This window comes from Macaca thibetana, chromosome 7 (assembly GCF_024542745.1).
Source record: "Macaca thibetana thibetana isolate TM-01 chromosome 7, ASM2454274v1, whole genome shotgun sequence".
Classification (NCBI taxonomy): Eukaryota; Metazoa; Chordata; class Mammalia; order Primates; family Cercopithecidae; genus Macaca; species Macaca thibetana.
Window position 1 is genome coordinate 112,793,145 of NC_065584.1, and position 144,179 is coordinate 112,937,323.

The window sequence follows — 144,179 nt, forward strand, 5'->3', positions numbered from 1 at the left end:
CTGTAACACGTGTAACTGATACTACTGAGAAAATACTTACATTCAAGGCATATAAAAATTATAAAATATCTTTTTATAAAAAATTATAAAAAGACCTAAAGATACGATTTTTGTTTTAAAAAGTAATCTTGCCTAAATTAGAGGTTTTAAAAATTGTCTTAAGTTAAAAAAATAATAGGACAAAACGTAAGGTTTAAGCAAGTTATAAAAGGTTTGTAGAAGATTGGTCTTGTAAAGAAAGTTCTGTGTGTGAGTGTGAGTAGCTTGCCAAAACTTGAAACGGGTTACTTAGTTTTTCTACAGAATGATCATTAATATAAAAATCACAATGACACAGGCCCAGATTCTGCATGCTTATGTGTGATAAACAGAGTTTTCATTGAGCATTAATTAGTTGTTTAGTAGAAAGTTGTAAACAGTTAGAGTCAAACTGATTTAGATTTGATAGGTTTTTTAATAAGGTTTTATGTAAAAATTGGGTTTGACGTTAATAAAACACTAATGCAAAGGTAAAATTTGGTTTTCTCTTTTTTTTTTTTTTTTTTTTTTTTTTTTTTTTGAGACGGAGTCTCAGGCTGTTGCCCAGGCTGGAGTGCAGTGGCGCGATCTCGGCTCACTGCAAGCTCCGCCTCCCGGGTTCCCGCTATTCTCCTGCCTCAGCCTCCTGAGTAGCTGGGACTACAGGCGCCCGCCACCGCGCCCGGCTAATTTTTTGTATTTTTAGTAGAGACGGGGTTTCACTGTGGTCTCGATCTCCTGACCTTGTGATCCGCCCGCCTCGGCCTCCCAAAGTGCTGGGATTACAGGCTTGAGCCACCGCGCCCGGCCTGGTTTTCTCTTTAAACAAGATTTCTGTATAATACTGAGAGATAATAAAGTATTTTTTATTTGTCTTCTAAATAAACTGGAAAAAGTAGGGGAGAGAGAAGATAAAGACTCAGATGGCCTCATGCTGACTTTATTTGGTCCTTTTGTTGGGAGAGCAGAGTCTCCTCTCTACCAACGAATAAAGGCTTTTGCCTTTTTAAATTTTTGAGCTATCATTTTAGCTAAAGCAAATGATTTGTGGTTATCTGAGATTCTATTTGACCTTGAAGTGTTTTAAGCCTTTAACACTCGCAAACTTTGAAAAATAAAATTATAAACTAAGAATTTTTATTTTAACTCATTAGTCTTTTAAGTATTAGGCCTCCTGAAGTCCAAAAGAGACATATTTCATTTATTTGGTATATTAACCTACAGAAAACATTGTCATTACAAAATTATGTTTAACTTTCTTTGGGTTATATTTATATAAATATGTTATTAGTATGTATTCCATAATTATATGGTTCCTATAATTCTAATGTCTTCGTATATGTTATCACTAATAATTATGTTTATTATGTTAAATTGTTATGTGCCATAGAAATGACCAGATTTCTTTGTCGATTGTGTCTTTAACAATGGCCTCGTTGGACACAGTGGCTCAGGCCTGTAATGTCCTCACTGGGCACGGTGGCTCGTGCCTATAATACTAGAACTTTAGGAGGCTAAGTTGGGAGGATTGCTTGAGCTCAGCTATTTGAGATCAGCGTGAGCAAGATAGTGAGACCTTATCTCTACAAAAACATGAAAATATTAGCTGTATGTGGTAGCACTTGCCCGTGGTCCCAGCTCCTCTGGAGGCTGCAAAAAGAAGATTGCTTGATCCCAGGAAGGTGAGGCTACAGTGAGCCATAATTGTACCACTGCACTCCATGACTGGATTAAATAATACCTGGAGAATTGGTAAATCATACTTCTGGGTGTTTCTACCAGGGTGTTTCCAGAGGAGGTTGGTATGAGTCAGGGAATTTAGTGGGAAAAACCCACCCTCAATGAGGGAAGACAGCATACAATCTCCTTGGGGACCAAATAAAACCAAAAATGCAGACATTTTAAAGTTTTCCTGTGTCTCTCCAGGAGAAAGTATTCTCCTTCTCCTGCCCTCCTAGGAACTTAAAAATGCTTTGAAAGTATACTCCATTCTCCTGTTATTATTTTCCCTTGGAAAATACAACTCCATGATCTATGACCTTGAAACTCCAGAACTTATACACAGTCCCTGGATTCTCAGGCCATTGGTCCCAAACTGAGAATTACACCAAGAGCTTCCCTGGTTCTGAAGATTTCAGCTTTGGACTGAGCCATCACGCTACAGCATCCAAGGTCCTTAAACTCGCAGATGGCTGTCTTGGGAATTCTCCGTCTCTACAATGTTACACGAGTAAATCCCCAAACAAAATGCCAATCATCTAACTATTGTCTATCTATCAACTCTCCATCTACGTATCTACCTACCTACCTCCCTACCTACCTACCTCCCTCCCTGTAGTTCTGTCTCGCTGGAAAAAAAACCTGACAAATACACCCATGAAGACTTCAGACAAATGGCACAATAGTATGTCTTTCTCTAGTTGCTCCTCCACCAACAAAACCCTCTGCTGCTATGAAAACTCTGCTCTCTCTTTTAGCTGGCTCTACATGTATAAAATTTTCTCTATAGGTAAAGTTCTATCTGGGCTGAACACAGTGGGCATAACCTATCTGGGCAGCAGCCAACACCAGTGGGCATTAACAACCAAACTGCCAAGTTTTGTATCAAGAAAACTTGCCCTTTATGAACTTTCTGTTGTGCTGGAACAATTTAAGCCTTGGAACTATAGAATGAAATAAAACTGTGCAGTGCTAGGGTTGGAATAATGTTTTCCGTTCCAAATTTATGCTGAAATTTCATGAGCTCTTCATTTTCACTGGCACTTCATGATCAGGAATGCTGGCCTCTTCTTACTGGGATTGGTTAGTATGAGTAGAGCATTTTCACTGGCACTTCAAGGAATGCTGGCCTCTTCTTACTGGGATTGGTTAGTAATACATTACTAACGCCATTATACACATTGTGTTGAGTTGTCTCCTCTGTATTTCACTTGACGAACACACATGGACCTCACTTTTCTCCCCCACAAACTTCCACTGCTCTTAAGAAAAATAGTATAGTGTGTTTTGGTTGCACACAGGATGGTTGCATCCTGTTAGGTAGAACTATTGCCTTGTTACTTAGCACTCTCCTGAAGAGTGGTTACCTTGGTAGAAATAAACTAGACACAGTCAGACAGGAGCCACAGGGTGTCTTACAGTATAAACAAGTACTCTCTGAGAAAGATACCTGGATATAAGCTGGACAGTTCGGCTTTAGGCCATCCATCAGGATGAGTAAGCATTCCATGAAAGGCACAGCCAGTACCAAACGCTGAGTCGTACTGGGCAAGGCTATAGGTTATAGCCACCGTCCAGAGAGGCCTTAACAGCAAACAGAAGAAAAATACCTAAAACACAGGCCATCCATCAGGATGAGTAAGCATGAAAGGCTATGAGTCCGTACTGGGCAAAAAACAGCAAACACATGCTATGTAATAATTTTACAAACTATAGCTCCAGGAATCCTTGAGAGGGAAAGTGAAAATGTCAAAGCATTATTTGAAAGTTTGCGCTGGAGTCGTATTTCTTCAAAGATAAAGAAAAATCTCAGGCCTGGTGCAGTGGCTCATCACGCCTGTAATCCCAGCACTTTGGGAGGCCGAGGCGGGTGGACCATGAGGTCAGGAGATCGAGACCATCCTGGCTAACACGGTGAAACCCCGTTTCTACCAAAACAAAAAAAATTAGCCAGGCATGGTGGCAGGCACCTGTAGTCCCAGCTAATCAGGAGGCTGAGGCAGGAGAATGGCAGGAGACTGAGGCAGGAGAATGGCGGGAGACTGAGGCAGGAGAATGGCGTGAACCTGGGAGGTGGAGCTTGCAGTGAGCTGAGATCGTGCCACTGCACTCTAGCCTGGGTGACAGAGTGAGACTCCAACTCAAAAAACAAAAACAAAACAAAAAAAACTCTATCTAGAGGATTTGAGCCCTAATAATAGAAATACAAACAATGACCTCTATAACTTATTTATGTATTTATTAAATTTATTTATTTAACGGAGTTTCACTATGTTGCCCAGGCTGGAGTGCATGGTTATTCACTGGCACAATCATAGCACACTACACAGCCTCAGACTCCTGGTATCACATGATCATCCTACCAACCCTCCCTAGCAGCTGGGACTGACTACAGGGGTGTGCCACCACTCTTGCACAGATACGATTTTTAAATCAAGAAACTTGCATTTCTTTTTCTTCTTTCCCATAGTCATTCTAATCATGTGAAGAATGATCATACAAATCATTTTACGATTAGTAACTGAAAATGTAAATGCATTATAGTTTCCATACAATCTTTTATACTGTCCACTTGTTACTTGGATCAACTTTAGTTTTGGATACTTGAGAAGAAGAATGGGCTTTAGTGTTCCCTGAAGAATAGAGCGAGTAAAATAGAAACTCATCTTACTTATATTTTATAATGTTATTGGATTTGTACCACGAGTTTTAGGTTCCATGAAGGCTTAATTAAGTTAACAGGTAGAGCTGATCTCAAATATATGAGCCATGTCTACACTTCCATTTATTTTGAAATAATTCTAGATTTATAGAGAGTTGTTAAAATCTTACAAAAATTGGATATACCCTTCAATTTCCTGCAACAGTAATATCATACACATAACCATAGACTATCTGTGAAAACTCAGAAACTGACAAAGGCACAAAACTATTAACTAAAGTACTGACTGTCTTCATATTTTACCAGGTTTTCCACTAATGCCATTTATCCTTTTTTGGATCTAATCAAGGATAACATACTATGTTTACCATCAAGTGTATTATTGTTTATTGCAGCATAGCCAATTACCACATAGCTTAGTGGCTCAAAAGCACACACAAATTACTCACAGTTTCTCTGGGTCAGGAATCTAGATGTAGATGATTGCCAAAGCTGAGTTCTCACCTGAAGGATCAGCTGGGGAGGAATCATCTTCGAAGTTCATGTGATTGACCAGGTTGAGAAGATTATACTGATGAATTATTCCAAACCTTTAAAATATCAACAGCAATTTTTTACTAACTGTTCTCCAAAAAAATAAAATAACAGAGAAGAGATCAGTGTGCAGTGCGTCCTATAAGGCAGTTTCCTCTGAGGTTACAACCAGACAAGCACAATCCAAAAAACGAAAACTATAAACTAATATGCTTTATGGATACCTAGGCAATAATTCTCAAGGAAATAGTTTCAACGCAAATCAAGATCGTAAAACAGAATTAAACACTAATTTATTTATTTATTAATTAATTTACTGAGAATCGTAAGTTTGGTAAAACATATAAAAAGAATTAGTGTAATAACTATATTTAATGACAAAATTTTCATGATCACATCTAAAAATATGGAATAAGCACTTTCCAATTCAAAAACCCACTCACAGTAAAAACATTAAATTTTGCATAAAAGGAATGTTCTTACCTAAAACAGGCACCTATGAAAAATTCACATGACATAACATGGTATCAAGTACGTCTCAGTAATATTCCCAAACTTATAAACACAAAAGGTTACCTATTCCCACTAATTCAATTAAACATTATGCTTGAGGACATAATTTATAAAAGTAGGATAGAAAAATAAATATAAGACTTTCAAATTGAAAGGGAAGAAGTCAAACAATCTGTTGGCCAATGACATAACCTAATGTATAGAAAATCCTAAAATATCCACTAAAACAACGCTGAAACAAAAACAAAATTCAGTATGCATGATCAATGTAATAAATAGCATTCTTATACAATACAAACTTATCAAATAATGAAACTCAAAATAATTTCATTTAACACGGCATCAAAAAGGAAAATAACATAATAACTGCAACATATATATACTGAAAATTACAAATAATATTGAAGTCTTAAAGAAATCCTAAATAAATGAATAGAAGAATTAGTGTAATATGCCATATAAACTAGATTTTCATTGATCAGAAAGCTATTAAGTATTAACCAAGATGCTTATACTTTCTAAATGCATCTTCAGATTTAAAACAAGCCCTACTAAAATTCTAACTATTTTTTTTTCATTTTTAGCAGTTCTTGGACCACTGATTCTAAAACACACAGAAAAATGCAACTGATCCAGAACAGCCTAAAGAATGTTAAATATTTTTTACAGAAACTCAAATGATGTTTATAGAAAGTCTGCTCATAGGGGAATGGGGCATAATTTCCTACTTTCTATGTATGCGCTGGGTATAGTGATGTTTTTGCCAAAAGGTACAACATGAAAAGAGGAATAATATTAATTTTATGTGAAGAAAACTGAGCTAAACTGTCTCATCCATGTGATCAAATAACATTAACCATGATAAAGCAGCTGGACACAGTGGCTCACACCTGTAATCCCAGCACTTTGGGAGCCTGAGGTGAGAGGATCGCTTGGGGCCAGGGTTTAGAGACCAGCCTGGGCAATGTCTTGAGATTCTGCCTCTATCAAAGTAAAAGTAAAATTAAATCACCCAGATGTGGTGGCACATGCCTGCAGTCCCATCTACTCAAGAGGCTGAGGTGGAGGATCATTCAAGCCCAAGAGTTCGAGGCTGCAGTGAGCTTTCTTCACGCCACTGCCCTCCAACGTGAGGAACAAAGTGAGACCCATCTCAAAAAAAAGAAAAAAAAAGTGATAGAGCATGTTGATACTATGTACTCTTGTCACAATATCATGAGAATAAAACCTTCCCTCTGGGGTTTTCCTCTGCTAAATCCACACCGGCCATCCACTCATTAGGAAAACACCAGAGACATCCCAAAGGAGGGATTTCAATGACATCAGAAATAGGAAACATCTGAGAAACTGGCACAAGATACCTAAAGGTGATGTGGTGTCCTGGGCGGAATCCTGGAACAGAATATGGACGTTACGTGAAAACAGAACATCTGATCAATTGTGAATGTTTGGGAATGATAATGTATAATATTGGTTCACCAACTGCAACAAGTGTTTCAAATGAATGTAAGAATTTATAAAAGGGAAATTATGTGTTGAGTATATATAAACTCTCAGTATGTACTTCCAACTATTCTGTAAATACAAAACTATTGTAAAAAAGAATTAAAAAAAACAAATAAATAGCCCGGGCACTGTGGCTCATGCCTGTAATCCCAACACTTTGGGAGGCTGAGGCAGGAGGATAACGAGGTCAAGATCATCCTGGCCAACATGGGGAACCCCGTCTCTACTAAAAATACAAACATTAGCCTGGCGTGGTGGCGGCGACTGTAGTCCCAGCTGCTCGGGAGGCTGGAGGCAGGAGAATGGCTTGAACCTGGGAGGCGGAGCTTGCAGTGAGCCGAGATTGTGCCACTGCACTCCAGCTTGGCAACAGTGGGAGATTCCGTCTCAAAAACAATTAACCCAAAAAAACAAAAAAACAAAACAAGCAAACCAAAAAAATAAATAAAACATATATACTTTAAAAATTATACCATTGAGCTTACTAAGCACAACACTGTCAATCTCCTAGTGTCCCAGGTGCTCACTTCCCTATTCCTACCCTTTTTGTTACCCTGGTGAACAGCACTATTATTTTTAATTTTCCTTTTTCCATTTGCAAACTTTTCTTTCTTAGTTTTGGTCTCTAAATCTGTATTTGTAAATAATGTCCTGTTCGCTGTTTCTTGTCTTCACAAATAGACAATTACATGTCTCTATCTATATGGCTCAGTAATATCCTGAGAAACATTCAGAGAAATCCAGATTCTGATACATTTTACAAATTATGTGACCTCTTTTCTCACAAAGGCCAAGATCAGCAAAGCAAGTGAGGACTGAGAACCTGTCTCAGATTAAGTAAGACCTGATGTTGGCAGGTGAACGCTCAGATGGTGCGCAATGATCCTCACAGCTTGGTGTACATAACCCAATATTCTAATCCTTTCCTTTTGACTTTGGGGAGAAACCGAGACTTGCTTTGATACATCAGAAGACTACAGCGTGATAGGATTTCACTGGAGTAATCATGTTACCTAAGATTATGATACCTGTCTTGCCGCAAGCTCTCTCCCATGGTGGCTTTGATGACACATTCTGCCATGGGAGAGAAGCCAACATAGGAAATAACTGAATGCAGCCTCTGGCCACAGACAGCAAAAAACTGAGGCTCCCGTTCCAGTATCCTGCCCTAGAGGTTGCAATGTATATTTACAACTAATCTAAGCTCCTTTCATATAAAATTATACTGCTTCAGAAGTAGTGTAACCATCTTATAATAGTTCTATTTCTTTATTTTTCCTGTATTTTTCCTTTTGTCCCTCTTTTCCTGTCTTTCATTTTACTTGTAGGTGTGTATATATCTTATACTTACAAAAATATAATTAAATAAATTGCTTTTTTTTTTTTTGAAACAGAGTCTTGCTCTGTCACCCAGGCTGGGGTGCAGTGGTGCGTTCTCAGCTCACTGGAACCTCTGCCTCCCTCATTCAAGCGATTTTCCTGCCTCAGACTCCCGAGTAGCTGGGATTACACATGCGTGTCACAACACCCAGCTAAATTTTGTATTTTTTTTAGTAGAGATGGGGTTTCAACATGTTGGCAAGGCTAGTCTCGAATTCCCGACCTCAGGTGATCCACCCACCTGGGCCTCCCAAAATGCTGTGATTGCAAGCCTGAACCACCGCGACCAGCCTTGCTATTATTTTTTAGAAAGACACCTGTCTGCTATTGAATATAATTATTTTAAATAACCTGTTATATGTAAGATCAATTAAGAATATGAAAATTAAAAGCTTTTCTTATCTTGAGTAACCAATAAAAAAGTATTAAAAAAGTCTGAGATGCTAAGAAAGAATATTGAATTATATGAAATGCCGAATAAAAACCACAAAAAAAGGAAAATGACTGGAAGAAAAAATGGAAACAGGGGCAGCGCAAAAACGAGAAGATAGTAACAAACATGGTGAATATTCATCCAACTGTATCAATAATCACTTTGAAAAAGTGTCAAAACGTAATTCAGAACAATCATAATCAGAATATCAAGATATGTGTGAGTTAATTTAGGAATTAATTTCAATATTGCTTTCATTTGTATATGAATAAAATGTAAATTTAAAACTCTAGACGAACTTTTTCAGTAAGTGTAAATAAGTCTACTATGTGTATAAGAGTTTAGATAGAGATATTATTTCTTTGAGATCCTGCTTAAGTCTTTGATTCATTGACATGCTGTGGATGTCCCCAACAAGACTACTACAGACATTACATATTCACCAATCTGACCTTCCCTTTAGTGATACAAAGGCCGGCTCGCTTGTCCATTTTTCTCTGTGAGTCTGGTGCACGTTGTTCCTTACTCAGCTTCACACTGACAATTACATGAATATAGGCGGTGGTAGAGTAATGATGGAGTAACTACAGGAAGAATGAAACAAAATGTGGTAAAACTTATGGGGATTGGACATGGCTTATCATATTTAAAAATGGATGATTTATCTGGAAGGATGGATTGCAAGACAGTGCACATCAAACAATGAAGGACAGTGACATCTGAGAGAGGTGAAATAATGAGGGTTTACTGTTGCTTCAGGTTACTGCTTGGGGAGAGTTTCCAGGCTGTGGTGTGACACGGACTCTGGAAGACAGTGGGAGTTGAGAATATGGAACTGACTGGAGAAAGAGGTGGCTGAATTTCATGAGGCGGGAGCACTCAGGCCAATACCCATGCAGGTTGGACTGTGGTGCCATCATTACTCCACTCAGACATGGTTCACAGGCGTACTGGAGCAGTACAGAAACAAAAAGCAAAGATACAAAGAAAAGTAATTTAAATGAATTCTTTAATAAAGAATAATTCACCTTTATGCTTTCATCTCATTTCTGACTACACAAACACAAAGTTTTCCATGACTCAGTGATCCTGCATCAAGCCCAAGGATGAAGGTTATTTTTAGAAATAACGTAAATGGTGTGTTAGGTAGATTTAGTGACCCTGTGTGGACAAAAACTTGCCTTTCCTATGTTATCCTGATAGTTGTGGCTGGTAAAATCACTACATTATGAAATAATTAAAGTACAGTTGTCTACTTATAAGAGAACATTTCTCACCAAAAGGAGAAGCCAATAAAGGTTTCTTCCTTCACTGATTTTCCTTAAAAAAATCTCCAGTTTCCTTTGCACTTTAAAACTATTTTTTTCTCTGTTCGTCACTCCATGAATGCCACAGGCATAGTTTGCATGAAGTATAGGGTAGCTCTTTAGACACAGTGAAATTATGTTAAATTTTAGCCCAGTATAGCATTTTCCTAAAAATTACCTGTGTATTTTTTCTCTTTCTCACTGTTCACCTCTTGCTTAGCTCCTTAGAAAGGCAAATTTAACCTTTTCCTTCCTTCGTTTCCACCAGTGAAACAGCCTGCAAGGACTGCCAGCTTATCTAAGTATGTTTCCTTAGAAATCCTAAGGACCAAATGTTGAACCAAAGCAGGCACCATCCAGAATTCTCCCTCACAGGGAGACTGTCTCAAGACAATAGATAATCCACATTCCGACTCTGTCCTCAATGACACTGGTCAGACTAACCAATGACCTCTTAGCTGAGATAAGTTTTACAGCAAGTCACACAGACTCCACACCTCCATGTTCCTTGCACGCCCTGCATGAGAAAGTTTCTCTTCTTAAAACCCTGCTTTCATCCCAGAAAACTGAAGCGGCTCCTTTAGATACGAACCTGGTTCTTCTCCATTGCTAAACTGTGAAATAAAGTCACTTTCTTTTTACCACCCTCATGCTTGTTATTTGATAGTGTCAGTGACAAGTCGCCAAACCTGTGTTTGGTAACAAATTTGGTGGCCCATATGGGGAGCATTATGTGCTCTGGGCAACCCAAGCCTGTGAGCCTGGTTTTGCTACCAAGGCGGAGGGTTACCTGTGAGTACCAGCAGCTGAAGGCTAGCGGACCCCATGGCAGGAATGTTAGGGAACTTCCAAGTGGCTGCTGAAAATCTTTCATTTCCTAGACCCTCCCTTTCACTTCCTCGCACAACTTCTGCAGCCATCGACACTCTGCTGGTACAAAGAATGTGATCTCTGAAGAAGCTGGCAACCCTTGCAACCAAGGGAGCTGGTCGGATTGCACCCAGCTTTCCCGTGTCTTCTGGGGTGTCGCTGGGGCTCTGCTGTTTCGTCTTGTTCACTAACAGGACTATCATTTGAGTGTTTGACGGATTTGAATTTGTGGCACTCCTGGGCATTGCTCCACTTGGTTTCAGATACCTGTGGAACTGTTTTGAACAGAGGAAAGAAATTCAGGATTCTACCCAGCCCTTAACTGGGGTTTGTTTGGAAGCTCACCATTTGTTTGTAAGTGTGAGTGTTTGACCTTTGAGTGTGGGCCCTGGTCTCTTCCTATCCTTTCACTTTCACCTTCATCTTCCTGATTATCTTGGAAGCCACCTACAGCCTTACTCATCTCAGTCAAAGGTACCCCTAGCTCTCTCCAGCTGTAAACAGTTTCCTTTGCCCATGACTTACAGAGGTGGGAGGGATTCGTCTCACACTGTGCATGTCCAGGGTACTGGGGCTCTCCCTGATGGGATGTCAGCAAGAGTGGTGGGGGTACCAACCCTATACCATACAGCAGCTAGAAGGTTCACAAACCTCCTTTTCAATCTTTTTCTCTTTCCCTCCTTTGCAGAGGCCTGACAGGAACTTCATATTCTCATTCTCTTCTGGATTTCAGCTGGCTACTTATTAAGACCTACTTTTGTGAACATTTTAAACAGAGAGGCAAACTATAGCAAGAAAACTTGAGAGCTCAAATGGTTAACTGCAGCTATTAAGTGAAGCAGAGTCATCAAAACCTCTGTTTCTTCCCCTGTTTTCTTTTCTGCCTGCTTCAGATTGGCTGTTACTGAGCTATTGGTGCTGTGATAAGACACATTATTTACAGACCAACTAGAAAGTAAACACAGGAAACTTGTTTAAAACTGAAGGGAAAAAAAAAAAGGTAAAATATGCTTTTTTAAAAACAAAACTGCCATAAAGATTGCTTTACTCAAATTTTGGTTCACAGCTTTCATAGATTATATATTGGAGAAAACACAATTTAGCCATGGAAACAGGTTCCAGTTTTGTCAGACAATAATGTGTATCCAGCTATTTTTTATAAAATACTGAGTGTGTACTGTTACTTTATGGTTAGAATCCCAGGTTAAAAGCTATGAGACCTTTGCTTGTGTGTGTATACCTGTTTAGACATGTTTGTGTGTATGTACATATGTAGACATGTTTGTATGTACATATGTAGTCATGTCTGTGCATGTACATATGTAGTCATGTTTGTGTGTGTACATATGTAGACATGTTTGTGTGCATGTACATATGTAGACATGTTTGTGTGTATGTACATATGTAGACGTTTGTGTGTATGTACATATGTAGATATGTGTGTATGCACATATGTAGACATGTTTGTGTGTATGTACATACGTAGATATGTTTGTATGTTATGTCTAGCCTGCCACCAAATTGAGTTACAAGTAAATAAGTGCTCATAAGTCAGGAAGTTTTCAAGTTCACATAAATTTAACAATCCTTGACAAATAAAACTGGTTTTAAGATTATTGCTGACATAATATTAGAAATATCTTCAAAATGATCAGCATATATTTATCTGAGTTTAATGAAAAAATGGTTTTGTATTTATCTGTCTATATATTAAGGTGTCAGGATATGACATAAAGGCTATAGGACCATAAACCCAGCCAAAAACAGAATAGTTTTTGTGTGATTTTATAGATGAGTTAGACTAATTTAATATTACTAGTTCAATGAAAACAGTAAAGTCTTCTGTGCTATTAACAAAATGCGCATATATTGAACTTTAAGGTTCTTACTTAGGGAAAACACCTTATGTCCATAGACTTTAAAAATGGGTAATAGGGACATAACTAAATAATCACTACTTTTGGTTAATATCTCAGTTTTCAAAAGTACTCTAGGTAAACTGTTAAAATGGAAAAACTGAGTATATGTCAAGGAGATCAATGGTTCTAAGTGAAATTTTTGTATAATTTAAAATCTTAAAATCATTTTGGATGCTTACTGGACGTCTGGGTCAATTCCAATTAGAAAGGGTTATTACATAGAGAAAACTGTTCTAAAAATTGTGAAATGCTTCTCATCTATACAATACTAATATCTGATAGTTCAGGATTTCTTTTTTCCTAGGTTTCTATAAAATGTGCCAAAAAAGAGGTGTCCTTATTGAGAAAAAGAATTATTTTGTCTAATTCAAAAGTTTTTTAAAAGTTGATTCAAATTATGAATTTGAAAAGGTTATTTATGAAACAAACTAGAAAGGAAGCAGTAAATGGTGAAGAGAGATGTGAAGAAAGATATAGACAAGAACATGTAGTTTTGGTAAGGAAAGTTATCAAGTAAAAAGAATAATTTTATACGAGAAAGAATCTTGCATGGTACATTATTCTCCTAAAGGAAAATGACTGGTTATTTAAGAAACAGGTTCTTATTACAAGGTTAATCTAGAAAAAGAAAATCAAAAATAATTTTAAAAAGGAACAGGTACCATAGGACAAGTATACAGTCCAACCATGTGACAGATGGTCTGTGTAAGTCATGATGAGGCTTGTGAAGCGGAATTTATAAAAGCAATCTTGTATGTAATTAAGTTAGGTATAATTAAAAAGGAATTGTTTATAATAGTCTTTCTAAAGAATGGTCCCCTATATTAAACCAATATTTTCTTAAGGTATCAATTTGCTCTTAATAAAATGACAAGAAATTTTGATTTTCTATTCCATAATCGATTTCTTTTGAAAACTTCTGAGATTCATATCTCAAATGTTCAATTGTTGTCTTGCTGCTATCAGCTTTTTCTCCCTTTGACGTGGCCTGGGATAACTCTATCCTTCAGCTTGCTGTCAGCTCCTGTAACTTTTCTTAGTTCTAAATGTTGTGGCCTGATGCTGAAATATTTTATCTTAGAGGTCTATAAAACCAGTGCTTTCCTCCAGGATAACTTGATTCTATATTCTTGGGGGTTTTTTTTTTTTTTTTTTTTTTTTTTGGTGTGTCTAAATTTTCACTGTCATCAGGAAAGTTACCATGCAGCTACTAAGAGTCATCTATTCCCCATTTCTTCTCATAACCGTGTACACACTCTTCCCATGTTTGACTAAATTCAAGCACTTTTTATTATCAGTTGTACTTCCAGATTATCTAAATGGGCTTTCCCCTAAGGAGAGGCAGTCGCACTAAAAAGGGTTTTCCTTTGACTTTTTGGTAACTGCCTTAAGAAACAAGAGTTTACATTTCATCAAGATAGTTCCTATGTTGCCTTTAGAAAGTGTTTAATTGGTTTTTAAAAACCTATGAAATTTGAAAGGAGTAAGGTTTTTACACATGTGTAACTTTCTGTATTGCCTTTAAAGTCTGTCAATGATCCCTTTGGTTAAATGAATAACTATTGTTTTACAAGGACCTGTAGTTTGCTTTTGATCAAATATTTTAAGCTTTCTAACATCTTTGACAGACATCTCCAAAATTGAATTCTAAATTAAGTCTCTGACTTTTTGCTCGGGCTTATCAAAGCTAAAAAAAATTAATCACTGTGAAGTGTATCACCACCTCCAACACACTGAAAAACTTCTTATCCGGTGCTATTAACCAATCTTTGTGGTGTTAAGGTACAAAGAATTGACTCCTGGATACATGTAGCTCCTCTAAAGAAGACAGACTCCTGCCAGCAGCTAATATCAACCTCAAGCTAAACAATCTGCACATCTCCAAACTGAAGAGTGTCTGCCTTTCCTGGCCATCCTGACTGAAACCCCCACATTTTTCCTTGGTTTAGATAAAATACAAACTATCTATTTTATTTCACCTAAGATTTATCCCTTTAAAATAAAAATTTGGAACTGCCTGGTTAAAAACTGTTTGGGGCAGGGAACAGGTAATCAAGAGACTGATGATCTAAAATGAAAAAGAAAAACTTAAAAACTGACAAATGAAGAATCCATGTAACTTTACCAGATCTGCTTCTCTATATCTGTGTATTTATATGCTTCATATATATAATATTTTGCTAACAAACTATGTAAAAGAGCTCTAAGTAATTGGCACATATATGCACTTAAATAAAATATTTTATCAAAAAAATTAACTACAATGCTTTGTAGTTCACGTGACTCTAATGATCTTTGAATAATAAAGATAGCTCTAAAGATTACGGGTACAATAACATTATTTCTTCAACATTTAGACATTTGGTCTAAATTAGGCAGGTCAGATATTCTCTTTGCTGTTTTAAGGTTATAAATATCTGTGACTTCTTGTAATTGTCCAACCTGCCTGCATTAGAGCCAGTAGTTTATAGGTAAAGCCTGGGGACATGTTGAGTTAGCCATGCCCCCTAGCTATGTTGGAAAGAGTCAGACATTATCTTCATTTCTGTCCTGTGTCCTAGGCTCTGCACTTGGTATGAAATTAAAACTGCTTTCACTAAAAATAAAATTTGTGAAGATTTAACACTGTAACACGTGTAACTGATACTACTGATAAAATATTTACATTCAAGGCATATAAAAATTATAAAATGTGTTTTTGTAAAAAATAATAAAAAGACCTAAAGATACGATTTTTGTTTTAAAAAGTAATCTTGTCTAAATTAGAGGTTTTAAAATTTGTCTTAAGTTAAAAAAATAATAGGACAAAACATAAGGTTTAAGCAAGTTATAAAAGGTTTGTAGAAGATTGGTCTTGTAAAGAAAGCTCGGTGTGTGAGTGTGAGTAGCTTGCCAAAACTTGAAGCGGGTTACTTAGTTTTTCTACAGAATGTTCATTAATGTAAAAATCACAATGATACAGGCCCAGAATCTGCATGCTAATCTGTGTAAACAGAGTTTTCATTGACCATTAATCAGTTGTTTAGTGCAAAGTTGTAAACAGTTATGGTCAAACTGATTTAGATTTGATAGGTTTTTTTATAAGGTTTTATGTAAAAATTGGGTTTGACATTAATAAAACACTAATGCAAAGGTAAAATTTGGTTTTCTCTTCAAACGAGATTTCTGTATATACTGAGAGATAATAAACTATTTTTTATTTGTCTTCTAAATAAACTGAAAAAAGTAGGGGAGAGAGAAGAATCAGATTCAGATGGCCTCATGCTGACTTTATTTGGTCCTGTTGTTGGGAGAGCAGAGTCTACTCCCTACGAATGAATAAAGACTTTTGACTTTTAAAATTTTTGAGCTATCATTTTGGCTAAGCAAATGATTTGTGGTTATCTGGGATTCTATTTGGTGATATGAAGTGTTTTAAGCCTTTAACACTTGCAAACTTTGAAAAATAAAATTATAAACTAAGAATTTTTATTTTAACTCATTAGTCTTTTAAGTATTCGGTCCATGAAGTCCAAAATAGACATATTTAGTTTATTTGGCATATTAACCTACAGAAAACATTGTCAAATACAAAATTATGTTTAACTTTCTTTGGGTTATATTTATATAAATGTGTTATTAGGATGTATTCCAAATTTATATGGTTCCTATAATTCTAATATGTCTTCATATATGTTATCAGTAATAATTATGTTTATTATGTTAAATTGTTATGTTCCACAGAAATGACCAGATTTCTTTGTCCATTGTGTCTTTAACAATGGCCTCGTTGGACACAGTGGCTCAGGCCTGTAATGTCCTCACTGGGCACGGTGGCTCGTGCCTGTAATACTAGAACTTTAGGGAGGCTAAGATGGGAGGATTGCTTCAGCTCAGCTATTTGAGATCAGCGTGAGCAAGATAGTGAGACCTTATCTCTACAAAAACATGAAAAAATTAGCTGTATGTGGTAGCACTTGCCTGTGGTCCCAGCTCCTCTGGAGGATGAAGAAAGAGGATTGCTTGATCCCAGGAAGGTGAGGCTACAGTGAGCCATAACTGTACCACTGCACTCCAGCCTGGGTGGCTTGAGACCCTGTCTCAAAAAAATCAAAGTAAAATTAATAAAACAGTGGCTGTCCTGAGATAATTGTCATGCACAGATTACTGTGGTTCTTTTTCTTTAAACTATTCAAAAGGTGTTTGCTCTTTGAAATGTTCTCTTGAATACAGGTTTCTCATAACTAAAGATTGGGGCATTGAAATAGGAAAAAAACAAAACAAACTTCCAGGACTCTCATAGATAGCTGTATGTTTATGAGGACTGCTGGCTCAAGGTCAGACAAAGTTAATTTCACGGACTGAACTTATAGAAGACCAAAATAATCCTTTTATGACTTGTTGCTTGAAAAGTTGCTGAGTCTCTTTGTCATTTTTCAGAGTCAAGACAACATTTTTCTTTCCAGCTATTTACAGCTTCTCATGATTGAGTAAAGTATATTCCTGTGAGCAAAAGTTGAAAGATAGTTCATATTCTCCACATGATTTCTCCAGAATTTGAAAACTATTTATGAGGATTCTATACTATGGAGATATCGTTATTTACCTAAGTACACTAAGAATCTGATATCTTTTGTAACAGAACACAACTGGAGGCACAGATTATTTTACCAAAGATATGGTTATTTTACCAGTGGAATGGCCTACCTTCAAATACAAACAGACAGGCTTGAGGAATTAAAGTTGACCAACAGAGATGATAAAAGCCCCTTGAAGTAACTGGCCTCATAACTATCTACACAGGCCTTGTACAGGGTTCCTGACCTGTGGTAAGTAAAACCTGTCACATTCTGACAGGCCTATGATTCCCAAGTTATCTTGGGAGCTGAAGAAGAGAGAAATTCAACCAATGTGTACGAGTATTTGCAGGCACAGATACATCCCTTCAAGGCTTTAAAAAAGTCCAATCTGAGGTTCCTTAGGGAACAAAGTTGCAGTAAACCCAGTTTAGAAAGAGCTAGTATGGGAAATAATTATTCTTGCTGAACTTTACACAAATAATCAGGCTAACTATAATAATACCAAAACTTATTTTGCAAATACATGTGTCTAACTATGGTATGTCTTAAATAAAAATGAAAACTAGGGAGCGAAACGTTATATTTCAGAAAAATACTATAGCACACTTGTTGTTAGATTCTAGTCTTCTCCATTGTTTCTGAGTTTTTTATTATTTTCTGCACTTTAGAATGAATTCTGAAATCTCTTAGAGCTAAAGTACTCAAACTAATACAACCACATTTTTTTTCCACTTTTCTGACCTGGACTCAATGAAATGGCTACGATCTTCTTCCGGAGGCCCTGCATGCTGAAGCTTATCCCTGGAGATACAGATGAAAAATACGTGAGATTGTCATCGCTATCCTCCTTTGCAACTTAAAAATGCTTTGAATCTAACATCTGGATACGTTGTGCCCAACATTAACCTTTGTTATTATTTTCTATTTCCATACAAATGCCTGTTATTAAAAATATTTTTTGCCTTAATCACATAAGTGAGCCTCCTTCATTTGCAGTGACACCTCCTGGAATGAAACACAGCTAGGATATATTCGGAGAACTAGGAAACGAACTAAAAAGATATGAGATGGTATATTTAAATTTGCTCTTTCCTGTTTATCCCAATTTGTCTTTCTAACAACCTCTCACCCAAATCATCTTGACTGTTGACCCCATGTCTGATTTGGTTCTTAGGGCTATTCACTCTAATCCTTCAGGGATTTAGATGAATTACATAAGGACTTCTGAAGCTAGGACTTCCACTCCTTATATTAGGACCCATTATCCTAGAGTTTGCTGTTCACTTACGTGCTGTACTAAAACTGTGGATGACAGTACTAACATCTGTCATGCAAGCCTAGGAACCCCAACCAGGCATCTGCGAATACATGCAGACAGTTACAAAGCAGTTTCATTCCATTTACTCTGGGGCCAAACCCTATCTCAAGTATACCCCTTGTCAGCAGAAAGAAGTTAGAATGGTCTTTGGCCTTTTCCCAACTCTGTACCTCACACCTTAAGAATAAGATGCAATGAAACTCAGAAGGGGACATTGAAGACAAAGAAAATACAGAATGGGTAGCTGTAGAAGGGAGTTATAAATACCAGACAGGGCTGGGCACAGTGGCTCACGCCTGTAATCCCAGAACTGTGGGAAGCTGAGGCAGGTGGATCACGAGGTCAGGAGATTAAGACCATCCTGGCTAACACGGTGAAACCCCATCTCTACTAAAAATACAAAAAATTAGCTGGGCGTGGTGGCGGGCGCCTGTGGTCCCAGCTACTCAGTGAGGCAGAAGAATGGTGTGAACCGGGGAGGCGGAGCTTGCGGTGAGCTGAGATCATGTCACTACACTCCAGCACGGGAGACAGAGTGAGATTCTGTGTCAAAAAATAAAAAATTAAAAAAAAATGATAAAATACATGCATACATACCAGACAGGACCAGGTGAACAGTTACAGAAACAAGGATTAAAATTGTCACTAGTATTTCCTATCTACTTTGTTAAGAATACATTTGCATGTTATATATCAATATATTAGGCAAATAACATTGTTTTTATTTCTCTCTTCTTCTTTTGTCACAAAACACAAGAATGTGTTAACTTGATACTAACAGTTAAGTGTTAGCAATTTAACATACTTGTACTGAAGTTATGGGGTATCAGGAGAAGAGTAAACATCACCCACAAACTTCCACTGCTCTTAAGAGAAATACTATAGTGTGTTTTGGTTGCACACGGGATTGTTGCATCATGTTAGGTAGAAGTATTGCCTTGTTATTGTCTGTATCTAAAGATTAGTTATGGCTTAAGGTGATACATATAGGTGCCAACTAGAAAGGTGCTGGACTTCTCATGGTTAATTTAAGGTGCTGACTGGATTAAAGAATACCTAGACAATTGGTAAATCATACTTCTGGGTGTGTCTGCCAGGGTGTTTCCAGAGGAGGTTGGTATGAGTCAGGGAATTTAGTGGGAAAAACCCACCCTCAATGAGGGAAGGCAGCATACAATCTCCTTGGGGACCAAATAGAACCAAAAACGAAAAAATTATAAAAGTTTTCCTGTGTCTCTCCAGGAGAAAGTATACTCCTTTTCCTGCCCTTGGAAAATACAACTCCATGATCTATGACCTTGAAACTCCAGAACTTATACCAGTAAATGCCCTGGATTCTCAGGCCATTGGTCCCAAACTGAGAATTACACCAAGAGCTTCCCTGGTTCTGAAGATTTCAGCTTTGGACTGAGCCATCACGCTACAGCATCCAAGGTCCTTAAACTCGCAGATGGCTGTCTTGGGAATTCTCCGTCTCTACAATGTTACACGAGTAAATCCCCAAACAAAATGCCAATCATCTAACTATTGTCTATCTATCAACTCTCCATCTACGTTTCTATCTACCTACCTACCTACCTATCTACCTCCCTGTAGTTCTGTCTCGCTGGAAAAAAAACCTGACAAATACACCCATAAAGACTTCAGACAAATGGGGCAATAGCATGTCTTTCTCTAGTTCCTCCTGAACCACCCCTGCTGCTTATGAGTGTGTGGCCTGGAGAGCTCTTCTGTTTTCATTGGTACTTCAAGGAATGCTGGCCTCTTCTTACTGGGATTGATTAGTAATAAATTACTAACGCCATTATACACATTGTGTTGAGTTGCCTCCTCTGTATTTCACTTGACGAATACACATGGACATCACTTTTCTCCCACTGAGCACTCTCCTAAGGGTGGTTACCTTGGTAGAAATAAACTAGATACAGGTCAGACAGGAGCCACAGGGTGTCTTACAGTATAAACAAGTACTCTCTGAGAAAGATACCCGGATGTAAGCTGGACAGTTAGGTTTTAGGCCATCGATCAGGATAACTAAGCATTCCATGAAAGGCACAGCCAGTACCAAACCCTGAGTCGTACTGGGCAAGGCTATAGGTTATAGCCACCATCCAGAGAGGCCTTAACAGGAAACAGAAGTAAAAATAAAATACATGCTCTGTGATAATTTTAAAAACTATAGTTCCAGGAATCCTTGAGAGGGAAAGTAAAAATGGCAAAGCATTACTTGAAAGTTTGCACTGGAGTCATAGTTCTCCAAAGATAAAGAAAAATCTCAGGCCTGGTGCAGTGGCTCATCACGCCTGTAATCCCAGCACTTTGGGAGGCCGAGGCGGGTGGACCATGAGGTCAGGAGATCGAGACCATCCTGGCTAACACGGTGAAACCCCGTTTCTACCAAACCCAAAAAAATTAGCCAGGCTGGTGGCAGGCACCTGTAGTCCCAGCTACTCGGGAGGCTGAGGCAGGAGAATGGCATGAACCTGGGAGGTGGAGCTTGCAGTGAGTTGAGATCGCGCCACTGCACTCCAGCCTGGGTGACAGAGTGAGACTCCAACTCAAAACAAACAAACAAACAAACAAACAAACAAACAAAAACTCTATCTCGAGGATTTGAGCCCTAATAATAGAAATATAAACAGTGATCTCTGTAACTTATTTATGTATTAATTTAATTTATTTATTTAATGGGGTTTCACTATGTTGCCCAGGCTGGAGTGCATGGTTATTCACTGGCACAATCATAGCACACTACACAGCCTCAGACTCCTGGTATCACATGATCATCTTACCAACCCTCCCTAGCAGCTGGGACTGACTACAGGGGTGTGCCACCACTCTTGCACAGATACGATTTTTAAATCAAGAAACTTGCATTTCTTTTTCTTCTTTCCCATAGTCATTCTAGTCATGTGAAGAATGATCATACAAATCATTTTATGATTAGTAACTGAAGATGTAGATGCATTATAGTTTCCATACAATCTTTTATGCCGTCCACTTGTTACTTGGATCAACTTTAGTTTTGGATACTTGAGAAGAAGAATGGGCTTTAGTGTTCCCTGAAGAATAGAGTGAGTAAAATAGAAACTCATCTCATTTATATTTTATAATGTTATTCCATTTGCACCATGAGTTTTAGGTTCCATGAAGGCTATGTTAAGTTAACAGGAAGACCTGATCTCAAATATATGAGCCATGTCTACACTTCTATTTATTTTGAAATAATTTTAGATTTACAGAGTTGTTAAACTCTTACAAAAAGTGGATATACCCTTCAATTTCCTGCAACATTAATATCATACACATAACCATAGACTATCTGTGAAAACTCACAAACTGACAAAGGCACAAAACTATTAACTAAAGTACTGACTGTCTTCATATTTTACCAGGTTTTCCACTAATGCCATTTTTCCTTTTTTGGATCTAATCAAGGATAACATACTATGTTTACCATCAAGTGTATTATTGTTTATTGCAGTATAGCCAATTACCACATAGCTTAGTGGCTCAAAAGCACACACAAATTACTCACAGTTTCTCTGGGTCAGGAATCTAGATGTAGATGATTGCCAAGGCTGAGGTCTCACCTGAAGGATCAGCTGGGGAGGAATCATCTTCGAAGTTCATGTGATTGACCAGGTTGAGAAGATTACACTGATGAATTATTCCAAACCTTTAAAATATTAAGAGCAATTTTTTACTAACTTTCTCCAAAAAAATAAAATAACAGAGAAGAGATCAGTGTGCAGTGTGTCCTATGAGGCAGTTTTCTCTGAGGTAACAACAAGACAAAGACAATCCAAAAAATGAAAACTATAAACTAATATGCTTTATGGATACCTAGGCAATAATTCTGAAGGAAATAGTTTCAACGCAAATCAGGATCATAAAACAGAATTAAACACTAATTTATTTATTTACTCAGGATCATAAGTTTGGAAAAACATATAAAAAGAATTAGGGTAATAACTATATTAATATAACAACAAAATTTTCATGATCACATCTAAAAATATGGAATAAGCACTTTCCAATTCAAAAACCCACTCACAGTAAAAACACTAAGCAAATTTTGCATAAAGGGAATGTTCTTCCCTATAATAGGCACCTATGAAAAATTCACATGACAACACATGGTATCAAGTAGGTCTCAGTAATATTCCCAAAATTATAAACACAAAAGGTTACCTATTCCCACTATTTCAACTAAACATTATGCTCGAGGACATAATTTATAAAAGTAGGATACAAAAATAAATATAAGTCTTCCAAATTGAAAGGGAAGAAGTTAAACAATCTGTTGGCCAGTGACATAACCTAATATATAGAAAATCCTAAAAAATCCACTAAAATAACATTGAAACAAAAACAAAATTCAGTATGCATGATCAATGTAATAAATTGCATTCTTATACAATACAAACTAATCAAAATAATGACACTCAAAATAATTTCATTTAATAAGGCATCAAAAAGAAAATATATTTGAAAATAAGATATATGTACTGAAAATTACAAATAATATTGAAGTATTAAAGAAATCCTAAATAAATGAATACAAGAATTAGTGTAATATACTATATAAACTAGATTTTCATCGATCAGAAAGCTATTAAGTATTAACCAGGATGCTTATACTTTCTAAGTACATCTTCAGAATCAATACAAGCCCTACTAAAATTCTAATTTTTTTTCATTTTTAGCAGTTCTTGGACCACTGATTCTAAAACACACAGAAAAATGCAACTGATCCAGAACAGCCCAAAGAATGTTAAATGTTTTTTACAGAAACTCAAATGATGTTTATAGAAAGTCTGCCCATAGGGAAATGGGGCATAATTTCCTACTTTCTATGAATGCGCTGGGCATAGTGATGTTTTTTCCAAAAGGTACATCATGAAAAGAGGAATAATATTAATTTTATAGTGAAGAAAACTGAGCTACACTGCCTCATCCATGCGATAAAATAATATTAACCATGATAAAGCAGCTGGGCACAGTGGCTCACACCTGTAATCCCAGCACTTTGGGAGCCTGAGGTGAGAGGAACGCTTGGGGCCAGGGCTTAGAGACCAGCCTGGGCAATGTCTTGAGATTCTGCCTCTATCAAAGTAAAAGTAAAATTAAATCACCCAGATGTGGTGGCACATGCCTGCAGTCCCATCTACTCAAGAGGCTGAGGTGGAGGATCATTCAAGCCCAAGAGTTCGAGGCTGCAGTGAGCTTTCTTCACGCCACTGCCCTCCAACATCAGCAACAGAATGAGACCCATCTCAAAAAAAAGAAAAAAAAAGTGATAGAGCATGTTGATACTATGTACTCTTGTCACAGTATCATGAGAATAAAACCTTCCCTCTGTGGTTTTCCTCTTCTAAATCCACACCGGCCATCCAGTCATTAGGAAAACACCAGAGACATCCCAAAGAAGGGATTTCAATGACATCAGAAATAGGAAACATCTGAGAAACTGGCACAAGATACCTAAATGTGATGTGGTGTCCTGAGCGGAATCCAGGAACAGAATATGGACGTTACATGAAAACAGAATATCTGATCAATCGTGAATGTTGGTGAATGATAATGTATAATATTGGTTCACCAACTGCAACAAGTGTTTCAAATGAATGTAAGAATTTATAAAAGGGAAATTATGTGTTGAGTATATATAAACTCTCTGTATGTACTTCTAACTATTCTGTAAATTCAAAAGTTTTGTAAAAAAGATTTTAAAAAAACAAATAAATAGCCCGGGCGCTGTGGCTCATGACTGTAATCCCAACACTTTGGGAGGCTGAGACGGGTGGATCACGAGGTCAAGACCATCCTGGCCAACATGGGGAACCCCGTCTCTACTAAAAACACAAACATTAACCGGGCGTGGTGGCAGGCGGCTGTAATCCCAGCTCCTCGGGAGGCTGAGGCAGGAGAATCGCTTGAACCCGGGAGGCGGAGCTTGCAGGGAGCCGAGATTGTGCCACTGCACTCCAGCTTGGCAACAGTGGGAAATTCCATCTCAAACAAAACCAAAAAACCAAAAAAACAAAACAAGCCAACAAAACAAATAAATAAAACATATATATTTTTAAAATTATACTATTGAGCTTAGTAAGCAATACACTGTCGATCTTGTAGTGTCCCAGGTGCTCACTTTCTATTCCTACCCTTTTTATTAGCCTGGTGAACATTACCATTATTTTTAATTTTTCTTTTTCCATTTGCAAACTTTTCTTTCTTAGTTTTGGTCTCTAAATCTGTATTTGTAAATAATGTCCTGTTCGCTGTTTCTTGTCTTCACAAATAGACAATTACATGTCTCTATCTATATGGCTCAGTAAAATCATGAGAAACATTCAGAGAAATCCAGATTCTGATACATTTCACAAATTATGTGACCTGTTTTCTCACAAAGGCCAAGGTCACCAAAGTAAGTGAGGACTGAGAACCTGTCTCAGATTAAGAAAGACCTGATGTTGGCAGGTGAGCGCTCAGATGGTGCGCAATGATCCTCACAGCTTGGTGTACATAACCCAATATTCTAATCCTTTCCTTTTGACTTTGTGGAGAAACCGAGACTTGCTTTGATACATCAGAAGACTACAACGTGATAGGACGTCACTTGAATAATCATGTTACCTAAGATTATGATACCTGTCTTGCTGCAAGCTCTTTCCCATGGTGGCTTTGATGACACATTCTGCCATGGGAGAGAAGCCAACATAGGAAATAACTGAATGCAGCCTCTGGCCACAGACAGCAAAAAACTGAGTCTCTCGTTCCAGTATCCTGCCCTAGAGGTTGCAATTTATATTTACAACTAATCTAAGCTCCTTTCATATAAAATTATACTGCTTCAGAAGTAGTGTAACCATCTTATAATAGTTCTAACTATTTCTTCCTTTTTCCTGTATTTTTCCTTTTGCCCCTCTTTTCCTGTCTATCATTTTACTTATATGTGTGTATATATATCTTATACTTACAAAAGTATAATTAAATAAATTGCTTCTTTTTTTTTTTTTTTGAAACAGAGTGTTGCTCTATCACCCAGGCTGGGGTGTAGTGGTGCATTCTAAGCTCACTGCAACCTCTGCCTACGGCATTCAAGCGATTTTCCTGCCTCAGCCTCCTGAGCAGCTGGAATTACAGATGTGTGTCACAACGTCCAGCTACATTTTATATTTTTTTTAGTAGAGATGGGGTTTCACCATGTTGGCAAGGCTGGTCTCGAACTCCCCACCTCAGGTAATCCACCCACCTGGGCCTCCCAAACTGCTGTGATTGCAAGCCTGAACCACCGACCCAGCCTTGCTACTATTTTTTTGAAAGGCACCTGTCTGCTATTGAATATAATTATTTTAAATATGCTGTTATATGTAAGATCAACTAAGAATATGAAAATTATAAGCTTTTCTTGAGTAACTAATAAAAAAGTATTTAAAAAGTCTGAGATGTTAAGAAAGAATATTGAATTATATGAAATGCTGAATAAAAACCACACAAAAAGGAAAATGAATAGAAGACAAAATTGGAAACAGGGGCAGCGCAAAACGAGAAGACAGTAACAAACATGGTGAATATTCATCCAACTGTATCAATAATCACTTTGAATAAGTGTCAAAACCTAATTCAGAACAATCATAATCAGAATATCAAGATATGTGTGAGTTAATTTAGGAATTAATTTCAATATTGCTTTCATTTGTATATGCATAAAACGTAAATTTAAAACTCTAGATGAACTTTTTCAGTAAGTGTAAATAAGTCTATTATGTGTATAAGAGTTTAGATAGAGATATTATTATTTCTTTGAGATCCTACTAAAGTTTTGGATTCATTGACATGCTGTGGATGTCCCCAACAAGACTACTACAGACGTTACATATTCACCAATCAGACCTTCCCTTTAGTGATACAAAGGCCAGCTCGCTTGTCCATTTTTCTCTGTGAGACTGGTGCACGTTGTTCCTTACTCAGCATCACACTGACAATTACATCCATATAGGCGGTGGTAGAGTAATGATGGAGTAACTGCAGGAAGAATGAAACAAAATGTTGTGGTAAAACTTACGGGGATTGGACATGGCTTATCACATTTAAAAATGGATGATTTATCTGGAAGGATGGATTGCAAGACAGTGCACATCAAACAATGAAGGACAGTGACATCTGAGAGAGGCAAAACAATGAGGGTTTATTGTTGCCTCAGGTTACTGCTTAGGGAGAGTTTCCAGCCTGTGGTGTGACACGGACTCTGGAAGACAGTCGGAGTTGAGAAGATAGAACTGACTGGAGAAAGAGGTGGCTGAATTTCATGAGGGGGGAGCACTCAGGCCAATACCCATGCAGGCTGGACTGTGGTGCCATCATTACTGCACTCAGACATGGTTCATAGGCGTACTGGAGCAGTACAGAAACAAAAGGCAAAGATACAAAGAAAAGTAATTTAAATGAATTCTTTAATAAAGAATAATTCACCTTTATGCTTTCATCTCATTTATGACTACAAAAACACCAAGTTTTCCATGACTCAGTAATCCTGCATCAAGTCCAAGGATGAAGGATATTTTTAGAAATAAAGTAAATGGTTTGTTAGGTAGATTTAGTGAACCTGTGTAGACACCAACCTGCCTTTCCTATGTTATGCTGCTAGTTGTGGCTGGTAAAATCACTACATTATGAAATAATTAAAGTACAATTGTCTACTTATAAGACAACATTTCTCACCAAAAGGAGAAGCCAATAAAGGTTTCTTCCTTCACTGATTTTCCTTAAAAAAATCTCCAGTTACCTTTGCACTTCAAAACTATTTTTTTCTCTGTTCGTCACTCCATGAATGCCACAGGCTATGTAGTTTGCATGAAGTACAGGGTAGCTCTTTAGACACAGTGAAATTATGTTAAATTGTAATCCAGTATAGCATTTTCCTAAAAATTACCTGTGTATTTTTTCTCTTTCTCACTGTTCACCTCTTGCTTAGCTCCTTAGAAAAGCAAATTTAACCTTTTCCTTCCTTCGTTTCCACCAGTGAAACAGCCTGCAAGGACTGCCAGCTTATCTAAGTATGTTTCCTTAGAAATCCTAAGGACCAAATGTTGAACCAAAGCAGGCACCATCCAGAATTCTCCCTCACAGGGAGACTGTCTCAAGACAAGAGTTAATCCACATTCTGACTCTGTTCTCAATGACACTGGTCAGACTAACCAATGACCTCTTAGCTGAGATAAGTTTTACAGCACGTCACATAGACGCTGCACCTCCATGTTCCCTGCACGCCCTGCATGAGAAAGTTTCTCTTCTTAAAACCCTGCTTTCATCCCAGAAAACTGAAGCGGCTCCTTTAGATACGAACCCGGTTCTTCTCCATTGCTAAACTGTGAAATAAAGTCACTTTCTTTTTACCACCCTCATGCTTGTTATTTGATAGTGTCAGTGACAAGTGGCCAAACCTGTGTTTGGTAACAAATTTGGTGGCCATTATGGGGAGCATTATGTGCTCTGGGCAACCCAAGCCTGTGAGCCTGGTTTTGCTACCAAGGCGGAGGGTTACCTGTGAGTACCAGCAGCTGAAGGCTAGCGGACCCCATGGCAGGAATGTTAGGGAACTTCCAAGTGGCTGCTGAAAATCTTTCATTTCCTAGACCCCCCCTTTCACTTCCTCGCACAACTTCTGCAGCCATCGACACTTTGCTGGTACAAAGAATGTCACCTCTGAAGAAGCTGGCAACCCTTGCAACCAAGGGAGCTGGTCGGATTGCACCCAGCTTTCCCGTGTCTTCTGGGGTGTCGCTGGGGCTCTGCTGTTTCGTCTTGTTCACTAACAGGACTATCATTTGAGTGTTTGACGGATTTGAATTTGTGGCACTCCTGGGCATTGCTCCACTTGGTTTCAGATACCTGTGGAACTGTTTTGAACAGAGGAAAGAAATTCAGGATTGTACCCAGCCCTTAACTGGGGTTTGTTTGGAAGCTCACCATTTGTTTGTAAGTGTGAGTGTTTGACCTTTGAGTGTGGGCCCTGGTCTCTTCCTATCCTTTCACTTTCACCTTCATCTTCCTGATTATCTTGGAAGCCACCTACAGCCTTACTCATCTCAGTCAAAGGTACCCCTAGCTCTCTCCAGCTGTCAACAGTTTCCTTTGCCCATGACTTGTAGAGGTGGGAGGGATTCGTCTCACACTGTGCATGTCCAGGGTACTGGGGCTCTCCCTGATGGGATGTCAGCAAGAGTGGTGGGGGTACCAACCCTATACCATGCAGCAGCTAGAAGGTTCACAAACCTCCTTTTCTATCTTTTTCTCTTTCCCTCCTTTTAAAGGAGCCAGATTTTAAACCTGGCTCCTCTGCAGAGGCCTGGCAGGAAATTCACATTCTCATTCTGTTCTGGATTTCAGCTGGCTACTTATTAAGACCTACTTTTGTGAACATTTTAAACAGAGAGGCAAACTATAGCAAGAAAACTTGAGAGCTCAAATGGTTAACTGCAGCTATTAAGTGAAGCAGAGTCATCAAAACGTCTTTCTTCCTCTGTTTTGTTTTCTGCCTGCTTCAGATTGGCTGTTACTAAGCTGTTGGTGCTGTGATAAGACACATTATTTACGGACTAATTAGAAAGTAAACAAAGGAAACTTGTTTAAAACTGAATGAAAAAAAAAGGTAAAAGATGCTTTTTTAAAAACAAAACTGCCATAAAGATTGCTTTACTCAAATTTTGGTTCACAGCTTTCATAGATTATATATTGGAGAAAACACAATTTAGCCATGGAAACAGGTTCCAGTTTTGTCAGACAATAACGTGTATCCAGCTATTTTTTATAAAATACTGAGTGTGTACTGTTACTTTACGGTTGGAATCCCAAGGTAAAAGCTATGAGACCTTTCCTTGTGTGTGTATACCTTTTTAGACATGTTTGTATGTACATATGTAGACATGTTTGCGTGTATGTACATATGTAGATGTTTGTGTTTATGTACATATGTAGATGTTTGTGTGTATGTACATATGTAGACATGTTTGTATGTACATATGTAGACGTGTTTGTATGAACATATGTAGACATGTTTGCGTATGTACATATATAGAGATGTTTGTATGTACATATGTAGACATGTTTGTGTGCATGTACATATGTAGATGTTTGTGTGTATGTACATATACAGATGTTTATGTACATATGTAGACGTGTTTGTATGTACATATGTAGATGTGCGTGTATATACATCTGTAGATGTTTGTATATATGTACACTTGTAGACATGTTTGTATGTACACATGTAGACATGTTTGTATGTACATATGTAGACATATTTGTATGTACATATGTAGATATGTGTGTATGTACATATGTAGATGTGTATGTACATATGTAGACATGTTTGTGTGTATGTACATAAGTAGGTATGTGTGTTATGTCTAGCCTGCTACTAAATTGACTTACAAGTAAATAAGCGATCATAAATTAAGGCAGGCAGCTTTTCAATTTCACATAAATTTAATAATCCTTGACAAATAAAACTGGTTTTAAGATTATTGGTGACATAATATTAGAAATATCTTCAAAATGATCAGTATATATTTATCTGAGTTTACTGAAAAAATGGTTTGGTATTTATCTCTGTCTATATATTAAGGTGTCAGGATATGACATAAAGGCTATAGGACCATAAACCCAGCCAAAAACAGAATAATTTTTGTTTGTGTGATTTTATAGATGAGTTAGACTAATTTAATATTACTAGCTCAATGAAAACAGTTAAATCTTCTGTGCTATTAACAAAATGCACATATATTGAACTTTAAGGTTCTTAATTAGGTAAAACACCTTATGTCCACAGACTTTAAAAATGGGTAATAGGGACATAACTAAATAATTACTACTTTTGGGTAATATCCCAGGTTTCAAAAGTACTCTAAGTAAACTGTTAAAATGGAAAAACTGAGTACACGTCAATGAGATCAATGCTTCTATGTGAAATTTTTGTATAATTTAAAATCTTAAAATCATTTTGGATGCTTACTGGATGTCTGGGTCAATTCCAATTAAGAAAGGGTTATTATATAGAGAAGACTGTTCTAAAAATTGTGAAATGTTTCTCATCTATACAATACTAATATCTGATAGTTCCGGATTTCTTTTTTCCTAGGTTTCTATAAAATGTGCCAAAGAAGAGGTGTCCTTATTGAGAAAAAGAATTATTTTGTCTAATTCAAAAGTTTTTTAAAAGTTGATTCAAATTATGAGTTTGAAAAGGTTATTTATGAAACAAGCTAGAAAGGAAGCAGTAAATGGTGAAGAGAGATGTGAAGAAAGATATAGACAAGAACATGTAGTTTTGGTAAGGAAAGTTATCAAGAAAAAAGAGTAATTTTATATGAGAAAGAATCTTGCATGGTAAATTATTCTCCTAAAGGAAAATGACTGGTTATTTAAGCAACAGGTTCTTATTACAAGGTTAATCTAGAAAAAGAAAATCGAAAAAAATTTTAAAAAGGAACAGGTACCATAGGACAAGTATACAGTCCAACCATGTGACAGATGGTCTATTTAAGTCACGACAAGGCTCGTGAAGGGGAATTTATAAAAGGAATTTTGTATGTAATCAAGTTAGGGATAATTCAAAAGGAATTGTTTATAATAGTCTTTCTAAAGAATGGTCCCCTATATTAAACCAATATTTTCTTAAGGTATCAATTTGCTCTTAATAAAATGACAAGAAAGTTTGAATTTCTATTCCATAAATGATTTCTTTTGAAAACTTCTGAGATTCATATCTCAACTGTTCAATTGTTGTCTTGCTGCTATCAGCTTTTTCTCCCTTTGACGTGGCCTGGGATAACTATCCTTCAGCTTCCTGTCAGCTCCTGTAACTTTTCTTAGTTCTAAATGTTGTGGCCTGATGCTGAAATATTTTATCTTAGAGGTCTATAAAAGCAGTGTTTTCCTCCAGGATAACTTGATTCTAGACTCTTGGGTTGTGGTTTTTTGTTGTTGTTGTGGTTGTTGTTGTTTTTTTGGTGTGTCTAAATTCTCACTGTCATCAGGAAAGCTACCATGCAGCTACTAAGAGTCATCTATTCCCCAGTTCTACTCATAACCGTGTACACACTCTTCCCATGTTTGAATAAACTCAAGCACTTTTTATTATAAGGTGTACTTCCAGATTATCTAAACGGGCTTTCCCCTAAGGAGAGGCAGTCACAATAAAAAAGGTTTTCCTTTGACTTTTTGGTAACTAGCTTAAGAAACAAGATTTTACATTTTATCAAGATAGTTCCTACGTTGCCTTTATAAAGTGCTTAATTGCTTTTTAAAAACCTATGAAATTTGAAAGGAGTAAGATTTTTACACATGTGTAACTTTCTGTATTGCCTTTAAAGTCTTTCAATGATCACTTTGGTTAAATGAATAACTATTGTTTTACAAGGACCTGTAGTTTGCTTTTGATCAAGTATTTTAAGCTTTCTAACATCTTTGACAGACATCTCCAAAATTGATTTCTAAATTAAGTCTCTGACTTATTGTTGGGGCTTATCAAAGCTAAAAAAAATGAATCACTGTGAAGTGTATCACCACCTCCAACACCCTGAAAAAGTTCTTATCAGGTGCTATTAACTAGTCTTTGTGGTGTTAAGGTACAAGGAATTGACTCCTGGATACATGTAGCTCCTCTAAAGAAGACAGACTCCTGCCAGCATCTAACATGTAACTCAAGTTAACCAAAGCCTCATCTTTAGACTCAAGCAAAGGCAATAATCAAAGTACACTGCTTTCATGCAACACAAGGACAGGCCTATATTATGGTTTATTCAATAATTTTGCTTCTATCTGAAATAGAAATATATGAAATATATAATTTATTTTGTGCCTTAATAATAAATAATTTAAATGTTTAGTTACCTATAGGCTTCTTTTCCTGTCACTACTGGGTTTGGTAACAAAATGGTCCAGGCTGAATACAACAGATGAGGGGCACCTTTTTCCTTAAAGCAGGATCTGTCAGTTCTGCTTACAGCACTGAAGCTCACAGACCCTGATTGCTGCCACACCTAGCAGAGCAAATGCCCATCTGTTATTACATATTCCCATACAATATCAGTGTTTTTGCTCTGCTGACTGCTCATGTCACACATCTTGAGCAAGTGTTCCCAATCCTCACATGTTTTTTGACTAAGACAACAAAAATTAAAATCTAAAAAGAGCACAAGCATGAAAGCCTTTTGAGAATATTAAGATTGATGAAAATGAAAATAAATAAAAAATTGAAATACCCTTTTTACAAGCCAATGGCACAAAAATATTTTCTGATTACAGCACTCAATGTATACATTCTCTAAGTGGTATTTTTTATATCTCTGAGAACTAAAACCAAATTTAATAAGCACTCATCAAAAATAAGAAAATAATATCTAATAGAATAGGTGATCTGTACAAAGACATGTCATGTACACATTTATGGAAGTCAGATGGAAGGAATTATGGAGTCCAGCCATTGTCTAAATCTTTGTGTAAGGAGAAAGTAAGGCAACATCATGCAGTTCACACCTGCACAATTAAGAAGTGGTTGCTCCTTGTAATCAGACGTGAAGTGTTACTGTACTGCTACACAAATCAATACCTTGTTAACCTTTCTCATGTACAGAAACTGAGCCATATAACGGAAAGTTTCACACATCTTTTTAAGCATAAGAATCTGAGTCAATTTTGCCTTGTGGCTTCCAGAACAGTTTCTGTCCTTCTCCTTTTCAACCAGAGATATTTCAGAGAAAATTTGCAGAAAAACAAAAAACAGAGAACGTGTAACATCAGTCTTTTCTAATAAAAGTGATATTCACATTAAATTTAGGAAAGAGAAATATGAGAAAACATTAAAATAATTAAAAGTGTTCATTGAAAAATAATTGTGAATCCATTTTTAAAACAGAGGAATAAACACCTTAAATATACAACACAAAAATTAAAATATGGTTTTAGATGATGTTTATGAGAGTAAAAAAAGAAAAATATTATACTCAGGTGTTAAACACATTTGCACAACAAATCATATCAAAATCAGAATAAATATTACAATGCAAGAAACACAGTCTTAAGGTGTCATTGGTCAGCCTGCAAAATCAGTATTGAACAAACTCAGCCTTATTCAAAACTGAATTCCTCACCTCACCAACAGAAAGGGCAGGCAGCTGCTGCCCTTGCACATGGAGACCCCATACAGTGGCTCTGAGCTCAGAGGCTCCCATGTGGCTCTGACTTTGGTGGGCACGGTCTGGAGGAGAAGGAACCTGTCACAGAGTCGTCTACACCAGTGCAGGAGGTTACTATGGCTGCATCTCAAGGTTTTCAACACTACTGGCTGTTGTTGAAAGTATTTATACATAAAGTGGGGAGTGGTGTTGGGGGATTGTCTAAGATTCACAAGGAGATTATGAGACTCAAGAGTTTACAGCAACAATTTAAGTTCTAAAGCAGCCAGGTGCGGTGGCTCATGCTTGTAATCCCAGCACCTCAGGAGCCTGAGGTGGGCGGATTGCTTGAACTCAGGAGCTCGAGGTCAGCCTGCGCAACAAGACGAAACCCCATTGCTACAAAAAATACAAAAAAAAAAATTTAACTGGGCAGAGTTGTACACCTGTGGTCCTAGCTACTTGGGAAAGTGAGGTGGGAGGACTGCTTGAGCCCAGAAGTCGAGGCTCCAGTGAGCCAAGATCTTGCCACTGCACTCCAGCCCAGGTGTAAGAGCGAGATCCTGTATCAAAAAAAATTAACATTTAATTTTTTTTAAAAAAGTTCTAAACCTACAGCTTTATTCAAGGTACAGCTGAAAGTACTGGTGTAGGTGCAAGGCATGCAGGTTGTTACATTTTTTACTTCATTATGGAAAAGCACTGTGGTTAAACGAAGAGGCTCTGGTCCAGGCACAGTGGCTTACACCTGCAATCTTAGCACCCTGGGAGACAAAGCAGGGAGGATTGCTTGTGGCTAAGAGTTCTACACTAGCATGGGAAACATAGGAGGACCCGGTCTCTACCAAAAAAAAAAAAAATAATTAACCAGGCATGGTGGCTTGTGCCTGTAGTCCTAGCTATTCAGGAGGCTGAGAGGGGAGGATCATTTGATCCCAGTAGTTCAAACACAGAGTCTCCTCTACGATTGAGTCACTGTACCCTAGCTGGACAACAGGACAAAATCCTCTCTCTCTCTTAAAAAAGAAAAAATACAAAAGAATCTTTGGAGAGAAAATTATTGTCCTAAATAGACTCTCTTAATCATAAGACAGTGTAGGCTGAGTGTGGTGACTCACACTTGTAATCCCAGCACTTGGGAGGCCGAGGTGGGCAGATCACCTGAGGTCAGGAGTTCAAGACCAGCCTAGCCAATATGGTGAAACTCCATCTCTACTAAAAATACAAAAGAATTAGCCAGGTGTGGTGCCACATACCTATAATCCCAGTTACTCGAGAGGCTGAGGCACAAGAATCGCTTGAACCCAGGAGGCGGAGGTTGCCGTGATCCATGATTGCGTCATAGCACTCCAGCCTGGGTGACAGAGTGAGACTCTGTATCAAAAAAAAAAAAAGAAAAAAAGATAATAATAAGACTGTGAAATTTGCACAAAGATAGAAGAAACAACAAGTACCTTAAAAAATAAAAACAGAGCTAGAAAGCAGACATATACATATATAAAAGTTAATTTATACATTGATGCATGGGGGAGAGATCAGTTTTTAATAAAATGTTCCAGGAAATTGAATATTCACAGGGAACAACCAAGATACGACCTTTGACCTCACATACACACAAAATCAATTCTAGTTGGTTCATAGGCTTAAATATAAAAATAATAGAGTATTCAGAACACAATTTAGGAAAATATCTTCATGTCACAGGGTAGGGTGAGCTGTCTAACTAGACCTGAAAATTATTTAGCATGTCAGACAAGACACATTCTACATAGTCGAAGTGAGCAAAGACTGGGGCAGACAGTATCAAACTCAAGGTTCCTTTACACCTTTCCTACAGAAAGCTAAGACTCCAAAATGGAGCACAGGAGTGAAAATCGTGCTCACTTCTTGAGACGTCAGTGTGCACTGTAGGAAATGATAACATATAAAGCATGCAGTATATTATCAAGCCTATACTAACCCCTAAAAATTAATTTTCTAATAAATTGTGAGATATATCCTTCGTGTCAATTGTAACAGGTCATTACTTCATACACCAGAATGGAAGAACAAAACCACTAACAAACGAAGAAACTAATACTTTTATCACTTATAAATAAATCACATAGTAATAATATAAATACATTATAATTACTGGAAAAACTATTTTCAATGTGCATACATGTGGATATTTGTCTTGTGTCATTCCTATGATTACATGGGATGGAACAAACAAGAAAAACACATTGAAAAGGTTTTCCTAAATTTTCTCTCATTCAGATGTAACTCTCCTGAATCACTCGTCAATTCATCTTGCCCATAATTTTCCCCATATTATTATCACCTGTGCTAATCTGAAGCTTGGTGATGCTGCACTTCTTGTGAGATTCCTATGTTGCTCCTGTGAGTTTATCTTTCCAACCTTCTGAAACCCCTTATGCAAGATATGATGTTAATGATATGACCTGAAAATATCAATGGAAGGTTTATAGACAAAGCTCATGTATATGTAAATGAGGACAATAACATTATGGTTGCCTTCTCGTCAATAGTGTTTTACACTGTCAAATTTAAGGTGCATCTGTGTTTCATAAACGTGAAAATGTGCCCTCTACGATGAGTGGAATACACTGTCCTCTGTGACTGCGAATTTCTCAGTGTTAGATTAAGGGGGCTCATCAACTGTATTCTTATCTGTTATTGAAGGAATATGCTTAAATATTATCACATAAGTTCACCAAGTGGATTTACATTCTACGTAGCTATTAGACACATTAGAGTTACTAGTGGAACACTAGAATTCTTATATTATGCATGGAAATGTAGTTTTATGAACTGTGGTTTAAGAAATCCACTGAGGAAGAAGATGGCAATTATAAAGAGTTACTTGAAAAATTCACTGGAGTGATACCTTTCTAAAGACCTAGAAAAAGCTGTATCTTGAAACTTTCCACTGAAGTCTTAGGAATATGACCAATGATCCTTGTAAGCTTCATTATAAACTCCATTTTTTCAGGTATAATATTTACGTAACTCTTTTGTCTTCATTCCCATTTGCCGTTTTAACCATATGGCTGGTGATCATAGAAATCACTTTATAATTAGTCACTGCAGACGTAGATGCATAATGGTCTTTATAAAATGTTTTAATCCGTCCCCTTGCTACTCTGGTCAACCCTAATTTGGGTACTTGGATTTGGGGACTGGTTTTGGTGTTCCCTCAGGAATACACTGATAGAAGAAGAAACACATGAAGTATGAATTTCTGTATACCCAAAATTCAGTCAACCTCCTAAACGATGGGAGTTTCTTTATGTGTATGCAGAAACTCACATACAAAAACAAAAACTCACAGAATTTAGGAGGTTGACTGAATTTTCCCCTACAGTTTTAAATTCCAGCAAGGCTAAATTAAATACACATAAAGTCATGTTCTCAAATATCCAAGACATTCTTCCACTGAACTCCAACTTCTAATCAGGTTAGAGTGTGGAGTCCAAGTGTTGGGTATTTGCCTCATGATCTGGTCTAGAATTTGGTTTCTTTTAAATGGCATCTCTTTTAGAATTGTGATGTCCAGGCCAGCCTCTAAGGAACTGTTGGTTTAAGGTATTGTGGGAAATCACATCTTCCATGCAGTTAGAGTGTGTCTGGGGACTCGCTGCTCAGCACTTTGTCATCTGCTTTCTCCACTCACTAGCATCCAACTGCAAAAAACCTGTTGTGTAAAAGATTCATATCCAGGTCTCTGTAAGTAGGGTCTGGCCTACACCCATTTGTTAGAAACCTTTGTTGTACTCTGCTTACCTGCTACCTTGGTGGCTTTCGGGTTGGCAGTGGGCAACAGAATGCATGGTCCCAAACAATTCCTGATGGAGTCTGTAGAATGAAAAGAACTAAATTAGGACATATTTTTCTGAAAGGTTTGAAGGTACAGTTGTCTTTCGATTACTTGAAGAAGAAATCCCTGTACCAAGAAAACACTATCCTGAATGCAGAAATATGATTTATGTTCCCTGTCACTGAAATTTCCAATTCTTGGCTTCTAATCTGAGTCATATCTCCCAAAAATGCTTCAATGGGATCCTGAATATATACTGCTCAGTGATGTCTGCACATGGGGCTTTCTGGATATGTGAAGGAAAGGCAGCTTTTTCTGAACAAGTGGTTGCTGACATTCCAACTGGTGACTGGGTAACAGAGAAGGAGAAAAAGGATGACAGTCTCTAAAGCTTGATGGTGCCTTCCCAAAGCAGGTGTACCTGGGTTTGGAAAGGTGACTAGATTAAAAATGCTTGTTTTCTATTCTCTCCCTATGTACCCATTCATCTCTGGGAGCCAAAGATTTTTGCTTATGTCTTTGTTTTCTTTTTAAAGATATAATAATTTTAGAAAACAAATTTATTTTGAAATAATTGCAGATTTACAAAAAGACACACAGGTAGAACAGACAGTTTCATATACCCTTCAGCTAACTAAAATGTTACTATTACAACTATAGTATATTCATGAAAACTAAGAATTTCACTGTGTTTCAAAACTATTAACTGATCTACAGATTTCCTTCATATTTTACCAGAATTTCTAATAATGATATGTTTATGTGTTCCAAGACCTAATCTAGAATACCACATTGCAATTACTGTCAGGTATATTACTTAAGACTTGGTGCATAACAGACTACTATACATCTTAGTGGTTCAAAACCACACACATATTATTCACAGTTTCTCTGGGTCTTCAGTCCAGATGTAGGTGATGGCCCAGGCTAAGGCTCAGCTGGGGAAGGGTCTCCTTCCAAGCTCATGTAACTATTCTTAGGATTAACCTCTCTGACCTCATCAAGAAGAATTCATCAGTGAAATATTATAATCATTTAAAAAAATTAATACTAATTTATTACAAATTATTCCAAAAAAGTGGAGAAAACACGATTTCCCATTGTATACTGAGTTAGTTTACCCTGATACTGCAGCCAGACAAAGACACTTCAAATAGGGAAAATGAAGAACAATATACCTTATGAATACAGGGACAAAAATCATCAAGGAAATATTAGTAAAACAAAGCAGAAACATGTAAAAACTATTATATGCTATATCAAGGGTATTTACCTCAGGAAAGCAAAATTTGGTTCAACATACAACTAGTGCTATGCACTGTATTCATATAATAAAGAACAAAAACCACATAATCATCTCAGAAGATGCATACGCAATTGAGAATTTTCCAACTCCTTATGAGAAAAATATGCAGCAAATGATGCAGATAAGGGAACTGTCTCCCTTTTAAAGGGGATCCATGAAAAACTAACGTTTCATCATAAGTTATCTGAAACGTTCACTAATTTCTCCAAGATTAGAAACAAGACACGGATTTCCACTCTTGACACTTGTTTTCAACATTGTACTAGAGGATACAGACATGGCAGTTAGTCTAGAAAAATAAATATAAGGCTTCCAGGATGGAAAGGAAGTCAAACTCTGTCTGTTGGCATATGACATGATCTTATGTATAAAACTTCTAAAGGACTCTAATCAAATATGTTGAGAATTTAGATATGAGTTCAACAAACTTGCAGTATACAAGGTGAAGATACAAAATCCTCTGAATTTCTATATGCTAGCAATTAATAATCAAAAAAAAAAAACTCAGAATGTTCCATTTGAGATGACATCAAAAATAAGTTTATCAAATTAAGTATAAGATATATACACAAAAACTATAGAAAACATTTTGAAAAAAACGGAAAAAACTTTGACTATTCATTGCTTATAAAGGTTAATGTTGTTAGGCTGGCAATATTCTCCAAATGGATCTATAGATTTAATGCAACCTCTATCAAAATCCCAGGTGACACTCCCTTCCTCTAAATTCACAAAGCTTATCGAAAGTTCATATATAATGCAATAGACCCAGACTAGCCTAAATTATTTTCAGAGGAGAAAAAAAGGTTGGCCTGGGAGATACATACTTCCTGACTTCAAAACTCACGGCAAAGTAATAGTAATCAAGATTTATGGTACTGGTATAAGAATATAGATGTTGATCAATGTAATAGAATATAATGCTCAAAAATGAATACATACATTTATAGTGAAATAATTTTAAAATGTCACCAAATAAATTATATATGAATATTTTAAATAAAATATTTCTAAGCAAGTGCATATTCCATGCAAGTCGAACTCCTGCCTCACACTGAAAATGTAAGTGACTCAAAAGGATCATATATCTATATATAATAGCTAAACAGGCCCAAAATGTAGAAAATAACACAGGAATACATCTTTGTGGTCTTAGATTAAACAATCTTTTCTAAGATATGATGCCGAAAGCAAAAGGGAAGAAGAAAAATCAGGCATATTAAACCTCATTAGAATGTGAAACTTTTGTGATTCACACTGCACCAACAAAAATAAAGACACCCAAAGAATGGGAGCAAATATTTGCAAACAAAAGCAAAAATTGGCAAATGAAACCTAATTAAACTTAAGGGCTTCTGCGCAGCAAAAGAAAACTATCTACAGAATGGGAGAAAAGTTTTGCAACCTATGCATATGACCAAAGTCTAATATGCAGCATCTATAAGGAACTTAAACAAATGTTCAAGAAAAAAAACCCAACTCCATATAAAAAGAGGGCAAAGGACACGAACAGACACTTTCAACAGAAGATATATATGTGGCTAACAATCATATGAAGAAAAGCTCAACCTCACCGATCCTGAAAGAAATGCAATTAAAAATCACAATGTGATACCATCTAACACCAGTCAGAATGACTATTATTAAATAGTGACGAAATAGATACTGGCAAGATTGTGGAACAAACGAATTACTTACACACCGTCAGTGGACGTCTAAATTAGTTCAACCATTGTGGAAGGCAGTGTGGAGACTACAAGAAGACCTAAAAACAGAAATATCATTTAACCCAGCAATCCCATTACTGAGCATATACCCAAAGAAATAAAAAGTGTCCTGTGAAGAAGACACATGCATGCATAGGTTCATTGCAGCACTATTCACAATAGCAAGAATGTGGAATCAACCTAAATGCCCATCAATGGTGGACTGCATAAAGAAAATGTGGAACATACACACCACGGAATACTATGCAGCCATAAAAAGTATCATGTCTTTAACACGAAAATGGATGGCGCTGGAGGCTATTATCCTTAACAAACTAATGCAGGAACAGAAAACCAAATACCAAGTTTTTTCCCTTATAAGTGGGAGGTAAATGACAAGAACACATAAACACACAGTGGGGAACAACACACACTGAGGTTTATCAGAGAGTGGGAGGCGAGACAGGATCAGAAAAGATAACTAAGGGGTACTAGGCTTTAGTACATTGGTGATGAAATAATCTACAACAAACCACCATAACACAAGTTTACCTATGTAACGAATGTGCACATGTACCCTGAAACTTAAGTTAAATTAAAAAGGAAGTATTTGCAAGTTTTATAGGTGATAACGGTCTATTGCTAATAATATACAGCAACATCTTAAGAGCTCAAAAATAAAAAGGCATATATCTCAAACAAAAATGGAAATTATTCAAATACCCAATTCTCCATAAAAGCTACAGTCATATCCGAATCACACGAAGAGACACTCAATGCCTTCTGCCATTATGAGGCAGGAGACCGGCAAGTTGTCTTCTAGTCACAATCCTGCTGATCAAAATGAGATCTGGTCCAGACAGCATCTAGTAAAGAAACTGGCAAAAGACGACAAAGGGATCCCTGGTTGTCCTCACTGCTCACCGGCATGAGACATTCCCTCCAGCGCATGACTGTTTACAAATTCCATGCCAACAACCAGGAATTTAACACCTCTTTCCATGGCAACAACCCAGAAGTTACTGCTCCTGTCCTGGAAAGTTCTGAATCACCTGCCCATTAAGTTTCATTGGTCCACCCCTCAACTTCCATGTAATTGAAAGTATTTTACCTTAGTGTAAAGATAGTTGATAAGAACCCATAGGTTACCAACTGATGCAACGCCTATGAGTTAGCCCTGCTCTTAAAAGGAGCAGTACTGTTCAATAAAAGACTGCCATCTATCACCACTGGCTTGCCCGTAAATACTTACCTGGGCAAAGCCAAGAACCCTGCCACTTGAAGCCCCAAATTTGGGGCTCACCTGTCCTGCAACAATAGGGGATGGGAAGTCTAAAAAACACGATATGTACGTCAAAAATCTAAAAGGTATATTGCTATGTGAAAAAATACAAGTTGGAAAAGGCAAAATACTGTGTAATTCTACCTATATGACTCTCTAGAATAGGAAAAAAGTATAGTGATAGCAAAGAGTCTGGTGGTAACAGGGGCCTTGGGAGACAGAAAGGTGGAATCAGTGAAATAGGACGTTTCTTCGGGGCAGTGATATTACTCTCTCTGATACTGTATTGGTGGATACATAATAATGTATTCTGAATTCTGTAGAACTTTATAACACAAAGAGTGTACTAAATTATGCAAACATAAAACCTTATTTAGTATGTAGAGGGTTTCCAAGGAGGAATGTCCCCCAAAATAATATAACAGCGTAATGAATGTATGGAATAACCTCACTAAAGAAAGTGGAGGAAAGCAATGGACCTAAGTAACTTGGGTAATAAGTGGACATGCCAAGGCTAAAAGCCAAAGTATTTATACCTAAGTGCTGTACTTTACTTGGTAAAATTGTTTCCCATTGGGGTATAAGTTACCTGTTCTGAAACCACTGTGCATGTATGTTCAGGCAGTATGATTAAGAGACCAGCATCAACTTCTTCACAGGGAGAGTAAGAGACTACATACATCATTCATGTGGTGCTGGATTCGATCATATGGTATTGGAAACATTAGCAGAAATTACACAATTATATAGTTAGCCTGGAGTACAATTAAATACAGAGTTGCCTGGAGCACCTAGTAGTGGTTAAAGAAAATGCTGAACAACAAAACCAACCAACCATACAACACTGAACCTTAATTATGTGGGTATTTCAAAATTATATCAGGGACAACTAGAAAACCTTCCAATACCCCACCATGCAACAATTTGAACAATCAAATAAATTAGCATATGTAAAGTATAAAATTAATATCCATGTTTAGATGATGATATAAATAATTTATGTATAAATGAATAAATATGTAATAGAATAGACATATGTTTATGGTTGAGCGTTCAAATAAATTTGTAGACATTCTGCCAATAAGAAGGTAGATCATACATCCCCACATTTTTCTTAGTTTGAGATAGAGTGTGGAGTCTCGCTCTGTTGCCCAGGCTGGAGTGTAGTGGCATGATCTCAGCTCACCTCAACCTCTGCCTTCCAGGGTCAAGTGATTCTCCTGCCTCAGCCTCCGGAGTAGCTGGGAGTACAGGCACGTGCACTGTGCCTAGCTAATTTTTGTATTTTTAGAGGTTTCGCCATGTTAGCCACGCTGGTCTCGAACTCCTGACCTCAGGTGATCCACCTGCCTCAGCCTCCCACAGTGCTGGGATTACAGGCATGAGCCATCGTGCTTGGCCCATGACTCCCCACTTCTTAAATGTGTGTTGTGTTAGTGACTTTGTTCTGAAACATTCCATGGGGAAAAGGAAAAATAATAATAATTTCACGCTGTGTGATAATTTGATAAAAATGACTTCATCTAGGTGATCAAATTAACATTAATAATGATAAAGCCTGTTGAGAGCCTGTGTCCTTGGTATGATGTGAGGAGAATGGCACCTTTCCTCTGTCATCTTCCTCTCCCAAACCCACAAATCTAGTCTTATCATGAAAAAAACCTCAGAGAAATCCCACATTAGGAATGTCAATGTAATCAAAAACTAGAAAATTCTAAGAAACTGTGACAGTCAGAGAAGTCTAAGGAGACATGATACCCAACCGTGCTGAGGTATCCTGGGTGAGATCCTGGAACAGAAATTAAAAATTAAGTGAAACATAAGAAAATCTGAATAAAGTATGAAGAGTAGTTAATGATAATGTTTAAAATTGGTTAATTCTGACAAATGTCCTACATTAAGAAGTTAATAAAAAGAACAACTGTAGTGGGATATATGGAAAATCTATATACTACATTTAAAACAATTCTGTAAACCCCAAACGATTCTTAAATGTATAAGGCTTCTTTTTATTTAAAGTCACTGCTGACCTTATAAAATAGAACATGAGCAATGTGTTCATGGCCGTTAATGGATCTCCTTAGCTTAATCATCTTCCTTAATCACTTAAGGTCGCTATGACTGTGAAATTTTTTGCTACCCTCTAATTTGTGTTTGTTATATTTATCTCTGTTTATATTTCTAACATCCATAATGTTTAGTTCTTCTTGTCTGCAAACTTAGATGACAGGTGTTTAATGTATACATGTCCCTAGTTTACTCATGACAAATCATGAGACAAATCCATATTGTGGGACATCTTACAAAATACAAAATATCTGACCTGTACATTTCAAAAGGGTCAAGGTCAAGAAAAATAAGTGGAGACTATGAAACTTGCAGACTGGAGAAGACCGAATGTGTCAGTTAGACCCTACAACGGTGCCCAGTGATCCCCACCTGCAAGAAATACCTTTGCTTTGTTGAGTTGTTTCCTCATGTCTCATGTGACCAGCACATGTGAACTCAACTTTTTTCCAACTCGGAGCTCTCCTAGACAGTGGCTACCTTGGTGGAAATGGAGTGGACACAGGTCCGACAAGTGCCACAAGGGTGTACGACAGTGTAAACAAATATCCTGTGAGAAGGATGCTGCGTCAAAGACTTATGCTTCAGGGTATCCAACAGGATAAATAAGTATCCCATTGAGAGGCACACTGTAAACATCCAGGACCCAGTTTCCAGCAGACTGCTGCTCTCTGAAGGCAGAAAATTCGGTTATCTTGAGACTTTTTGCCTTAATCTTAGAAACATAAGCAGAGATTATTCTAAGTTGCTTTCCAAATCTGATTCTTCATCCAGATCAACAACATACTTATCTCTTTCTCCCTCCCCTTTTATCCTTCATATCCCATGAATGAGGATCACGTGAATCTCACTGTAAGCAGGGAATGGAGATGCACGTGCATTGCAGTTTTCATGGAATGCTTTGCTCTGACCACTTGTTACTCTTGTCAGCTCCACTTGTTGATACTTAGAAAATGAAACAGGTTTTGGTGTTCCCCAAAGAGTGCACTGAATGAACAAGAAACTCACATAGCGTATAATTTAGAATATGTTGAACATATTTGCACTGAGAGTTTCAGCTTCTACTAGGGCTCAATTGAGTGAACAGGAAGCCCTAATCTCAAGTAGAGGAGTCATACACCCTTTATTCAGACTAGAGGGCGGAGACAGCGTTGGGTTCTTGCCTAAGGACATGGTCAGATGATGGGGTGTTTTCAGTGGCATCTTTCTGAGAATTCTGGTGGCCAATCCAGACTCAATACAAATCATATTTTCCACACTATCATAGTAATGTTTGCGAGCTTAGTGCTCAGCACTGTGTCCTCTGTGCCTGGGACATCATGGTAGCAGAGTTTCAAGTCTATCACTTTTCCAGTCTTAACCCTGACCACTCAGAGCTCATCGACCCTCTTGCCACCTAGAGATGAGTCTGTCCTTCTACAATCTACTTCTCTCTCCTTCCTGCCCTGCCACTTGGTGATTTTTTTTTCCTCAAGAATTTAGTCACGGATGATCTTCACAGTACACATCATAATAGACCATATGTGTGCATTGAAATGAAGAGGAAAATGGGATTGTACAAGTCACTTACTTTATAGAAACTCCTGTTATAATGAAATAAAAAGAGCAAATCTCCATGACTTAAGATCACCAATTTAAATGAAACTGTCCTTTCCTATGGGGTGAATTGTAAGATTAGAGGCGTAAGAAGCTTTACTGAATTATAAATGCCTCAAATAATAGCACCTGAATTACTGCTACAATCTTCTGAGAAGTGAGAAATATGGTCAAGGTCAGCTGTGTCTCTCACTCTAGGTCTCCAGGACCCAGGAGTTTGTTTTCTCGCTGAAGCTATGAATATGGTATGGAGAATGTAGCCCATTATCACGGTCTGAAAACGCAAGTGTCTTGACTTTGCAGATGTCCTTGGGAGCGTAGTATGCAGTCCCATGGCTCAGTATGCTTTGTGGTCATGGCTTCCGGAACATCCCTGGTGCTCCTCTATAAAGTGGTGTGGCCTGTGAACAGGGAGCTGTGTTGGGGAAGAGGGGACAGTCTCCCTGCTGTGGGGATCTTTGTTTAGCCAGCACATTTGCAGTCAGCACTCAGCTTGTGTCCATCTCTTAGATCACAGGAAGGTGGGCTGGGGTATGTTGTACTTGCTGTTCGTTCCTTTTTTCTATTAGGCTATTTCCACCTCTGCACGACACACTCTGTATCACTAACATGCCTCACCTTCATACATCTGATGTCTAAAGGTTCATTTCCACATCTTTTTGAGCAGGAATTAATCTACAGCTCCATGATTATAAACGTTTTTCGTATTTAGTTAACTTTCTTCCAGGATAATGTCTACTCTGTGGCTTTTGGGCTTGTCACTTGAAATGGTCTCATTGTGTCCCCACCGAAATCTCACCTTAAATTGTAATAATCCCCATGTGTCAAGGGCAGGGCCAGGTAAAGAAAATTGAATCATGGGAACAGTTTTCCCCATACTCTTCTCATGGTAGTAAATAAGTCTCACAAGATCTGATGGTTTTATAAATGGGAGTTCCCCTGCACAAGTTCTCCTGTCTGCCACTATGTAGGATGTGACTTTGCTTCTCATTCACCTTCTGCCATGATGGTGAGGCCTCCCCGACCATGTAAAACTGTGAGCCAATTAAACCTCTTTCCTTTATAATATACATTACCCAGTCTTAGGTATGTCTTAATCTGCATCCTGAGAACAGATTAATATACCCAAGGACAATATAGATCCATGACATGAGTGTCAAGAGAATGTGTGGTCCCATAAATTTGTGATGGAGTCTGCATGATGAAGAAAACTGAATTATCACAGTGTTTTCTCAAAGGCTTAAGGCATCGTATTCTTGCAAAACTTGGGAAAAAAAGGAATCTGTACTAAGAAAACACGCTTAATGCAGAAATATATATGTTCCCCATCACTGGTGCTTCTCAATCTTCTCTTCTAATGTCTGGATGTCATGTCTTCTAAAATGTCTTTATACTGAGATCCTACAAAGACACTGCCAGAAACTGCCTGCAAACAGGGCCTTCTAACATATGTGAGAAAGGCATCGTTCCTTGGAAAAGTGGTTACGAACACAGGAACTGATAAATGGATAATGGTGTGATTGGAATAAGAAAATGGATGAGTGTCCCTGGAGCGTGACGGTGTCCTTCTGAAGCAGGTGCCCTGTGTAGGAATGGGGTATAATAAGGCAAGCTACTTTGCCATAGTCTCCCTACATCTCCATTCATCCTCTGATCTGTGGCTTTATTGTGGTTTAAATCTGTCTCTGTTATTGTTGTTTTATTTTTTGGTACCTGAATATTACATTTTAAGAAATGCTTTCATCATAGTTTTAGTTTTATAGAAAGTAGTAAAGATAATAGAGTTTCATATATTCTACAGCTTCCTGAAATGTGAACACCTTATATCACCATAGCATATTTATGAAAACTCAGAAATTGACAGTGGTACAAAACTATTAACTGAAATAGATTTTCTTCATATTTTACCAGGTTTTCCACTAATGTCATTTTTCTGTTCAAGGATCTAATAGAAGATACCACATTATATTTACTGTCAGGCATATTACCGATTGATCGTTGTATAACATAGTACTACACAGTTCAGACTTTCAAACCCAGCCCTACATAGTACTTACAGTTTCTCTGGGTCAGATACCTGGCATAGAGTTCAAGGGAAGGCTCACCTGACAAAGGATCCCCTTCCAAGCTCCTAGAATTCTTGTAAGCATTCAATTTCTGTCCAGGTCAAGATGACTTCACTGGTGTGTTATTCAAAGCCTTTCAGCATTAATAACAATCAATAAAATCAGACGAGTAGAGAACCTTTCCCAATGCACCGTATGAAGCCAGTGTTCCCTGACAGCACAGCTACTCAAAGACATTTCCAGAAAGGAAAATTACAGACCAATATGAAATAGGTAAAAAGTATCAAGGAAGTACTATCAAAATTAACTAGTAACATATAAAAAGGATTATACACTAGGAGCAAAACTATTTATCCTTGCAATGTAAGTATGGTTAAACATACAAAAACAACTGGTGTTATAAACTATAGTAATAGAATTTTTTAAAACGACTCATGGTCACCTCTAAAGATGCAGAAAAGGTATTTGACAAATTCCAAACCCATTCATGATAAAAGCTCTGGGAAAGTTAGGCATAGAAGAAAACTTTAAGAGCATCCACGGAAAACTCACATAACGTAAGGAAAGACACACAAGCCAATGGAATAGAGTTGAGCACGCCAAAATCAATCTTTATACATAGGGCAAACTTATTTTCAAGGTTGAAAAATTGATTCAAGATGAAAAAATAGTTTCTCAACAAATGTTGCTGGGAGAAAGGGATATCCACATGGAAGTTTAACTCTTTCCTGTACCATATATGTATTTGACTCAAAATAGAATACGTGGCTAACTGTAAGAGCTAATACTAAAAATCCCACAGAAGAGAACACAGGAATAGATTTTCATGGCCTTATGTGAAACAATGGATTCTAACATGTGACACAAAAGTGCAAGTGACAGAAAAAAAATAGATGCATTGAACTTCACGTGGATCAATACCTTTTAAGATGCAAAGTGTACCATCAAGACAACTGAAATAATGGAAGAAGATATTCCCAAGTCATATAACTGTTAGGAGACTATTACCCAGAATATAAGAAACGTTCAGGTGTGTACCACCACACCCGGATAATTTTTGTATTTTTAGTAGAGATGGGGTTTAATCATGTAAGTTAGGCTGCGCTCAAACTCCTGGCATCAAGTGATCCACCCACCTCAGCTTCCCAAATTGCTGGGATTATAGGCATGAGCCACCATGCTCAGCCTCATTCTTCTTTATTATTTTCTAAATTTGTATTTCTAAATAATATATTGTTCAGGATTTTTGTCTTCAACATTAGATAAATATGGGAATAAATTAATGTTTAATCTTAGTCAAATGATGAAAAAATATAACAAATCCATATTGTGATACATCCTATGGAACACCTGACAAGTTCTTTTCACTAGGATCAAGTTAAAAAAATAAGTGAGGACCCAGAAACTGATACAGATTAGACAGGACCTGATGTGGCAGGTAGGTTCTAAGATGCTTCCCAATGATCCACACCTCTAGATATGCAAAACTCTATGCTAATACCCTCACTGTGAGGTTAAGACATGCCATACCACATGTATACGCAAACACAAAACGGGCAAAGTGTATGGAACAATGGTTTGTAAGACAGACTATATCAACAGTGAAGGACAGTGATACCTGAGACATATCATGCTGTGACATGAGCTCTACCATTGCCTCAAGACACTGCTTTGGGAGATTTTCCAGGCTGTGGTGTGGCATGGACTTTGGAAGACACTGTGAATTGAGAAGATGGAACTGAGAGTCGAGTACAGATTGGCTGGATCGCATCTAGAATTTCTTCACATCCAGTGGTAAGAACGGGAGACAGCATGGCTGCTATTGTCATCATTAGTCACTGAAATACGGTTCGCAGAAGTACAGGAGCAACGCAGAAACAAAGGAAGAGAAACAAAGAAAAGTTACTTGAATGAAGACTTAATATTGCACAAAGACTGACGCCTTTACATGTTGTACAAAACCAAGGCTTAAAAAATAACCCTTTGAGATAAAGTAAATGATGTGTCTAAGTCGAATGAACCAACCAAGTGGACACAAACCTTCCTCTACTATACAATTTTCATACATGTGCCTGATTAACTCACTATATTATAAAATAATGAAAGTAGAGCTTTCTATTTATAAGAGCAGAACACAATTGTCAGAAAAAGAAGGATTAAAAATATTTTTACCTCTATTTGTTTCCCTATAAAACCTTAAGTTTCCTTTAAATTTGGAAAATATTTGTCACTTTCTTCACTACATAAATTCCACTGCCATTCTAGTTTGCATGGAGTATAGGGTTGCTATTTTTATGCAGTGAAGTTCATTTAAATTATTTATATGTAGTGAAATTAATTTAAATTAAGTTGCTATTTATATGCAGTGAAACTAAGTTAAGTTAAATTGCCAGGCTGCAATATAATAGATGAGGGGTTGTTATTCTTGTTGTTATTTTAACCAAGATCTGTCACTGAAATTCTGTGTGTACAGTATTGAAGCCAAGAGACCCTGAAAGCCACCCTCACTGGAAAATCAAATGCCCATCTACTGATTTGGAGTACTTGTAAAACATCAGTGTTCACGCTCTCTTGGTTGCTCACATCTCATAAATCTTAGATGAATGTCCCCTATGTCCCCAGAATAATTTTAGAGCACTATATTATTGCCTTACTTGTACAGTAAACATATGTTATTGAGTTTCAGCAACTCATTCTGTATGAATGCTTCACTCACCAGAGGATGTGTTGTCAACATAGTCATGTTGGCATTAAGGCACTCCTCACTGCAAGCTCTGAATAAATTCTGGTCTGTTTGTTGGAGTCCTGTTAAATAATATCTGAAAATGGGGCTTTTTGAGACACGTGAGTCACAGGCATCTGTCTTTGAAAAAGTGGTTACTGATGCTAAAACTGGTGACTGAAAAATGCGGAATATGATGAAGAAGATGAAAGAGGACGAGTCTCTGGAACTTGGGGAGAATCTTCCTGAAGCAGGTGTACCTGTGTTCGAGTTGGTAAATCGATATGGAAAAGTGCTTTGCTATTCTCTCTTTACATGCCCTTTCATCTCCTGAGCTGAAGGTATTCTGTTTGTGCTTTGGAATTCTTTTAATATCACTTTTAATATTTTGTTCAAAAATACTTTTCTCTGAAATAATTTAAATACACAGAAATATGCACAGAAAGCTTTATATATCCTTGAGTTACATGCAATGATGAGCCCTAAAAAATAGTTGGCACAAAACTGTTTATTGAAGTACAGGCTTTTTCCATATTTTACTGGGTTTTTAAGTAATGTCATTTTTTCTGCCCAGGATACCACATTGCATTTACTGTCAGGCGTATTATTTATTGCTGCGAAATAAATTCTCACATAGTAAGTGGCTCTCACTCACATTTCTCTGTATCATGAATCCAGATGCAGATGATGGCCAAGGATCAGGTCTCAAGCGAAGAAGGTGCAGCTGGGGAAGGATCCCCTTCCAAATTCATGTGATTGTTGTTAGGAGTGAAGGCCCTGTGCTCGTTGAGATGACTTCACTGGTGAACTATTCCAAACCTGAAAATAATTAATAACAATCTATCACAAAATCTTCATAAAAACGTAAACAACAGTACAAGCAGAGATCACTTCCTGATGTATACTATTAGTTACTTTATACTGATATTACAACAAAAGCAAGACATTTTAAGGAAGAAAAATTAAGATCAATATGTTTTATAAATAAAGGACAACTGTCTTCAATAAGATGGTAGCAATACAAATCAGCAAATGGAAAAAGAATTACACACCATCACCAAGAGTATTTGTCTCAGGAATGCAAATTTGGTTCAACTTACAAAATAATTAGTGTCATGCCCTCTAAGAATAAAATAAAAAACAAAAGCCATATGATCATCTCAAAAGATGCAGCAAAGGCACCGGATAAATCCAAAATCCATTTTTGATAACAATATACAACAAATTGAGCCTATAAGGAAAGTTTCTTTATCTTAAAGGGCATCCATGAAAAACTCAGTATCATCATAATTTAATTTGAACGCTCAATAATAGTATAAACATGGACATGCAGATCAAAGAAATATAGTAGAATTGAACATCCAAAAATTAATCTTTATCTTTAGAGTCAAATGATTTTGTAAGGTTGCCAAGCCAATTCAATACGGAAAAATACATTTGTAACAAATGCTGCTAAGACAATTGAATATCCACAAGCAAGTTGAACTTCTCACTCACACCATATACATAATTAGCTCAAAATAATCATATATCCAAATGTAAGCTCTAAATAGACCAAACCCATAGTAGATAATATATAAATATGTAATTTGGGTCTAAAGTTAAACAATAACTCCTATAATTTCTAAGATATGATACTTAAAGCCCAACAAAAATAAATAAACGTGAATATATTTAACTTTATAGGAATTAAAATCTTCTGGGATTCAAAGTACATCATTAAAAGTAAAAAGATAATGCAAGGAATAGAAGAAAATATTCACAATCACATAGAAGGAAAGGAGCTATTATCCATAACATACAAAATATTTTACAACTCAAAATAAAAAGGCAAGTATCACAATCCAATTGGTAAACTATCTGAATAGACATGTATCCAGAGATACTATATTCATGTCTAGTAAGCACATGATATGGGGCCTAAGTCTTTTGTCATTAAGAAAATGCAACTCTAAGCAACTATGAGATACACTTCACAAATCTAAAGGGTATATTGTGAAAAAAAGGTAAATTTAAAAAGGCAAAATACTTTGTGAGATTTTGGTGATGTGACACTCTGGAATGTGAAAAAGCATAGAGATAATAAAATGGTATTTACTAGGAGCTTGGAAGAGAGGCAGGTCAAACTGGTGAGGTACAGCAGATTCGCTCTGGGCAGTGAAATTATTCTGGTATCATACAGTAACGATAAATACATTATTGTATTTTACAAATCCTAAATAACTTTATAATACAAAAAGTGAACTTACAATATACAAATTAAACACCTTATACAGCAGGTAGCAGATAGCACTGGGCTATACACATAAAAGAATTAAATAACACATCAGTGAAATCACCTCACTGAATGGAGGGGGGAAAAGCAGCTGACCCAAGTAACGTAGCAAGTCAGTGGATATTCTGAGTCTAAAGGGTAAAGATTTATCCATAAAATCTTCAGTTGGTAAAGTTCTTTCTCACGGCCATGTACATTTCTAATTCTGAATATGCTTATACAAGTCTTTGGATTATGTGATTAAATAACAGAACCATCTTTATCATTGTTAGCGTGGTAGGCTACACACAAGTAAGCGGGAATAGGGGTGCTGATTCATGTGGTACTGGATTAGATCATGGGGTGCTGGAGCGTTATCAGGAAGGAATTCATGTTTAACTTAAAGATACAGATGCATCATAAAACATTTGTGTGCGTGTGTGTGTGCGTGTGTGTGTGAATCAGTATACATAGATGTATCTGCTCTGCACACAAGGTCATGAATCAACAGATGCCCCAGGAGCAATGAATATGCCAAGGGCCCGATCTCCATTTCTAATTCAATTTTCCAATAAAATAACTAGGGCTCTGTAAAAAAAAAAATGGTTAATACCAGGCTTGTGAGGAAATCCACACAATTAGCATAAGCACCTAGTAGTGCCAGAAAAAGTAAAATGCCAAACAGTGCAAGCAACTAACCAAACACATAACAACAGCAAAGCTTAATTATGGTGGTGTTTCAAAACAACAGATGATCCTATTGAAAGAACTTCCAATAGTCAACATTGCAACAATTTAAACAAATAAATGAAGTAGTAGAAGTAAAGAGTAAAATAAATATCCATGTTTGCATACTGACATAAAAATGATTGCATAAATATAACGATTATTGGAGAAGAATAGATATGTCCAGGATGAATGTTCCAGATAACTTTTGGTAGACCTCTGCTCATAAAGCAGAGCATTTCTTTTGTTTTGTTTTTTGTTTTTCAAGATGGCAGATTGGAGGCTTTGTTAGTGTGCCTCACCTGCTTAGAAAGAGCAAAATAGTGTCTAGAGATTCACACTGTGAATTTGTATCCAACAAACACAGGAACTCAACAAAAAGAGTGAAAGAACCTCTGGATACTTTGAAAGGAGCAGCAGGCAGCAACTTGCACTACGTGTCAGATGGGCAACTGAGCCTTGAGAGTGCAAAAGGGGGAGACTCTCTCTGTGATACATTCCCACTAGGGAACCAGGCAATCCAGGTCACAGGGAAGCGCCTGAACCCTGCCCAGCGATGGAGCTGACTTAAGAGAGGTGGGGAGCATGAAAGTAAGAGTGGCACCTGGATGTGCTGCATGTGCACTCCCAGACCCCAGCAGCAACAGAAGGAAGATATTCTGATCCCTAATTCATAGAATATCTTGAAGAAATCAGCGAAGTAACCCAGGCAGTAGGCATGCACTGGAGGAAGTCCCCAATTGAGGAAGAAGCTGACCAACTAAGATTTGTATTTGATCTAGTATTGAGCAGAGGATGAACCCCCGAAGGCCCGAACCAAGGGGCATCAAGGAAGTATTCTTGTGCCAGGGTCATGGGACCTGGGTACTGCTGTTTCACATGTCAAATCAAGGGGTGTGGCCTCAGAGCTACTGTTCCAGTTTCAGTCTCCAGTGGGAAGTCTTGTGGCCTGGGGCAGGTTTGTGTTCTGAGCCTAGACTGCCTGGGACTTAGCTGTCTGTTGTGGGTTTTTGCCAGCAGAAGTCTGCATGTGTAAGACCTTCTGTGTCAAGGTCATGGGAACTGACCTGCCACTTTCTACCCCTCTCTCCATGTACAGACTCTCATGGAGCAGAGGGCGTTCTCCTCCCTGGAACATTATCCAGAGTGGAGGGGCGCGTTCTGCAGCCTGCTGCACAGGATAAAAGGTAGATTCCACCTGGTGAGTGGAAGGTGCATGTGGCAGCTCTGCTGGGGCTGCGGGAGTACAGGAGAGAGTGGCTGGCTGCCTGGTGCACAAGTGTCTGCGGAGCACAGGCTCAGAAGGCCGGGGCAGAGAGGCAAAGGTGCTGGTCGCAGAAACTTTGGTTCAGGGGCTCAACACGCCCGCCAGGGATGTGGCCCATCACGTGACCTTTGGAAGCACTTTGTGCTCCTCACTCCGCTTCCTGTTACAAATCGTGGCAACATATTTCAGAGGACTTGGGGGAAAATCGCCCTCTTGGCACCATCAGGTCCATTCTCAGTGGCGTTCTGCCGGGGAGGGGAGGAAGTCCCCAAGGATGGTGTGAAGGAGGGGTGCCTGACCTTGGGCTTGGCAGATGGGTGAGCTCCACTTCCCAGTGCCAAAGCCCTTATTGCATCTGCTGTAGACTCCATGAGACTGGGCACGGTGATCCAAGAGTTCACCCACGTCAGAAATCCTTTCGGTGCTGCTGCCCAGTGGAAGACCACAGCCTGCCTTCTTCCTGGGCCTGAGTGAAGTGACACGGCCACTGCCAGGGTGGGGGTCCAGGGAAGCCTGTCTCTGGTGTCACTGTGCTCTGCGCCAAGTAGGGAGAAATGTTTGTAAGGAGTTGACAACTCCCGAAAAAGCATTTCAGTGGTTACTGGAGGACCTGCACTCTGGAAATGCAGAGAACCCAGGACTGTTACCAGGATTAACTGGGTGACTAACAAGAGAGGGCAGACAGAGCCTGGCTCATTTCGGTACTCTGCATGGGTTAGTTGCCACCATCAGCTGTGATGGGCACATGTAGTGACTGCTTTGTGGCACTCCTGGGCATCGCTCCACTTGGTTTCAGATACCTGTGGAACTGTTTTGAACAGAGGAAAGAAATTCAGGATTGTACCCAGCCCTTAACTGGGGTTTGTTTGGAAGCTCACCATTTGTTTGTAAGTGTGAGTGTATGACCTTTGAGTGTGGGCCCTGGTCTCTTCCTACACTTTTCACTTTCAACTTCATCTTCCTGATTATCTTGGAAGCCACCTACAGCCTTACTCATCTCAGTCAAAGGTACCCCTAGCTCTCTCCAGCTGTAAACAGTTTCCTTTGCCCATGACTTGCAGAGGTGGGAGGGATTCGTCTCACACTGTGCATGTCCAGGGTACTGGGGCTCTCCCTGATGGGATGTCAGCAAGAGTGGTGGGGGTACCAACCCTATACCATGCAGCAGCTAGAAGGTTCACAAACCTCCTTTTCTATCTTTTTCTCTTTCCCTCCAGTTTAAAACCTGGCTCCTTTGCAGAAGCCTGGCAGGAACTTCATATTCTCATTCTCTTTGGGATTTCAGCTGGTTACTTATTAAGACCTACTTTTGTGAACATTTTAAACAGAGAGGCAAACTATAGCAAGAAAACTTGAGCGCTCAAATGGTTAACTGCAGCTATTACGTGAAGCAGAGTCATCAAAACCTCTCTTTCTTCCTGTTTTCTTTTCTGCCTGCTTCAGATTGGCTGTTACTAAGCTGTTGGTGCTGTGATAAGACTCATTATTTACCGACCAACTAGAAAGTAAACACAGGAAACTTGTTTAAAACTGAAGAAAAAAAAAAGGTAAAAGATGCTTTTTTAAAAACAAAACTGCCATAAAGATAGCTTTAACCAAAGTTTGGTTCACAGCTTTCACAGACTATATATTGGAGAAAACACAATTTAGCCATGGAAACAGGTTCCAGTTTTGTCAGACGATAACATGTATCCAGCTATTTTTTATAAAATACTGAGTGTGTACTGTTACTTTACGGTTAGAATCCCAAGGTAAAAGCTATGAGACCTTTGCTTGGGTGTGTATACCTGTTTAGACATGTTTGTGTGTATGTACATATGTAGATATGTTTGTATGTATGCACGTACGTAGATATGTTTGTGTGTATGTACACATGTAGATGTTTGTATGTACATATGTAGACATGTTTGTGTGTATGTACATATGTAGACATGTTTGTGTGTATGTACATATGTAGACATGTTTGTGTCTTATGTCTAGCCTGCTACCAAATTGACTTACAAGTAAATAAGCGCTCATAAATTAATTTGGGAAGCTTTTCAAGTTCACATAAATTTAGTAAACCTTGACAAATAAAACTGGTTTTAAGATTATTGGTGACATAATATTAGAAATATCTTCAAAATGATCAGCATATTTTTATCTGAGTTTACTGAACAAATGGTTTTGTATTTATCTCTGTCTACACATTACGGTGTCAGGATATGACATAAAGGCTATAGGGCCATAAACCGAGCCAGAAACAGAATAATTTTTGTTTGTGTGATTTTATAGATGAGTTAGACTAATTTAATATTACTAGTTCAATGAAAACATAAATCTTCTGTGCTATTAACAAAATGTGCATATATTGAACTTTAAGGTTCCTACTTAGGTAAAACACCTTATGTCCACAGACTTTAAAAATGGGTAATAGGGACATAACTAAATAATTACTACTTTTGGGTAATATCCCAGTTTTCAAAAGTACTCTAGGTAAACTGTTAAAATGGAAAAAACTGAGTATACGTCAATGAGATCAATGCTTTAGTTGAAAGTTTGTATAATTTAAAATCTTAAAATCATTTTGGATGCTTACTGGATGTCTGGGTCAATTCCAATTGAGAAAGGGTTATTATATAGAGAAAACTGTTCTAAAAATTGTGAAATGTTTCTCATCTATACAATACTAATATCTGATAGTTGAGGATTTTTTTCCTAGGTTTCTATAAAATGTGCCAAAGAAGAGGTGTCCTTATTGAGAAAAAGAATTATTTTGTCTAATTCAAACGTTTTTTAAAAGTTGATTCAAATTACGAGTTTGAAAAGGTTATTTATGAAACAAACCAGAAAGGAAGCAGTAAATGGTGAAGAGAGATGTGAAGAAACATATAGACAAGAACATGTAGTTTTGGTAAGGAAAGTTATCAAGAAAAAAGAGTAATTTTATACGAGAAAGAATCTTGCATGGTAAATTATTCTCCTAAAGTAAAATGACTGGTTATTTAAGAAACAGGTTCTTATTACAAGGTTAATCTAGAAAAAGAAAATCAAAAATAATTTTAAAAAGGAACAGGTACCATAGGACAAGTATACAGTCCAACCATGTGACAGATGGTCTGTGTAAGTCATGATATGGCTTGTGAAGGGGAATTTATAAAAGGAATTTTGTATGTAATTAAGTTAGGTATAATTAAAAAGGAATTTTTTATAATAGTCTTTCTAAAGAATGGTCCCCTAGAAGAAGTCAAACTGTCCCTGTTTGCAGATGACATGATTGTATATTTAGAAAACCCCATTGTCTCAGCCCAAAATCTCCTTTAGCTGATAAGCAACTTCAGCAAAGTCTCAGGATTAAAATTAATGTGCAAAAATCACAAGCATTCTTATACACCAGTAACAGACAAACAGAGAGCCAAATCAGGAACGAACTTCCATTCACAATTGCTTCAAAGAGAATAAAATACCTAGGAATCCAACTTACAAGGGATGTAAAGGACCTCTTCAAGGAGAACTACAAACCACTGCTCAGTGAAATAAAAGAGGACACAAACAAATGGAAGAACATACCATGCTCATGGATAGGAAGAATCAATATCGTGAAAATGGCCATACTGCCCAAGGTAATTTATAGATTCAATGCCATCCCCATCAAGCTACCAATGAGTTTCTTCACAGAATTGGAAAAAACTGCTTTAAAGTTCATATGGAACCAAAAAAGAGCCCGCATCTCCAAGACAATCCTAAGTCAAAAGAACAAAGCTGGAGGCATCACGCTACCTGACTTCAAACTATACTACAAGGCTACAGTCACCAAAACAGCATGGTACCAGTACCAAAACAGAGATATAGACCAATGGAACAGAACAGAGTCCTCAGAAATAATACCACACATCTACAGCCATCTGATCTTTGACAAACCTGAGAGAAACAAGAAATGGGGAAAGGATTCCCTATTTAATAAATGGTGCTGGGAAAATTGGCTAGCCATAAGTAGAAAGCTGAAAGTGGATCCTTTCCTTACTCCTCATACGAAAAATTAATTCAAGATGGATTAGAGACTTAAATGTTAGACCTAATACCATAAAAATCCTAGAGGACAACCTAGGTAGTACCATTCAGGACATAGGCATGGGCAAAGACTTCATGTCTAAAACACCGAAAGCAACGGCAGCAAAAGCCAAAATTGACAAATGGGATCTCATTAAATTAAAGAGCTTCTGCACAGCACAAGAGACTACCATCAGAGTGAACGGGCAACCTACAGAATGGGAGAAAATTTTTGCAATCTACTCATCTGACAAAGGGCTAATATCCAGAACCTACAAAGAACTCAAACAAATTTACAAGAAAAAAACAAACAACCCCATCAAAAAGTGGGCAAAGGATATGAACAGACATTTCTCAAAAGAAGACATTCATACAGCCAACAGACACATGAAAAAATGCTCATCATCACTGGCCATCAGAGAAATGCAAATCAAAACCACAATGAGATACCATCTCACACCAGTTAGAATGGCAATCATTAAAAAGTCAGGAAACAACAGGTGCTGCAGAGGATGTGGAGAAATAGGAACGCTTTTACACTGTTGGTGGGATTGTAAACTAGTTCAACCATTATGGAAAACAGTATGGCGATTCCTCAAGGATCTAGAACTAGATGTACCATATGACCCAGCCATCCCATTACTGGGTATATACCCAAAGGATTATAAATTATGCTGATATAAAGACACATGCACACGGATGTTTATTGTGGCACTATTCACAATAGCAAAGACTTGGAATCAACCCAAATGTCCATCAGTGACAGATTGGATTAAGAAAATGTGGCACATATACACCATGGAATACTATGCAGCCATAAAAAAGGATGAGTTTGCGTCCTTTGTAGGGACATGGATGCAGCTGGAAACCATCATTCTTAGCAAACTATCACAAGAACAGAAAACCAAACACCGCATGTTCTCACTCATAGGTGGGAACTGAACAATGAGATCACTTGGACTCAGGAAGGGGAACATCACACACCGGGGCCTATCATGGGGAGGGGGGAGGGGGGAGGGATTGCACCTGATGTAAATGATGAGTTGATGGGTGCAGCACACCAACATGGCACAAGTATACATATGTAACAAACCTGCACGTTATGCACATGTACCCTACAACTTAAATTATAATAATAATAAATAAATTAAAAAAAATAAAATAAAATCTTATTAAAAAAAAAAAAAAAAAAAAAGAATGGTCCCCTATATTAAACCAATATTTTCTTAAGGTATCAATTTGCTCTTAATAAAATGACAAGAAATTTTGATTTTCTATTCCATAATCGATTTCTTTTGAAAACTTCTGAGATTCATATCTCAACTGTTCAATTGTTGTCTTGCTGCTATCAGCTTTTTCTCCCTTTGACGTGGCCTGGGATAACTCTATCCTTCAGCTTCCTGTCAGCTCCTGTAACTTTTCTTAGTTCTAAATGTTGTGGCCTGATGCTGAAATATTTTATCTTAGAGGTCTATAAAACCAGTGCTTTCCTCCAGGATAACTTGATTCTATACTCTTAGGGTTATTTTTGTGTGTGTTTGTCTAAATTTTCACTGTCATCAGGAAAGTTACCATGCAGCTACTAAGAGTCATCTATTCCCCAGTTCTACTCATAACCGTGTACACACTCTTCCCACGTTTGACTAAATTCAAGCACTTTTTATTATCAGTTGTACTTCCAGATCATCTCAACGGGCTTTCCCCTAAGGAGAGGCAGTCGCACTAAAAAGGGTTTTCCTTTGACTTTTTGGTAACTGCCTTAAGAAACGAGATTTTACATTTCATCAAGATAGTTCCTACGTTACCTTTATAAAGTGTTTAATTGGTTTTTAAAAACCTATGAAATTTGAAAGGAGTAAGGTTTTTACACATGTGTAACTTTCTGTATTGCCTTTAAAGTCTCTCAATGATCACTTTGGTTAAATGAGTAACTATTGTTTTACAAGGACCTGTAGTTTGCTTTTGATCAAATATTTTAAGCTTTCTAACATCTTTGACAGACATCTCCAAAATTGAATTCTAAATTAAGTATCTGACTTATTGCTGGGGCTTATCAAAGCTAAAAAAAATTAATCACTGTGAAGTGTATCACCACCTCCAACACCCTGAAAAAGTTCTTATCAGGTGCTATTAACTAATCTTTGTGGTGGTAATGTACAAGGAATTGACTTCGGGATACATGTAGCTCCTCTAAAGAAGACAGACTCCTGCCAGCATCTAATATCAACCACAAGTTAACCAATCTTGAAATCTCCAAATTGAAGAGTGTCTGCCTTTCCTGGCCATCCTGACTGAAACTCCTACATTTTTCCTTGGTTTAAATAAAATATAAATTATCTATTTTATTTCACCTAAGATTTATCCCTTTAAAATAAAAATTTGGAATTGCCTGGTTAAAAACTGTTTAGGGCAGGGAACAGGTAATCAAGATACTGATGATCTAAAATGAAAAAGAAAACCTTAAAAACTGACAAAAGAAGAATCCATTTAACTTTACCAGATCTGCTTCTCTATATCTGTGTATTTATATTCTTCATATATATAATATTTTGCTAACAAACTATATAAAAGAGCTCTAATTAATTGGCATATTTATGCACTTAAATAAAATATTTTATCAAAAAAATTAACTACAATGCTTTGTAGTTCACATGACTCTAATGATCTTAGAATAATAAAGACAGCTCTAAAGATTACTGGTACAATAACATTATTTCTTCAACATTTAGACATTTGGTCTAAATTAGGCAGGTCAGATATTCTCTTTGCTCTTTTAAGGTTATAAATATCTGTGACTTTCTGTAATTGTCCAACCTGCCTGCATTAGAGCCAGTAGCTTCTAGGTAAAGCCTGGGGACATGTTGAGTTAGCCATGCCCCCTAGCTATGTTGGAAAGAGTCAGACATTATCTTCATTTCTATCCTGTGTCCTACGCTCTGCACTTGATATGAAATTAAAACTGCTTTCACTAAAAATAAAAGTTGTGAAGATTTAACACTGTAACACGTGTAACTGATACTACTGAGAAAATATTTACATTCAAGGCATATAAAAATTATAAAATATCTTTTTATAAAAAATTATAAAAAGACCTAAAGATACAATTTTTGTTTTAAAAAGTAACCTTGTCTAAATTAGAGGTTTTAAAAATTGTCTTAAGTTAAAAAAATAATAGGACAAAAACGTAAGGTTTAAGCAAGTTATAAAAGGTTTGTAGATGATTGGTCTTGTAAAGAAAGTTCTGTGTGTGAGTGTGAGTAGCTTGCCAAAACTTGAAGCGGGTTAGTTTTTCTACAGAATGCTCATTAAGGTAAAAATCACAATGACACAGGCCCAGAATCTGCACGCTAATGTGTGATAAACAGAGTTTTCATTGAGCATTAATCAGTTGTTTAGTAGGAAGTTATAAACAGTTAGAGTCAAACTGATTTAGATTTGATAGTTTGTTTATAAGGTTTTATGTAAAAATTGGGTTTGACATTAATAAAACACTAATGCAAAGGTAAAATTTGGTCTTCTCTTTAAACAAGATTTCTGTATACTACTGAGAGATAATAAAGTATTTTTATTTGTCTTATAAACTGAAAAAAGTAGGGGAGAGAGAAGATACAGATTCAGATGGCCTCATGCTGACTTTATTTGGTCCTGTTGTTGGGAGATCATAGTCGCCTCTCTACCAATGAATAAAAGCTTTTGCCTTTTTGAATTTTTGAGCTACCGTTTTGGCTAAGCAAATGATTTGTGGTTATCTGGGATTCTATTTGGTGATATGAAGTGTTTTAAGCCTTTAACATTCGCAAACTTTGAAAAATAAAATTATAAACTAAGAATTTTTATTTTAACTCATTAGTCTTTTAAGTATTAGGTCCCCTGAAGTCCAAAAGAGACATATTTAGTTTATTTGGCATATTAACCTACAGAAAACATTGTGAAATACAAAATTATGTTTAACTTTCTTTGGGTTATATTTATATAAATATGTTATTAGGATGTATTCCAAATTTATATGGTTCCTATAATTCTAATATGTCTTTGTACATGTTATCAGTAATAATTATGTTTATTATGTTAAATTGTTATGTTCCACAGAAATGGCCGGATTTCTTTGTCGATTGTGTCTTTAACAATGGCCTCGTTGGACACAGTGGCTCAGGCCTGTAATGTCCTCACTGGGCATGGTGGCTCATGCTTGTAATACGACAACTGTAGGTGGCTAAGAGGAAGGATTGCTTGAGCTCAGCTATTTGAGATCAGCGTGAGCAAGATAGTGAGACCTTATCTCTACAAAAACATGAAAAAATTAGCTGTATGTGGTAGCACTTGCCTGTGGTCCCAGCTCCTCTGGAGGATGAAGAAAGAGGATTGCTTGATCCCAGGAAGGTGAGGCTACAGTGAGCCATAATTGTGCCATTGCACTCCAGCCCGGGTGGCTTGAGACCCTGTCTCAAAAAAATCAAAGTAAAATTAATAAAACAGTGGCTGTCCTGAGATAATTGTCATCCACAGATTACTGTGTTTTTTTTTTCTTAAAATATTCAAAAGGTGTTTGCTCTTTGAAATGTTCTCTTGAATACAGGTTTCTCATAACTAAAGACTGGGGCATTGAAATAGGAAAAAAACAAAACAAACTTCCAGGACTCTCATAGATAGCTGTATGTTTATGAGGACTGCTGGCTCAAGGTCAGACAAAGTTAACTTCATGGACTGAACTAATAGAAGACCAAAATAATCCTTTTATGACTTGTTGCTTGAAAAGTTGCTGAGCCTTTTTGTCATTTTTCAGAGTCAAGACAACATTTTTCTTTTCAGCTATTTACAGCTTCTCATGATTGAGTAAAGTATATTCCTGTGAGCAAAAGTTGAAAGATATTTCATATTCTCTACTTGATTTCTCCAAAATTTGAAAACTACTTATGAGGATTCCATACCAAGGAGATATAGTTATTTACCTAAGTACAGTAAGAATCTGATTTCTTTTGTTAACAGAACACAATTGGAGGCACAGATTATTTTACCAAAGATACGGTTATTTTACCAGTGGAATGGCTTACTTTCAAATACAAACAGACAGGCTTGAGGAATTAAAGTTGACCAACAGAGATGATAAAAGCCCCTTGAAGAAACTGGCCTCATAACTATCTACACAGGCCTTGTACAGGGTTCCTGACCTGTGGTAAGTAAAAACTGTCACATTCTGACAGGCCTATGATTCCCAAGTTATCTTGCGAGCTGAAGAAGAGAAAAATTCAGCCAATGTGTATGAGTATTTGCAGGCACAGATACATCCCTTCAAGACTTTAAAAAAGTCCAATCTGAGGTTCTTTAGGGAACAAAGTTGCAGTAAACCCAGTTTAGAAAGAGCTAATATGGGAAATAATTATTCTGGCTGAACTTTACACAAATAATCAGGCTAACTATAATAATACCAAAACTTATTTTGCAAATAAATGTGTCTTACTATGGTATGTCTTAAATAAAAATGAAAACTAGGGAGCGAAACGTTATATTTCAGAAAAATACTATAGCACACTTGTTGTTAGATTCTAGTCTTCTCCATTGTTTTTGAGTTTTTTATTATTTTCTGCACTTTGGAATGAATTCTGAAATCTCTTAGAGCTAAAGTACTCAAACTAATACAACCACATTTTTTTTCCACTTTTCTGACCTGGACTCAATGAAATGGCTACGACTTTCTTCCGGAGGCCCTTCATGCTGAAGCTTATCCCTGGAGATACAGATGAAAAATACGTGAGATTGTCATCGCTATCCTCCTTTGCAACTTAAAAATGCTTTGAATCTAACATCTGGATACGTTGTACCCAACATTAACCTTTGTTATTATTTTCTATTTCCCTACAAATGCCTGTTGTTAAAAATATTTTTTGCCTTAATCACATAAGGGAGCCTCCTTCATTTGCAGTGACACCTCCTGGAATGAAACACAGCTAGGATATATTCGGAGAACTAGGAAACTAACTAAAAAGATATGAGATGGTATATTTAAATTTGCTCTTTCCTGTTTATCCCAATTTGTCTTTCTAACAACCTCTGACCCAAATCTCTCTTGACTGTTGACCCCATGTCTGATTGGTTCTTAGGGCTATTCACTCTAATCCCTCAGGGATTTAGACAAGTTACATAAGGACTTCTGAAACTAGGACTTCCACTCCTTATATTAGGACCCATTATCCTAGAGTTTGCTGTTCACTTAAGTGCTGTACTAAAACAGTGGATGACAGTACTAACATCTTTGTCATGCAAGCCTAGGAACCCCAACCAGGCATCTGCGAATACATGCAGACAGCTACAAAGCAGTTTCATTCCATTTACTCTGGGGCCAAACCCTATCTCAAGTATACCCCTTGTCAGCAGAAAGAAGTTAGAATGGCCTTTGGCCGCTTCCCAACTCTGTACCTCAACCTTAAGAATAAGATGCAATGAAATTCAGAAGGGGAAATTGACATCCCGTTTGCAAAAACAGTAATTGAGAAAATTACGACAGGGAGAGACATACGACCTAAGTGACTTCATCTTGCATTCACGTCCAAGCAGCCCTTGTTTATTCCTGGGCAAAAACAAAACCCACTTTGGAAGAAATTTACTTTGTGGCTTAATTTTGAAACAAAGATAATAACAGCTCCTCCCTGAAACAAAACCCCTCATTGTTTGGGGACCACAATCACCTTTGTAAAACTAACAAATTAACCACCGTATTAGAAAGCACGGCTCGGGAGTCATACAATCAGAGGCCACAAGATTAATTAACTCCCCAATGGCTCCTATACATAACATTACTATTGTAAAACCTAAGGTTGGTGTTTGAGGTATTTCTCATAACTTGCATTCTGACAGATCAGCAGGTGCCACCCAAACCAGTAAACTGGCTCATCTGGATATGTGGCCCCCACCCAGGAGGTGAGTCAGCAAAGAAGATGGCTTTGACTTTCTAGGAGTTCATCCCTGACCCAACCAATCAGCATGTCCCTTTCTCTAACCCCCTGCCCACAAAACTATCTATAAAAACACTAGTTTCTGAGTATTTGGAGAAGCAGGTTAGAGTAATATGAAAACTCTGCTCTCTCTTTTAGCTGGCTCTACATGTATAAAATTTTCTCTATAGTAATTCCCTTATCTTGGTAAAGTGGCTCTATCTGGGCAGCAGCCAACATGAACCCAGTGGGCATTAACAACCCAACTGCCGAGTTTTGTATCAAGAAAACTTGTTTTGATTTCATGGGTCGACAGAGGAGACTTTAGATTTTAGAACTTTCTGTTGGTGCTGGAACAATTTAAGCCTTGGAACTATAGGAATGAAATAAAATTTTGTGACAGGGTGTGATTTTTAGAGAGTCAGAAGTGCAGTGCTAGGGTTGGAATATTGCTTCCTTTCCAAATTTATGCTGACATTTCATCCCTAACATGGCAGTGTTGAATTATGAGGCCTTTAAAAGGTGATTGGATCATGAAGAGTCTGACCCCATAAGTGAATTAATCCCTTCATGAATCAATACATTCATATTTAAAGATTAATAGTCTATTATGAGAGAAGAGTGGCTTGTAAGAAGGGAGACATGATCTTGCATGTCAGCAAGCGCTACTCCATTGCCATATGATACCCTGTAGACTTCAGAACTCTTCAGAGAGTCCCAACCAGCAACAGGATCTCTCCACATACAACCTGTCACCCTTGGACTTTTCAGTCTCCATAACTGTATGAAATAATGTGTGTTCTTTATCAACTACCCAGTTTCAGGTATTCTGTTATCAGTAACAGAAAATGGACTAAAACAAAGTCTTAGTATTACTATTCCCTGTTATTAAGTTCAATGGATTATTACAACCATTCCAGACAAGAATACAACCGCTCCAGATGTTTCAGGAATGAAGGTTTGCATCACCCTGCCAGATAAAGACCCAGGACCAGCAAAGGGGATTGCTGAAGACAAAGAGAATACACAATGGGTAGCAGTAGAAGGGAGTTATAAATACCAGACAGGGCCGGGCACAGTGGCTCACGCCTGTAATTCCAGCACTTTGGGAGGCTGAGGCAGGTGGATCACGAGGTCAGGAGATTAAGACCAACCTGGGAAACACGGTGAAACCCCATCTCTACTAAAAATACAAAAAATTAGCTGGGCGTGGTGGCGGGTGCCTGTAGTCCCAGCTACTCAGTGAGGCAGAAGAATGGTATGAACCAGGGAGGCGGAGCTTGCAGTGAGCCGAGATCATGTCACTGCACTCCAGCCCAGGAGACAGAGTGAGATTCTGTGTCAAAAAATAAAAAATTTAAAAAAAAATGATAAAATAAATACATGCATACATACCAGACAGGACCAGGTGACCAGTTACAGAAACAAGGATTAAAATTGTCACTAGTATTTCCTATCTACTTTGTTCAGAATATATTTGCATGTTATATATGAATATATTAGGCAAATAACATTGTTTTTATTTCTCTCTTCTTCTTTTATCACAAAACACAAGAATGTGTTAACTTGATACTAACAGTTAAGTGTTAGCAATTTAACATACTTGTATTGAAGTTATGGGGTATCAGGAGAAGAGTAAACATCACCCACAAACTTCCACTGCTCTTAAGACAAATAGTATAGTGTGTTTTGGTTGCACACAGGATGGTTGCAGCATGTTAGGTAGAAGTATTGCCTTGTTATTGTCTGTATCTAAAGATTAGTTATGGCTTAAGGTGATACATATAGGTGCCAACTAGAAAGGTGCTGGACTTGTCATGGTTAATTTAAGGTGCTGACTGGATTAAAGAATACCTAGACAATTGGTAAATCATACTTCTAGGTGTGTCTGCCAGGGTGTTTCCAGAGGAGGTTGGTATGAGTCAGGGAATTTAGAGGGAAAAATCCACCCTCAATGAGGGAAGGCAGCATACAATCTCCTTGGGGACCAAATAGAACCAAAAACGAAAAAATTATAAAAGTTTTCCTGTGTCTCTCCAGGAGAAAGTATACTCCTTTTCCTGCCCTTGGAAAATACAACTCCATGATCTATGACCTTGAAACTCCAGAACTTATACCAGTAAATGCCCTGGATTCTCAGGCCATTGGTCCCAAACTGAGAATTACACCAAGAGCTTCCCTGGTTCTGAAGATTTCAGCTTTGGACTGAGCCATCACGCTACAGCATCCAAGGTCCTTAAACTCGCAGATGGCTGTCTTGGGAATTCTCCGTCTCTACAATGTTACACGAGTAAATCCCCAAACAAAATGCCAATCATCTAACTATTGTCTATCTATCAACTCTCCATCTACGTTTCTATCTACCTACCTACCTACCTATCTACCTCCCTGTAGTTCTGTCTCGCTGGAAAAAAAACCTGACAAATACACCCATAAAGACTTCAGACAAATGGGGCAATAGCATGTCTTTCTCTAGTTCCTCCTGAACCACCCCTGCTGCTTATGAGTGTGTGGCCTGGAGAGCTCTTCTGTTTTCATTGGTACTTCAAGGAATGCTGGCCTCTTCTTACTGGGATTGATTAGTAATAAATTACTAACGCCATTATACACATTGTGTTGAGTTGCCTCCTCTGTATTTCACTTGACGAATACACATGGACATCACTTTTCTCCCACTGAGCACTCTCCTAAGGGTGGTTACCTTGGTAGAAATAAACTAGATACAGGTCAGACAGGAGCCACAGGGTGTCTTACAGTATAAACAAGTACTCTCTGAGAAAGATACCCGGATGTAAGCTGGACAGTTAGGTTTTAGGCCATCGATCAGGATAACTAAGCATTCCATGAAAGGCACAGCCAGTACCAAACCCTGAGTCGTACTGGGCAAGGCTATAGGTTATAGCCACCATCCAGAGAGGCCTTAACAGGAAACAGAAGTAAAAATAAAATACATGCTCTGTGATAATTTTAAAACTATAGTTCCAGGAATCCTTGAGAGGGAAAGTAAAAATGGCAAAGCATTACTTGAAAGTTTGCACTGGAGTCATAGTTCTCCAAAGATAAAGAAAAATCTCAGGCCTGGTGCAGTGGCTCATCACGCCTGTAATCCCAGCACTTTGGGAGGCCGAGGCGGGTGGACCATGAGGTCAGGAGATCGAGACCATCCTGGCTAACACGGTGAAACCCCGTTTCTACCAAACCCAAAAAAATTAGCCAGGCTGGTGGCAGGCACCTGTAGTCCCAGCTACTCGGGAGGCTGAGGCAGGAGAATGGCATCAACCTGGGAGGTGGAGCTTGCAGTGAGTTGAGATCGCGCCACTGCACTCCAGCCTGGGTGACAGAGTGAGACTCCAACTCAAAACAAACAAACAAACAAACAAACAAACAAAAACTCTATCTCGAGGATTTGAGCCCTAATAATAGAAATATAAACAGTGATCTCTGTAACTTATTTATGTATTAATTTAATTTATTTATTTAATGGGGTTTCACTATGTTGCCCAGGCTGGAGTGCATGGTTATTCACTGGCACAATCATAGCACACTACACAGCCTCCGACTCCTGGTATCACATGATCATCCTACCAAACCTCCCTAGTAGCTGGGACTGACCAGAGGGGTGTGCCACACTCTTGCACAGATACAATTTTTAAATCAAGAAAGTTGCATTTCTTTTTCTTCTTTCCCATAGTCATTCTAATCATGTGAAGAATGATCATACAAATCATTTTATGATTAGTAACTGAAGATGTAGATGCATTATAGTTTCCATACAATCTTTTATGCCGTCCACTTGTTACTTGGATCAACTTTAGTTTTGGATACTTGAGAAGAAGAATGGGCTTTAGTGTTCCCTGAAGAATAGAGTGAGTAAAATAGAAACTCATCTCACTTATATTTTATAATGTTATTGCATTTGTACTATGAGTTGTAGGTTCCCTGAAGGCTTAATTAACAGGAAGACCTGATCTCAAATATATGAGCCATGTCTACACTTCTATTTATTTAGAAGTAATTTTAGATCTATAGAGAGTTGTTAAAATCCTACAAAATGTGGATATACCCTTCAATTTCCTGCAACGTTAATATCATACACATAACCATAGACTATCTGTGAGAATTCACAGACTAACAAAGGCGCAAAACTATTAACTAAAGTACTGACTGTCTTCATATTTTACCAGGTTTTCCACTAATGCCATTTTTCCTTTTTTTGGATCTAATCAAGGATAACATACTATGTTTACCATCAAGTATATTATTGTTTATTGCAGCATAGCCAATTACCACATAGCTTAGTGGCTCAAAAGCACACATAAATTACTCACAGTTTCTCTGAATCAGGAATCTAGATGTAGATGATTGCCAAGACTGAGGTCTCACCTGAAGGATCAGCTGGGGAGGAATCATCTTCGAAGTTCATGTGACTGACCAGGTTGAGAAGATTACAGTGATGAATTATTCCAAACCTTTAAAATATCAACAGCAATTTTTTACTAACTGTTCTCCAAAAAAATTAAATAACAGAGAAGAGATCAGTGTGCAGTATGTCCTATAAGGCAGCTTCTTCTGAGGTTATAACCAGACAAAGACAATGCAAAAAACGAAAACTATAAACTAATATGCTTTATGGATACCTAGGCAATAATTCTGAAGGAAATAGTTTCAATGCAAATCAGGATCGTAAAACAGAATTAAACACTAATTTATTTATTTATTTATTTACTCAGGATCATAAGTTTAGTAAAACATATAAAAAGAATTAGTGTAATAACTATATTAATAAAATGACAAAATTTTCATTATCACATCTAAAAATATGGAATAAGCACTTTCCAATTCAAAAACCCACTCACAGTAAAAACACTAAACACATTTTGCATAAAGGGAATGTTCTTCCCTAAAACAGGCACCTATGAAAAATTCACATGACAACACATGGTACCAAGTAGGTCTCAGTAATATTCCCAAACTTATAAACACAAAAGGTTACCTATTACCACTAATTCAACTAAACATTATGCTTGAGGACATAATTTATAATAGTAGGATAGAAAAATAAATATAAGACTTTCAAATTGAAAGGGAAGAAGTCAAACAATCTATTGGCCACTGACATAACCTAATATATAGAAAATCCTAAAAAATCCACTAAAATAACGTTGAAACAAAAACAAAATTCAGTATTCATGATCAATGTAATAAATTGCATTCTTATACAATACAAACTAATCAAAAAATGAAACTCAAAATAATTTCATTTAACACGGCTTCAAAAAGGAAAAAAACATAAGAACTACAAGATATATATACTGAAAATTACAAATAATAATGAAGTATTAAAGAAATCCTAAATAAATGAATAGAAGAATTAGTGTAATGTGCCATATAAACTAGATTTTCATTGATCAGAAAGCTATTAAGTATTAACCATGATGCTTATACTTTCTAAATGCATCTTCAGATTCAATACGAGCCCTACTAAAATTCTAACTATTTTTTTTTCATTTTTAGCAGTTCTTGGACCACTGATTCTAAAACACACAGAAAAATGCAACTGATCCAGAACAGCCTAAAGAATGTTAAATATTTTCTACAAAAACTCAAATGATGTTCATAGAAAGTCTCCCCATAGGGAAATGGGGCATAATTTCCTACTTTCTATGTATGCGCTGGGTATAGTGATGTTTTTTTCCAAAAGGTACAACATGAAAAGAGGAATAATATTAATTTTACAGAGAAGAAAACTGAGCTAAACTGCCTCATCCATGTGATCAAATAACATTAACCATGATAAAGCAGCTGGACACAGTGGCTCACACCTGTAATCCCAGCACTTTGGGAGCCTGAGGTGAGAGGATCGCTTGGGGCCAGGGCTTAGAGACCAGCCTGGGCAATGTCTTGAGATTCTGCCTCTATCAAAGTAAAAGTAAAATGAAATCACCCAGATGTGGTGGCACATGTCTAGAGTCCCATCTACTCTAGAGGCTGAGGTGGAGGATCATTCAAGCCTAAGAGTTCGAGGCTGCAGTGAGCTTTGTTCACGCCACTGCCCTCCAACCTGAGCAACAGAATGAGACCCATCTCAAAAAAAAGTGATAGAGCATGTTGATACTATGTACTCTTGTCACAGTATCATGAGAATAAAACCTTCCCTCTGTGGTTTTCCTCTGCTAAATCCACACCAGCCATCCAGTCATTAGGAAAACACCAGAGACATCCCAAAGGAGGGATTTCAATGACATCAGAAATAGGAAAAATCTGAGAAACTGGCACAAGATACCTAAATGTGATGTGGTGTCCTGGGCGGAATCCTGGAACAGAATATGGACGTTACGTGAAAATAGAACATCTGATCAATCGTGAATGTTGGTGAATGATAATGTATAATATTGGTTCACCAACTGCAACAAGTGTTTCAAATGAATGTAAGAATTTATAAAAGGGAAATTATGTGTTGAGTATATATAAACTCTCAGTATGTACTTCCAACTATTCTGTAAATTCAAAAGTATTGTAAAAAAGATTTTAAAAAACAAATAAATAGCCCGGGCGCTGTGGCTCATCCCTACACTTTGGGAGCCCGAGGCGGGTGGATCACAAGGTCAAGATCATCCTGGCCAACATGGGGAACCCCGTCTCTACTAAAAATACAAACATTAGCCTGGTGTGGTGGCGGCGCCTGTAGTCCCAGCTCCTCGGGAGGCTGAGGCAGGAGAATCCCTTGAACCCGGGAGGCGGAGCTTGCAGTGAGCCGAGATTGTGCCACTGCACTCCAGCTTGGCAACAGTGGGAGATTCCGTCTCAAAAAAAATAAACCCAAAAAACCAAAAAAACAAAACAAGCAAACAAAACAAATAAATAAAACATATATATTTTTAAAATTATACTATTGAGCTTACTAAGCAGAACACTGTCGATCTTGTAGTGTCCCAGGTGCTCACTTCCCTATTCCTACCCTTTTTGTTACCCTGGTGAACATTACTATTATTTTTAATTTTCCTTTTTCCATTTGCAAACTTTTCTTTCTTAGTTTTGGTCTCTAAATCTGTATTTGTAAATAATGTCCTGTTCGCTGTTTCTTGTCTTCACAAATAGACAATTACATATCTCTATCTATATGGCTCAGTAAAATCATGAGAAACATTCAGAGAAATCCAGATTCTGATACATTTTACAAATTATGTGACCTGTTTTCTCACAAAGGCCAAGGTCAGCAAAGTAAGTGAGGACTGAGAACCTGTCCCACACTAAGTAAGACCTGATGTTGGCAGGTGAGCGCTGAGATGGTGCGCAATGATCCTCACAGCTTGGTGTACATAACCCAATATTCTAATCCTTTCCTTTTGACTTTGGGGAGAAACTGAGACTTGCTTTGATACATCAGAAGACTACAACGTGATAGGACGTCACTTGAATAATCATGTTACCTAAGATTATGATACCTGTCTTGCCGCAAGCTCTCTCCCATGGTGGCTTTGATGACACATTCTGCCATGGGAGAGAAGCCAACATAGGAAATAACTGAATGCAGCCTCTGGCCACAGACAGCAAAAAACTGAGGCTCCCGTTCCAGTATCCTGCCCTAGAGGTTGCAATGTATATTTACAACTAATCTAAGCTCCTTTCATATAAAATTATACTGCTTCAGAAGTAGTGTAACCATCTTACAATAGTTCTAACTGTTTCTTCCTTTTTCCTGTATTTTTCCTTTTGTCCCTCTTTTCCTGTCTTTCATTTTACTTATAGGTGTGTATATATCTTATACTTACAAAATATAATTAAATAAATTGCTTTTTTTTTTTTTTGAAACAGAGTCTTGCTCTGTAACCGAGACTGGGGTGCAGTGGTGCACTCTCAGCTCACTGCAACCTCTGCCTACCGTATTCAAGCAATTTTCCTGCCTCAGCCTCCTGAGTAGCTGGGATTACAGATGTGTGTCACAACGTCCAGCTAAATTTTGTATTTTTTTTAGTAGAGATGGGGTTTCACCATGTTGGCAAGGCTGGCCTCGAACTCCTGACCTCAGGTGATCCACCCACCTGGGCCTCCCAAACTGCTGTGATTACAAGAAGCCTGAACCACTGTGCCCAGCCTTGCTACTATTTTTTTGAAAGGCACCTGTCTGCTATTAAATATAATTATTTTAAATAAGCTGTTATATGTAAGATCAATTAAGAATATGAAAATTAAAAGCTTTTCTTATCTTGAGTAACCAATAAAAAAGTATAAAAAAAGTCTGAGATGCTAAGAAAGAATATTGAATTATATGAAATGCCGAATAAAAACCACAAAAAAAGGAAAATGAATGGAAGACAAAATTGGAAACAGGGGCAGAGCAAAAATGAGAAGATAGTAACAAACATGGTGAATATTCATCCAACTGTATCAATAATCACTTTCAAAAAGTGTCAAAACCGAATTCAAAACAATCATAATCAGAATATCAAGATATATGTGAGTTAATTTATGAATTAATGTCAATATTGCTTTCATTTGTACATGAATAAAACGTAAATTTAAAACTCTAGACGAACTTTTTCAGTAAGTGTAAATAAGTCTACTATGTGTATAAGAGTTTAGATAGAGATATTATTATTTGAGATCCTGCTTAAGTTTTTGATTCATTGACATGCTGTAGATGTCCCCAACAAGACTACTACAGACATTACATATTCACCAATCTGACCTTCCCTTTAGTGATACAAAGGCCGGCTCGCTTGTCCATTTTTCTCTGTGAGTCTGGTGCATGTTGTTCCTTACTCAGCTTCACACTGACAACTACATCCATATAGGCGGTGGTACAGTAATGATGGAGTAACTGCAGGAAGAATGAAACAAAATGTTGTGGTAAAACTTATGGGGATTGGACATGGCTTACCACATCTAAAAATGGATGATTTATCTGGAAGGATGGATTGCAAGACAGTGCACATCAAACAATGAAGGACAGTGACATCTGAGAGAGGCAAAACAATGAGGGTTTACTGTTGCCTCAGGTTACTGCTTAGGGAGAGTTTCCAGGCTGTGGTGTGACACGGACTCTGGAAGACAGTGGGAGTTGAGAATATGGAACTGACTGGAGAAAGAGGTGGCTGAATTTCACGAGGCGGGAGCACTCAGGCCAACACCCATGCAGGCTGGACTGTGGTGCCATCATTACTCCACTCAGACATGGTTCACAGGAGTACTGGAGCAGTACAGAAACAAAAAGCAAAGATACAAAGAAAAGCAATTGAAATGAATTCTTTAATAAAGAATAATTCACCTTTATGCTTTCATCTCATTTATGACACAAAAACACAAAGTTTTCCATGACTCAGTGATCCTGCATCAAGCCCAAGGATGAAGGATATTTTTAGAAATAAAGTAAATGGTGTGTCAGGTAGATTTAGTGACCCTGTGTGGACACCAACCTGCCTTTCCTACGTTATCCTGCTAGTTGTGGCTAGTTAAATCACTACATTATGAAATAATTAAAGTACAATTTTCTACTCATAAGAGAACATTTCTCCCCAAAAGGGGAAGCCAATAAACGTTTCTTCCTCCACTGATTTTCCTTAAAAAAAAATCTCCAGTTTCCTTTGCACTTTAAAACTATTTTTTTCTCTGTTCGTCACTCCATGAATGCCACAGGCTGTGTAGTTTGCATGAAGTATAGGGTAGCTCTTTAGACACAGTGAGGTTGTGTTAAATTGTAACCCAGTATAGCATTCTCCTAAAAATTACCTGTGTATTTTTTCTCTTTCTCACTGTTTACCTCTTGCTTAGCTCCTTAGAAAGGCAAATTTAACCTTTTCCTTCCTTCGTTTCCAGCAGTGAAACAACCTGCAAGGACTGCCAGCTTATCTAAGTATGTTTCCTTAGAAATTCTAAGGACCAAATGTTGAACCAAAGCAGGCACCATCCAGAATTCTCCCTCACAGGGAGACTGTCTCAATACAATAGATAATCCACATTCCGACTCTGTCTTCAATGACACTGGTCAGACTAACCAATTAACTCTTAGCTGAGATAAGTTTTACAGCAAGTCACATAGACCCCGCACCTCCATGTTCCTTGCACGCCCTGCATAAGAAAGTTTCTCTTCTTAAAACCCTGCTTTCTTCCCAGAAAACTGAAGCGGCTCCTTTAGATACGAACCCGGTTCTTCTCCATTGCTAAACTGTGAAATAAAGTCACTTTCTTTTTACCACCCTCATGCTTGTTATTTGATAGTGTCAGTGACAAGTCGCCAAACCTGTGTTTGGTAACAAATTTGGTGGCCCATATGGGGAGCATTATGTGCTCTGGGCAACCCAAGCCTGTGAGCCTGGTTTTGCTACCAAGGCGGAGGGTTACCTGTGAGTACCAGCAGCTGAAGGCTAGCGGACCCCACGGCAGGAACGTTTGGGAACTTCCAAGTGGCTGCTGAAAATCTTTCATTTCCTAGACCCTCCCTTTCACTTCCTCGCACAACTTCTGCAGCCATCGACACTTTGCTGGTACAAAGAATGTGATCTCTGAAGAAGCTGGCAACCCTTGCAACCAAGTGAGCTGGTCGGATTGCACCCAGCTTTCCCGTGTCTTCTGGGGTGTCGCTGGGGCTCTGCTGTTTCGTCTTGTCCACTAACGGGACTATCACTTGAGTGTTTGACGGATTTGAATTTGTGGCACTCCTGGGCATCGCTCCACTTGGTTTCAGATACCTGTGGAGCTGTTTTGAACAGAGGAAAGAAATTCAGGATTGTACCCAGCCCTTAACTGGGGTTTGTTTGGAAGCTCACCATTTGTTTGTAAGTGTGAGTGTATGACCTTTGAGTGTGGGCCCTGGTCTCTTCCTATCCTTTTCACTTTCAACTTCATCTTCCTGATTATCTTGGAAGCCACCTACAGCCTTACTCATCTCAGTCAAAGGTACCCCAAGCTCTCTCCAGCTGTCAACAGTTTCCTTTGCCCATGACTTGCAGAGGTGGGAGGGATTCGTCTCACACTGTGCATGTCCAGGGTACTGGGGCTCTCCCTGATGGGATGTCAGCAAGAGTGGTGCGGATACCAACCCTATACCATGCAGCAGCTAGCAGGTTCACAAACCTCCTTTTCTATCTTTTTCTCTTTCCCTCCTTTTAAAGGAGCCAGGTTTTAAACCTGGCTCCTTTGCAGAGGCCTGGCAGGAACTTCATATTCTCATTCTCTTCTGGATTTCAGCTGGCTACTTATTAAGACCTACTTTTGTGAACATTTTAAACAGAGAGGCAAACTATAGCAAGAAAACTTGAGAGCTCAAATGGTTAACTGCAGCTATTAAGTGAAGTAGAGTCATCAAAACTTCTTTCTTCCTCTGTTTTCTTTTCTGCCTGCTTCAGATTGGCTGTTACTAAGCTGTTGGTGCTGTGATAAGACACATTATTTACTGACTAACTGGAAAGCAAACACAGGAAACTTGTTTAAAACTGAAGGAAAAAAAAAGGTAAAAGATGCTTTTTTAAAAACAAAACTGCCATAAAGATTGCTTTACTCAAACTTTGGTTCACAGCTTTCATAGATCATATATTGGAGAAAACACAATTTAGCCATGGAAACAGGTTCCAGTTTTGTCAGACAATAACGTGTATCCAGCTGTTTTTAATAAAATACTGAGTGTGGACTGTTACTTTATGGTTAGAATCCCAGGGTAAAAGCTATGAGACCTTGGCTTGTGTGTGTATACCTGTTTAGACATGTTTGTGTGTATGTACATATGTAGACATGTTTGTATGTACATATGTAGATGTTTGTGTGTATATACATATGTAGACATGTTTGTATGTACGTATGTAGACATGTTTGTATGTATATATAGACATGTTTGTATGTACATATGTAGACATGTTTGTATATGCATGTGTAGTCATGTTTGTGTATGTACATATGTAGACATGTTTGTATGTACATATGTAGACGTGTGTATATACATATGTAGACATGTTTGTGTATGTACATACGTAGATGTTTGTGTGTATGTACGTATGTAGACATGTTTGTGTGTATGTACGTATGCAGACATGTTTGTATGTACATATGTAGACATGTTGGTGTATGCACATATGTAGACATGTTTGTGTGTGTACATATGTAGACATGTTTGTATGTACATATGTAGACATGTTTGTATGTACATATGTAGACATGTTTGTATGTATATATGTAGACATGTGTGTAGGTACATATGTAGATGTGTGCATGTACAATGTAGATATCTGCATGTACATATGTAGACATGTTTGTATGTACATATGTAGATATGTTTGTGTATATGTACATAAGTTGATATGCTTCTTTGTATGTACATATGTAGTCATGCGTGTGTGCACATATGTAGACATGTTTGTGTGTATGTACCTATGTAGATATGTTTGTGTGTTATGTCTAGCCTGCTACCAAATTGACTTACAAGTAAATAAGTGCTCATAAGTCAGGAAGCTTTTCCAGTTCACATAAATTTAATAATCCTTGACAAATAAAACTGGTTTTAAGATTATTGGTGACATAATATTAGAAATATCTTCAAAATGATCAGCATATTTTTATCTGAGTTTACTGAACAAATGGTTTTGTATTTATCTCTGTCTATATATTAAGGTGTCAGGATATGACATAAAGCCTATAGGACCATAAACCCAGCCAAAAACAGAATAATTTTTGTTTGTGTGATTTTATAGATGAGTTAGACTAATTTAATATCAGTAGTTCAATGAAAACAGTTAAATCTTCTGTGCTATTAACAAAATGCGCATATATTGAACTTTAAGGTTCCTACTTAGGTAAAACACCTTATGTCCACAGACTTTAAAAATGGGTCATAGAGACATAACTAAATAATTACTACTTTTGGGTAATATCCCAGTTTTCAAAAGTACTCTAGGTAAACTGTTAAAACAGAGAAACTGAGTACCCGTCAATGAGATCAATGGTTCTAAGTGAAATTTTTTGTATAATTTAAAATCTTAAAATCATTTTGGATGCTTACTGGATGTCTGGGTCAATTCCAATTAAGAAAGGGTTATCATATAGAGAAGACTGTTCTAAAAATTGTGAAATGTTTCTCATCTATACAATACTAATATCTGATAGTTCAGGATTTCTTTTTTCCTAGGTTTCTATAAAATGTGCCAAAGAAGAGGTGTCCTTATTGAGAAAAAGAAAAAATTATTTTGTCTAATTCAAAAGTTTAAAAGTTGATTCAAATTACGAGTTTGAAAAGGTTACTTATGAAACAAACTAGAAAGGAAGCAGTAAATGGTGAAGAGAGATGTGAAGAAAGATATAGACAAGGGCATGTATTTTTGGTAAGCAAGGTTATCAAGAAAAAAGAGTAATTTTTTACGAGAAGGAATCTTGCATGGTAAATTATTCTCCTAAAGGAAAATGACTGGTTATTTAAGAAACAGGTTCTTATTACAAGGTTAATCTAGAAAAAGAAAAGTAAAAATAATTTTAAAAAGGAACAGGTACCATAGGACAAGTATACAGTCCAACCATGTGACAGATGGTCTGTGTAAGTCATGATATGGCTTGTGAAGGGGAATTTATAAAAGGAATTTTGTATGTAATGAAGTTAGGTATAATTAAAAAGGAATTGTTTATAATAGTCTTTCTAAAGAATGCTCCCCTATATTAAACCAATATTTTCTTAAGGTATCAATTTGCTCTTAATAAAATGACAAGAAATTTTGATTTTCTATTCCATAATCGATTTCTTTTGAAAACTTCTGAGATTCATATCTCAACTGTTCAATTGTTGTCTTGCTGCTATCAGCTTTTTCTCCCTTTGACGTGCCTGGGATAACTATCCTTCAGCTTCCTGTCAGCTCCTGTAACTTTTCTTAGTTCTAAATGTTGTGGCCTGATGCTGAAATATTTTATCTTAGAGGTCTATAAAAGCAGTGTTTTCCTCCAGGATAACTTGATTCTATATTCTTGGGTTTTTGTTTGTTTTTTTTTTTTTTGGTGTGTCTAAATTTTCACTGTCATCAGGAAAGTTACCATGCAGCTACTAAGAGTCATCTATTCCCTAGTTCTACTCATAACCTTGTACACACTCTTCCCATGTTTGATTAAACTCAAGCACTTTTTATTATAAGTTGTACTTCCAGATTATCTAACCAGGCTTTCCCCTAAGGAGAGGCAGTTGCACTAAAAAGGATTTTCTTTTGACTTTTTGGTAACTGCCTTAAGAAACAAGAGTTTACATTTCATCAAGATAGTTCCTACGTTGCCTTTATAAAGTGTTTAATTGGTTTTAAAAAACCTATGAAATTTGAAAGGCGTAAGGTTTTTACACATGTGTAACTTTCTGTATTGCCTTTAAAGTCTTTCAGTGATCACTTTGGTTAAATGAATAACTATTGTTTTACAAGCACCTGTAGTTTGCTTTTGATCAAATATTTTAAGCTTTCTAACACCTTTGACAGACATCTCCAAAATTGAATTCTAAATTAAGTCTCTGACATATTGCTGGGGCTTATCAAAGCTAAAAATTATTAATCACGGTGAAGTGTATCACCACCTCCAACACCCTGAAAAACTTCTTATCAGGTGCTATTAACTAATCTTTGTGGTGTTAAGGTACAAGGAATTGACTCCTGGATACATGTAGCTCCTCTAAAGAAGACACAGACTCCTGTCAGCATCTAACATCAAACTCAAGTTAACCAAAGCCTCATCTTTAGACTCAAGCGAAGGCAATAATCAAAGTACACTGCTTTCATGCAACACAGGGACAGGCCTGTATTATACTTTATTCAATAATTTTGCTTCTATCTGAAATAGAAATATATGAAATATCACATAATTTATTTTGTGCCTTAATAACAAATAATTTAAATGTTAAGTTACCTGTAGGCTTCCTTTCCTGTCACTCTTTTTTTTTTTTTTTTTTGAGACAGAGTCTTGCTCTGTTGCCCGGGCTGGAGTACAGGGGTGCAATCTTGGCCCACTGCAATCTTTACCTCCTGCTCAAGCAATTCCTCTACCTCTGCCTCCCGAGTAGCTGAGACTAGAGGCACGCACCACCATGCCCAGCTAATTTTTTGTATTTTAGTAGACACAGGGTTTCACCATGTTGGCCAGGATGGTCTTGATCTCCTGACCTCGGGATCCGTCCGTCTTGGTTCTGTCACTCTTAGAAGAAGACAATGCTTATGGCATTTTTGCTTAAAATGTTGCTAATGGTCAATATTTTGTTTTATTAATATATCCAGAATTTTAAACCGCTCAGTTCCTCCAGACCTTGGGACTATCATGGAAGATACGAATGTGTGAGATTGTAAGGACCGGTTCTTGTGAGATAAAATTAATTCAGAACCCCCAAATCAAGGATGGGCACACAAATGCCTAAACAGCTAAATAAAATACTTATGTTTTGTATAGCTAGTTAGATCATTCCTATAAGACAAGATTACAATAGTTCAATGCATACAATTCATAGACAATTCAGTTATATAACCTTACCTTTTGACTTTTAGTTGTTGGCTCTTACATTGCTTAAAAGGGGTTTTAAGGATTAATGACTGCCTGCCCACCTTCATTCCAGTCTGGACTACAACATCTAATTGGATATAAGACTTTTGATTCTCAGTCCCACCATAGTCGGTGCAGCAAGGAACATGATGGACCCAGGTCAGGTGGCATGCCACTGTGGCATTGACATGAGAAAAAATAAAACCGTGGCTACCAATACTGCCTCTGGCATACCTTGACAAAAAAGAGGAATATAAACTATAAAATAAAATCCTAAGCCCTTGCCAACTTAATGGACACTCCTTACCCCCATATTAGCCACAGCAACCTGAAAAACTAATTCAGGCCATGACAACAAGAGGGGGGTTGAACATGCTTCACTGTATCTTCCTCCCACTATGGGAATTTAGGCACAACTGATCAGCATTAATGTTACAATAGAAATTGTAAAACAGACTGTTTATAACAATAAAATTCCAAATTACGAACAGGATTTAGGAACATGCAAGAGTTAAGTCACACATTCCTACACTTTTAAAAAAGCAGACTACGCTCACACTTGCCACAAGGTTTCTGTGTTTCTCTAGCAGCAAAACAAGCACTAGCCTCAAGATAAGCTGACTGACTGACCCCTAGCCACTGTTCTACAGCTTAAAGTAGACAAGAGACCAATTTCAGTAACTTTCTCCTGATGAAAGATCACTGACCATAAACCAGTTTTGGCCGGTTTACAGTAAATGCACACTTGCATACCTTTGTCCTCAAAAGAACTTTTGAAATATAGGGCATAATTATAATACATTTAAAAGTTAAGTCTCTGCCCCAAAATAAATGAGTCATATGTTCCATGGATATTTGTTAATACACATGGGTCAGGACCACCTTCATGAATATTTACAGCTCCTCCTGTAGCCTGTTAAATATGTATAGTTAACCAACTTGTCCTCATATCTCCACAGCAGCTCTGGGTGCAACTGACACTTGGGGCTTTGCACTGTAATTAAGACTAAATGCTGTGTGTATTCCTGGATAACTCCAGAAACATATCCTCAACCCTAAAAGACATGCACAAGCCAACTAATGCTATGCCTAATCTCATGATGTCTTTAAATCATATGGCTTTAGATATCTTCACTGCAGCCTGGGGTGGCACTTAACATTCATTAAGGTTGACCATTTTACACACACACACACACACACACCCACACCCCAGATTATTCTTACAATATAATATAACCCAAGCTATGCATGTAGATACCCATATTTCTGCTATAGATGCCCTCTCTCAGGACTCTATGACATCATGATTTAGTCGGCCTCCTGGTGCAAACAATACTTTTATATATATAATTAATACTGTTAAATGCCCTCTTCAGCTGCTATGAGTTTTATTGCTGTTGTACACTCTACATGGAGAGGCAGGAAATCATTCTCAGAAATTCTTGGATCCTCACACCATACATGCACAGTAAGTTCCTGCTGGAAACTCAAGAATATTTCCAACTCCAAGTAAACAGATTCCATTCTAATGCTCTATAACTATGCCCCCTTTCAGTAGGAAGCAGACCAAATGAATATGATGCTCCACTCCCATAAAAATAAAGGGGAATATTACAGTGGGTGCTGTAACCAAGTACTTCATTTTCCTTAAAAAATATTTTCTTTTTCTCTTTCTCCTGTGTGTTCATGTCTTACTTAGCTCCTTAGAAATGCAAATTCAAGGCCGGGCTCGGTGGCTCAAGCCTGTAATCCCAGCACTTTGGGAGGCCGAGACGGGCGCATCACGAGGTCAGGAGATCAAGATCACCCTGGTGAACATAATGAAACCCTGTCTCTACTAAAAAAATACAAAAAACTAGCCGGGTGAGGTGGCGGGTGCCTGTAGTCCCAGCTACTCGGGAGGCTGAGGCAGGAGAATGGCGTAAACCCGGGAGGCAAAGCTTGCAGTGAGCTGAGATCCGGCCACTGCACTCCAGCCTGGGCAACAGAGCGAGACTCCGTCTAAAAAAAAAAAAAAAAAAAAAGAAATGCAAATTCAAACTTTTCCCTCCTTCCTTTCCACCAGCCAAAAAACCAGAAAGCACTGTCAGCTTACCTAAGTATGTTTTCTTAGGAACTACCAAATCTTGAACCAAAATAAGCATCCGCCAGGATTCTCCTCCATAGAGAGATTGTCTCAAGACATCAGTTAATCCACAACCTGACTCTGTCCCCAGTGATGCTGGGAAGACTAATGAATGACCCATGACTGAAGATAAATCATCCAGCAAGACATGTAGATCCTGCACCTCCACACCTCTTCCGCATACCCTGCTTGCCAATATTTCTTCTTAAAACCCTGTTTTCTGCCCAGAAAACTTACGTGATTCCTATAGATATGAATCCAGCCCTTCCACACACATTGCTAAGCTCTGGAATAAAGTGACTTTCTTCTTTTTTTTGGAAACGGACTCTCGCTATGTCCCCCAGTAGCTGGAATTGCAGGCGCGCGCCACTGTGCCCGGCTAATTTTTGTATTTTTAGCAGAGACAGGGTTTCGCCATGTTGGCCAGGCTGGTCTTCAACTCCTGACCTCAGGTGATCATCCCACCTCGACCTCCCAAAGTGCTGGGAGTACAGATGTGAGCCACCGCGCCTGGCCAGTGACTTCCTTTTTACTACCCTTCTGTGATTTGATTTTGCAAGTGGCCATGGCCAAACCTACCGGGTTTAGTAACAAAATGGTGCCAGGCTGAATTCAACAGATGAGGGGCACATTTTTCCTTAAAGCAGGATCTGTCAATTCTGCTTACAGCACTGAAGCTCACAGACTGTGACTGCTGCCACACCTAGCAGAGCAAATGCCCATCTATTATTATATATTCCCATACAATATCAGTGTTTTTGCTCTGTTTACTGCTCATGTCACATATCTTGAGCAAGTGTTCCCAACCCTCGCATGTTTTTTGACTAAGACAACAAAAATTAAAATCTATAAAGAGCACAAGCATGAAAGCCTTTTGAGAATATTAAGGTAGATGAAAATGACAATAAATAAAAAATTGAAATTCCCTTATTACAAGCCAATGGCACAAAGATATTTTCTGATTACAGCACTCAATGTACACATTTTCTAAGTGTTATTTTTTCTATCTCTGAGAACTAAAACTAAATTTAATAATCACTCATCAAAAATAAGAAAATAATTAATATCTAACAGAACAGGTGATCTGTACAAAGACATGTCATGTACACATTTATGGAAGTGAGATGGAAGGAATTACGGAGTCCAGCCATTGTCTAAATCTTTGTGTAAGGAGAAAGTAAGGCAACATCATGAAGTTCACACCCGCACAATTAAGAAGTGGTTGCTCCTTGTATTCAGACGTGAAGTTTTACTGTACTGCTACACAAATCAATACCTTGTTATCCTTTCACATGTACAGAAACTAAGCCATATAATGGAAAGTTTCACACATCTTTTTAAGCATGAGAATCTGAGTCAATTTTGCCTTGTGGCTTCCAGAACAGTTTCTGTCCTCCTCCTTTTCAACCAGAGATATTTCAGAGAAGATTTGCAGAAAAACAAAAAACAGAGAACGTGTAACATCAGTCTTTTCTAATAAAAGTGATATTCACATTAAATTTAGGAAAGAGAAATGTGAGAAAAGATTAAAATAATTAAAAGTGTTCATTGAAAAATAATTGTGAATCCATTTTTAAAACAGAGGAATAAACACCGGAAATATACAAAACAAAAATTAAAATTTGGTTTTAGATGATGCTTATGAGTAAAAAAAGAAAAAAAATATACTCAAGTATTAAACACATTTACACAACACATCATATCAAAATCAGGATAAATATTACAATGCAAGAAATAGAGTCTTAAGGTGTCATTGGTCAGCCTGCAAAATCAGTATTGAACAAACTCAGCCTTATTCAAAACTGAATTCCTCACCTCACCAACAGAAAGGGCAGGCAGCTGCTGCCCTTGCACATGGAGACCCCATACAGTGGCTCTGAGCTCAGAGGCTCCCATGTGGCTCTGACTTTGGTGGGCAAGGTCTGGAGGAGAAGGAACCTGTCACAGAGTCGCCTACACCAGTGCAGGAGGTTACTATGGCTGCATCTCAAGGTTTTCTACACTACTGGCTGTTGTTGAAAGTATTTATACATAAAGTGGGGAGTGGTGTTGGGGGATTGTCTAAGATTCACAAGGATATTAAGGGATTCAAGAGTTTGCAGCAACAATTTAAGTTCTAAACCAGCCAGGTGCGGTGGCTCATGCTTGTAATCCCAGCACTTCGGGAGGCTGAGGTGGGCGGATTGCTTGAACTCGGGAGCTCGAGATCAGCCTGGGAAACAAGATGAAACCCCATCTCTACAAAAAAATAGAAAAAAAAAATGTAACTGGGTAGAGTTGTGCACCTGTGGTCCTAGCTACTTGGGAAAATGAGGTGGGAGGACTGCTTGAGTCCCGAACTCGAGGCTCCAGTGAGCCAAGATCTTGCCACTGCACTCCAGCCCAGGTGTAAGAGCGAGATCCTGTCTCAAAAAAACATTAACTTTTTTTTTTAAAGTTCTAAACCTACAGCTTTATTGAAGGTACAGCTGAAAGTACTGGTGTAGGTGCAAGGCATGCAGGTTATTACATTTTCTACTTCATTATGGAGAAGCTCCGTCATTAAAAGAGGCGGCTCTGGGCCAGGCACAGTGGCTTACACCTCTAATCTTAGCACTCTGGGAGACAAAGCAGGGAGGATTGCTTGTGGCTAAGAGTTCTACACTAGCATGGGAAACATAGGAAGACCTGGTCTCTACCAAAAAAAAAAAAAAAAAAACAAAAAAAAAACCTAATTAACCAGGCATGGTGGCTTGTGCCTGTAGTCCTAGCTATTCTGGAGGCTGAGAGGGGAGGATCATTTGATCCCAGTAGTTCAAACACAGAATCTGCTCTACAATTAAGCCACTGTACCCTAGCTGGACAACAGGACAAAATCCTCTCTCTCTCTTAAAAAGGAAAAAATACAAAACAATCTCTGGAGAGAAAAGTATTGTGCTAAATAGACTCTCTTAATCATAAGACAGTGTAAGTTGGATGTGGTGACTCACACTTTTAATTACAGCACTTTGGGAGGCCAAGGTGGGCAGATCACCTGAGGTCAGGAGTTCGGGACTAGCCTAGCCAATATGGTGAAACTCCATCTCTACTAAAAATACAAAAGAATTAGCCAGGCGTAGTGCCACACACCTATAATCCCAGTCACTCGGGAGGCTGAGGCACAAGAATCGCTTGAACCCAGGAGGCGGAAGTTGCAGTGATCCATGAATGTGCCATAGCACTCCAGCCTGGGCTGGAGACTCTGGAGACAGAGTGAAACTCTGTATGAAAAAAAAAAAGATAATAATAATGATAATAATAAGACTGTGAAATTTGCACAAAGATAGAAGAAACAACCAGTAACTTAAAAAATAAAAACAGAGCTAGAAAGCAGACATATACATATATAAAAATTAATGTATACATTGATGCATGGGGAAGAGATCAGTTTTTAATAAAATGTTCCAGGAAATTGAATATCCACAGGGAACAACCAAGATCTGACCTTTGACCTCACATACACACAAAATCAATTCTAGTTGGTTCATAGGCTTGAATATAAAAATAATAGAGTATTTAGAACACAATTTAGGAAAATATCTTCATGACACAGGGTAGAGGGAGCTGTCTAACTAGACCTGAAAATTATTTAGCATGTAAGACAAGACACATTCTACACAGTCGAAGTCAGCAAAGACTGGGGCAGACAGTATCAAACTCAAGGGTCCTTTATACCTTTCCCGCAGAAAGTCAGCTCAGACTCCAAAATGGAGCACAGGAGTGAAAATCGTGCTAACTTCTTGAGACGTCAGTGTGCACTGTAGGAAATGATAACATACAAAGCATGCAGTATATTATCAAGCCTACATTAACCCCTAAAAATTAATTTTCTAATAAATTATGAGATACATCTTTTGTGTCAATTGTCACATGTCATTACTCTATACACCAGAATGGAAGAACAAAACCACTAACAAATGAAGAAACTAATACTTTTATCACTTATAAATAAATCACATAGGAATAATATAAATACATTATAATTACTGGAAAAACTATTTTCAATGTGCATACATGTGGATATTTGTCTTGTGTCATTCCTATGATTACATGGGATGGAACATACAAGAAAAACACATTGACAAAGGTTTTCCTAAATTTTCTCTCATTCAGATGTAACTCTCCTGAATCACTCTTCAATTCATCTTGCCCATAATTTTCCCCATATTATTATCACCTGTGCTACTCTGAAGCTTGGTGATGCTGCACTTCTTGTGAGATTCCTATGTTGCTCCTGTGAGCTTATCTTTCCAACCTTCTGAAACCTCCTATGCAAGATATGATGTTAATGATATGACCTGAAAATGTCAATGGAAGGTTTATAGACAAAGCTCATGTATATGTAAATGAGGACAATAACATTATGGTTGCCTTCTCGTCAATAGTGTTTTAACACTGTCAAATTTAAGGTGCATCTGTGTTTCATAAACGTGAAAATGTGCCCTCTACGATGAGTGGAATACACTGTCCTCTGTGACTGCCAATTTCTCAGTGTTAGATTAAGGGGGCTCATCAACTGTATTCTTATCTGTTATCGAAGGAATATGCTTAAATATTATCACATAAGTTCACCAAGTGCATTTACATTCTACGTAGCTATTAGACACATTAGAGTTACTAGTGGAACACTAGAATTCTTATGTTATGCATGGAAATGTAGTTTTACGAACTATGGTTTAAGAAATCCACTGAGGAAGAAGATAGCAATTATAAAGAGTTACTTGAAAAATTCACTGGAGTAATAGCTTTCTAAAGACCTAGAAAAAGCTGTATCTTGAAACTTTCCACTGCAGTCTTAGGAATATGACCAATGATCCTTGTAAGCTTCATTATAAACTTCATTTTTTCAGCTATAATATTTATGTAACTCTTTTTTCTTCATTCCCATTTGCCGTTTTAACCATATGGCTGGAGATCACAGAAATCACTTTATAATTAGTCACTGCAGACGTAGATGCATAATGGTCTTTATAAAATGTTTTAATCCGTCCCCTTGCTACTCTGGTCAGCCCTAATTTGAGTACTTGGATTTGGGGACTGGTTTTGGTGTTCCCTCAGCAATACACTGACAGAAGAAGAAACCATAAAGTATGAATTTCTGTATACCCAAAATTCAGTCAACCTCCTAAACGATGGGAGTTTCTTTATGTGTATGCAGAAACTCACATACAAAAACAAAAACTCGCAGAATTTAGGAGGTTGACTGAATTTTCCCCTACAGTTTTAAATTCCAGCAAGGCTAAATTAAATACACATAAAGTCATGTTCTCAAATATCCAAGACATTCTTCCACTGAACTCCAACTTCTAATCAGGTTAGAGTGTGGAGTCCAAGTGTTGGGTATTTGCCTCATGATCTGGTCTAGAATTTGGTTTCTTTTAAATGGCATCTCTTTTAGAATTGTGATGTCCAGGCCAGCCTCTAAGGAACTGTTGGTTTAAGGTATTGTGGGAAATCACATCTTCCATGCAGTTAGAGTGTGTCTGGGGACTCGCTGCTCAGCACTTTGTCATCTGCTTTCTCCACTCACTAGCATCCAACTGCAAAAAACCTGTTGTGTAAAAGATTCATATCCAGGTCTCTGTAAGTAGGGTCTGGCCTAAACCCATTTGTAAGAAACGTTTGTTGTACTCTGCTTACCTGCTACCTTGGTGGCTTTCGGGTTGGCAGTGGGCAACAGAATGCATGGTCCCAAACAATTCCTGATGGAGTCTGTAGAATGAAAAGAACTAAATTAGGACATATTTTTCTGAAAGGTTTGAAGGTACAGTTGTCTTTCGATTACTTGAAGAAGAAATCCCTGTACCAAGAAAACACTATCCTGAATGCAGAAATATGATTTATGTTCCCTGTCACTGAAATTTCTAATTCTTGGCTTCTAATATCTGAGTCATATCTCCCAAAAATGCTTCAATGGGATCCTGAATATACACTGCTCAATGATGTCTGCACATGGGGCTTTCTGGATATGTGAAGGAAAGGCAGCTTTTTCTGAACAAGTGGTTGCTGACATTCCAACTGGTGACTGGGTAACAGAGAAGGAGAAAAAGGACGACAGTCCCTAGAGCTTGATGGTGCCTTCCCAAAGCAGGTGCACCTGGGTTTGGAAAGGCGACTAGATAAAAAATGCTCATTTTCTATTCTCTTCCTATGTACCCACTCATCTCTGGAAGACACAGATTTTTGCTTATGTCTTTGTTTTCTTTTTAAAGATATAATAATTTTAGAAAGCAAATTTATTTTGAAATAATTGCAGATTTACAAAAAGATACACAGGTAGAACATACAGTTTCATATACCCTTCAGCTAACTAAAATGTTACTATTACAACTATAGTATATTCATCAAAACTAAGAATTTCACTGTGTTTCAAAACTATTAACTGATCTACAGACTTCCTTCATATTTTACCAGAATTTCTAATAATGATACATTTATCTGTTCCAAGACCTAATCTAGAATACCACATTGCAATTACTGTCAGGTATATTACTTAAGACTTGGTGCATAACAGACTACTATACATCTTAGTGGTTCAAAACCACACACATATTACTCACGGTTTCTCTGGGTCTTCAGTCCAGATGTAGGTGATGGCCCAGGCTAAGGCTCAGCTGGGGAAGGGTCTCCTTCCAACTTCATGTAACTATTCTTAGGATTAACCTCTCTGACCGCAACAAGAAGAATTCATCAGTGAATTATTGTAATCATTTAAAAATATTAATACTAATTTATTACAAATTATTCCAAAAAAGTGGAGAAAACATGATTTCCCATTGTATACTGAGTTAATTTACCCTGATACCGCAGCCAGACAAAGACATTTCAAATAGGGAAAATGAAGAACAATATACCTTATGAATACAGGGGCAAAAATCATCAAGGAAATTTTAGTAAAACAAACCAGAAACATGTAAAAAGTATTGTATACTATATCAAGGGTATTTACCTCAGGAAAGCAAAATTTGGTTCAACATACAACTAGTGCTATGCACTGTATTCATATACTAAAGAACAAAAACCACACAATCATCTCAGAAGATGCATAGGCAATTGAGAATTCTCCAACTCCCTATGAGAAAAATATGCAGCAAATGAGGCAGTTAAGGGAACTGTCTCCCTTTTAAAGGGGATCCATGAAAAACTACTCTATCATCATAAGTTATCTGAAACGTTCACTAATTTCTCCAAGATTAGAAACAAGACACGGATTTCCACTCTTGACACTTGTTTTCAACATTGTACTAGAGGATACAGACATGGCAGTTAGTCTAGAAAAATAAATATAAGGCTTCCAGGATGGAAAGGAAGTCAAACTCTGTCTGTTGGCATATGACGTGATTTTATGTATAAAACTTCTAAAGGACTCTAATCAAATATGCTGAGAATTTAGAAATGAGTTCAACAAACTTGCAGTATACAAGGTGAAGATATAAAATCCTCTGAATTTCTATATGCTAGCAATTAATAATCTAAAACAAAAATCTCAGAATGTTCCATTTGAGATGACATCAAAAATAAGTTTATCAAATTAAGTATTAGATATATACACAAAAACTATAGAAAACATTTTGAAGAAAATGGAAAAAAAATTTGACTATTCATTGCTTATAAATGTTAATGTTGTTAGGCTGGCAATATTTTCCAAATGGATCTATAGATTTAATGCAACCTCTATCAAAATCCCAGGTGACACTTCCTTCCTCTAAATTCACAAAGGTTATCTAAAGTTCATATATAACGCAATAGACCCAGAGTAGCCTAAATTATTTTGAGAAAGAAGAAAAAAGGTTGGCATGGGAGATACATACTTCCTGACTTCAAAACTCACTGCAAAGTAATAGTAATCAAGATTTATGGTGCTAGTATAAGAATATAGATGTTGATCAATGTAATAGAATATAATGCTCAAAAATGAATACATACATTTATAGTGAAATAATTCTATAATGTCACCAAATAAATTATATATGGATAAATATTTTTAATAAAATATTTCTAAGCAAGTGCATATTCCATTCAAGTCGAACTCCTGCCTCACACTGAAAATGTAAGTGACTCAAAAGGATCATATATCTATATATAATAGCTAAACAGGCCCAAAATGTAGGAAATAACACAGGAATACATCTTCGCGGTCTTAGGTTAAACAATCTTTTCTAAGATATGATGCCGAAAGCAAAAGGGAAGAAGAAGAATCAGGCATATTAAACCTCATTAGAATGTGAAACTTTTCTGATTCACACTGCACCAACAAAAATAAAGACACCCAAAGAATGGGAGCAAATATTTGCAAACAAAAGCAAACACTGGCAAATGAAACCTAATTAAACTTAAGGGCTTCTGCACAGCAAAAGAAAGCTATCTACAGAATGAACAGACAACCTACAGAATGGGAGAAAAGTTTTGCAACCTATGCATATGACCGAAGTCTAATATGCAGCATCTATAAGGAACTTAAACAAATGTTCAAGAAAAAAAAACCAACTCCATAAAAAAAGAGGGCAAAGGACATGAACAGACATTTTCAACAGAAGATATATATGTGGCTAACAATCATATGAAGAAAAGCTCAACCTCACCGATCCTGAAAGAAATGCAATTAAAAATCACAATGTGATACCATCTAACACCAGTCAGAATGGCTATTATTAAATAGTCGAGAAATAGATTCTGGCAGGGTTGTGGAACAAAGGAATTACTTAAACACCGTTGGTGGACGTCTAAATTAGTTCAACCATTGTGGAAGGCAGTGTGGAGACTACAAGAAGACCTAAAAACAGAAATATCATTTAACCCAGCAATCCCATTACTGAGCGATAAAAAGTGCCCTGCGAAGAAGACACATGCAAGCATAGGTTCACTGCAGCACTATTCACAATAGCAAGAATGTGGAATCAACCTAAATGCCCATCAATGGTGGACTGCATAAAGAAAATGTGGAACATACACACCATGGAATACTACGCAGCCAGAAAACATATCATGTCTTTTACACAAAAACGGATGAAGCTGGAGGCTACTATCCTTAGCAAACTAAGGCAGGAACAGAAAACCAAATACCATGTTTTTTCCCTTATAAGTGGGAGGTAAATGACAAGAACATATAAACACACAGTGGGGAACAACACACACTGAGGTTTATCAGAGGGTGGGAGGCGACAGAGGATCAGAAAAGATAACTAATGGGTACTAGGCTTTAGTACACTGGTGATGAAATAATCTACAACAAACCACCATGACACAAGTTTACCTATGTAACAAATGTGCACATGTACCCTGAAACTTAAGTTAAATTAAAAAGTATTTGCAAGTTTTAAGGTGATAATTGCCTATTGTTAATAATATACGGCAACTTCTTAAGAGCTCAAAAATAAAAAGGCATATATCTCAATCAAAAATGGAAATTATTCAAATACCCAATTCTCCATAAAAGCTACAGTCACATCCGAATCACACGAAGAGACACTCAATGCCTTCTGCCATTATGAGGCAGGAGACCGGCAAGTTGTTTCCTAGTCACAATCCTGCTGATCAAAATGAGATCTGGTCCAGACAGCATCTAGTGAAGAAACCGGCAAAAGAAGACAAAGGGATCCCTGGTTGTCCTCACTGCTCACCGGCATGAGACATTCCCTCCAGCGCATGACTGTTTACAAATTCCAGGCCAACAACCAGGAATTTACCACCTCTTTCCATGGCAACAACCCAGAAGTTACTGCTCCTGTCCTGGAAAGTTCTGAATCACCTGCCCATTAAGTTTCATTGGTCCACCCCTCAACTTCCATGTAATTGAAAGTAGTTTTACCATAGTGTAAGGATAGTTGATAAGAGCCCAGAGGTTACCAACTGATGCAACGCCTATGAGTTAGCCCTGCTCTTAAAAGAGCAGTACTGTTCAATAAAAGACTGCCATCTATCACCACTGGCTTGCCCGTAAATACTTTCCTGGGCAAAGCCAAGAACCCTGCCAGTTGAAGCCCCAAATTTAGGGCTCACCTGTCCTGCAACAATAGGGGATGCGAAGTCTAAAAAACATGATATATACTCCAAAAATCTAAAAGGTATATTGCTATGTGAAAAAATACAAGTTGGAAAAGGCAAAATACTATGTAATTCTACCTATATGACTCTCTAGAAAAGGAAAAAAGTATAGTGATAGCAAAGAGTCTGGTGGTAAGGGGGGGCTTGTGAGAGAGAAAGGTGGAATCAGTGAAATACAGGAGGTTTCTTTGGGGCAGTGAAATCACTCTCTCTGATACTGTATTGGTGGATACATAATAATGTTTTCTGAATCCTGAAGAACTTTATAACACAAAGAGTGTACTAAATTATGCAAATTTAAAAACCTTACTTAGTAGGTAAAGGGTTCCCAAGGAGGAGTATCCCCAAGAGTAATATAACTATGTAATGAATTTATGGAATAACCTCACTAAAGAAAGTGGGGGAAAGCAATGGGTCTAAGTAACTTGGGTAATAAGTGGACATGCCAAGGCTAAAAGCCAAAGTATTTATACCTAAGTGCTGTACTTTACTTGGTAAAATTGTTTCCCATTGGGGTATAAGTTACCTGTTCTGAAACCACTGTGCATGTATGTTCAGGCAGTATAATTAAGAGACCAGCATCAACTTCTTCACAGGGAGAGTAAGAGACTACTCACATCATTCATGTGTTGCTGGATTAGATCATATGGTATTGGTAACATGAGCAGAAATTACACAATTATACAGTTAGCCTGGAGTACAATTAAATACAGAGTTGCCTGGAGCACCTAGTAGTGGATAAAGAAAATGCTGAACAACAACAAAACCAACCAACCATACAACACTGAACCTTAATTATGTGGGTATTTCAAAATTATATCAGGACAACTAAAAAACCTTCCAATAGTCAACCATGCAACAATTTGAACAATCAAATAAATTAGCATCTGTAAAGTATAAAATATCCGTGTTTAGATGATTATATAATTTATGTATAAATGAATAAATATGTAATAGAATAGACACGTTTATGGTTGAGGGTTCAAATAAATTTGTATACATTCTGCCATAAGAAGGTGGATCATGAATCCCCACTTTTTTTTTTTGAGATGGAGTCTGGAGTCTCGCTCTGTTGCCCAGGCTGGAGTGCAGTGGCGTGATCTCAGCTCACCTCAACCTCTGCCTTCCAGGTTCAAGTGATTCTCCTGCCTCAACCTCCCAAGTAGCTGGGAGTACAGGCGCATGCACTGGGCCTAGCTAATTTTTGTATCTTTAGAGGTTTCGCCATGTTGGCCAGGCTGGTCTCGAACTCCTGACCTCAGGTGATCCACCTGCCTCAGCCTCCCACAGTCCTGGGATTACAGGCGTGAACCATCTTGCTTGGCCCATGACTCCCCACTGCTCAAATGCGTGTTGTGTTAGTGACTTTGTTCTGAAACATTCTATGGGGAAAAGGAAAAATAATAATAATTTCGCAGTGTGTGATAATTTGATAAAAATGACTAGGTGATCAAATTAACATTAATAATGATAAAGCCTGTTGAGAGCCTATGTCCTTGGTATGATGTGAGGAGAATGGCAGCTTTCCTCTGTCATCTTCCTCTCCTAAACCCACAAATCTAGTCTTATCATGGAAAAAACCTCAGAGAAATCCCACATTAGGAATGTCAATGTAATCAAAAACTAGAAAAATCTAAGAAACTGTGACACTCAGAGAAGTCTAGGGAGACATGACAGCTAACTGTGCTGAGGTATCCTGGGTGAGATCCTGGAATAGAAATTAGACACTAAGTGAAACATAAGAAAATCTGAATAAAGTATGAAGAGTAGTTCATTCTACTGTTTAAAATTAGTTAACTGTGACAAATGTCCTACATTAAGAAGTTAATAAAAAGAACAACTGTAGTGGGATATATGGAAAATCTATGTACTACATTTAAAACAATTCTGTAAACCCCAAACGATTCTTAAATGTATAAGACTTCTTTTTATTTAAAGTCACTGCTGACCTTATAAAATAGAACATGAGCAATGTGTTCATGGCCGTTAATGGAACTCCTTGGCTTAATCATCTTCCTTAATCACTGAAGGTCGCTATGACTGTGAAATTATTTGTTATCCTCTAATTTGTGTTTGTTGTATTATCTCTGTTTATATTTCTAATATCCATAATGTTTAGTTCTTCTTGTCTTCAAACTTAGATGACAGGTGTTTAATGTATACATGTCCCTAGTTTAATCATGACAAATCATGAGACAAATCCATATTGTGGGACATCTTACAAATACAAAATATCTGACCTGTACATTTCAAAAGGGTCAAGGTCAAGAAAAATAAGTGGAGACTATGAAACTTGCAGACTGGAGAAGACCTAATGTGTCAGTTAGACCCTACAACGGTGCCCAGTGATCCTCACCTGCAAGAAATAACTTTGCTTTGTTAAGTTGCTTCCTCGTGTCTCACGTGACCAGCACATGTGAACTCAACTTTTTTCCAACTCAGAGCTCTCCCAGACAGTGGCTACCTTGGTGGGAATGGAGTGGACACAGGTCCGACAAGTGCCACAAGGGTGTCTGACAGTGTAAACAAATTTCCTGAGAAGGATACTGCGTCAAAGACTTATGCTTCAGGGTATCCAACAGGATAAATAAGTATCCCATTGAGAGGCACACTGTAAACATCCAGGACCCAGTTTCCTGGAGTCCTGTTGGGCAGGGTGATAACTTATAGTCACTGTCCCTAGAAAGACTTCAAGAGGTTATTAGACATAACAAAAACACATGATGTAGAGGTGATTTTATAAATCATGGCTCAAAGATCCCATGGAGAAAGAAGACAGAAATGGTAAAGTGTTACTTGAAAGTTTGCAGCAGAGTGCAGCTCTCTGAAGACAGAAAATTCTGTTATCTTGAGACTTTTTTCCTTAATCTTAGAAATATAAGCAGAGATTATTCTAAGTTGCTTTCCAAATCCGATTCTTCATCCAGAACAACTACATATTTATCTCTTTTCCCTCCCTTTTTATCCTTCGCATCCCATGAATAAGGGTCTTGTGAATCTGACTGTAAGCAGGGAATGGAGATGCACGTGCATTCTGGTTTTCATGGAATGCTTTGCTCTGATCACTTGTTACTCGTCAGCTCCACTTGCTGATACTTAGAAAATGAAACAGGCTTTGGTGTTCCCCAAAGAGTGCACTGAATGAAGAAGAAACTCACATAGTGTATAATTTATTTATTTATTTATTTATTTATTTATTTTTTTGAGACGGAGTCTCGCTCTGTCGCCCAAGCTGGAGTGCAGTGGCCGGATCTCAGCTCACTGCAAGCTCCGCCGCCCGAGTTTACACCATTCTCCTGCCTCAGCCTCCCGAGTAGCTGGGACTACAGGTGCCTGACACCTCGCCCGGCTAGTTTTTTGTATTTTTTTTTTTTTAGTAGAGACGGGGTTTCACCGAGTTAGCCAGGATGGTCTTGATCTCCTGACCTCGTGATCCACCCGTCTCGGCCTCCCAAAGTGCTGGGATTACAGGCTTGAGCCACCGCGCCCGGCCAACATAGTGTATAATTTAGAATGTTGAGCATATTGGCACTGAGAGTTTCAGCTTCTACTAGGGCTCAATTGAGTGAACAGGAAGCCCTAATCTCAAGTAGAGGAGTCATACACCGTTTATTCAGACTAGAGGGCGGAGACAGCGTTGGGTTCTTGCCTAAGGACATGGTCAGATGATGGGGTGTTTTCAGTGGCATCTTTCTGAGAATTCTGGTGGCCAATCCAGACTCAATACAAATCATATTTTCCAGGCTATCATAGTAATGTTTGCGAGCTTAGTGCTCAGCACTGTGTCCTCTCTGCCTGGGACATCATGGTAGCAGAGTTTCATGTCTATCACTTTTCCAGTCTTAACCCTGAGCACTCAGAGCTCATCGACCCTCTTGCCACCTAGAGATGAGTCTGCCCTTCTACAATCTACTTCTCTCTCCTTCCTGGCCTGCCACTTGGTGATTTTTTTTTTCCTCAAAAATTTAGTCATGGATGATCTTCACAGTACACATCATAATAGACCAGATGTGTGCATTGAAATGAAGAAGAAAATGGGATTGTACAAGTTACTTACTTTATAGAAACTCCTGTTATAATGAAATAAAAAGAGCAAACCTCCATGACTTAAGATCGCCAATTTAAATGAAACTGTCCTTTCCTATGAGGTAAATTATAAGATTAGAGGCGTAAGAAGGTTTACTGAATTATAAATGCCCCCAAATAATAGCACCTGAATTACTGCTACAAACTTCTCAGAACTGAGAAATATGGTCAAGGTCAGCTGTGTCTCTCACTCTAGGTCTCCAGGACCCAGGAGTTTGTTTTCTCGCTGAAGCTATGAATATGGTATGGAGAATGTAGCCCATGATCACGGTCTGAAAACGCAAGAGTCTTGACTTTGCAGATGTCCTTGGGAGCATAGTATGCAGTCCCATGGCTTAGTATGCTTTGTGGGCATGGCTTCCGGAACATCCCTGATGCTCCTCTATAAAGTGGTGTGGCCTGTGAACAGGGAGTTGTTTTGAGGAAGAGGGGACAGTCCCCCTGCTGTGGGGATCTTTGTTTAGCCAGCACATTTGCAGTCAGCACTCAACTTGTGTCCATCTCTTAGATCACAGGAAGGTGGGCTGGGGTATGTTCTACTTGCTATTCATTCCTTTTTTCTATTAGGCTATTTCCACCTCTGCACGACACACTCTGTATCACTAACATGCCTCACCTTCATACATCTGATGTCTAAAGGTTCATTTCCACATCTTTTTGAGCAGGAATTAACCTACAGCTCCATGATTATAAACTTTTTTCATATCTAGTTAACTTTCTTCCATGATAATGTCTACTCTGTGGCTTTTGGGCTTGTCACTTGAAATGGTCTCATTGTGTCCCCACCCAAATCTCACCTGAAATTGTAATAATCCCCATGTGTCAAGGGCAGGGCCAGGTAAAGAAAATGGAATGATGGGAACAGTTTTCCCCATACTCTTCTCATGGTAGTAAATAAGTCTCACAAGATTTGATGGTTTTATAAATGGGAGTTCCCCTGCACAAGTTCTCCTGTCTGCCACTATGTAGGATGTGACTTTGCTCCTCATTCGCCTTCTGCCATGATGGTGAGGCCTCCCTGACCATGTGAAACTGTGAGTCAATTAAACCTCTTTCCTTTATAAATTACCCAGTCTTAGGTATGTCTTTATTAGCATTGTGAGAACAGATTAATATATCAAAGGACAATATAGATCCATGACGTGTCAAGAGAATGTGTGGTCCCATAAATTCGTGATGGAGTCTGCATGATGAAGAAAACTGAATTATCACAGTGTTTTCTCAAAGGCTTAAGGCATCGTATTCTTGCAAAACTTGGGGAAAAAAGGAATCTGTACTAAGAAAACACGCTTAATGCAGAAATATATATGTTCCCCATCACTGGTGCTTCTCAATCTTCTCTTCTAATGTCTGGAAGTCATGTCTTCTAAAATGTCTTTATACTGAGATCCTACAAAGACACTGCCAGAAAGTGCCTGCAAACAGGGCCTTCTAACATATGTGAGAAAGGCATCTTTCCTTGGAAAAGTGGTTACGAACACAGGAACAGATAACTGGATAATGGTGTGATTGGAATAAGAAAATGGATGAGTGTCCCAGGAGCGTGAAGGCGTCCTTCTGAAGCAGGTGCCATGTGTAGGAATGGGGTATAATAAGGCAAGCTACTTTGCCATAGTCTCCCCACATCTCCATTCATCCTCTGATCTGTGGCTTTATAGTGGTTTAAATCTGTCTCTCTTATTGTTGTTTTATTTTTTGGTACCTGAATATTATATTTTAAGAAATGTTTTTATCATAGTTTTAGTTTTATAGAAAGTAGTAAAGATAATAGAGTTTCATATATCCTACAGCTTCCTGAAATGTGAACACCTTATATCACCATAGCATATTTATGAAAACTCAGAAACTGACAGTGGTACAAAACTATTAACTGAAATAGATTTTCTTCATATTTTGCCAGGTTTTCCACTAATGTCATTTTTCTGTTCAAGGATCTAATCGAAGATACCACATTACATTTACTGTCAGGCATATTACCGATTGGTTGTTGTATAACATATGACTACAGAGTTTAGACTTTATAACACAGCCCTACATAGTACTTACAGTTTCTCTGAGTCGGTTACCTGGCAGAGAGTTCAAGGGAAGGCTCACCTGACAAAGGATCCCCTTCCAAGCTCCTAGAATTCTTGTAAGGATTCAATTTCTGTCCAAGTCAAGATGACTTCACTGCTGTGTTATTCAAAGCCTTTCAGCATTAATAACAATCAATAAAATCAGACGAGTAGAGAACCTTTCCCAACGCACTGTATGAAGCCAGTGTTCCCTGACACCACAGCTAGACAAAGACATTTCCAGAAAGGAAAATTACAGACCAATATGAAATAGGTAAAAAGTATCAAGGAAGTACTATCAAAATTAACTAGTAACATATAAAAAGGATTATACACTAAAAGCAAAATGATTTATCCTTGCAATGTAAGTTTGGTTAAACATACAAAAAGAACTGGTGTTATAAACTATAGTAATAGAATTTTTTTAAAAACACTCATGGTCACCTCTAAAGATGCAGAATAGGTATTTGACAAATTCCAAACCCATTCATGATAAAAGCTCTGGGAAAATTAGGCATAGAAGCAAACTTGCTAAACCTACAAACAGCATCCACGGAAAACTCACATAACATAAGGAAAGACATACAAGCCAATAGAATGGAGTTGAGCACGACAAAATCCATCTTTATATATAGGGTAAACTTATTTTCAAGGTTGAAAATTTGATTAAAGAGGAAAAAATAGTTTTTCAACAAATGTTCCTGGGAGAAAGTGATATCCACATGGAAGTTTAACTCTTTCCTGTACCATATATGTATTTGACTCAAAATAGAATACGTGGCTAGCTGTAAGAGGTAAAACTAAAAATCCCACAGAAGAGAACACAGGAATAGGTTTTCATGGCCTTATGTGAAACAATGGATTCTAACATGTGACACAAAAGTGCAAGTGACAGAAAAAAAAATAGATGCACTGAACTTCACATGGATCAATACCTTTTAAGATGCAAAGTGCACCATCAAGACAACTGAAATAATGGAAGAAGATATTCCCAAGTCATATAACTGTTAGGAGACTATTACCCAGAATATAAGAAACGTTCAGGTGTGTACCAGCACACCCGGCTAATTTTTGTATTTTTATTAGAGATAGGGTTTCATCATGTTACTTAGGCTGGGCTCAAACTCCTGGCCTCAAGTGATCCACCCACCTCAGCTTCCCAAATTGCTGGGATTATAGGCATGAGCCACCGTGCTCAGCCTCATTCTTCTTTATTATTTTCTAAATTTGTATTTCTAAATAATATGTTGTTCAGGATTTTTGTCTTCAGTATTAGATAAATATGTGAATAAATAAATGTTTAATCTTAGTCAAATGATGAAAAAATATAACAAATCCATATCGTGATACATCCTATGGAACACCTGACAAGTTCTTTTCACTAGGATCAAGGTCAAAAAAATAAGTGAAGACCCACAAACTGATACAGGTGAGACAGGACCTGATATGGCAGGTAGGTTCTAAGATGCTTCCCAATGATCCACACCTCTAGATATGCAAAACTCTATGCTTATACCCTCACTGTGAGGTTAAGACATGCCATACCACACGTATACACAAACACAAAAGGGGCAAAGTGTATGGAACAATGGTTTGTAAGAGAGACTATATCAAACAGGGAAGGACAGTGATACTTGAGACATACAATGCTGTGACATGAGCTCTACCATTGCCTCAAGACACTGCTTTGGGAGATTTTCCAGGCTGTGGTGTGGCATGGACTTTGGAAGACACTGTGAGTTGAGAAGATGGAACTGAGAGTCGAGTACAGATTGGCTGGATCGCATCTAGAATTTCTTCACATCCGGTGGTAAGAACGGGAGACAGCATGGCTGCCATTGTCATCATTACTCACTGAAATACGGTTCACAGAACTACAGGAGCAATGCAGAAACAAAGGCAGAGACACAAAGAAAAGTTACTTGAATGAAGACTTAATATTGCACAAAGACTGACGCCTTTACACGTTGTACAAAACCAAGGCTTAAAAAATAACCATTTGAGATAAAGTAAATGATGTGTCTAAGTCGAATGAACCAACCAAGTGGACACAAACCTTCTTTTACTATACCATTTTCATACATGTGCCTGATTAACTCACTATATTATAAAATAATGAAAGCAGAGCTTTCTATTTATAAGAGCAGAACACAATTGTCAGAAAAAGAAGGATTAAAAATATTTTTACCTCTATTTGTTTCCGTATAAAACCTTAAGTTTCCTTTAAATTTGGAAAATAATTTGTCACTTTCTTCACTACATAAATACCACTGCCATTCTAGTTTGCATGGAGTATAGGGTTGCTATTTTTATGCAGTGAAGTTCATTTAAATTAAATTATTGATATGCAGTGAAATTAATTTAAATTAAGTTGCTATTTATATGCAGTGAAACTAAGTTAAGTTAAATTGCCAGGCTCCAATATGATAGATGAGGGGTTGTTATTGTTGTTGTTATTTTAACCAAGATCTGTCACTGAAATTCTGTGTGTACAGTATTGAAGCCAAGAGACCCTGAAAGCCACTCACTGGAAAATGAAATGCCCATCTACTGATTTGGAGTACTTGTAAAACATCAGTGTTCACGCTCTCTTGGTTGCTCACATCTCATAAATCTTAGACGAATGTCCCCTATGTCCCCAGAATAATTTTAGAGCACTATATTATTGCCTTACTTGTACAGTAAACATATGTTATTGAGTTTCAGCAACTCATTCTGTATGAATGCTTCACTCACCAGAGGATGTGTTGTCAACATAGTCATGTTGGCATTAAGGCACTCCTCACTGCAAGCTCTGAATAAATTCTGGTCTGTTTGTTGGAGTCCTGTTAAATAATATCTGAAAATGGGGCTTTTTGACACACGTGAGTCACAGGCATCTGTCTTTGAAAAAGTGGTTACTGATGCTAAAACTGGTGACTGAAAAATGCAGAATATGATGAAGAAGATGAAAGAGGACGAGTCTCTGGAACTTGGGGAGAATCTTCCTGAAGCAGGTGTACCTGTGTTTGAGTTGGTAAATCGATATGGAAATATGCTTTGCTATTCTCTCTTTACATGTCCTTTCATCTCCTGAGCTGAAGGTATTCTGTTTGTGCTTTGGAATTCTTTTAATATCACATTTAATATTTTTTTCAAAAATACTTTTCTCTGAAATAATTTTAAATACACAGAAATATGCACAGAAAGCTTTATATATCCTTGAGTTACATGCAATGATGAGCCCTAAAAAATAGTTGGCACAAAACTGTTTATTGAAATATAGGCTTTTTCCATATTTTACTGGGTTTTTAAGTAATGTCATTTTTTCTGCCCAGGATACCACATTGCATTTACTGTCAAGCGTATTATTTATTGCTGCGAAATAAATTCTCACATACTAAGTGGCTCTAACTCACAGTTTCTCTGTATCATGAATCCAGATGCAGATGATGGCCAAGGATCAGGTCTCAAGCGAAGAAGGTTCAGCTGGGGAAGGATCCCCTTCCAAATTCATGTGATTGTTGTTAGGAGTGAAGGCCCTGTGCTCGTTGAGATGACTTCACTGGTGAACTATTCCAAACCTGAAAATAATTAATAACAATCTATCACAAACTCTTCAATTGTAAACTAGTTCAACCATTATGGAAAACAGTATGGCGATTCCTCAAGGATCTAGAACTAGATGTACCATATGACCCAGCCATCCCATTACTGGGTATATACCCAAAGGATTATAAATTATGCTGCTATAAAGACACATGCACACGTATGTTTATTGCAGCACTATTCACAATAGCAAAGACTTGGAATCAACCCAAATGTCCATCAGTGACAGATTGGATTAAGAAAATGTGGCACATATACACCATGGAATACTATGCAGCCATAAAAAAGGATGAGTTTGAGTCCTTTGTAGGGACTTGGATGCAGCTGGAATCCATCATTCTTAGCAAACTATCACAAGAACAGAAAACCAAACACCGTATGTTCTCACTCATAGGTGGGAACTGAACAATGAGATCACTCGGACTCAGGAAGGGGAACATCACATACCGGGGCCTATCATGGGGAGGGGGGAGGGGGGGGAGGGATTGCATTGGGAGTTATACCTGATGTAAATGACGAGTTGATGGGTGCAGCACAGCAACATGGCACAAGTATACATATGTAACAAACCTGCACGTTATGCACATGTACCCTACAACTTAAAGTATAATAATAATAAATAAATTAAAAAAAAAAAAAAAAAAAAAAAAAAAAAAAAACGTAAACAACAGTACAAGCAGAGATCACTTCCTGATGTATACTATTAGTTACTTTATACTGATATTACAACAAAAGCAAGATATTTTAAGGAAGAAAAATTAAGATCAATATGTTTTATAAATAAAGTACAAAGGTCTTCAATAAGATGCTAGCAATACAAATCAGCAAATGGAAAAAGAATTACACACCATCACCAAGAGTATTTGTCTCAGGAATGCAAATTTGGTTCAACTTACAAAATAATTAGTGTCATGCCCTCTAAGAATAAAATAAAAAACAAAAGCCATATGATCATCTCAAAGGATGCAGCAAAGGCACCGGATAAATCCAAAATCCATTTTTGATAACAATATACAACAAATTAAGCCTATGAGGAAAGTTTCTTTATCTTAAAGGGCATCCATGAAAAACTCAGTATCATCATAATTTAATTTAAAGGCTCAAAAATAGTATAAACATGGACATACAGATCAAAGAAATATAGTAGAATTGAACATCCATAAATTAATCTTTACCTTTAGAGTCAAATGATTTTGTAAGGTTGCCAAGCCAATTCAATACGGAAAAATACATTTGTAACAAATGCTGCTAAGACAATTGAATATCCACAAGCAAGTTGAACTTCTCACTCACACCATATACATAATTAGCTCAAAATAATCATATATTCAAATGTAAGCTCTAAATAGACCAAACCCATAGTAGATAATATATAAATATGTAATTTGGGTCTTAAGATAAACAATAACTCCTATAATTTCTAAGATATGATACTTAAAGCCCAACAAAAATAAATAAACATGAATATATTTAACTTTATAAGAATTAAAATCTTCTGGGATTCAAAGTACATCATTAAAAATAAAAAGATAATGCAAAGAATAGAAGAAAATCTTCCCAATCACATAGAAGGATTTATTATCCATAACATACAAAATATTTTACAACTCAAAATAAAAAGGCAAGTATCACAATCGAAGTGGTAAACTATCTGAATAGACATGTATCCAGAGATACTATATTCATGTCTCGTAAGCACATGATATGGGGCCTAAGTCTTTTGTCATTAAGAAAATGCAACTCTAAGCAACCATGAGATACACTTCACAAATCTAAAGGGTATATTGTGAAAAAAAGGTAAATTTAAAAAGGCAAAATACTTTGTGAGATTTTGGTGATGTGACACTCTGGAATGTGAAAAAGCATAGAGATAATAAAATGGTATTTACTAGGAGCTTGGAAGAGAGGCAGGTCAAACTGGTGAGGTACAGCAGATTCGCTCTGGGCAGTGAAATTACTCTGGTATCATACAGTAACGATAAATACATTATTGTATTTTACAAATCCTAAATAACTTTATAATACAAAAAGTGAACTTACAATATACAAATTAAACACCTTATACAGCAGGTAGCAGATAGCACGGGGCTATACACATAAAAGAATTAAATAACACATCAGTGAAATCACCTCACTGAATGGAGGGGGGAAAAGCAGCTGACCCAGCTAACGTAGCAAGTCAGTGGATATTCTGAGTCTAACGGGTAAAGATTTATCCATAAAATCTTCAGTTGGTAAAGTTCTTTCTCACGGCCATGTACATTTCTAATTCTGAATATGCTTATACAAGTCTTTGGATTATGTGATTAAATAACAACCATCTTTATCATTGTTAGCGTGGTAGGCTACACACAAGTAAGCGGGAATAGGGGTGCTGATTCATGTGGTACTGGATTAGATCATGGGGTGCTGGAGCGTTATGAGGAAGGAATTCATGTTTAACTTAAAGATACAGATACATGATAAAACATTTGTGTGCGCGCGCGTGTGTGTGTGTGTGTGTGAATCAGTATACATAGATGTATCTGCTCTGCACACAAGATCATGAATCAACAGATGCCCCAGGAGCAATGAATATGCCAAGGGCCCGATCTCCATTTCTAATTCAATTTTCCAATAAAATAACTAGGGCTCTGTAAAAAAAAAAATGGTTAATACCAGGCTTGTGAGGAAATCCACACAATTAGCATAAGCACCTAGTAGTGCAAGAAAAAGTAAAATGCCAAATAGTGCAAACAACTAACCAACCACATTACAATAGCAAAGCTCAGTTATGGTGGTGTTTCAAAACGACAGATGATCCAACTGAAAGAACTTCCAATAGTCAACATTGGAACAATTTAAACAAATAAATGAAGTAGTAGAAGTAAAGAGTAAAATAAATATCCATGTTTGCATACTGACATAAAAATGATTGCATAAATATAACGATTATTGGAGAAGAATAGATATGTCCAGGATGAATGTTCCAGATAACTTTTGGTAGACCTCTGCTCATAAAGAAGAGCATTTCTTTTGTTTTGTTTTTTGTTTTTCAAGATAGCAGATTGGAGGCTTTGTTAGTGTGCCTCACCTGCTTAGAAAGAGCAAAATAGTGTCTAGAGATTCACACTGTGAATTTGTATCCAACAAACACAGGAATTCAACAAAAAGAGTGAAAGAACGTCTGGAAACTTTGAAAGGAGCAGGAGGCAGCAACTTGCACTACGTGTCAGATGGGCAACTGAGCCTTGAGAGTGCAAAAGGGGGAGACTCTCTCTGTGATACATTCCCACTAGGGAACCAGGCAATCCAGGTCACAGGGAAGCGCCTGAACCCTGCCCAGCGATGGAGCTGACTTAAGAGAGGTGGGGAGCATGAAAGTAAGAGTGGCACCTGGATGTGCTGCGTGTGCACTCCCAGACCCCAGCAGCAACAGAAGGAAGATATTCTGGACCCTAATTCATAGAATATCTTGAAGAAATCAGCGAAGTAACCCAGGCAGTAGGCATGCACTGGAAGAAGCCCCCAACTGAGGAAGAAGCTGACCAACTAAGATTTGTATTTGATCTAGTATTGAGCAGAGGATGAACCCCCGAAGGCCCGAACCAAGGGGCATCAAGGAAGCATTCTTGTGCCAGGGTCATGGGACCTGGGTACTGCTGTTTCACATGTCAAATCAAGGGGTGTGGCCTCAGAGCTACTGTTCCAGTTTCAGTCTCCAGTGGGAAGTCTTGTGGCCTGGGGTAGGTTTGTGTTCTGAGCCTAGAATGCCTAGGACTTAGCTGGCTGCTGTGGGTTTTCGCCAGCAGAAGTCTGCATGTGTAAGACCTTCTGTGTCAAGGACATGGTAACTGACCTGCCACTTTCTACCCCTCTCTCCATGTACAGACTCTTATGGAGCAGAGGGCGTTCTCCTCCCTGGAACATTATCCCAGCGGTCAGGGAACTGTCCACCGACCACCATTGCAGCTTCTGCTTACACCCACACTTGGAGAGGCAGAGTATGGACTTTCCTGACCCAGCCCACACCTGGCTTTGCCCCTCTACCTGTCCTAGTAGCAGAACTGGAACAGGGACTTTTTAGACTTCCATGTCACTTCCCATCAGCTGAATACTTCCCCTGGGTAACAAAGGCTAAGCATAAATCCCAGCACCATGACAGCTGGCTCTCTCCTGCAAGTGCCACCAACTGCCCAAGGTCAACCAACACAGTCCATTATAACATCTGCTGGCACACTAAGATGGTACTGGAATAAATGTAGACATACACACCGGAGGAACAGAATAGAGACCCCAGAAATGAAGGCAAATACTTACGATTAACTGATTTGCAACAAAGCAGACAAAAACATATACTGAGGAATGAACATCCTATTCAATAAAAGGTGCTAGGAAAATAAGACGGCCACATGCCAAAGAATGAAATTGGATCCTTATCTGTCACCATATATAAAAATTAACTCAAGATGCATTAAAGACTTAAATGTGAGACATGAAACCATAAAGATTCTAGAAGTAAAACTAGGAAAAAATCTTCTGGACATTGGCCTAGGCAAAGAATATTTGACTAAGACCCCGAAAGCAACTGTAACATAAATAAAAATAAATAAATGGGACTTAACTAAACTGAAAAGCACAGCAAAAGAAATAATCGACAGAGTAAAGAAACAACCTACAGAATGGGAGAAAATATTTGGAAACTGTCCATCCAACAAAGGACTAACCCAGAATCTACAAGAAACACAAATCAGCAAGAAAAAGTAAATAATCCTATTAAAAACTGGGGGGATGACATGAACAGGGAAAAGATATACAAACGGCCAGCAAACATATGAAAAAAAAAATGCTCAACATCACTAGTCATTAGGGAATGCAAATTAAAACCATAATGCGATACCAACCTTAGCCTAGTCAGAAGGACCATTATGAAAAAGTCAATAAATGATTGACATTGCTGTGGATGAGGTGAAAAGGGAATGCTTATACACCCATGGCAGGAATGTAAATTCTTACGACCTGTATGGTAAACAGCATGGAGATTTCTCAATGAGCTTTTACAAGCAGAGCTACCATTAAATCTACCAATCCCACCACTGGGTACGGGCCCAAATGAAAAGAAGTCATTCTATCAGGCGCCACCTTCAGTCTTCCTGGACCCAGCAATGCAGGGGTTTCAGGTTCGGGACAAGTGCAGGGTTCTCCATAAAGGCAGCGTTGGTGGTGGACCTGACCCCTTGCATCCCCACGCGGAGGGAGTGGAGGGGCGCGTTCTGCAGCCTGCTGCACAGGATAAAAGGTAGATTCCACCTGGTGAGTGGAAGGTGCATGTGGCAGCTCTGCTGGGGCTGCGGGAGTACAGGAGAGAGTGGCTGGCTGCCTGGTGCACAAGTGTCTGCGGAGCACAGGCTCAGAAGGCCGGGGCAGAGAGGCAAAGGTGCTGGTCGCAGAAACTTTGGTTCAGGGGCTCAACACGCCCGCCAGGGATGTGGCCCATCATCTGACCTTTGGAAGCAACTTTGTGCTCCTCACTCGGCTTCCTGTTACAAATCGTGTCAACATATTTCAGAGGACTTGGGGGAAAATCGCCCTCTTGGCACCATCAGGTCCATTCTCAGTGGCGTTCTGCTGGGGATGGGAGGAAGTCCCCAAGGATGGTGTAAAGGAGGGGTGCCTGACCTTGGGCTTGGCAGATGGGTGAGCTCCACTTCCCAGTGCCAAAGCCCTTATTGCATCTGCTGCAGACTCCGTCAGACTGGGCACGGTGATCCAAGAGTTCACCCACGTCAGAAATCCTTTCGGTGCTGCTGCCCAGTGGAAGACCACAGCCTGCCTTCTTCCTGGGCCTGAGTGAAGTGACACGGCCACTGCCAGGGTGGGGGTCCAGGGAAGCCTGTCTCTGGTGTCACTGTGCTCTGCGCCAAGTAGGGAGAAATGTTTGTAAGGAGTTGACAACTCCCGAGAAAGCATTTCAGTGGTTACTGGAGGACCTGCACTCTGGAAATGCAGAGAACCCAGGACTGTTACCAGGATTAACTGGGTGACTAACAAGAGAGGGCAGACAGAGCCTGGCTCATTTCGGTACTCTGCATGGGTTAGTTGCCACCATCAGCTGTGATGGGCACATGTGGTGACTGCTTTGTGACACTCCTGGGCATCGCTCCACTTGGTTTCAGGTACCTGTGGAGCTGTTTTGAACAGAGGAAAGAAATTCAGGATTGTACCCAGCCCTTAACTGGGGTTTGTTTGGAAGCTCACCATTTGTTTGTAAGTGTGAGTGTATGACCTTTGAGTGTGGGCCCTGGTCTCTTCCTGTCTTTTTCACTTTCAACTTCATCTTCCTGATTATCTTGGAAGCCACCTACAGCCTTACTCATCTCAGTCAAAGTTACCCCTAGCTCTCTCCAGCTGTCAACAGTTTCCTTTGCCCATGACTTGCAGAGGTGGGAGGGATTCGTCTCACACTGTGCATGTCCAGGGTACTGGGGCTCTCCCTGATGGGATGTCAGCAAGAGTGGTGCGGATACCAACCCTATACCATGCAGCAGCTAGAAGGTTCACAAACCTCCTTTTCTATCTTTTTCTCTTTCCCTCCATTAAAACCTTTTTCCCAGGTTTAAAACCTGGCTCCTTTGCAGAAGCCTGGCAGGAACTTCATATTCTCATCTTTGGGATTTCAGCTGGTTACTTATTAAGACCTACTTTTGTGAACATTTTAAACAGAGAGGCAAACTATAGCAAGAAAACTTGAGAGCTCAAATGGTTAACTGCAGCTATTAAGTGAAGCAGAGTCATCAAAACCTCTCTTTCTTCCTGTTTTCTTTTCTGCCTGCTTCCGATTGGCTGTTACTAAGCTGTTGGTGCTGTGATAAGACTCATTATTTACCGACTAACTAGAAAGTAAACACAGGAAACTGGTTTAAAACTGAAGGGAAAAAAAAAGGTAAAAGATGCTTTTTTAAAAACAAAACTGCCATAAAGATAGCTTTACCCAAAGTTTGGTTCACAGCTTTCACAGATTATGTATTGGAGAAAACACAATTTAGCCATGGATACAGGTTCCAGTTTTGTCAGACGATAACATGTATCCAGCTATTTTTTATAAAATACTGAGTGTGTACTGTTACTTTACGGTTAGAATCCCAACGTAAAAGCTATGAGACCTTTGCTTGTGTGTGTATACCTGTTTAGACATGTTTGTGTGTATGTACATATGTAGATATGTTTGAGTGTATGCACATACGTAGATATGTTTGCGTGTATGTACATATGTAGATGTTTGTGTGTATGTACATATGTAGACATGTTTGTGTGTATGTACATATGTAGACATGTTTGCGTATGTACATATGTAGACATGTTTGTGCATATGTACATATGTAGACGTGTTTGTGTGTATGTACATATGTAGACATGTTTGTGTGTTATATCTATCCTGCTAGCAAATTGACTTACAAGTAAATAAGCGCTCATAAATTAATTTGGGAAGCTTTTCAAGTTCACATAAATTTAGTAAACCTTGACAAATAAAACTGGTTTTAAGATTATTGGTGACATAATATTAGAAATATCTTCAAAATGATCAGCATATATATTTTTTTAATTTATTATTATTATACTTTAAGTTGTAGTGTACATGTGCATAACGTGCAGGTTTGCTACATATGTATACTTGTGTCATGTTGGTGTGCTGCACCCATCAACTCGTCATTTACATCAGGTATAACTCCCAATGCAATCCCTCCCCCCTCCCCCCTCCCCATGATAGGCCCCGGTGTGTGATGTTCCCCTTCCTGAGTCCAAGTGATGTCATTGTTCAGTTCCCACCTATGAGTGAGAACATGCGGTGTTTGGTTTTCTGTTCTTGTGATAGTTTGCTAAGAATGATGGTTTCCAGCTGCATCCATGTCCCTACAAAGGACACAAACTCATCCTTTTTGATGGCTGCATAGTATTCCATGGTGTATATGTGCCACATTTTCTTAATCCAATCTGTCACTGATGGACATTTGGGTTGATTCCAAGTCTTTGCTATTGTGAATAGTGCTGCAATAAACATACGTGTGCATGTGTCTTTATAGCAGCATAATTTATAATCCTTTGGGTATATACCCAGTAATGGGATGGCTGGGTCATATGGTACATCTAGTTCTAGATCCTTGAGGAATCGCGATACTGTTTTCAATAATGGTTGAACTAGTTTACAATCCCACCAACAGTGTAAAAGTGTTCAAGAACAACATGATTATCTCAATAGATGCAGAAAAGGCTTTTGACAAAATTCAACAGCCCTTCATGCTAAAAACGCTCAATAAATTCGGTATTGATGGAACATACCTCAAAATAATAAGAGCTATTTATGACAAACCCACAGCCAATATCATACTGAATAGGCAAAAACTGTAAAAATTCCCTTTGAAAACTGGAACAAGACAGGGATGCCCTCTCTCACCACTCCTATTCAACATAGTGTTGGAAGTTCTGGCTAGGGCAATTAGGCAAGAGAAAGAAATCAAGGGTATTCAGTTAGGAAAAGAGAAGTCAAATTGTCCCTGTTTGCAGATGACATGATTGTATATTTAGAAAACCCCATTGTCTCAGCCCAAAATCTCCTTAAGCTGATAAGCAACTTCAGCAAAGTCTCAGGATACAAAATTAATGTGCAAAAATCACAAGCATTCTTATACACCAGTAACAGACAAACAGAGAGACAAATCAGGAATGAACTTCCATTCACAATTGCTTCAAAGAGAATAAAATACCTAGGAATCCAACTTACAAGGGATGTAAAGGACCTCTTCAAGGAGAACTACAAACCACTGCTCAGTGAAATAAAAGAGGACACAAACAAATGGAAGAACATACCATGCTCATGGATAGGAAGAATCAATATCGTGAAAATGGCCATACCGCCCAAGGTAATTTATAGATTCAATGCCATCCCCATCAAACTACCAATGAGTTTCTTCACAGAATTGGAAAAAACTGCTTTAAAGTTCATATGGAACCAAAAAAGAGCCCGCATCTCCAAGACAATCCTAAGTCAAAAGAACAAAGCTGGAGGCATCACGCTACCTGACTTCAAACTATACTACAAGGCTACAGTAACCAAAACAGCATGGTACTGGTACCAAAACAGAGACATAGACCAATGGAACAGAACAGAGTCCTCAGAAATAATACCACACATCTACAGCCATCTGATCTTTGACAAACCTGAGAGAAACAAGAAATGGGGAAAGGATTCCCCTATTTAATAAATGGTGCTGGGAAAATTGGCTAGCCATAAGTAGAAAGCTGAAACTGGATCCTTTCCTTACTCCTTATACGAAAATTAATTCAACATGGATTAGAGACTTAAATGTTAGACCTAATACCATAAAAATCCTAGAGGAAAACCTAGGTAGTACCATTCAGGACATAGGCATGGGCAAAGACTTCACGTCTAAAACACCAAAAGCAATGGCAACAAAAGCCAAAATTGACAAATGGGATCTCATTAAACTAAAGAGCTTCTGCACAGCAAAAGAAACTACCATCAGAGTGAACAGGCAACCTACAGAATGGGGGAAAATTTTTGCAATCTACTCATCTGACAAAGGGCAAATATCCAGAACCTACAAAGAACTCAAACAAATTTACAAGAAAAAAAAAAAAAAAAAAAAAAAAAAAACAAACAACCCCATCAAAAAGTAGGCAAAGGATATGAACAGACATTTCTCAAAAGAAGACATTCATACAGCCAACAGACACATGAAAAAATGCTCATCATCACTGGCCATTAGAGAAATGCAAATCAAAACCACAATGAGATACCATCTCACACCAGTTAGAATGGCGATCATTAAAAAGTCAGGAAACAACAGATCAGCATATTTTTATCTGAGTTTACTGAACAAATGGTTTTGTATTTATCTCTGTCTACACATTAAGGTGTCAGGATATGACATAAAGGCTATAACACCATAAACCCAGCCAAAAACAGAATAATTTTTGTTTGTGTGATTTTATAGATGAGTTAGACTAATTTAATATTACTAGTTCAATGAAAACAGTTAAATCTTCTGTGCTATTAACAAAATGCACATATATTGAACTTTAAGGTTCCTACTTAGGTAAAACACCTTATGTCCACAGACTTTAAAAATGGGTAATAGGGACATAACTAAATAATTACTAATTTTGGGTAATATCCGTTTTCAAAAGTACTCTAGGTAAACTGTTAAAATGGAAAAAAATGAGTACACGTCAATGAGATCAATGCTTCTATGTGAAATTTTTGTATAATTTAAAATCTTAAAATCATTTTGGATGCTTACTGGATGTCTTGGTCAATTCCAATTAAGAAAGGATTATTATATAGAGAAAACTGTTCTAAAAATTGTGAAATGTTTCTCATCTATACAATACTAATATCTGATAGTTCAGGATTTCTTTCTTCCTAGGTTTCTATAAAATGTGCCAAAGAAGAGGTGTCCTTATTGAGAAAAAGAATTGTTTTGTCTAATTCAAACGTTTTTTAAAAGTTGATTCAAATTATGAGTTTGAAAAGGTTATTTATGAAACAAACTAGAAAGGAAGCAGTAAATGGTGAAGAGAGATGTGAAGAAAGATATAGACAAGAACATGTAGTTTTGGTAAGGAAGGTTATCAAGAAAAAAGAGTAATTTTATATGAGAAAGAATCTTGCATGGTAAATTATTCTCCTAAAGGAAAATGACTGGTTATTTAAGAAACAGGTTCTTATTACAAGGTTAATCTAGAAAAAGAAAATCGAAAAAAATTTTAAAAAGGAACAGGTACCATAGGACAAGTATACAGTCCAACCATGTGACAGATGGTCTGTGTAAGTCATGATAAGGCTTGTGAAGGGGAATTTATAAAAGGAATTTTGTATGTAATGAAGTTAGGTATAATTAAAAAGGAATTGTTTATAATAGTCTTTCTAAAGAATGGTCCCCTATATTAAACCAATATTTTCTTAAGGTATCAATTTGCTCTTAATAAAATTACAAGAAATTTTGATTTTCTATTCCACAATCGATTTCTTTTGAAAACTTCTGAGATTCATATCTCAAATGATCAATTGTTGTCTTGCTGCTATCAGCTTTTTCTCCCTTTGACGTGGCCTGGGATAACTCTATCCTTCAGCTTCCTCTCAGCTCCTGTAACTTTCCTTAGTTCTAAATGTTGTGGCCTGATGCTGAAATATTTTATCTTAGAGGTCTATAAAAGCAGTGTTTTCCTCCAGGATAACTTGATTCTATACTCTTGGGGTTTTTTGTGTGTGTGTGTGTCTAAATTTCCACTGTCATCAGGAAACTTATCATGCAGCTACTAAGAGTCATCTATTCCCTAGTTCTACTCATAACCGTGTACACACTCTTCTCATGTTTGACTAAATTCAAGCACTTTTTATTACAAGTTGTACTTCCAGATCATCTCAACGGGCTTTCCCCTAAGGAGAGGCAGTCGCACTAAAAAGGGTTTTCCTTTGACTTTTTGGTAACTGCCTTAAGAAACAAGAGTTTACATTTCATCAAGATAGTTCCTACGTTACCTTTATAAAGTGTTTAATTGGTTTTTAAAAACCTATGAAATTTGAAAGGAGTAAGGTTTTTACACATGTGTAACTTTCTGTATTGCCTTTAAAGTCTTTCAATGATCACTTTGGTTAAATGAATAACTATTGTTTTACAAGGACCTGTAGTTTGCTTTTGATCAAATATTTTAAGCTTTCTAACATCTTTGACAGACATCTCCGAAATTGAATTCTAAATTAAGTCTCTGACTTATTGCTGGGACTTATCAAAGTTAAAAAAAATTAATCACTGTGAAGTGTATCACCACCTCCAACACCCTGAAAAAGTTCTTATCAGGTGCTATTAACTAATCTTTGTGGTGTTAAGGTACAAGGAATTGACTCCTGGATACATGTAGCTCCTCTAAAGAAGACAGACTCCTGCCAGCATCTAATATCAACCTGAAGTTAACCAATCTCCAAATCTCCAAATTGAAGAGTGTCTGCCTTTCCTGGCCATCCAGACTGAAACTCCCACATTTTTCCTTGGTTTAGATAAAATATAAATTATCTATTTTATTTCACCTAAGATTTATCCCTTTAAAATAAAAATTTGGAACTGCCTGGTTAAAAATGTTTAGGGCAGGGAACAGGTAATCAAGAGACTGATGATCTAAAATGAAAAAGAAAAACTTAAAAACTGACAAAAGAAGAATCCATATAACTTTACCAGATCTGCTTCTCTATGTCTGTGTATTTATATGCTTCATATAATTAATATTTTGCTAACAAACTATATAAAAGAGCTCTAATTAATTGGCATATTTATGCACTTAAATAAAATATTTTATCAAAAAAATTAACTACAATGCTTTGTAGTTCACATGACTCTAATGATCTTTGAATAATAAAGATAGCTCTAAAGATTACTGGTACAATAACATTATTTCTTCAACATTTAGACATTTGGTCTAAATTAGGCAGGTCAGATATTCTCTTTGCTCTTTTAAGGTTATAAATATCTGTGACTTTCTGTAATTGTCCAACCTGCCTGCATTAGAGCCAGTAGCTTCCAGGTAAAGCCTGGGGACATGCTGAGTTAGCCATGCCCCCTAGCTATGTTGGAAAGTGTCAGACATTATCTTCATTTCTGTCCTGTGTCCTAGGCTCTGCACTTGATATGAAATTAAAACTGCTTTCACTAAAAATAAAAGTTGTGAAGATTTAACACTGTAACACGTGTAACTGATACTACTGAGAAAATATTTACATTCAAGGCATATAAAAATTATAAAATATCTTTTTATAAAAAATTATAAAAAGACCTAAAGATATGATTTTTGTTTTAAAAAGTAACCATGTCTAAATTAGAGGTTTTAAAAATTGTCTTAAGTTAAAAAAATAATAGGACAAAAACGTAAGGTTTAAGCAAATTATAAAGGTTTGTAGAAGATTGGTCTTGTAAAGAAAGTTCTGTGTGTGAGTGTGAGTAGCTTGCCAAAACTTGAAGCGGGTTAGTTTTTCTACAGAATGATCATTAAGGTAAAAATCACAATGACACAGGCCCAGAATCTGCACGCTAATGTGTGATAAACAGAGTTTTCATTGAGCATTAATCAGTTGTTTAGTAGGAAGTTGTAAACAGTTAGAGTCAAACGGATTTAGATTTGATAGTTTTGTTTATAAGGTTTTATGTAAAAATTGGGTTTGACATTAATAAAACACTAAAACAAAGGTAAAATTTGGTCTTCTCTTTAAACAAGATTTCTGTATACTACTGAGAGATAATAAAGTATTTTTATTTGTCTTCTAAACTGAAAAAAGTAGGGGAGAGAGAAGATACAGATTCGGATGGCCTCATGCTGACTTTATTTGGTCCTGTTGTTGGGAGATCAGAGTCGCCTCTCTACCAATGAATAAAGGGTTTTGCCTTTTTGAATTTTTGAGCTACCGTTTTGGCTAAGCAAATGATTTGTGGTTATCTGGGATTCTATTTGGTGATATGAAGTGTTTTAAGCCTTTAACATTCACAAACTTTGAAAAATACAATTATAAACTAAGAATTTTTCTTTTAACTCATTAGTCTTTTAAGTATTAGGTCCCCTGAAGTCCAAAAGAGACATATTTCATTTATTTGGTATATTAACCTACAGAAAACATTGTCAAATACAAAATTATGCTTAACTTTCTTTGGGTTATATTTATATAAATATGTTATTAGGATGTATTCCAAAATTATATGGTTCCTATAATTCTAATATGTCTTTGTATATGTTATCACTAATAATTATGTTTATTATGTTAAATTGTTATGTTCCACAGAAATGACCGGATTTCTTTGTCGATTGTGTCTTTAACAATGGCCTCGTTGGACACAGTGGCTCATGCCTGTAATGTCCTCACTGGGCACGGTGGCTCGTGCCTGTAATACTACAACTTTAGGTGGCTAAGTGGAAGGATTGCTTGAGCTCAGCTATTTGAGATCAGCGTGAGCAAGATAGTGAGACCTTATCTCTACAAAAAAATGAAAAAATTAGCTGTATGTGGTAGCACTTGCCTGTGGTCCCAGCTCCTCTGGAGGCTGAAGAAAGAGGATTGCTTGATCCCAGGAAGGTGAGGCTACAGTGAGCCATAATTGTGCCATTGCACTCCAGCCTGGGTGGCTTGAGACCCTGTCTCAAAAAAATCAAAGTAAAATTAATAAAACAGTGGCTGTCCTGAGATAATTGTCATCCACAGATTACTGTGTTTTGTTTTTTTTTTAAACTATTCAAAAAGGTGTTTGCTCTTTGAAATGTTCTCTTGAATACAGGTTTCTCATAACTAAAGACTGGGGCATTGAAATAGGAAAAAAACAAAACAAACTTCCAGGACTCTCACAGATAGCTGTATGTTTATGAGGACTGCTGGCTCAAGGTCAGACAAAGTTAACTTCATGGACTGAACTAATAGAAGACCAACATAATCCTTTTATGAGTTGCTGCTTGAAAAGTTGCTGAGCCTTTTTGTCATTTTTCAGAGTCAAGACAACATTTTTCTTTTCAGCTATTTACAGCTTCTCATGATTGAGTAAAGTATATTCCTGAGAGCAAAAGTTGAAAGATATTTCATATTCTCTACTTGATTTCTCCAAAATTTGAAAACTACTTATGAGGATTCCATACCAAGGAGATATAGTTATTTACCTAAGTACAGTAAGAATCTGATTTCTTTTGTAACAGGAGACAACTGTAGGCACAGATTATTTTACCAAAGATATGGTTATTTTACCAGTGGAATGGCCTACTTTCAAATACAAAAACACAGGCTTGAGGAATTGAAGTTGATCAACAGAGATGATAAAAGCCCCTTGAAGAAACTGGCCTCATAACTATCTACACAGGCCTTGCACAGGGTTCCTGACCTGTGGTAAGTAAAAACTGTCACATTCTGACAGGCCTATGATTCCCAAATTATCTTGGGAGCTGAAGAAGTGAGAAATTCAACCAGTGTGTATGAGTATTTACAGGCACAGATACATCCCTTCAAGGCTTTAAAAAAGTCCCATCCGAGATTCCTTAGGGAACAAAGTTCCATCAAACCCAGTTTAGAAAGAGCTAATATGGGAAATAATTATTCTGGCTGAACTTTACACAAATAATCAGGCTAACTATAATAATACCAAAACTTATTTTGCAAATAAATGTGTCCTACTATGATATGTCTTAAATAAAAATGAAAACTAGGGAGCAAAACATTATATTTCAGAAAAATACTATAGCACACTTGTTGTTAGATTCTAGTCTTGTCTATTGTTTTTGAGTTTTTTATTATTTTCTGCACTTTGGAATGAATCCTGAAATCTCTCAGAGCTAAAGTCCTCACCTAATACATTCACATTTTTTTCCCACTTTTGTGACCTGGACTCAATGAAATGGGTACGACTTTCTTCCGGAAGCCCTGCATGCTGAAGCTTATCCCTTGAGATACAGATGAAAAATACGTGAGATTGTCATCGCTATCCTCCTTTGCAACTTAAAAATGCTTTGAATCTAACATCTGGATACGTTGTGCCCAACATTAACCTTTGTTATTATTTTCTATTTCCCTACAAAAGCCTGTTATTAAAAATATTTTTTGCCTTAATCACATAAGGGAGCCTCCTTCATTTGCAGTGACACCTCCTGGAATGAAACACAGATAGGATATATTCGGAGAACTAGGAAACTAACTAAAAAGATATGAGATGGTATATTTAAATTTGCTCTTTCCTGTTTATCCCAATTTGTCTTTATAACAACCACTGACCCAAATCTCTCTTGACTGTTGACCTCATGTCTGATTGGTTCTTAGGGCTATTCACTCTAATTCCTCAGGGATTTAGATGAATTACATAAGGACTTCTGAAGCTAGGACTTCTACTCCTTATATTAGGACCCATTATCTTAGAGTTTGCTGTTCACTTAAGTGCTGTACTAAAACAGTGGATGACAGTACTAACATCTTTGTCATGCAAGCCTAGGAACCCCAACCAGGCATCTGCGAATACATGCAGACAGCTACAAACAGTTTCATTCCATTTACTCTGGGGCCAAACCCTATCTCAAGTATACCCCTTGTCAGCAGAAAGAAGTTAGAATGGTCTTTGGCCTCTTCCCAACTCTGTACCTCACACCTTAAGAATAAGATGCAATGAAATTCAGAAGGGGAAATTGAAATCCATTTGCAAAAACAGTAATTGAGAAAATTACGACAGGGAGAGACATACGACCTAAGTGACTTCATCTTGCATTCACCTCCAAGCAGGCCTTGTTTATTCCTGGGTAAAAACAAAACCTACTTTGGAAGAAATTTACTTTGTAGCTTAATTTTGAAACAAAGATAATAACAGCTCCTCCCTGAAACAAAACCCCTCATTGTTTGGGGACCACAATCACCTTTGTAAAACTAACAAATTAACCACCGTATTAGAAAGCACGGCTCGGGAGTCATACAATCAGAGGCCACAAGATTAATTAACTCCCCCATGGCTCCTATACATAACATTGCTATTGTAAAACCTAAGATTGGTGTTTGAGGTATTTCTCATAACTTGCATTCTGACAGATCAGCAGGTGCCACCCAAACCAGTAAACTGGCTTATCTGGATATGTGGCCCCTATCCAGGAGCTGAGTTAGCAAAGAAGATGGCTTTGACTTCCTAAGAGTTCATCCCTGACCCAAACCAATCAGCATGTCCCTTTCTCTAACCCCCTGCCCACAAAACTATCTATAAAAACTCTAGTTTCTGAGTATTTAGAGAAGCAGTTTTGAGTAATATGAAAACTCTGCTCTCTCTTTTAGATGGCTCTACATGTATAAAATGTTCTCTATAGTAACTCCCTTATCTTGGTAAAGTGGCTCTATCTGGGCAGCAGCCAACATGAACCCAGTGGGCATCAACAACCCAACTGCCGAGTTTTGTATCAAGAAAACTTGTTTCATGGGCTGACAGAGGAGACTTTAGATTTTAGAACTTTCTGTTGGTGCTGGAACAATTTAACCCTTGGAACTATAGGAATGAAATAAAACTTTTGTGACAGGGTGTGATTTTTAGAGAGTCAGAAGTGCAGTGCTAGGGTTGGAATATTGCTTCCTTTCCAAATTTATGCTGACATTTCATCCCTAACATGGCAGTGTTGAATTGTGAGGCCTTTAAAAGGTGATTGGATCATGAAGAGTCTGACCCCATAAGTGAATTAATCCCTTCATGGATCAATACATTAATATTTAACGATTAATAGTCTGAGAGAAGAGTGGCTTGTAAGAAGGGAGACATGATCTTGCATGTCAGCAAGCGCTACTCCATTGCCATATGATACCCTGTAGACTTCAGAACTCTTCAGAGAGTCCCAACCAGCAACAGGATCTCGCCACATACAACCTGTCACCCTTGGACTTTTCAGTCTCCATAACTGTACGAAATACATGTGTTTTCTTTATCAACTACCCAGTTTCAGGTATTCTGTTATCAGTAACAGAAAATGGACTAAAACAAAGTCTTAGTATTACTATTCCCTCTTATTAAGTTCAATGCATTATTACAACCATTCCAGACAAGAATACAACTGCTCCAGATGTTTCAGGAATGAAGGTTTGCATCACCCTGCCATATAAAGACCCAGGACCAGCAAAGGGGCTTGCTGAAGACAAAGAGAATACAGAATGGGTAGCAGTAGAAGGGAGTTATAAATAGCAGACAGGGCCAGGTACAGTGGCTCATGCCTGTAATCCCAGCACTGTGGGAGGCTGAGGCAGATGGATCACGAGGTCAGGAGATTAAGACCATCCTGGTTAACACGGTGAAACCCCATCTCTACTAAAAATACAAAAAATTAGCTGGGCGTGGTGGCGGGCGCCTGTAGTCCCAGCTACTCAGTGAGGCAGAAGAATGGTGTGAACCAGGGAGGCGGAGCTTGCAGTGAGCCGAGATCATGTCACTACACTCCAGCCCGGGAGACAGAGTGAGATTCTGTGTCAAAAAATAAAAAATTTAAAAAAAAATGATAAAATAAATACATGCATACATACCAGACAGGACCAGGTGACCAGTTACAGAAACAAGGATTAAAATTGTCACTAGTATTTCCTATCTACTTTGTTAAGAATATATTTGCATGTTATATATGAATATATTAGGCAAATAACATTGTTTTTATTTCTCTCTTCTTCTTTTATCACAAAACACAAGAATGTGTTAACTTGATACTAACAGTTAAGTGTTAGGAATTTCACATACTTGTATTGAAGTTATGGGGTATCAGGAGAAGAGTAAACATCACCCACAAACTTCCACTGCTCTTAAGACAAATAGTATAGTGTGTTTTGGTTGCACACAGGATGGTTGCATCGTGTTAGGTAGAACTATTGCCTTGTTATTGTCTGTATCTAAAGGTTAGTTATGGCTTAAGGTGATACATATAGGTGCCAACTAGAAAGGTGCTGGACTTGTCATGGTTAATTTAAGGTGCTGACTGGATTAAAGAATACCTAGACAATTGGTAAATCATACTTCTGGGTGTGTCTGCCAGGGTGTTTCCAGAGGAGGTTGGTATGAGTCAGGGAATTTAGTGGGAAAAATCCACCCTCAATGAGGGAAGACAGCATACAATCTCCTTGGGGACCAAATAGAACCAAAAATGAAAAAATTATAAAAAGTTTTCCTTTCTCTCTCCAGGACAAAGTATATTCCTTTTCCTGCCCTTGAAAAATAGAACTCCATGATCTATAACCTTGAAACTCCAGAACTTATACCAGTAAATGCCCTGGATTCTCAGGCCATTGGTCCCAAACTGAGAATTACACCAAGAGCTTCCCTGCTTCTGAAGATTTCAGCTTTGGACTGAGCCATCACGCTACAGCATCCAAGGTACTTAAACTCGCAGATGGCTGTCTTGGGAATTCTCCATCTCTACAATGTTAACACGAGTAAATCCCCAAACAAAATGCCATTTATCTAACTATTGTCTATCTATCAACACTCCATCTACGTATCTATCTACCTACCTACCTACCTCCCTCCCTCCCTGTAGTTCTGTCTCGCTGGAAAAAAAAAAAACTGACAAATACACCCATAAAGACTTCAGCCAAATGGCACAATAGTATGTCTTTCTCTAGTTGCTCTTCCACCACCCCTGCTACTTATGAGTGTGTGGCCTGGAGAGCTCTTCATTTTCATTGACACTTCAAGGAATGCTGGCCTCTTCTTACTGGGATAGGTAAGTAATACATTACTAACGCCATTATACACATTGTGTTGAGTTGCCTCCTCTGTATTTCACTTGATGAACACACATGGACCTCACTTTTCTCCCACTCAGCACTCTCCTAAAGAGTGGTTACCTTGGTAGAAATAAACTAGATACAGGTCAGACAGGAGCCACAGGGTGTCTTACAGTATAAACAAGTACTCTCTGAGAAGGATACCCGGATGTAAGCTGGACAGTTCGGTTTTAGGCCATCCATCAGGATAAGTAAGCATCCCATGAAAGGCAGAGCCAGTACCAAACACTGAGTCATACTCGGCAAGGCTATAGGTTATAGCCACCATCCAGAGAGGCCTTAATAGGAAACAGAAGTAAAAATAAAACACATGTTGTGTGATAATTTTACAAATTATAGTTCCAGGAATCCTTGAGAGGGAAAATAAAAATGGCAAAGCATTATTTGAAACTTTGCGCTGGAGTCGTAGCTCTCCAAAGATAAAGAAAAATCTCAGGCCTGGTGCAGTGGCTCACGCCTGTAATCCCAGCACTTTGGGAGGCCGAGGCAGGTGGACCATGAAGTCAGGAGATCGAGACCATCCTGGCTAACACGGTGAAACCCTGTTTCCACCCAAAACAAAAAAAATTAGCCGGGCGTGGTGGCAGGCACCTGTAGTCCCAGCTACTCGGGAGGCTGAGGCAGGAGAATGGTGTGAACCTGGGCAGTGGAGCTTGCGGTGAGCTGAGATCGCGCCACTGCACTCCAGCCTGGGTGACAGAGTGAGACTCCAACTCAAAAAACAAACAAACAAAAAAAGAAAAACAACAAAAAAAACTCTATCTAGAGGATTTGAGCCCTAATAAGAGAAATATAAACAATGATCTCTGTAACTTATTTATGTATTTATTTAATTTATTTATTTAATGGGGTTTCACTATGTTGCCCAGGGTGGAATGCATGGTTATTCACTGGCACAATCATAGCACACTACACAGCCTCAGACTCCTGGTATCACATGATCATCCTACCAACCCTCCCTAGCAGCTGGGACTGACTACAGGGGTGTGCCACCACTCTTGCACAGACACCATTTTTAAATCAAGAAAGTAGCATTTCTTTTTCTTCTTTCCCATAGTCATTCTAATCATGTGAAGAATGATCATACAAATCATTTTATGATTAGTAACTGAAGATGTAGATGCATTATAGTTTCCATACAATCTTTTATGCTGTCCACTTGTTACTTGGATCAACTTTAGATTTGGATACTTGAGAAGAAGAATGGGCTTTACTGTTCCCTGAAGAATGCAGTGAGTAAAATAGAAACTCATCTCATTTATATTTTCTAATGTTATTGCATTTGTACCATGAGTTTTAGATTCCATGAAGGCTTCATTAACACGAAGACCTGATCTCAAATACATGAGCCATGTCTACACTTCTATTTATTTAGAAGTAATTTTAGATCTATAGAGAGTTGTTAAAATCTTACAAAAAGTGAATATACCCTTCAATTTCCTGCAACATTAATATCATACACATAACCATAGACTATCTGTGAAAACTCACAAACTGACAAAGGCACAAAACTATTAACTAAAGTACTGACTGTCTTCATATTTTACCAGGTTTTCCACTAATGCCATTTTTCCTTTTTTTGGATCTAATCAAGGATAACATACTATGTTTACCATCAAGTGTATTACTGTTTATTGCAGCATAGCCAATTACCTCATAGCTTAGTGGCTCAAAAGCACACACAAATTACTCACAGTTTCTCTGGGTCAGGAATCTGGATGTAGATGACTGCAAAGGCTGAGGTCTCACCTGAAGGATCAGCTGGGGAGGAATCATCTTCGAAGTTCATGTGATTGACCAGGTTGAGAAGATTACACTGATGAATTATTCCAAACCTTTAAAATATCAACAGCAATGTTTTACTAACTGTTCTCCAAAAAAATAAAATAACAGAGAAGAGATCAGTGTGCAGTGCGTCCTATAAGGCAGATTCCTCTGAGGTAATAACCAGACAAAGACAATCCAAAAAATGAAAACTATAAACTAATATGCTTTATGTATAGCTAGGCAATAATTCTCAAGGAAATAGTTTCAACGCAAATCAGGATCGTAAAACAGAATTAAACACTAATTTATTTATTTACTCAGGATCATAAGTTTGGTAAAACATATAAAAAAAAACTATATTAATATAACAACAAAATTTTCATTATCACATCTAAAAATATGGAATAAGCACTTTCCAATTCAAAAACCCACTCACAGTAAAAACACTAAGCAAATTTTGCATAAAGGGAATGTTCTTCCCTAAAACAGGCACCTATGAAAAATTCACATGACAACACATGGTATCAAGTAGGTCTCAGTAATATTCCCAAAATTATAAACACAAAAGGTTACCTATTTCCACTAATTCAACTAAACATTATGCTTGAGGACATAATTTATAAAAGTAGGATAGAAAAATAAATATAAGACTTCCAAATTGAAAGGCAAGAAGTCAAACAATCTATTGGCCAGTGACATAACCTAATATATAGAAAATCTTAAAAAAATCCACTAAAATAACGTTGAAACAAAAACAAAATTCAGTATGCATGATCAATGTAATAAATTGCATTCTTATACAATACAAACTAATCAAATAATGAAACTCAAAATAATTTCATTTAATACGGCATCAAAAGGGAAAATAACATAATAACCACAAGGTATATATACTGAAAATTACAAATAATATTGAAGTATTAAAGAAATCCTAAATAAATGAATAGAAGAATTAGTGTAATATGCCATATAAACTAGATTTTCACTGATCAGAAAGCTATTAAGTATTAACCAAGATGCTTATACTTTCTAAATGCATCTTCAGATTCAATACAAGCCCTACTAAAATTCTAACTATTTTTTTTTCATTTTTAGCAGTTTTTGGACCACTGATTCTAAAACACACAGAAAAATGCAACTGATCCAGAACAGCCCAAAGAATGTTAAATATTTTTTACAGAAACTCAAATGTTTATAGAAAGTCTGCCCATATGGGAATGGGGCATAATTCCCTACTTTCTATGTATGCGCTGGGTATAGTGATGTTTTTGCAAAAAGGTACAACATGAAAAGAGGAATAATATTAATTTTACAGTGAAGAAAACTGAGCTAAACTGTCTCATCCATGTGATCAAACAACATTAACCATGATAAAGCAGCTGGGCACAGTGGCTCACACCTGTAATCCCAGCACTTTGGGAGCCTGAGGTGAGAGGATCGCTTGGGGCCAGGGCTTAGAGACCAGCCTGGGCAATGTCTTGAGATTCTCCCTCTATCAAAGTAAAAGTAAAATGGAATCACCCAGATGTGGTGGCACATGCCTATAGTCCCATCTACTCAAGAGGCTGAGGTGGAGGATCATTCAAGCCCAAGAGTTCGAGGCTGCAGTGAGCTTTGTTCACGCCACTGCCCTCCAACTTGAGCAAAAGAATGAGACCCATCTCAAAAAAAAAAGAAAAAAAAAGTGATAGAGCATGTTGATACTATGTACTCTTGTCACAGTATCAGGAGAATAAAACCTTCCCTCTGGGGTTTTCCTCTGCTAAATCCACAACGGCCATCCAGTCATTAGGAAAACACCAGAGACATCCCAAAGGAGGGATTTCAATGACATCAGAAATAGGAAACAACTGAGAAACTGGCACAAGATACCTAAATGTGATGTGGTGTCCTGAGCGGAATCCAGGAACAGAATATGGACGTTACGCGAAAACAGAATATCTGATCAATCGTGAATGTTGGTGAATGATAATGTATAATATTGGTTCACCAACTGCAACAAGTGTTTCAAATGAATGTAAGAATTTATAAAAGGGAAATTATGTGTTGAGTATATATAAACTCTCAGTATGTACTTCCAACTATTCTGTAAATCCAAAACTATTGTAAAATAGATTTAAAAAAAAAACAAATAAATAGCCCGGTCTGTCAATCTTTTAGTGTCCCAGGTGCTCACTTCCCTATTCCTACCCTTTTTGTTACCCTGGTAAACATTACTATTATTTTTAATTTTCCTTTTACCATTTGCAAACTTTTCTTTCTTAGTTTTGGTCTCTAAATCTGTATTTGTAAATAATGTCCTGTTCGCTGTTTCTTGTCTTCACAAATAGACAATTACATGTCTCTATCTATATGGCTCAGTAAAACATAAGAAACATTCAGAGAAATCCAGATTCTGATACATTTCACAAATTATGTGACCTGTTTTCTCACAAAGGCCAAGTTCAGCAAAGTAAGTGAGGACTGAGAACCTATCCCAGATTAAGTAAGACCTGATGTTGGCAGGTGAGCGCTCAGATGGTGCGCAATGATCCTCACAGCTTGGTGTACATAACCCAATATTCTAATCCTTTCCTTTTGACTTTGGGGAGAAACTGAGGCTTGCTTTGATACATCAGAAGACTACAACATGATAGGACGTCACTTGAGTAATCATGTTACCTAAGATTATGATACCTGTCTTGCTGCAGACTCTCTCCCATGGTGGCTTTGATGACACATTCTGCCATGGGAGAGAAGCCAACATAGGAAATAACTGAATGCAGCCTCTGGCCACAGACAGCAAAAAACTGAGGCTCCCGTTCCAGTGTCCTGCCATAGAGGTTGCAATTTATATTTACAACTAATATAAGCTCCTTTCATATAAAATTATACTGCTTCAGAAGTAGTGTAACCATCTTATAATAGTTCTAACTATTTCTTCCTTTTTCCTGTATTTTTCCTTTTGTCCCACTTTTCCTGTCTTTCATTTTACTTACAAGTGTGTATATATATCTTATACTTACAAAAATATAATTAAATAAATTACTTTTTTTTTTGAAACACAGTCTTGCTCTGTCACGCAGGCTGGGGTGTAGTGGTGCGTTGTCAGCTCACTGCAACCTCTGCCTACCGCATTCAAGCAATTTTCCTGCCTCAGCCTCCTGAGTAGCTGGGATTACAGATGTGTGTCACAACATCCAGCTAAATTTTGTATTTTTTTTAGTAGAGATGGGGTTTCACCATGTTGGCAAGGCTGGTCTCGAACTCCCGACCTCTGGTGATCCACCCACCTGGGCCTCCCAAACTGCTGTGATTATAAGCCTGAACCACTGTGCCCAGCCTTGCTACTATTTTTTTGAAAGGCACCTGTCTGCTATTGAATATAATTATTTTAAATAAGCTGTTATATGTAAGATCAATTAAGAATATGAAAATTAAAAGCTTTTCTTATCTTCAGTAACCAATAAAAAAGTATAAAAAAAGTCTGAGATGCTAAGAAAGAATATTGAATTATATGAAATGCTGAATAAAAACCACAAAAAAAGGAAAATGAATGGAAGACAAAAATGGAAACAAGGGCAGCGCAAAAACGAGAAGACAGTAACAAACATGGTGAATATTCATCCAACTGTATCAATAATCACTTTGTAAAAGTGTCAAAATCTAATTCAGAACAATCATAATCAGAATATCAATATAAGTGTCAGTTAATTTATGAATTAATTTCAATATTGCTTTCATTTGTATATGAATAAAATGTAAATTTAAAACTCTGGATGAACTTTTTCAGTAAGTGTAAATAAGTCTACTATGTGTATAAGAGTTTAGATAGAGATATTATTATTTCTTTGAGATCCTACTTAAGTCTTTGATTCATTGACATGCTCTGGATGTCCCCAACAAGACTACTGCAGACGTTACATATTCACCAATCAGACCTTCCCTTTAATGATACAAAGGCCAGCTCGCTTGTCCATTTTTCTCTGTGAGTCTGGTGCACGTTGCTCCTTACTCAGCTTCACACTGACAACTACATCCATATAGGCGGTGATACAGTAATGATGGAGTAACTGCAGGAAGAATGAAACAAAATGTTGTGGTAAAACTTATGGGGATTGGACATGGCTTATCACATGTAAAAACAGATGATTTATCTGGAAGGATGGATTGCAAGACAGTGCACATCAAACAATGAAGGACAGTGACATCCGAGAGAGGCAAAACAATGAGGGTTTACTGTTGCTTCAGGTTACTGCTTGGGGAGAGTTTCCAGGCTGTGGTGTAACACGGACTCTGGAATACAGTCGGAGTTGAGAAGATAGAACTGACTGGAGAAAGAGGTGGCTGAATTTCATGAGGCGGGAGCACTCAGGCCAACACCCATGCAGGCTGGACTGTGGTGCCATCATTACTCCACTCAGACATGGTTCACAGGCGTACTGGAACAGTACAGAAACAAAAAGCAAAGATACAAAGAAAAGGAATTTAAATGAATTCTTTAATAAAGAATAATTTACCTTTATGCTTTCATCTCATTTCTGACTACAAAAACACAAAGTTTTCCATGACTCAGTGATCCTGCATCAAGCCCAAGGATGAAGGTTATTTTTAGAAATAAAGTAAATGGTGTGTCAGGTAGATTTAGTGACCCTGTGTGGACACCAACCTGCCTTTCCTATGTTATCCTGCTAGTTGTGGCTGGTAAAATCACTACATTATGAAATAATTAAAGTACAATTGTCTACTTATAAGAGAACATTTCTCACCAAAAGGAGAAGCCAATAAAGGTTTCTTCCTTCACTGATTTTCCTTAAAAAAATCTCCAGTTTCCTTTGCACTTCAAAACTATTTTTTTTCTCTGTTCGTCACTCCATGAATGCCACAGGCTATGTAGTTTGCATGAAGTATAGAGTAGCTCTTTAGACACAGTGAAATTATGTTAAATTGTAACCCAGTATAGCATTCTCCTAAAAATTACCTGTGTATTTTTTCTCTTTCTCACTGTTCACCTCTTGCTTAGCTCCTTAGAAAGGCAAATTTAACCTTTTCCTTCCTTCGTTTCCACCAGTGAAACAACCTGCAAGGACTGCCAGCTTATCTAAGTATGTTTCCTTAGAAAGTCTAAGGACCAAATGTTGAACTGAAGCGGCACCATCCAGAATTCTCCCTCACAGGGAGACTGTCTCAAGACAAGAGTTAATCCACATTCCGACTCTGTCCTCAATGACACTGGTCAGACTAACCAATGACCTCTTAGCTAAGTTTTACAGCAAGTCACATAGACCCCGCACCTCCATGTTCCTTGCACGCCCTGCATAAGAAAGTTTCTCTTCTTAAAACCCTGCTTTCTTCCCAGAAAACTGAAGCGGCTCCATTAGGTACGAACCTGGTTCTTCTCCATTGCTAAACTGTGAAATAAAGTCACTTTCTTTTTACCACCCTCATGCTTGTTATTTGATAGTGTCAGTGACAAGTGGCCAAACCTGTGTTTGGTAACAAATTTGGTGGCCATTATGGGGAGCATTATGTGCTCTGGGCAACCCAAGCCTGTGAGCCTGGTTTTGCTACCAAGGCGGAGGGTTACCTGTGAGTACCAGCAGCTGAAGGCTAGCGGACCCCACAGCAGGAATGTTAGGGAACTTCCAAGTGGCTGCTGAAAATCTTTCATTTCCTCGACCCTCCCTTTCACTTCCTCGCACAACTTCTGCAGCCATCGACACTTTGCTGGTACAAAGAATGTGATCTCTGAAGAAGCTGGCAACCCTTGCAACCAAGGGAGCTGGTCGGATTGCACCCAGCTTTCCCGTGTCTTCTGGGGTGTCGCTGGGGCTCTGCTGTTTCGTCTTGTCCACTAACGGGACTATCATTTGAGTGTTTGATGGATTTGAATTTGTGGCACCCCTGGGCATCGCTCCACTTGGTTTCAGATACCTGTGGAACTGTTTTGAACAGAGGAAAGAAATTCAGGATTCTACCCAGCCCTTAACTGGGGTTTGTTTGGAAGCTCACCATTTGTTTGTAAGTGTGAGTGTTTGACCTTTGAGTGTGGGCCCTGGTATCTTCCTATCCTTTTCACTTTCAACTTCGTCTTCCTGATTATCTTGGAAGCCACCTACAGCCTTACTCATCTCAGTCAAAGGTACCCCTAGCTCTCTCCAGCTGTAAAGTTTCATTTGCCCATGACTTGCAGAGGTGTGAGGGATTCGTCTCACACTGCGCATGTCCAGGGTACTGGGGCTCTCCCTGATGGGATGTCAGCAAGAGTGGTGGGGGTATCAACCCTATACCATGCAGCAGCTAGAAGGTTCACAAACCTCCTTTTCTATCTTCTACTCTTTAGCTCCTTTGCAGAGGCCTGGCAGGAACTTAATATTCTCATTCTCTTCTGGATTTCAGCTGGCTACTTACTAAGACCTACTTTTGTGAACATTTTAAACAGAGAGGCAAACTATAGCAAGAAAACTTGAGAGCTCAAATGGTTAACTGCAGCTATTAAGTGAAGCAGAGTCATCAAAACCTCTTTCTTCCTCTATTTTCTTTCCCCCTGCTTCAGATTAGCTGTTACTAAGCTGTTGGTGCTGTGATAAGACACATTATTGATGGACTAATTAGAAAGTAAACACAGGAAATTTGTTTAAAACTGAAGGAGAAAAAAAAGGTAAAAGATGCTTTTTAAAAAACAAAACTGCCATAAAGATTGCTTTACTCAAATTTTGGTTGACAGTTTTCATAGATTATATATTGGAGAAAACAGAATTCATCCATGGAAACAGGATCCAGTTTTGTCAGACAATAACGTGTATCCAGCTATTTTTTATAAAATACTGAGTGTGCACTGTTACTTTACGGTTGGAATCCCAACATAAAAGCTATGAGACCTTTGCTTGTGCGTATATACCTGTTTAGACATGTTTGTGTGTATGTACATATGTAGACATGTTTGTATGTACATATATAGACATGTTTGTGTGTATGTACATATGTAGACATGTTTGCGCATGTACATATGTAGATATGTGTGTATGTACATATGTAGACATGTTTGGGTGTCTGTACATATGTAGACGTGTTTGTATGTACATATGAAGATGTGTTTGTGTATGTACATATGTATATATGCCTGTGTGTATGTACATTTGTAGATGTTTGTATGTATGTACATATGTAGACATGTTTGTATGTACGTATATAGACATGTTTGTGTGTATGTACATATGTAGATATGTGTGTATTTACATATGTAGATGTGTGTACACATGTAGACATTTTTGCGTGTATGAACATATGTAGACATGTTTGTATATGTACATATGTAGACATGTTTGTGTATATATACATATGTAGACGTCTGTATGTACATATGTAGACGTGTTTGTATGTACATATGTAGATGTTTGCATGTATGTACATATGTAGACATGTTTGTGTGTATGTACATATGTAGATATGTTTGTGTGTATGTACATATGTAGACATGTTTGTCTGTTACATCTAGCCTGCTACCAAATTGACTTACAAGTAAATAAGTGCTCATATATTAGGAAGCTTTTCAAGTTCACATAAATTTAGTAATCATTGACAAATAAAACTGGTGTTAAGATTATTGGTGACATAATATTAGAAATGTCTTCAAAATGATCAACATATTTTTATCTGAGTTTACTGAACAAATGGTTTTGTATTTACCTCTATCTATACATTAAGGTGTCAGGATATGACATAAAGGCTATAAGACCATAAACCCAGCCAAAAACAGAATAATTTTTGTTTCTGTGATGTTATAGATGAGTTAGACTCATTTAATATTACTAGTTCAATGAAAACAGTTAAATCTTCTGTGCTATTAACAAAATGCACATATATTGAACTTTAAGGTTCCTACTTAGGTAAAACACCTTATGTCCACAGACTTTAAAAATGGGTACTAGGGACATAACTAAATAATTACTACTTTTGGATAATCTCCCAGTTTTCAAAAGTACTCTAGGTAAACTGTTAAAATGAAAAAACTGAGTACCCGTCAATGACATCAATGCTTCTATGTGCAATTTTTGTATAATTTAAAATCTTAAAATCATTTTGGATGCTTACTGGATGTCTGGGTCAATTCCAATTAAGAAAGGGTTATTACACAGAGAAAACTGTTCTAAAAATTGTGAAATGTTTCTCATCTATACAATACTAATATCTGATAGTTCAGGATTTTTTACCTAGGTTTCTATAAAATGTGCCAAAGAAGAGGTGTCCTTATTGAGAAAAAGAATTATTTTGTCTAATTCAAAAGTTTTTAAAAAGTTGATTCAAATTATGAGTTTGAAAAGGTTATTTATGAAACAAACTAGAAAGGAAGCAGTAAATGGTGAAGAGAGATGTGAAGAAAGATACAGACAAGAATATGTAGTTTTGGTAAGGAAGGTCATCAAGAAAAAAGAGTAATTTTATATGAGAAAGAATCTTGCATGGTAAATTATTCTCCTAAAGGAAAATGACTGGTTATTTAAGAAACAGGTTCTTATTACAAGGTTAATCTAGAAAAAGAAAATCAAAAATAATTTTAAAAAGGAACAGGTACCATAGGACAAATATACAGTCCAAGTATGTGACAGATGGTCTGTGTAAGTCATGATAAGGCTCGTGAAGGGGAATTTATAAAAGGAATTTTGTATGTAATCAAGTTAGGTATAATTCAAAAGGAATTGTTTATAATGGTCTTTCTAAAGAATGGTCCCCTATATTAAACCAATATTTTCTTAAGGTATCAATTTGCTCTTAATAAAATGACAAGAAATTTTGATTTTCTATTCCATAATCGATTTCTTTTGAAAACTTCTGAGATTCATATCTCAAATGTTCAATTGTTGTCTTGCTACTATCAGCTTTTTCTCCCTTTGATGTGGCCTGGGATAACTGTATCTTTCAGCTTCCTCTCAGCTCCTGTAACTTTTCTTAGTTCTAAATGTGGCCTGATGCTGAAATATTTTGTCTTAGAAGTCTATAAAAGCAGTGTTTTCTGGCAGGATAACTTGATTCTATATTCCTGGGGTTTTTTTTTTGTTTGTTTTGTTTTGTTTTTTTTTTTTTGGTGTGTCTAAATTTTCACTGTCATCAGGAAAGTTACCATGCAGCTACTAAGAGTCATCTATTTCCCAGTTCTACGCATAACCTTGTACACACTCTTCCCATGTTTGACTAAATTCAAGCACTTTTTATTACAAGTTATACTTCCAGATTATCTAACCGGGCTTTCCCCTAAGGAGAGGCAGTCGCACTCAAAAGGGTTTTCCTTTGACTTTTTGGTAACTGCCTTAAGAAACAAGATTTTACATTTCATCAAGATAGTTCCTACGTTACCTTTATAAAGTGTTTAATTGGTTTTAAAAACCTATGAAATTTGAAAAGAGTAAGGTTTTTACACATGTGTAACTTTCTGCATTGCCTTTAAAGTCTTTCAATGATCACTTTGGTTAAATGAATAACTATTGTTTTACAAGGACCTGTAGTTTGCTTTTGATCAAATATTTTAAGCTTTCTAACATCTTTGACAGACATCTCCAAAATTGAATTCTGAATTAAGTCTCTGACTTATTGCTGGGGCTTATCAAAGCTAAAAAAATTAATCACTGTGAAGTGTATCACCACCTCCAACACCCTGAAAAAGTTCTTATCAGGTGCTATTAACTAATCTTTGTGGTGTTAAGGTACAAGGAATTGACTCCTGGATACATGTAGCTCCTCTAAAGAAGACAGACTCCTGCCAGCATCTAACATCTAACTCAAGTTAACCAAAGCCTCATCTTTAGACTCAAGCAAAGGCAATAATCAAAGTACACTGCTTTCATGCAACACAGGGACAGGCCTATATTATGGTTTATTCAATAATTTTGCTTCTATCTGAAATAGAAATATATGAAATATATAATTTATTTTGTGCCTTAATAATAAATAATTTAAATGTTTAGTTACCTTTAGGCTTCTTTTCCTGTCACTACTGGGTTTGGTAACAAAATGGTGCCAGGGTGAATACAACAGATGAGGGGCACCTTTTTCCTTAAAGCAGGATCTGTCAGTTCTGCTTACAGCACTGAAGCTCACAGACCCTGACTGCTGCCACACCTAGCAGAGCAAATGCCCATCTGTTATTACATATTCCCATACAATATCAGTGTTTTTGCTCTGCTGACTGCTCATGTCACACATCTTGAACAAGTGTTCCCAATCCTCACATGTTTTTTGACTAAAACAAAAATTAAAATCTAAAAAGAGCACAAGCATGAAAGCCTTTTGAGAATATTAAGATTGATGAAAAGGACAATAAATAAAAAATTGAAATACCCTTTTTACAAGCCAATGGCACAAAAATATTTTCTGATCCAGCACTCTATGTACACATTTTCTAAGTGGTATTTTTTGTATCTCTGAGAACTAAAACCAAATTTAATAATCACTCATCAAAAATAAGAAAATAATATCTAATAGAATAGGTGATCTGTAGAAAGACATGTCATGTACACATTTATGGAAGTCAGATGGAATGAATTATGGAGTCCAGCCATTGTCTAAATCTTTGTGTAAGGAGAAAGTAAGGCAACATCATGAAGTTCACACCTGCACAATTAAGAAGTGGTTGCTCCTTGTAATCAGACGTGAAGTGTTACTATACTGCTACACAAATCAATACCTTGTTAACCTTTCACATGTACAGAAACTGAGCCATATAATGGAAAGTTTCACACATCTTTTTAAGCATAAGAATCTGAGTCAATTTTGCCTTGTGGCTTCCAAAACAGTTTCTGTCCTTCTCCTTTTCAACCAGAGATATTTCAGAGAAAATTTGCAGAAAAACAAAAAACAGAGAATGTGTAACATCAGTCTTTTCTAATAAAAGTGATATTCACATTAAATTTAGGAAAGAGAAATATGAGAAAAGATTAAAATAATTAAAAGTGTTCATTGAAAAATAATTGTGAATCCATTTTTAAAACAGAGGAATAAACACCTTAAATATACAACACAAAAATTAAAATATGGTTTTAGATGATGCTTATGAGAGTAAAAAAGGAAAAATATTATACTCAAGTGTTAAACACATTTCAACAACAAATCATATCAAAACCAGGATAAATATTACAATGCAAGAAATAAAGTCTTAAGGTGTCACTGGCCAGCCTGCAAAATCAGTATTGAACAAGCTCAGCCTTATTCAAAACTGAATTCCTCACCTCACCAACAGAAAGGGCAGGAAGCTGCTGCCCTTGCACATGGAGACCCCATACAGTGGCTCTGAGCTCAGAGGCTCCCATGTGGCTCTGACTTTGGTGGGCACGGTCTGGAGGAGAAGGAACCTGTCACAGAGTCGTCTACACCAGTGCAGGAGGTTACTATGGCTGCATCTCAAGGTTTTCAACACTAATGGCTGTTGTTGAAAGTATTTATACATAAAGTGGGGAGTGGTGTTGGGGGATTGTCTAAGATTCACAAGGATATTAAGAGACTCAAGAGTTTACAGCAACAATTTAAGTTCTAAACCAGCCAGGTGCGGTGGCTCATGCTTGTAATCCCAGCACCTCAGGAGGCTGAGGTGGGCGGATTGCTTGAACTCAGGAGCTCGAGGTCAGCCTGCGCAACAAGACGAAACCCCATCGCTACAAAAAATACAAAAAAAAGTTTAACTGGGCAGAGTTGTACACTTGTGGTCCTAGCTACTTGGGAAAGTGAGGTGGGAGGACTGCTTGAGCCCAGAAGTCGAGGCTCCCGTGAGCTAAGACCTTGCCACTGCACTCCAGCCCAGGTATAAGAGCGAGATCCTGTCTCAAAAAAAATTAACATTTAATTTTTTTTTTTAAAGTTCTAAACCTACAGCTTTATTCAAGGTACAGCTGAAAGTACTTGTGTAGGTGCAAGGCATGCAGGTTGTTACAGTTTTTACTTCATTATGGAAAAGCACTGTGGTTAGAAGAAGAGGCTCTGGGCCAGGCACAGTGGCTTACACCTGCAATCCTGGCACCCTGGGAGACAAAGCAGGGAGGATTACCCGTGGCTAAGAGTTCTACACTAGCATGGGAAACATAGGAGGACCCGGTCTCTACCAAAAAAAAAAAAAATTAATTAACCAGGTATGGTGGCTTGTGCCTGTAGTCCTAGCTATTCAGGAGGATGAGAGGGGAAGATCATTTGATCCCAGTAGTTCAAACACAGAGTCTCCTCTACGATTGAGTCACTGTACCCTACCTGGACAACAGGACAAAGTCCTCTCTCTCTCTTAAAAAAGAAAAAATACAAAACAATCTTTGGAGAGAAAAGTATTGTCCTAAATAGACTCTCTTAATCATAAGACAGTGTAGGCTGAGTGTGGTGACTCACACTTGTAATCCCAACACTTTGGGAGGCCGAGGTGGGCAGATCACCTGAGGTCAGGAGTTCAAGACCAGCCTAGCCAATATGGTGAAACTCCATCTCTACTAAAAATACAAAAGAATTAGCCAGGTGTGGTGCCGCATACCTATAATCCCAGTTACTCGTGAGGCTGAGGCACAAGAATCGCTTGAACCCAGGAGGCGGAGGTTGCCGTGATCCATGATTGCGTCATAGCACTCCAGCCTGGGTGACAGAGTGAGACTCTGTATCAAAAAAAAAAAGAAAAAAAAGATAATAATAAGACTGTGAAATTTGCACAAAGATAGAAGAAACAACCAGTACCTTAAAAAATAAAAACAGAGCTAGAAAGCAGACATATACATATATAAAAATTAATTTATACATTGATGCATGGGGGAGAGATCAGTTTTTAATAAAATGTTCCAGGAAATTGAATATTCACAGGGAACAACCAAGATACGACCTTTGACCTCACATACACACAAAATCAATTCTAGTTGGTTCATAGGCTTAAATATAAAAATAATAAGAGTATTCAGAACACAATTTAGGAAAATATCTTCATGTCACAGGGTAGGGTGAGCTGTCTAACTAGACCTGAAAATTATTTAGCATGTCAGACAAGACACATTCTATATAGTCGAAGTCAGCAAAGACTGGGGCAGACAGTATCAAACTCAAGGTTCCTTTACACCTTTCCTACAGAAAGCTAAGACTCCAAAATGGAGCACAGGAGTGAAAATCGTGCTCACTTCTTGAGACGTCAGTGTGCACTGTAGGAAATGATAACATATAAAGCATGCAGTATATTATCAAGCCTATACTAACCCCTAAAAATTAATTTTCTAATAAATTGTGAGATATATCCTTCGTGTCAATTGTAACAGGTCATTACTTCATACACCAGAATGGAAGAACAAAACCACTAACAAACGAAGAAACTAATACTTTTATCACTTATAAATAAATCACATAGTAATAATATAAATACATTATAATTACTGGAAAAACTATTTTCAATGTGCATACATGTGGATATTTGTCTTGTGTCATTCCTATGATTACATGGGATGGAACAAACAAGAAAAACACATTGAAAAGGTTTTCCTAAATTTTCTCTCATTCAGATGTAACTCTCCTGAATCACTTGTCAATTCATCTTGCCCATAATTTTCCCCATATTATTATGACCTGTGCTAATCTGAAGCTTGGTGATGCTGCACTTCTTGTGAGATTCCTATGTTGCTCCTGTGAGTTTATCTTTCCAACCTTCTGAAACCCCTTATGCAAGATATGATGTTAATGATATGACCTGAAAATGTCAATGGAAGGTTTACAGACCAAGCTCATGTATATGTAAATGAGGACAATAACATTATGGTTGCCTTCTCGTCAATAGTGTTTTACACTGTCTAATTTAAGGTGCACCTGTGTTTCATAAACGTGAAAATGTGCCCTCTACGATGAGTGGAATACACTGTCCTCTGTGACTGCCAATTTCTCAGTGTTAGATTATGGGGGCTCACCAACTGTATTATTACCTGCTATTGAAGGAATATGCTTAAATATCATCACATAAGTTCACCAAGTGGATTTACATTCTACGTAGCTATTAGACACATTAGAGTTACTAGTGGAACACTAGAATTCTTATGTTATGCATGGAAATGTAGTTTTATGAACTATGGTTTAAGAAATCCACTGAGGAAGAAGATGGCAATTATGAAGAGTTACTTGAAAAATTCACTGGAGTGATAGCTTTCTAAAGACCTACAAAAAGCTGTATCTTGAAACTTTCCACTGCAGTCTTAGGAATATAATCAATGATCCTTGTAAGCTTTATTATAAACTCCATTTTTTCAGCTATAATATTTATGTAACTCTTTTTTCTTCATTCCCATTTGCCGTTTTAACCATATGGCTGGAGATCACAGAAATCACTTTATAATTAGTCACTGCAGACGTAGATGCATAATGGTCTTTATAAAATGTTTTAATCCGTCCCCTTGCTACTCTGGTCAGCCCTAATTTGAGTACTTGGATTTGGGGACTGGTTTTGGTGTTCCCTCAGGAATACACTGACAGAAGAAGAAACCATAAAGTATGAATTTCTGTATACCCAAAATTCAGTCAACCTCCTAAACGATGGGAGTTTCTTTATGTGTATGCAGAAACTCACATACAAAAACAAAAACTCGCAGAATTTAGGAGGTTGACTGAATTTTCCCCTACAGTTTTAAATTCCAGCAAGGCTAAATTAAATACACATAAAGTCATGTTCTCAAATATCCAAGACATTCTTCCACTGAACTCCAACTTCTAATCAGGTTAGAGTGTGGAGTCCAAGTGTTGGGTATTTGCCTCATGATCTGGTCTAGAATTTGGTTTCTTTTAAATGGCATCTCTTTTAGAATTGTGATATCCAGGCCAACCTCTAAGGAACTGTTGGTTTAAGGTATTGTGGGAAATCACATCTTCCATGCAGTTAGAGTGTCTCTGGGAACTCCCTGCTCAGCACTTTGTCATCTGCTTTCTCCACTCACTAGCATCCAACTGCAAAAATCCTGTTGTGTAAAAGATTCATATCCAGGTCTCTGTAAGTAAGGTGTGGCCTAAACCCATTTTTTAGAAACGTTTGTTGTAATCTGCTTACCTGCTACCTTGGTGGCTTTCGGGTTGGCTGTGGGCAACAGAATGCATGGTCCCAAACAATTCCTGATGGAGTCTGTAGAATGAAAAGAACTAAATTAGGACATATATTTCTGAAAGGTTTGAAGGTACAGTTGTCTTTCGATTACTTGAAGAAGAAATCCCTGTACCAAGAGAACACTATCCTGAACGCAGAAATATGATTTATGTTCCCTGTCACTGAAATTTCTAATTCTTGGCTTCTAATCTGAGTCATAGCTCCCAAAAATGCTTCAATGGGATCCTGAATATACACTGCTCAATGATGTCTGCACATGGGGCTTTCTGGATATGTGAAGGAAAGGCAGCTTTTTCTGAACAAGTGGTTGCTGACACTCCAACTGGTGACTGGGCAACAGAGAAGGAGAAAAAGGATGACAGTCTCTAAAGCTTGATGGTGCCTTCCCGAAGCAGGTGTACCTGGGTTTGGAAAGGTGACTAGATAAAAAATGCTCGTTTTCTATTCTCTCCCTATGTACCCATTCATCTCTGGAAGCCAAAGATTGTTGCTTATGTCTTTGTTTTCTTTTTAAAGATATAATAATTTTAGAAAACAGATTTTGAAATAATTGCAGATTTACAAAAAGATACACAGGTAGAACAGACAGTTTCATATACCCTTCAGCTAACTAAAATGTTACTATAATAACTATAGTATATTCATGAAAACTAAGAATTTCACTATGTTTCAAAACTATTAACTGATCTACAGATTTCCTTCATATTTTACCAGAGTTTCTAATAATGATATATTTATCTGTTCTAAGACCTAATCTAGAATACCGCATTGCAATTACTGTCAGGTATATTACTTAAGACTTGGTGCATAACAGACTACTATACATCTTAGTGGTTCAAAACCACACACATATTATTCACAGTTTCTCTGGGTCTTCAGTCCAGATGTAGGTGATGGCCCAGGCTAAGGCTCAGCTGGGGAAGGGTCTCCTTCCAAGCTCATGTAACCATTCTTAGGATTAACCTCTCTGACCTCATCAAGAAGAATTCATCAGTGAATTATCATAATCATTTTAAAAAATTAATACTAATTTATTACAAATTATTCCAAAAAAGTGGAGAAAACATGATTTCCCATTGTATACTGAGTTAGTTTACCCTGATACTGCAGCCAGACAAAGACACTTCAAATAGGGAAAATGAAGAACAATATACCTTATGAATACAGGGACAAAAATCATCAAGGAAATATTAGTAAAACAAAGCAGAAACATGTAAAAAGTATTGTATGCTATATCAAGGGTATTTACCTCAGGAAAGCAAAATTTGGTTCAACATACAACTAGTGCTATGCACTGTATTCATATAATAAAGAACAAAAACCACATAATCATCTCAGAAGATGCATAGGCACTTGAGAATTTTCCAACTCCTTATGAGAAAAATATGCAGCAAATGACGCAGATAAGGGAACTGTCTCCCTTTTAAAGGGGATCCGTGAAAAACTAAAGTATCATCATAAGTTATCTGAAACGTTCACTAATTTCTCCAAGATTAGAAATAAGACACGGATTTCCACTCTTGACACTTGTTTTCAACATTGTACTAGAGGATACAGAAATGACAGTTAGTCTAGAAAAATAAATATAAGGCTTCGAGGATGGAAAGGAAGTCAAACTCTGTTGGCATATGACATGATCTTATGTATAAAACTTCTAAAGGACTCAATCAAATATGTTTAGAATTTAGAAATGAGTTCAACAAACTTGCAGTATACAAGGTGAAGATATAAAATCCTCTGAATTTCTATATGCTAGCAATTAATAATCTAAAACAAAAAACTCAGAATGTTCCATTTGAGATGACATCAAAAATAAGTTTATCAAATTAAGTATAAGATATATACACAAAAACTATAGAAAATATTTTGAAAAAAAACGGAAAAAACTTTGACTATTCACTGCTTATAAAGGCTAATGTTGTCAGGCTGGCAATATTCTCCAAAGGGATCTATAGATTTAATGCAACCTCTATCGAAATCCCAGGTGACACTCCCTTCCTCTAAATTCACAAAGCTTATCGAAAGTTCATATATAATGCAATAGACCCAGAGTAGCCTAAATTATTTTGAGAAAGAAAAAAAAAGTTGGCATGGAGGATACACACTTCCTGACTTCAAAACTCACTGCAAAGTAATACTAATCAAGATTTATAGTACTGGTATAAGAATATACATGTTGATCAATGTAATAGAATATAAGGCTCAAAAATGAATACATACATTTATAGTGAAATAATTTTATAATGTCACCAAATAAATTATATATGGATAAATATTTCTAATAAAATATTTCTAAGCAAGTGCATATTCCATGCAAGTCGAACTCCTGCCTCACACTGAAAATGTAAGTGACTCAAAAGGATCATATATCTATATATAATAGCTAAACAGGCCCAAAATGTAGAAAATAACACAGAAATACATCTTCGTGGTCTTAGGTTAAACAATCTTTTCTAAGATATGATGCCGAAAGCAAAAGGGAAGAAGAAAAATCAGGCATATTAAACCTCATTAGAATGTGAAACTTTTCTGATTCACACTGCACCAACAAAAATAAAGACATCCAAAGAATGGGAGCAAATATTTGCAAACAAAAGCAAATATTGGCAAATGAAACCTAATTAAACTTAAGGGCTTCTGCGCAGCAAAAGAAAACTATCTAAAGAATGAACAGACAACCTACAGAATGGGAGAAAAGTTTTGCAACCTATGCATATGACCAAAGTATAATATGCAGCATCTATAAGGAACTTAAACAAATGTTCAAGAAAAAAAAAACCAACTCCATAAAAAAAGAGGGCAAAGGACACGAACAGACACTTTCAAAAGAATATATATATGTGGCTAACAATCATATGAAGAAAAGCTCAACCTCACCGATCCTGAAAGAAATGCAATTAAAAATCACAATGTGATACCATCTAACACCAGTCAGAATGGCTATTACTAAATAGTCAAGAAATACATACTGGCAAGGTTGTGGAAAAAGGAATTACTTACACGCCGTCAATGGACGTCTAAATTAGTTCAACCATTGTGGAAGGCAGTGTGGAGACTACAAGAAGACCTAAAAACAGAAATATCATTTAACCCAGCAATCTTATTACTGAGCATATACCCAAAGAAATAAAAAGTGTCCTGTGAAGACGACACACGCATGCATAGGTTCATTGCAGCACTATTCACAATAGCAAGAATGTGGAATCCACCTAAATGCCCATCAATGGTGGACTGCATAAAGAAAATGTGGAACATACACACCACGGAATACTATGCAGCCATAAAAAGTATCATGTCTTTAACACGAAAATGGATGGCGCTGGAGGCTATTATCCTTAGCAAACTAATGCAGGAACAGAAAACCAAATACCATGTTTTTTCCCTTATAAGTGGGAGGTAAATGACAAGAACATAAAAACACACAGTGGGGAACAACACACACTGAGGTTTATCAGAGGGTGGGAGGCGAGAGAGGATCAGAAAAGATAACTAAGGGGTACTAGGCTTTAGTACATTGGTGATGAAATAATCTACAACAAACCACCATGACACAAGTTTACCTATGTAACGAATGTGCACATGTACCCTTAAACTTAAGTTAAATTAAAAAGCAAGTATTTGCAAGTTTTATAGGTGATAACGGTCTATTGTTAATAATATACAGCAACATCTTAAGAGCTCAAAAATAAAAAGGCATATATCTCAATCAAAAATGGAAATTATTCAAATACCCAATTCTCCATAAAAGCTACAGTCATATCCGAATCACAGGAAAAGACACTCAATGCCTTCTGCCATTATGAGGCAGGAGACTGGCAAGTTGTTTTCTAGTCACAATCCTGCTGATCAAAATAAGATCTGGTCTAGACAGCATCTAGTGAAGAAACCGGCAAAAGAAGACAAAGGGATCCCTGGTTGTCCTCACTGCTCACCGGCATGAGACATTCCCTCCAGCGCATGACTGTTTACAAATTCCATGCCAACAACCAGGAATTTACCACCTCTTTCCATGGCAACAACCCAGAAGTTACTGCTCCTGTCCTGGAAAGTTCTGAATCACCTGCCATTAAGTTTCATTGGTTCACCCCTCAACTTCCATGTAATTGAAAGTATTTTACCTTAGTGTAAAGATAGTTAATAAGAGCCCATAGGTTACCAACTGATGCAACGCCTATGAGTTAGCCCTAGTGTTAAAGGAGCAGTACTGTTCAATAAAAGACTGCCATCTATCACCACTGGCTTGCCCGTAAATACTTTCCTGGGCAAAGCCAAGACCCCTGCCAGTTGAAGCCCCAAATTTGGGGCTCACCTGTCCTGCAACAATAGGGGATGCGAAGTCTAAAAAAACATGATATATACTTCAAAAATCTAAAAGGTATATTTCTATGTGAAAAAATACAAGTTGGAAAAGGCAAAATACTGTGTAATTCTACCTATATGACTCTCTAGAAAAGGAAAAAAGTATAGTGATAGCAAAGAGTCTGGTGGTAAGGGGGGGCTTGCGAGAGAGAAAGGTGCAATCAGTGAAATACAGGAGGTTTCTTTGGGGCAGTGAAATCACTCTCTCTGATACTGTATTGGTGGATACATAATAATGTTGTCTGAATCCTGAAGAACTTTATAACACAAAGAGTGTACTAAATTATGCAAATTTAAAAACCTTACTTTGTAGGTAGAGGGTTTACAAGGAGGAATATCTCCAAAAGTAATATAACTATGTTCTGAATTTATGGAATAACCTCACTAAAGAATGTGGGGGAAAGCAATGGGCCTAAGTAACTTGGGTAATAAGTGGACATGCCAAGGCTAAAAGCCAAAGTATTTATACCTAAGTGCTGTACTTTACTTGGTAAAATTGTTTCCCATTGGGGTATAAGTTACCTGTTCTGAAACCACTGTGCATGTATGTTCAGGCAGTATGATTACGAGACCAGCATCAAATTCTTCACAAGGAGAGTAAGAG

The 144,179-nt window shown here is 37.6% G+C and overlaps 1 long non-coding RNA gene across 1 annotated transcript; it reads left to right on the forward strand.

Annotated features, from left to right (window-relative positions):
- The first annotated feature begins 9,358 nt into the window (after positions 1-9,358).
- LOC126958886 (uncharacterized) lies at positions 9,359-74,962 on the forward strand. The gene is made up of 2 exons (XR_007727396.1): positions 9,359-9,493; positions 74,659-74,962. It is a non-coding gene; the product is annotated as an uncharacterized LOC126958886 (long non-coding RNA).
- Positions 74,963-144,179: the final 69,217 nt, after the last annotated feature.